At 47.6% G+C, this 144,179-nt stretch overlaps 2 protein-coding genes and 1 long non-coding RNA gene across 3 annotated transcripts; 1 reads left to right on the top strand and 2 right to left on the bottom strand.

Annotated features, from left to right (window-relative positions):
• Positions 1-9,274: 9,274 nt before the first annotated feature.
• On the bottom strand, positions 9,275-11,464 carry LOC139057007 (uncharacterized). Its single transcript, XM_070534810.1, has 2 exons — positions 9,995-11,464; positions 9,275-9,909 (listed from the first exon to the last, which is right to left on the bottom strand). The coding sequence occupies exons 1-2, from the start codon at positions 11,331-11,333 to the stop codon at positions 9,863-9,865; spliced, it is 1,386 nt and encodes a 461-aa protein (XP_070390911.1). The 5' UTR covers positions 11,334-11,464; the 3' UTR covers positions 9,275-9,862.
• A 31,572-nt stretch (positions 11,465-43,036) lies between these two features.
• On the bottom strand, positions 43,037-135,917 carry LOC139057006 (uncharacterized). Its single transcript, XM_070534809.1, has 9 exons — positions 135,866-135,917; positions 133,344-133,400; positions 111,919-112,144; positions 99,616-99,790; positions 69,120-69,235; positions 67,406-67,553; positions 66,222-66,425; positions 46,728-46,853; positions 43,037-43,319 (listed from the first exon to the last, which is right to left on the bottom strand). Exons 1-9 carry the CDS (start codon positions 135,894-135,896, stop codon positions 43,125-43,127), a joined length of 1,278 nt encoding a protein of 425 aa, XP_070390910.1. The 5' UTR covers positions 135,897-135,917; the 3' UTR covers positions 43,037-43,124.
• Positions 80,562-88,142, top strand: LOC139057005 (uncharacterized). The gene is made up of 3 exons (XR_011512511.1): positions 80,562-80,784; positions 82,283-82,419; positions 87,472-88,142. It is a non-coding gene; the product is annotated as an uncharacterized lncRNA (long non-coding RNA).
• Positions 135,918-144,179: the final 8,262 nt, after the last annotated feature.

Below are 144,179 nucleotides of genomic sequence, written 5' to 3'. Positions count from 1 at the left end.
CAAGCTCAATGTCGGCTGGCTGAGTTTCCGCAGCACCGTGCCACTCCTTAACTACGTCAAGGAACGCACGCTTCGCTGGCGGCCCATTATCCAGATGGTCTGTGCTCGTTTCTCCTTGTGGAAAACGCAGATGCACATCAAGCAACAATTCGCGTACTCTGTCGTCAACACTTTTCCTCTCCTGCTCGTCAATCACGCGGAGATGGCGGAAAGGCGGCCACAAGAACGTAGCGATTTTATGAAGCTCTCCTATGAGCATTTTTATTTCAAGGAATTCTAGCGTCCTCGACTTGAGCTAGCACACTTCTGGTTGTCTGTCGAAGCAGCAGTAAGGTGCTTCTTCAGTTTTGTGTAGCAGATCAATACAAGGGGCAGCGTTGCAACTTTGTCCTACTCAAGCTCCTCGCCGGCCTCCTTGAAGCGCTCCAAGAATTCCACGACCTCCATCAACAAAACCTTATTGACGTCTTTCAAGAGTAGATTGCCGCTTGAGTCCAGGAGGTTCTCTATCACATCGTTCGTACTTAGCACGGACTTGATCATGGCGAACTTCGAGTTCCACCGCGTGCATATATCCTGGCACACACCGTGTGGTAGCTGGCTCTTCAGCCCGCTCTGTTTTAAGAAAAGTCACGACAGCCTTCACTTTTTGCAGTTGTTCCAAAAAGTCGGGCAGTTCCTAAGCGAGGTACCCGTCATGAAACGCGTTCCGAAGAACGATGCTCAAGACGTGAGCACAGCAGTTCATTCTGGCATACGGACGCAGCGCGCTAATTATGTTCGCACCCTGGTTTGTCACGAACACCACATTGCTTAACATGCCTTCATCAATCCCCAACTTAGTGCTCCTTTCTACGTCTTTACGGATGTTCTCTCCCGTTTTTCTCTGGGGGGGAAAGTTGCTAGTGAGCAAAACAAAGCTCATCAGTTCCCATTTAACACTGACGTAATGCGCCGTTGCAGTGATATAGGCTACTTTCTTGTAGTCGTCGGTCCCCATGTCAAGGGTCATATCGAGCAGCGACCTCCCTTCATCGCCGACTGAATCTCAGGCATCACCGCTTCTCGGAGTTCGTTTGCAACTTCGGACACTCTGCGAGACACCTACGTAGGATGCGGACTCACGGTCTTCGCGGATATGCTCCCTTACTTGGCACCGATAGCAATCAGTTTGTCGGCAACTTTTAGGAATCCGTCGTGGCAAACAACTTCAAATGGCCGCATATCTTTTGGGCACCACTTGACGCAAGCAGTCGTATGATTCCCCTTAACGGTTGATGAAACCTGGGGTGGTTTCTCGGTGAAGAACGAAGTAATGGCAGCGGTGTCATCTGCAGCCTTGCACGTGTGACGGTTCAGGTGCGACGCTCCTGCCTTCCCGCCATCCTATGCGAAGAAAGCTCTGCCGCTTTTGCACTGCACATGCCCCAATGGTGATAGGGTGTGCACGTCAACAACACCCAGGAAACGTTTCCAAAGACGGCTTTTCTTAACTTGCTTGGAGACAAGCTTTAGCTTCCCGGCAGCGAATGCAGCTGTTAAGGCAGCTGCATTCTTCATTTTGCCACGTGTACAGGAGACAAATTACGAACCATATAACGCCGGTAACCAACACGTCAGAAGCATCAGCGCGCTCTCTCGAGCTACGACAGAACAGCCAAAGCCTTTTCTTTCCCCTCTCCTTTTCCGTAGATGGCGACGTTGGCCGCACGTGACGCACGAAGAAGTTCCTCGCAGGAGGTTCCTTATGGGTGGGCCACGCTCTGCGCATGCTCCGCCTATCCGGCTGTCGCCTAGCGACGAAGGCCGTTTCTTAGGCGTCTCTTTCTTCGCGCGCCTCTTATTTCGGCTCAACTGTGACGAGTTAGCAAAATCTCGCAGTGGTCGCTGCAAGGCGGCAAAGCCTTCATTTTCCGGATGGTAAGAATTACACGGATCGTTCATTTGTGCGCCTCGAGCAAGGCAGTTCCCAACTTACGATGTCTGTGACAAGGAATAGGAATGTCCCTTTAATTCCCTCACAGACCAAGCAAAAAATAATATGACGCGTTGAAGGAGATTTAAAGCTTACACACGCCTTGGTTGACACCGGAGATAAATGACTCCGAAATAATTCCCCCATCCCACAAAATAATTAGACATGACCGCACTGGGCGGGGAGGGGGCGTTGCCTTGATCGCAAGAAGGGAGATAAGATGTGTCCAGCTTCCAAACATACCACAGCATGAAAGCATTTGGTGTGACGTTAAATATCGAGATTTTTCTTTTTTAGTCGGTGTCGTGTACAGGCCTCCCAAAAGCCCAGTGTCATTCGTGGAATCTCTTGCCTTCCACCTAGAGTGCATGCTCCGACCTAATCATAAATTTCCGATGTCCGGTGACTTCAATCTGCCAAGGGATGGTTTGGAACAGTTATCAATCTCTGGCTCTCATGATGTTGAGAGTGCACAAGTTCTCCTTGATTCTATGTTCTTTGATAATCTTAAACAGGTTGTACTACATCCCACACATGTCACAGAACTCACCCAATCAATTCTTGATCTTGTTTTTATCAAAGGCTTGTCGGGAAATCCTACTGTTGTCTTAACTGAAGGTATAGCTGACCACAAACTTGTACATGTGGACTTAGAAATGCAAAAAAGCGTCCAAGATACACCCATCACGCAGTCCTTTCTAGACTTTTCATCGGCCGATGACGAATTCGTCTTGGATTGCTTACACCTTTCCCTCAATGAATTCAAACGCGATGATAACGTCAGGCTTCTCTGGTACAAGTTTAACTCTGTTGTTAAGTATTTTATTGATGAATTCGTACTGACGCGTAGAAAGAAAACGAAACGTCATAATCCATGGATCACTCCTGAAATCATTCATCTCAAACGTAGAATAAAGCGCAAACGCAAGTATAAGCTAGCTCAGAGTACTGAATTCCGCTCTTTAAGGGATGCTTTACTCGTCGAGCTTCGCAACGCCCGTGACAAATTTCATAATCAGACTATGATTACATTCCTAAAAAGCTCCCCAGACAAGTTTTGGCGTTTCCTGTCGGACTCTAATCGTAGTGTTCAGCAGCTAGGAATAAACAACAGCGTAAGTTCTAATCTTAATGATATCGTCAATGAATTAAATGAGACATTTTATAAAGCATTCACTCGACCTTCAGTTTTCAGCGCCCATGATAAATCATATACGCTATCTACATCTCAATCAATTCCTGACATTTCAATTAGTCGTGAAGGAATTCTTACTATGTTGCTTGATATTGACGTAAAAAAATCGCCTGGAGCCGATGGTTTGCCTAAAAAGTTTCTTCGACGCTACTCTGAACTAACTTCTCAATTCCTATACATTATTTTTAATGCATCTCTTCAAAAGAGCTCAGTACCGAACGACTGGCTCACGGCTAAAGTAATACCGGTGTTTAAATCAGGTGATAAACTTATTCCTAAAAATTATAAACCTATTTCCCTCATAAGCACGTGTTGTAAGCTCTTGGAGCAGGGAAGCATTAGCCCTTTGACTAGAACACAATTTTGAAAGCATTAGGGACAGAAATATTGGTTGTATGGCCAAAAAATCTTCTAAGATTTTAACAAAGGTGGTCAAGGAAGGCAACTCCGTCCGCACACCATAGTCTAAAACCGCGAAATTATTTGTCGCAAGAGATGCAAGGCAACGTACAGTGCATACGACGCATGCGATACCCATTTGCTGAATCAGTTGTGTGAAAATGCTGCTGTTAAGCGGCAAAAATGTTCATCTCTATCAGAGGCCTGTGGTCCGTGGCGGCATTCCCGTTGATATGATTATCCCGCACTCAAAACGTGCGTGAAGCCGCTGCTTATCTCTACGATTCTGAGAACGCGTCCAGCAGCAGCCGGGATAGAGGCGAAATGCAAGATGCCCGTCTGCTGTACGATGACCACATGAGCTAAATTAATTTATTCGGAGCCATCCACTAGCGCCTCCCTAATAGCCATAGTCACTTCGGGAAGTTAAAAACGTTAACTTAAAGACCACAAACCAAATCAACACATGTAGGTGTAGGTCGAACCTAGACGCCTACATTAAGCCTATGTGAGCCTTGCAAAAGAATCAAGAATGTGCTAACTTCTGGTGGAGCTGAAATCATGGTCTGACCAAAGTCGCTTTTATGTCACGGGCCAGCTGTAGATGCGGGCACTTTCACCGCAAGACAAAACTCATATGAAACAAAGCGAGCAGAGTTGAAAAGTGGTCAAATGAAACGCGCTAAGAATCTCGCACAGCAAAGATACAAACGCAAGCACTTATAAAAGAGGCAGGCGTAAACTAGTTTCAGTGGAAAAGATAATGAAAACCATGACACTTCACAAGACCGTGCGTTTTCTGCAACCTCAAAGACAGCGCGCGCGATCCTATGCATGCAGAGCTTGCCTCTTTGTGCGCTGCGCTCGCCGGATGGTAGACAAAAAAGTCGTAGTTTCGCCGGAAAGGCTAAGCATCGATTGAGATAACAAATTAGTAGACGGGTATACGAAGTAAGGATAGTAGATTTATTGACTGTATAAACTTGTCAATATTCGCTCACTAACTAAATTAACAAGCCCGGTGTGACGCCCGCACAGGTAAACATGGACACATCTCACTCGATGACTGCAGAAACTCGCTCTCAAAACGCTGGCGCGAAGAAGCGCGGCAGCAGCAGCGAGCGAATTGACTTTCGTGCTGCGTCTCGCTTCAACGCGAACTAAGCGTCGAAAGCACAGCGCATACGAAGCTGCCCCTGCATTAAGCGCACTTTATACATATCACTAATCGCTTAGGAGGTGTCGGCAGCCGCCTACAAGCTGCGGACGAACTCGGCGCCGCGTTCGGACCGCGTTACCAACAAGATGCTACGCAACCTGGACGAGGCTGCAATGGAGCAGCTCACAGAGTTCATGAACGAATGCTGGAAGACGGGCGCCATCCCGGAAGAGTGGAAGACGTCAACGATCGTCTTTATACCAAAACCAGGCAAACCACTCAATGCGGACAACCTCAGGCCGATTTCACTGGCATCATGCGTCGGCAAACTGATGGAGCACGTGGTCCTAGACCGTCTCAATGAACACGTAGAAGCTGGGGACGAGTTACCCCACTCTATGTTTGGTTTCAGGCCACACCTGTCCTCCCAAGATGTGCTCCTTCAGGTAAAAAGGCAGGTGATGCAACCCGAATGTCCGGCGGACGCTCGCCGATTCCGGTGCCTCCTGGGCCTCGACCTGAAGAAGGCCTTCGACAATGTCGCCCACGCAGTGGTGCTCGAGGGCCTGACCCAACTGGGTGTCGGAAACCGAGCGTACCAATACGTCCGAGACTTTCTCACCGACCGGAAGTGCCGGATCAAAGTCGGCGAACATGAAACTGAATTTATAGAGCTGGGGAGCCGAGGCACGCCGCAGGGATCAGTCATCTCCCCTTTTCTCTTTAACGCGGCGATGCGCGGGCTCCCGGAACTGCTGTGCTCTATCCCTGGGCTTCACCACAGCCTCTACGCTGACGACGTGACGTTATGGGCAGCGGCGGATGATCCACAAGCTCTTCAAGAGATCATGCAACGCGGCATCGACGTCGTACAAGCTTATGCGGAGTCAAGGGGCCTGACGTGCTCACCGGAAAAATCAGAATACCTCCTGATCAAGCCCAGCAGAAGTAGCTGTCCCAGGGGATTAACACGGACAAGGCGCTTCCTTGAGCTTAAAGTCGGAGAACTTACCATTCCGGAGTGCCCCAGTATCAAAATATTGGGGCTAGACTTTCAGAACACGTTGCGCTGCGGGCTCATGTTAAAGAAACTCCAGAGGGCGACCAACTACACACTACAGCTCATTCGCCGGGTGGCTAATCGGCACCACGGCATGGGCGAGGGTGATCTGCTTCGACTTGTGCAGGCATACATAACCAGCAGAACCATGTACTCGACACCATGGGTGCGATCTTGTACGCGTTCCAAAATAGAACGGAGGCGGTTCGTTCTGCCGAGCCAAACATGATTCGTCAATTTCAACCGTGCCGAACGCCATGACGTCAATTGTGACGTGATATCTGCTGTCAATCATTCCGTGTCGTCTGCTATCGGACGAACGGAACGGAACATACCGCCTATTTCGTGAGGTAAAGAACAAACCGCCTCCGTTCTATTTTGGAACGCGTACAAGATCGCACCCCATATGCCAAACTCGCAGTCACAGATTTAGCCAAATTAAACACCATGATCCGACGAAGCACAAAGGCAGCCTTGGGCCTTCCGGACCACGCGGCCACCGCAAGGCTAGAGGCCTTAGGCATGCATAACACGATCGAGGAGCTCTTAGACGCTCACCACACAGCCCAAGTCCGTCGTCTCTCGCTAACCCCGGCTGGTCGCACAGTCCTCCGGAAGCTCAGTCTCGAGGCTATCCCCGAAATTACAGAGTACGTTACGATTCCGCGAAAGGTCAGGGGGCATATTTATGCCCCACCTCTACCCCGCAACATGGACCCCGAGTTCCATCAGGGCCATCGGCAGGCCCGTAGTGTAGCCATTTGGCGACGCTATGGCTTGCAAGATGGAGTGGTCTACACAGACGCAGCCAGACACCCTCGCGGCAACCTCATGACTGCGGTGGTAGCTGATCACAACGGAGGACTGCTAGAACATACAACAATCACGGCTGGCCGTGTGGTGGAAGCGGAGGAAACCGCGATTGCCATGGCCATGCATGCGGACGCGAATACCGTCATCAGCGACAGCAAGCAGGTCATCGGCAATTTCGTCCGTGGTAGAATTTGCAAACAGGCGTACCATGTCCTCACACGACGCCCCCTAAGCGGCTTGAAAACCCTCGTGTGGACCCCCGCTCACGCGGCTGTGCCCGGCAACGCGTCGGCTCACAGTTTGGCTCGAGATCTCGCGCGCCGAGCCTCGTCCGCGGATGCGGATGGCGTGAATGAGGAGGAGACACACGAGGAACCCTGCGAGACTTATTATGAAATAGTCCATCGGTATCGCTTGAGGCGTCGCGCACTCCCACCACCGGCCAAGCAACTCGACAAAACGCAAGCGGTCGCGTTTCGGCGACTTCAGACAAATACATACCCACACCCAAAATACATTAACAAAATCACAGGGGCCAGGGAAAGCGACAAATGTAGGCATGTTCAGAAACAGGAACACTCACACACATAATGTGGGAATGCACCTCGCTCCCGTTCTCTCATCCCCCCGTCAGCAGCGAGACTGACTGGACAGCCTGGCTCAGTTCCGGGGACGTCGACCGACAATTTGAACTGGTGGACTGGGCGGAAAAGGCCAAGCAGGCCCAGGGCCTTACTTGAGCCCTAACGCTCAGCCACGTCCCTCTTTACCCTTCCTCATTTCAATAAAGTTTATCACCACCACCACCACCAGGAGGTGAGGCCCGCGAAACCGCGCACTTTGTCCGCATCGGAGATCGCTGTCGAAATGCGCCGCGCCTTCAGGCCAGCCCACACGGAGCGGGCTTTCACGGCTAACTGCGTCCGGCCCGCACCAGCGTGGCGCGACGGCAGTGTGCCGCCGCCGTGCTGAACCCACATGCGGCTAAATACCGGCGGCCGCTGCCGGCGCGATTTCAGTATTGCTAGAAACGGCATGATTCCATTTCGAATAAAATGGAGTGAAAAGATAGTTTTGTATCTGTAACTGTATCATTATTTATGCAATGGTGGCAAATAATACGGCTTATTATCTAGGTTTAATGTAGATTTGACAATTTCTGTCATCCTTCATCACAACATGAACTGGACGGGAGGACGCGGAGAAATCGCTGAGGCTGGCCACGCTGTGCAATGGCATTGTGATCGTAATCGGGTTCAGCCACACACGTGTAGGAAACAGCAACCACCACAACAACAACAACTTTCTAGGTGGTGCACATAGGTCGAGTTTGCACTCAAAGTAATCGCGCAAGGAGGGCACGAGCACGTCTTTAAAGTAACCCCAGATAACGCCCCGTTGCCGTGTGAAGCGGTCCGGACATCGCCATGGGTCGTGTGCTGCGGCTTCTTCTGCTGAAGTTGCTGCTCTTGAGAAAACAAGAAACAAAAAAGAGGAAAACAAGGCCTCCGGTGCAGCATTTGCAGAAAAAAAAGTCGGAAAAAGAAGGAAGGCGGGGGGGGGGGGGAGACAGGCTCAAGCAAACGAACACAAATTTAGAAATGCTTGTTTGTGCCTTTTTGTTTCGAATAACCATTGAGACAATGAATCGGAAGAGCCCACGCTGATGTAAAGAAAAAGCACACGTCCACAAGAATTGCGATGTTGGCTTACCTTCAGGATGGTTACACAATATTGGCCGTGCCTGGACTGCTGTGATCAGTCGATCATGTTCACCATGTTCGCTCCTGGATCCTTGGCTGGCTAGCCGAGTCAAATGCCGCGGCAGGAAGTCGGACGCGACCGCGCTCTGATTGGTCCGCGCTGACAGCCTTCATTCGCCCCTTACGGTGAGCAACTGACCGCCTGCGAATATATCCAGCCCGTCTTGATCGACGGCGAACAGCCGCTGGTGGCCGGGCGGACGCAGTGCGTGGCCTTTCGCCAGTTTTTCGCAAGAAATTCGCTCCAGTTGGGTCGGACTTTACGGAGCAGCCGCCAAAGTAGAACGTCCCCCACCCAACCTTCAGGGCTTCGCACGCGACGAAAGACGGCGCGCTTCCTCCTCGCTTTCCCCCATTGTGCGCGCGAGATTGAGCCGTGACCCTCTGCTGACCCTAGCAGGCTTTGGCTCGCACATAGAGCATACGGCGCACGGCGACGGTGTGATCGCTCTTGCAATATATATGGAACATCACGGCGACGGCAATACCGGTGTCGAATGCATAAATGGTCCTCAAGTGCATGTAATTGCTATCGCAAGAAAAGCCTTGTCCATACGCCTTGTCTGATGCCTCAACCGAAGGCGCAGCAGTACGACACGCACTGAGGATCTCATCCCTAACACGTTTGATCTCGTCCGCTAACGCATTCGTTCAATTCGTTTGCTCGTATAACACTTTCGTCGCATTGGTGCGAAAATGTCGATCGGTACGGGGTGGAAAGAAAAAAATATATAAAAGCGCAATACGTGCTTCCACGTGACACGGATTGGCCAATGGGAAGCGGAGGAGACTGGGGTGACCGGAATCGGTGAAAAGGAAACGTTGGGGGAACGCGGGGGAAGGAAAGATGGACGAATGACATTGCTTTAGAAATATAGAAGGGCTTTACTGGAATCTAGCGCCCTCGAGAACACACCGTAGTGCACGTGGAATCATGATAATCAGAACTTAATATTAGAAGTTGGGTCACATGACGTGACTTCAGCAGACTGGGGTGTTATTTAAATAAACAATAACGTACATTTCTCAGTGTCGACAAGGAGCATTTTATGTTTACGCAAACCATGATATGCCACCCACGCGGTGTTCGTTGCGTCGTAATGGTAAAAAAAAGAAAAGCGAAAAGAAAAGAAAAAAAAATACATTATAGGCGCCTCCCGGGACGTTTGGCAAAATCAAGTAAAAACCCACCAAAACAATCTGATGAAAACGGATCATTTGTTGAAGACAACTGAAAATTCGAAATTCAACTGTATGTGTTACAAAAGACGGCAGTGCGTAAGCAAGATAGAGCAAAGAATCCATTTAACACTCAATTGCTCAAGAAAACGTTGCAGCGTTGTAAACAAGCCTTGCAGTTGGGAAACTGACTGCAGCCTTAACGCTGTAATGCATCAATGAGTGTATAATTGGAATGCCGCCTGCACAGTGGGAAAACTCCGATTATTCCCGACTGGGGGTGGGCACACACCGGGGAAGTCGTCGTACTCGGGGTTCATCACGCCGAACACCTCTTCCTCGTATTCCGCGTCCAGTCCCTGCACACTGTAGTACACGTCGTCTACATCACTGTAAGCGATGGCATCCTCGCCTTTGCAGGCAAAATGATAATTTGGACGAAAATACCCACTGTCGGCGATAACGGTGGTCTGGTTCCACGAGGAGTCCAGGATGTCGCACACTTCTGGCAGCGACAGGATGCCCGCAATCTTGGTGAGTGGTCCCGGAGGCCCATATCCGAGTGGCTCGATGTCGTACGGCCTGCTGCTGCTTCCGTTCTCGCACTTAGCCGGGTCGATCTTGTACGTTAGTGCCACAAATGGATACAAGTGGCAAAAGGCGGGGCGGTCTGTTTGGTTCAGCTTTTGCGAGTAGACTCTCAATTCCCGAACGGTGTACGTCGTCACCTTTTGGTTGGTGAGGTTACGCGGGTACTCGTGGTAAAACACGATGGTGTGGTAAGCGCGCCTGTGCGCCAGCTTGCTCGTGTTGTACGATGCCCGTTCGTAGGAACCGTATTGAAAGACAAAGCCAAACGTGCGGTTATTCTGCCGCATGAAAACATCGTTTGTGTCATTGTAGAGATCTGCCAGACTGCGGTTAAGCGAGTCGGGCGCGTTGTTCCACCACATTCGGATGGCGTCGTAGTTGTTGGCTTTCATCCAAGCGAGCGCGTTGTTTTGGAACGTGGCCTTCTCGTTGTTCGCGTTGTTCAGCAACTTTAGAAACGCCGAGTCCGGGCCGCGAACAACGAGCCACACCTTCAGGTAAGGGTTTTCCGCCTTGAAGTTGGCCATGCGGCGCACGGCGTCCCTCGGCGGAAGGTCCACGTCCGGCAGCTCCGGCTGTAGCTGCATGCTCTCGCCGAGACTGTAGCAGCAGTACATGGCGTAGTGGCAGAACATGTACGGGAAGTAGGCGATTCCGTACGTGCGACGGTGGCTTCGAAAGCCCTGCTTGTTCGCCCAGAAGGGACACAGGTACTTGTGCAGAGAGGTCCAGATTGGTAGCGTATAGTTTTGGCTGTAGTGCCAGCTGTCCTCTGTCGTTGTGGTTGTTGTGGGGGTCGTAGTAGCTTTAGGGGTCTGTGAAGAGCTTATCGCGGTGTCGGTCATCTGTGTCTCGGTCCACAAATGATTTGAATCTGACGTTGGCCCCGTGATGTCCGACGAGGAAGTTGTGCTCCTTGTCGCGCCTCGGCCGCCACCGACGGAGGCATACTTGGCCTGCTCCGTGCCGGCCACGTCGAGGTCGCCGCTGTCACTCTCGAAGAGACCGGAAAGCATCAGAAGCACAAGTAGAAAGAGCATGAAGAGCAGGCAGCATATGACAATTAAGATGGTTTGCCGGCGCTCGGCGTCCTTGTCATCGGTGCTGGTTGTCTCCGTCGATTGCAGCTGGCTCTCAAAACCCGTGCTCATCTGGCTCTCGAAACCCATGCTCATCTGGCTCTCCTGGCCCTCCTCCATGGCTTCGCTCCCGAATCGAGTGTTTTCTGCGAACCAGTTCTGTGACCGGGACCGACAGCGTTCATGCGCCTGCCTGAAGAAGCCGAGATGGTAATGATGATTACGACCAGAGTTTTTTCGAAGGCAGCTGCCTCTGGTCACTTCGTGTTTCCGAACAATGGCTCATACCCACTGCGGAGGATTGACGATGGATGGAATGAAACTTGGAATATTAAAAAGCGGATGACAGGAAGAAATGAAAGCAGCTGCAATGAATTCTGAGATAGAAGTGTAACGGCAACGAGCGATTGAACACCGAAGACTATTTACCGGGTGCATCTATATAGGCAACTCCAGTGCTTGCCAGTTCGATGATGATGATGACCTTTATGTGTTTGGCACTTACTGACACGCGGGGTTCGGCCAGTTCGGCCTACAGCTCGAGACATATGTGCGGCGTTGGTGTTTTTTCGTCGAGGCGCCCGCGCACATTATCGAAAAGAAACGAGGAATATGCATGTAGCAATATTTTATAATAACTAACGTCAGACACTCAGCAAATTATGTTTGGGAAATCTCAAAGTGATTTTTTCGTGCCGCTCACAGCAGAAGGGAAAGGGTCCCTCTGGCTTTTTTCCAGCTAAAAATTCCCAATGGTGAAAACGACTGGAGGGTTATTGGCGAATGGGTTTCGTTGGTATGATGATGATGATGATGATGATGATGATGTGAATGGTCCTCATAATTGATTCTTTTATTCTTTCATTCATTCTTTATTCAGACACCGACTATAGACAAGCTGTACACGATCGTCACCTAAGCCTTCCCCTTCGAGAATATCCCATTAATTGTTGCGGTCAACGTTGTCATAGGCTTCTCTAATGTCTAAAAGGCCACATATAACGGTCGGCTTTCTACTTTTGATATTTCAGTACACTGAGTAAGAACAAATAAATTATCATCCAAACGTGTACCAGCTATCCTGAAGCCATGTGGTGTTCTCCCAAAATGCCATTATTCTCTGCCATACTTGCAGCTTTAATTTGATTGCCTGCATTGCTAGCCTGTATATTACCGATGTAATGGTCAACGATCCATACGAGTCAATTCTATCTTTCTCAGCTTGGCCTTTATAAATTAAAATCATTCTACTTTGTTGCCAACTGTCGGGTATTCTTCTATGTTTGAAAGTTTTTTTCACTGCTTTCACCAGAGCTTCCTTAATTTTTGGTCCTATTTCATTAATCAGCCAAACCGGAAGCTCGTCTCGCCCTGTGGCTGTGCGCTTGGGAATTTTCTCCTCGGCTTTCTTCCAGTTGAAGTTCATCAGCACCGGCTCCTTTTGCCCCTGGGTCTCCTTCATGTTCTTTTTTAGAGCGCAGCTCTTTGGCGTCCGTTCCTGGGTTTCGCGTCGTCGTCGGCGTTGTCGTCGGCCTCGTAACCAGCTCCGCCCCCCTTTCATCCCCCCAGCGCTAGCAGCGACCGACTGATACCGCTGGATGCCGCTGACGCCGCTAGAGAGTCAAGATAACGTGACTGCATAGAACACCGTCGCCGCCATGCAGAAAGAGGAGGAAAGGGTCCCCCCCCCCTGTTCTTGTGTGGCGGATAGGGTGCTCTTCAGTTGCCGACGCGCCGGTTATTTCACGTAGGCCCCGGCACGTCGACGAATACGTGAACACCTTCCCACGGCTAGACCTGGTTCTTAGCGCTGCGGAAGCGAGGGTATCATATTGTTTGTGTCGGCATCGGCGGCGTTGTCCCTGAAACCAACTCCGCAGCTGGGGTTGACTCACTATCGGCGTCAGCGGCATCAGTCAGTCGCTGCTATCTCTTCCCTCCTCCCTTTATCGTGTTGTCCGCTTGCTGCGCGCGCTTCTGCCCCCATCGTTTGCCGCTGGGTGTACACGCCGCCCCCCTCCCCCCTCTTCCTGCGAGTCTCCGGTTGTCAAAGCGCCGGCTCGAACTTAATTCCTTTCTTCGCTCCTCCTCCAATGCAACCCCTGTGCGGTGGCAATCAGAGAGCCAGATCGGTGGCGGCGGATCTGTATATGTGCACCGCCCGAGCCGAAATTGCCGCTGCCGTTCGCCACTGCGAAATTATCTGCCAGTTCTTTCTGAGCCATGAGCGAGACGACCGATGGAAGTCCTCCGTCTGCTGCTGCTGCTGCTGCTGCTGCTGCTAAACGAGCTGCTAGAGCAGAGGCCCAGCACCGTCGCCGTCAGAATCCAGAGGTGCGTGCCGCCGAAGCAGAAGCTTACCGTCGCCGCCGTCGAGATGATCCAGGAGTACGCGTCGCCGAAGCAGAGGCTAAGCGCCGCCGCCGAGAAGACCCTGCCGTTCGCGCCGCCGAAGCGGAGGCTTATCGCCGCCGTCGAGAGCAACCAGCAGTAAGCGAGGCTGAAGCAGAAGCTCATCGCCGCCGCCGAGAAGACCCTGCAGTTCGCGCCGCCGAAGCGGAGGCTCATCGCCGCCGTCGAGAGCAACCAGCAGTAAGCGAGGCTGAAGCAGAAGCTCATCGCCGCCGCCGAGAAGACCCTGCCGTTCGCACCGCCGAAGCGGAGGCTCATCGCCGCCGTCGAGAGCAACCAGCAGTAAGCGAGGCTGAAGCAGAAGCTCATCGCCGTCGCAGAGAAGACTCTACCGTTCGCGCGGCCGAGGCCGAGGCCAAACGCAAACAAAGGCTCGCAAACAGTCAGGGTGCAACAAATGCTTTCCGGCGACAGTTTACAGACAATCCGTTTGGAAGTGTGTGTTCAGTGTGTGATCGGCTCTGGTTCCAAAATGACGTGAAACCGCTTCCGGATACGTGCCGTGAGAATCTCCGGTGTGCGTTTCCCAACTCGGACTTGTGTCAATTCAGACTGTGTTCTTCATGCATGCATGTTAGTGGAGTCTTTGTTAAAGGAATACGTGTGAAAAATAAAAAAAAATTCTGTGATAGCGCATACATGTGTTGCTCGATTTCTTTGCCTCAATCTATCGAAAAGGTGAAACAGCTTATTTCCTGCGCTCAAATTTCGCATTAGGAAGTAACGTAATCGTCGGTAATTTTTTTTTCTTCAAATACAACCTCGTCATTGTCTTGGAAAGTTTCGCCTGTTATTTTTCGAATGTAATTCAATGCCGCATCTCCTTCCAGCCTCTTTCCATCTACGTCTAGGATGTGGTGTTTTATTGTTGTTGACTTCTTCCCTAATAATTTTATGTGGTTCCAAAATATTCTAGGTGCCGCCTTTTTTTTCTCATGCGTTTGTGACAACCTACGTCCACTTTCACCTTTTCTCTTTGCTTGCACCAGTATTTCAACCACAGACTTTTTCGCCCGGTAAATTTCCCATTTACTGGCTACTTGATCCTGCGACAACTGCGCCTTGTTTGCCTGGCTGTGCTGTCGGGATGCTTTCTGTCGTTCGGCGATCGCTTCTGGTATCTCCCTGTTCCACCAGCTTTCCGGCTTGTTTTTTTCCTTTCCAACGAAGGTGTTTCTCCTTGCGTATATCTGTCGTTATTACAATTAGAAGCTCACTATATTCCCACTTTTGACCATTTCCCAAATTCTTCCTCGACTCTAGTGACTACATTTGTTATTTGTTCAGCGTTCAAATTTGGACTGGCCATTTTGCACTTCTTGCTCTCTTTCTCAACTACATATCCCATTTTCAAAATAATGCGTTTATGGTCACTTTCTATGCTGCTATACCCTTCCTCATCAATGACAATTTCTCTCAACTTATCATGAATTCCTTCTGTCATCAGACAGTAATCAATGGTACATTGCCGGTTTCCCACTTCCCACATGATCTGCCCTTCACACTTAGGCCCTGTATTCACGAGAACGAGGTTATGTTGCTAACAAAAGTCTAGTATTTACTTCCCGTTTTTGTCTGTATAGCCATCTAAATCCTGTATGTGGGCATTCATGTCACCTAACAGGATAATTTCAGCATCATTCCGAAACCCTTAACATCGGCACTTTTGCATTCCACTAACTCTTTTTTCTTCCCTGTGCAATTATTTCGGGCCCACAAATATGTAGCACCATGCAAGTTTTTCCCCCGCTCGTCGTACTTGATACCGAAAGATGCTCTTGACATTTTGAATTTAGTCTTTTGCATTTGGCTCCCCGATGGATGAGCATTCCGGCTCGCCCTCCATTCCTTTCCGACTTAGTTCTGTTGCACCCTTCCCAAACATAATTCTGAGTCACTGGCGGCTCTTCCGAGTCTCTCAGGTGCGTTTTTGTAACCGTATACGCCCCTATTTGTTCTCTATTTAACTGCTCCTCAATTTCCGCCCACTTTTCCTTTCTTCTGCTGCCCTGCATGTTTATGTAGCCTATTGCATCTGTAGCTTTCCTTCTTCATGTCCTGCTTTTTCTGTTATTGACGGCGATGTTATACTGAGGTTCTCTTAGGGGACCCTCTTCATTAGTACTTACTCTGGCCTCCTGAGCACCCGTGGGCCCCTTAAGAAAGCGACAGTGCGGCCACCAAGTCGCCAGCCCACTTCTCGTGACAGCCTGTAATTAAAGTGCATCGCGTCTCGTCTCAAATCCCCCCACCTTCTCACTTCCCTGTTCACTTCGACAACCTCGAAGCCTTTCTCTCGGCTCGTTTTCCATATGGCCTCATTAGCAGCCACTACGGCTCTTTGTACGTGACTGCCACGTACAGGCACCTCCGGCACCATGCACACCTCGATAGGCACCTGAGGGGACAGCTCGCGCAACTAGTCCACCCCGTTCCCCATGCGCTGGGCTAGTCCTGTGCCTTTCTTGTTTTAATGTCATTTAGCCAACCTGCTAGTGTGACAAGGTTGCGCACGTGGGCACTTTGCGCAAGCTTTGATTTTGCTCGCTCTATGACAGAACCCATCGTCCACCACGGAAATGTCTCTCCCTCCACTCTTTTATCGCCTTTCACCCTCTCCGCAATTGCTTCTGAGCACATAGCCAGGTTTGAGTTGCCGGCGATAATCGCCATTTCACTCTCTCCTACCTCTCCCTGCTTCTCTTAGTCCTTTTCCGCGTGATTCGGACTCGACAAGGGGCATTGACCCCTGCGCTCCTGCTTTTTCCGCATGGTGGCCTCAAGCTAGGTGCCGCTCTTTCCAGCTTTCTAGGTAGGACATTAGGCATTATAATAGCAAGAGCTTGGTGGCGCAACCCACCGCCCCGTTCCAAAGGGGACGCTCATATCAGCCATCCATCCCATCCATCCATCCTCACCACGTTGCCCGCGTTCCACGTACTTTAGTGGCACTCCCTTTCCTGTCACGTCGGAAAACAGGGCTCCATTGTCACGACCATTCTCTTTCACAATGGCGGCCTTGTTCAGCTTTTCCTCAGCTACTTAAAGTCTTTCTTCAACTACCTTCGGTGCATCACACTCCCGGTTTAGCTCATTTTTGAGCTCATTTATCTTGTTTGACAAGCTCTTCCTGGAAAGCCTCCATTTTCTTCAGCCTCGCCTCGACATCACAGTGCGTGCCGATGGACTCGAATCCCTCTCCATTCTCATCCGTCCCCACGTCTGCCTTGAGGGATCCTGCGCACACTTCATGCCTTCACGGCTTTCTTCCCATGTATTACTAAGCTTTTTCTACTGGAAATGCTATAATACTATATCACTATAGTAATGCAGAGCACGTGTCTTCTAGTAAAAAGTGATACGCACAGTATCTAAATCCTCAAAATGTGGCCAAGTAATTCTCACGAACAATTTAAAAGCAATCAATGGCGCACAGACTTAAGGTATGGCACCTTTTCGAACGTGTTCAACCACGCAGCAACGCTCCCACTTTCCTACGAACACACACACAGTAAACCACTACTAGCTGTTAGTCTTGCCACTTCAAGGTACAATTTAAAGGCTATGAAGTCTCAACGTCACCCCCGCTTGCACCTGCTGAAGCACGTGGCGTAAAAGGGAGCTCTGACTATCATGTAAAACCATATGTACACGAAACAGACCCGCAGACACGAAAAAAAGAGGGAGACAATAAAAAAAAGAAAACTAGCCAAATAATATTTAAAGGCTAAAAAAATCAGCGTATCAAGGACAGCGTATTCCAATTTGCTGCTGCCCTCTACCGCACGCCACTGGAAACGTTTAGGAATGCTGGCGGTGTTTCCGCCAGTTCATTGGTGTACCTGCACCCACGTTCAGTTCCGTCGGTTGTGCGTTTGTGGATCCCGCTTGATGGCTTCCACTCACTACGTGGTCTTGGGAGGCGAGACTCTCCGAACTGGACCTGGGACCCCAACTGGCAACCCGCGTCCAGGGCCGGCGAGCCGCGATCGCCAGGGGAGCCCTGTCAGAGGGAACCACCCAGGAATAAACCACGCAACAGTTTCTGCAATAATGAAGTTCCTCCTCCTCCTCCTCCTCCTCCTTCGAGGCAGCATGTCGTTCCTGTAAGTCATGTAGCTCTCACCGACTACTCGGTGAGCACGCCTGAGTGCGCTGTTGTGTTATAACAGTGCGGCCAATAAAGGCACGCTGAGTTCGATCTGCCGACGCGGCTGCCATGGAGTTTGTTGTCGCCGACGTCTGTTCTTGTACGTCGCTTTTTGTATTCCTTTGACACTGTGATTAGACATTTCGCGTGTTCAAGAAATCTTAGAACGCAGCCTGCCGCATCCTGTTTGCGGAAGCGGTGCGTTTGTTTAAATCGACATCTGCCGTCGCAGATCGTCGTTAGCTTCGGATATTGTGGAAACGGCACGTCACTGATGTTAAATGGCGTCAAAGTGTGCTTGCCACGAGCGCTCACTTCTAGGCCGCGCATTAAGTGCTGACACCGTTGGTAACAGAGCAAGGCGTTCGTTTATTATGCTGCATACCGAATGCACCGTCTCCCGTTGCCCGTGTGACGCCGAGTTAACAGTACTTACTTCTATGGAGTTAACACATGCGTTAGCGTAGAAACGCGTGCAGACCTTCCTATTTCATATAATTTATTCAGCCTTAAGGACCTGAAGGCATTACAAAAGGGGGAATCTATGCAACATCAAAGTTGCATAGATTCATAAGAAAGTATCATAAGAAAATGCACATTGATTGTAATAAGTACAAAAAAAGATAGAAAATACAAAAGAAGGAAAAAGGAACACATGAACAGTACCAACGAGGCAATAAATAGACATTAATGAGACAAGCGTGGTATTTAGGTGGTCACGTAAGAATTATCAAAATCGTTTAACTTTTCGCGAAATGTTTTACTGTCGCTGCACGAAACAATATCATCCGGGAGTGCGTTCCAATGTGTTACGGCATGGGGGAAGAATGAGCTGCCTAGATCCGTTGTCCGGCACTTTATCGTCGCCGAGGGGCGAGTGCGAGATGAACGGAATGCTGTTTAGAAGGGGCGTTTTAAGAGGGCGTGTCCTGACTGAATGAAGTAAAAGAAAGCGTGAAGAAGGGAAAGACCAGAGGTTACGCGCCGTCAAGCAACCAATGGAAGAGACAAAGTTTGTTTTAAAGTGGTTACGCTGATATGCCTTGAATATTGGGACGTCATAAAGCGAGCAGCGCGATTTTGTACGGCTGCTAAGTCACCGATGAGATAAGCTTCAGAGGGATGCCAGATGGATGATGCGTACTCAAGTTTGGGTCGCACCAGGTTAAATATGCAAGTTTTTTTTTATTTCGTAAGATGCGGTGTTTAAGTTGCGTCGCAAATACCCTAGTCTGCGTGAAGCTTCACAGCGAATTCTTTCAATATGTTTCACCCATGAAAGTTATGGCGCCATATGAACTCCTAGATATTTGTAAGTACGCGTGCGGTCAATAGCAACAGAGTTAACGCGATAAGTGTGGTGTGTGGTGGTGTGTTTGCGCGTGAAGAATATTACTTTGCATTTAGTGAGGTTAAGAGACGTGTACCATATTTCGCCCCCATAAGCGATAGTGTCCAGGTTGTGTTGTAGGGCGATTGCGTCGTCAGATGTATGAAGGGGTTTATAAGGAACGCAATCATCTGCAAAAAGCCGCAGCTTCGTTGATATGTTAGTGGGAAGGTCGTTTATGTAAATGAAAAACAATGAAGGAGATAAACCAGCGCTGTGGGGAACACCAGAAGTTACACAGGTAAGGGTTGCCTTAAAATTGTTAGAATAGGTAAACTGAACGCGTCCTGTTAAAAAACTTTCAATCCATTTGAGAATCTCGGGGCGGATACTAAGGGAGGATAATTTTGCAAGGAGATGGTTGTGAGACATGTGATCAAAGGCCTTTGAAATATGTAGGAATATTGCATCTATTTGAAGGTGATGGTCTATGTGCAGTAGTTGGTCGTGCGTAAATTCGGCTAGTTGAGTTCTACAAGACAGAGATTTACGAAAACCATGTTGTAAAGGGTAAAAAAAAAATTGATTCTAGGTAATCCATTAGGTTAGTTGATACAATGAGCTCAAGGAGCTCAGATGGGACACTGGTTAGTGAGATCGGACGGTAACTGGTAGGGTTACCGCGCCTTCTTGCTTTGACAATGGGAATTACCTTCGCTATTTTTTCGATCGTCAGGCAAGTTTACTGTGTTTAAAGATTTCTCAGATGCAAGGTACGAAAATTTAATAGAGAGAGTTATAGTGCTTTTAAGTAATTTGGTATTTATGTCATCAGAGCCAGTCGAGGATGATATTTTAAGAGAGCGAATTAGATCAGATATGGGGCCATTCAGGTTTATTTGCTCCATAGGCATTTTTCTTGCCGAGAAGCTAGGTAAACATTCCACAGTGCAGGGATTAGGCACGTGAAATACGGACGTGAAGAATTCGTTTAGGGCTGCTGCGGAATTATTAGGGCTTATTAATTCATCATCTGAGTCAACGAGATTTATTTGGTTAGTTTGTTCGTTCGTGGAGATGACACGCCAGAAGTTGTTTGAGTTTGAGCAAAGCATTGTAATCAGGTTAATTTGTCCTTGGCCTCGTTTATTAATTTAATATATTCAGTCTCACAGAGGTGGTGTTGCGCCCATGCTTCTGGACTACGTTTACTTTGGCGGTTACGCAGAGGCATTTTTTCCGGTTAAGCAGTGATTTAAGTGTTTGTTTTTCCATGGCTTATTTGAGTCGGACTTCGCAATGATTGTAGGGATATGTTTGTTTTTAGGCTCAGCAACGTGTTTTTATAGAGTTCCCAATTGGCATTCATAGAACGGGTTTCGTAGGACTTTTCAAAATGTTCACAAAAGCGAGTGAGTTCATCATTGCTTAGTTAAAAGTTTCCTCTATTATTGTCCGTGCTTAATATCTTCGTCGCTGATCTTCTTTTTAGTGGTATAGAGAGGGATACATGAAGAAGGTCGCGGTCACGAATTCCGGGCAATATTGTCACATTTGATATGTCATCAGAGCAACTGGTGAGTAAAATCAGTTGTATTATCGCCTCTAGTGGGGCTGGTCATTGTTTGATGGAGGTTGAAATCTAGCGTCAAGTCTAGCAATTGTTTGCATTCATTCAATGGCGATTGATTAGTTACTGAAAGGAGGGCCCAATTGATGTTAGGGTTGTTGAAATCATCGAAAAGAACAATATGCGCATCGGGGAATTTATCTTTTGTTTGTAAGGGAACTGCGAAGGTGGTCACAAGAAAGCGCTTGACTGTCTGGTGGTTGTTAGGAAATGCCGTATACTGATTCAACCGAGGAATTATGTACACAAACCCATGTATGTTGTAGGTTACAATCATGACAGGTGCGTGAGGACGATAGGTTATTATTGACTGCTGCAAGGACTCCGCCTCCTCTCCTATCGTTTCCGTCATGACAGTATAGCGTGAAATTCTGGTTCGAGGGGAAAGCTTGACAATCTTTGATGTTGTCAGTCAGCCATGTCTCGGTGACAAGAATTAAGTCTGCGTCGATGTCGGTGATAAAACCGTGTAGCTGCTCACGTTTCGAAATTGCACTTCTGATGTTCGCCAAAGCAATGCTGTATGTACTGACGAAGATGAACGGTTGCTTGAACGACCTTAGTCTGAGTCATTCAGTGCATGCCTCGGCACTGTCACGTGGCTGATGAGTGGTAGCCACTAATGCAGGGGGGATCGCGCATTCTGGAACAGCATCGGTGTAGTGTCATGAAAATGTGCCCAATTGCCTACGTGACGTTTGTCAATGGAAGGTTTAGAGGCACATTTTTGAGAATGCATGAACTGGATTAATCTGGAGCGCGCGTGGCGAGTAGAGGGGGCGAAATCTTCCCTGATAGCGAGTCAATTCCTTTCAGTTCGCGGCCGCAAGCAATAATGTTTTCTTTAGTCTTGAAGTGATTTCTCTTTACAATAATTGGTCACTTTTTTTCGGTACCATATTTGCCTAAGCGGTGCGCAAGTTCAATGGCGTTTCCGTCCAATGGCAGTTTCAAAGTGTCAGGGCAAAGTTTTACGATTTTTCTTTTTCAGACTCTCGCCAAGTTTATTTTTCTCTGTCATCAAAACCAAGAAACAGAAGATTGTTCCTGTGCGTTCGGTTGTTACTGTCATTGCTAGCCGCTTTCCGGACCATGATGTCACGCTTGATTTGAATTGCCTCATGGGCACCTGAATCGGGATTGGTTTTCGCGTGTGTGATTTCCAGCGCGGCTAGCTGGTTGCTAATTTCTTTGAGCATTTTGTCCCATGCTAATTGAGCGGTTTTCAGGTCATTTAGTTCTATCTACGTAAGCGAATAAGATGGGCAGCCTTCGGGAACGGTGACGCACATACAGACGTCGGCAAGGCGCTGTGTCTCCGCTTGCCGCTGATCTTGTACGCGCTGCGTGAAGTGAGCAGTAGTTTATGTCAAATCGCTATATTGCCAGAACCAAGCTATAAGATCAGTTTCCGTTGTCGTAACTGCTTGTCTTGAAGTTCAGGTCCATCGGTCTCGACGGATCTCGACGGGACCAGACCTGACCTTAGCTGAACAGTACTAAAGTGGAAAATTGGGGGACTTCGCATACGTTCATGATGGTAACAGCGCGAACAAGATGACGACGGAGTGTCTCCTTTCACTCCGTCGTCATCTTGTTTGCGCTGTTACCATTACGAATTAGCTGAACAGGATCAACATTGGCTCACACTTCATGTACACGGCTTGAGAGGACTGAAGCTTGTGCATTTAAACTTCGAAGGCATGTTTCGACTCATGTTGAGCGCGATTAATTATATATGCAGGTGAATGCGCTGCAGCTATCGCGTTGTCATTTCGACGGCCGATCACGTGGGCTTCGGTCCAGCGATCACGGTCGGCACGCTGATATTGTCGGTGCCGTCGTCAGAAAGAAAGCCCATCGCGCTACAACTCGTGCTCATCGGTTGTGTCGTTGTCACCCTATTATGATAAAACCGTCCCGGCGACACCCTGTGCAGAAAGGTTGGCGTCAGCGTCTCGTTGGTCTCGTACCGGCCCAATGTTAGCGGGCGATATAAGAGAACGTGAAATCAGGCACGCGTTGCTGCCACCACCAGTAAGAGATGGCCGACGCTACAAGAAGACTCCGACAGCAAAGTGACGTTTTCGAAGTGTCGCCCAAGTATAACGCAGGGGTTTAGCGATAAATTTACTAGCCATCAACGCAAGGCGGCAACTACGCGGTTCACGGTCAGTCCGGACGAAGCCCTGGTATCCTTCTCTTTTAGAGTGGAATTTACGCTATGCGCACGTTTTCGGCACCGAGCTGCGACGTATAGCTATATACTCGTGTAGTTCCAAAGCGGTACACGGCACGAGTGTTTGCTGCAGTTCGCGTCCATGTGCTTTTCTTTTTTTCAGGGGAATTTACCCCGATATCGTGCCGGGCGCGCGTCCCTTCCAAAACGTTTCGAGACTAATCCGCTAGCGGAGGGCGCATGGGCCGTGGCGCCGTGAATAAAAAGGCGGATTGACCCAAACTGGCACCAAAGGGGTTCATTGAAGAGTGGCACGTACCCAGGTACACACAGCTAGCGAGACAAGTCGTCACCAAAAGCTGTCAATTCAAGAACGGCACGCATCGAACGACACATACTCAGGGTTCCAAGTTGGCGAGAAGCAGGCTTATTAAAAATGAATGGATGGATGGATGGATGGATGGAGGCAACTCCAGACGAACACCTTTCCTAATCTATTCCGTCTGAAACGCATATCTTACCAGATAAGCATCAGGACGACACGTGCAAACTGTGCCAGGAAAGACCAGCATCACTCAAACACATGCTGTGAGAGTGCAATGTAGTTATAGGAGGGATTGCAGTTAGTCCGGAGACCCTGTCGTCGAGGTGGGCCGCAGCTCTGCGCAGCTCAGACCTCGGAATCCAGACGTGGGCAGTCGAGCAAGCCCGTGAGGCGGCGTTGAGGCAGGCCTTGACGTTCCCCTGTGGAAGACCTGAGCCCGGGTCGCGTTAAACCTTGCCGGACATACAAGGAAGCTGCAGGCGATGGTCTCCCTCCTGTTCAATTTGGGACTCGGCGGTGGGTATATCCTTCTGGCGTTCAAATATGCACTGGTTATGTCGTTGTATCTGCTGAGCCTGTCCCGTTCTGCTCGAGGAGCGTTCGTTGTCGTGCAAGAGGCGTTGCCCTGTTCGGCGCGGCGGGTCATGTCTCGCGCCGTCCGGTGCGCCGTCTCGTTTAGGTTCGGGAGCGCGTCGCCTTCCGTGGTGACGTGCGCGGGGAACCATATGATCATCGAGCTGGCCGCTTTGGATCTGGCCGCTTTGGCCGGAATGGACAGGGCTTCCTTGGAAATTCGACCTTTGGCGTAATTCTTTACTGCCGTTTGCGAGTCACTTATTACGACTTCGCATTGCTGTTCTGTGAGGGCCAGCGGAATCGCTACTTCCTCCGCTATGTCCGAGTGTTTTGTGTATGCACTGCATGTGGTTCTGATTTTGGACTCTGCGCCTATGACTACGGCGGTGTATTTTTGGCCGTTCGGATATTCGGCTGCGTCGACAAAGCGCACGTTTCTGTCCCTGCCGAGTAAACGGAGCGGAGCTTCGACTCTTGCCTTTCTTCTACCTCGGTTGTAATGGGGGTGCACGTTTCTTGGGGTGGTTGCCACCGTAATGTTGTGTCTGATTTTGTTGGGGATTTGCATTTTCTGGCTGTGCTGGTTGTGGTACATTATGCCGAGTGTGTTCATAATGTACCTTCCCGTCGTGGTGGTCGACAGGCGTTCGAGCTGCGAGATGCGTTGTGCTTCGGCTATTTTTTCTAGGGTGTTGTATATGCCCAGCCGAGCCAAGAGCTCGGTGGTCGTTGATTCCGGGAGGCCCAGGGCTCTCTTGTACGTTTTCCTTATGAGCGTGTTGATCTTGTTCTTTTACGCGACGTACCAGTTGTGGCAGGCGGCTACGTACGTGATGTGGCTGACAACGAATGAGTGGATCAGTCGAATGACGTTTTCTTCCTTCATGCCCGCGTGTCTATTCGTTATTCTGTTTATGAGTCTCGTGACGCTGGTGACTTTGCCTTCGACCTTCCTCAAGGTTTTGCCGTTAGCTCCGTTGGCCTCAATGATCATTCCGAGGATATTGATCTTGTTTACTTTGGTGATTGCGTTTCTGTGTTGGGTGTACAGGCCGATTTCCTCGTACTCCCGGGGTCCTGTGTAGCTCTTTGGTGGCATGCCTCTGCGCGTAGGCCGGTAAAGTGAAATTTCGGACTTGCTCGGGGAGCATTTGAGGCCCGTTCCTTGGAGGTGCTCTTCGACTTTCTGAATGGTCGTTCGTATAGCCTGTTCAATTTGGTCGTCACTGCCGCGGTTCGCCCAAATCGTTATATCGTCTGCGTATATAGCGTGGTGGATTCCTTCGATTTGCCGCAGTTTGCTGGGGAGACCCAGCATGACTAAGTTGAAAAGAAGCGGAGATGTAACTGAGCCCTGGGGGGTACCTGCACTTCCGTGGGTAGTGTAGGAACCAGTGTTAGGAAAAGACCAGTGAACTCTGGAAATCACTATGTGATAAGGAATATTGCCCACTTTCGGAGAGAAGAGCCAGAAAGGTGGAAGCTTGGGATCGCGCCAACGCGGTCGCAAAACAGCGCGAAGTTATACGAAGGCCAGAGGCGGATCAGCTTGGACGAGACACGACACTTTCTTGCATCGAATAGCTAGCTCTTCCTGTTAGGTGTTCCCTGCAAGCCGAATGTATGCCACGAGGGTCGTATTGCGCCTCTTGGCGCAAATGACATGTTTCTTAATATTCTTATCAAACGCGTTCTCTTTATTTATTTTTATCCATTTCACTTCTCTGTAATTGAAGCTGTGAGTTGTAAGCGATTTATTTGTTTACTTGTTTAATTATTCCGTATTCCGTTCATCACGCGCATATTTATTTAGCCAGTATGCATCCATGTTGTCAGGAAAAATTACTGCCTTTTTTTCATTTTTTGTCAGCAAGTGACGAGGCCTCGGAGATTATTTCTTCTATTTGTTAACATTCTTTTAAAAGAGCAAGGGACACCATTTCTTTCTTCCTACTGCCGTACTTAATTCCTTTCTATTTCTTTAATTTCTTTATCCAGGTTCAACCAGCGGCAACCGGTCTTCGTCGTTCCTAGTTGACGTCAACTTCTCTGTGAGAAGGCGGTGGTGTTAAGTACTGACATTCAATAAGTGGCTCTGCAGTTGTCGAGACTCATTCGGAAGACTTCGCCGCGTTTTCAATGGTAGGGATGCATTGCCTTCCCACTGTTGTCCGTTCGCTTTATCTTCGGGGACGCAGCAAACAGCTGGGGAGGCGTCGCTTTTCCTTGGGCCCAGGCACCAACTCTGAGAGGTGCTTCGGGCTTTGCTGTTCACCAGCTTTCCTTGAAACCCATCCACGTCCTACGTGGACGGGCTCGCCTCTGCTGATGCTGCAAGCGGAGCCAGAGCCGCGCAGCCCAGCCGCACACGCCTCCCGCTTGTTGGCCAAGTGTGCAACATCGGAGCCCATCCCGCGCAGCGCCGCGGGGATGTTCGTGCCATTGCCGATGTCGTCACTGTGCAGGGCGCGGACATCGGGTGCCTGCTTTGTAGCAGGCTGGGCATCTCGCAGCACGTACGTCGGTGCGACCAGAGCTGCCGCGACGAACTTGACGACGACTGCTCTCATCTGCGCGAACCTGGGCCACTGCTGGAATTTGGCCGTGGTGGCTCGCGAGTTTCTTGGCCGCCTCCGGAGGATCGAGAACAGCAGGAGTCCCTCGCTGCACCGAGGACTGCGAGCGGCTTCTGCGCTGCTGCGTCTGCGGTCGCGTTTCGCAACCATCTTCAATGAACGCGACCTCGGACTGTGAACCCGAGGTCTGGTTGCTCCACAGGAAACGCGGGCGTTCGGTTGGGTGCATAGAGTTTCATATTAGTATAACTAGAGGGAAATCTGGCGCTGCAATAATTCAACCATCATGGGAATGATGGGAAGTACAGGCTAGGGAATGGCATTCTGTTGACTGGCAAACTAGTCTACAAGTATTTTTGGCAGTTTTGGTTCGTTCCTATTGCAATTGGTATAACCTGCAGTGGGACAGTGCAAGGCAAAGCTCTCTGCTTTGTTATGTTCCTAGAAGTGGCGATAACCCGACGGGCCAGCGGCTGCGACGATGCTTGTGCCTCGGTGTGGTGTCGAAGCCCTGATGAGAAAGTGACGGCATCCTAAACGCTGAAGGAACATGTTTTGACTGTTTGGACCTTGGATTGTTAAGTGCGTTAGGTTGGCGCTGTAGCGTTACGTGCTTTATGAAACTTCAGGATAGGAAAAACAAAGCACTACTGATGCGATACATAGACAGTTGTGCTTTTAGTGGCTTGACAATCAATTTTATTTAGAACTTCATTTTGCATTGCTCATTTATGCGCTCATTGAAATGCGTGTTTTAGGACTTTGTGAACACAAACTTACTTGTGGTAGGAAAGGCTGCTGCTTCCTGGCTGTAATCTAGTGTCGCAAAATGGGTAAGTGCAAAGCCACGCCATAACGCTTCGGAAGCGGCACGTCAATATAATATGAAGCATACTCGTTGGAGGCCACCAGCATCCTAACTTGCACTGCACCAGGTGTGCTTAAAAGTACTTGAAGACGTTCAGCAATCGTGACAGCCGACGCAGCCTTTCAAAAGAGCGAGAGAGTTCACAAATGCCTGTCTTCTGCGAGGAAAGCCTCGCGTTTGCAGCAAGCTGCCGTCGAAGCAGACGACACTTGTAGCATTCCTCCCAAGGGCGCAATACTTTCTCGCAATGCAACATTTCTATTTCGATAAATAGTGAATGAGTATTTTTATATAAGTATCTGCACGGTTGTTATTGCTGTTGTAAAACAAATACAGACTTATTATCTGGCGTTAAATCGATCAAGAATGCATACCCTGGTGTGCCTTGTTGATAAACCATAGTAAACCAAGCTTCAATCTCAAAGTCATACAAAGTTTATGCAACGTGTAGTACATTATATAGCATACTGCTGAAATCAAATTACGTTTTACGCGATCATAATTATTTGAGTATAGTTTCGTTTTCTGCACCGCAAGGGAATGCTACTAGTCTAAAGATTGAAGTCAATCTGAAGCCTTTACTTCCCCTCATTCCCATTTAGGTTGAGGTAACGCTCTTAAAAGCCGCCATAGACACTAGCGCCACATTTCCCTATAGGGTACTTATTTAGAAACTCTATGGTTGGATGAGCGGAGCTTCGTCTTCTTCGTCTCCACCACGCGTAACGTTGAAGTAGTAAGAAATGTTGGTGTGGATTCCTTCGATCTTCACTTTGTGTATGGTGGAGTTGGCCTGAGTGACTTTAAACCGATTCATTATCGCAAAGGTGTTTGAACGGCCGGGTGGAAAATATAAATAGTGTGTGTTAAGAAAAGAGGAAAAAAACTTCAACATATGATGGAGAGGCAGAAATAAATAAAAGGACATTAGGCTAATGCTTTAGGTAGTAGAATTTACTAATAAAGTTCACTAAGCTACAGCATATCTTCCTTAACGAAGTAGTTTTGCTGAAATTGCAGTGCCACGCGTGTATTTCTTGTGCCTCTTTGCGCCTTTCATCAGATCTGCGCTGTTCCCTTGGTACGATGAACAACCAAATAAAAACACTGCTTGGTGCCCCAAGCACACTAGATGGTTCAATTTCGGAGCATCATTTTAACGCACAGGAAGTTATGCAGGGGTTTCGCAAACTCCATTTGCCACTTTAACCGGCTAAATTCTAAGCATAACGTGATTTCTTACCCTCCATATCGCATTTTGATGTTTCTTCTTTTTTAAAAACGAGGAAGAGAGCATGGAAGGTTAGGAAAAAACTGGCTGTGGCTTAGGAAAGGTTAAGCCCAGGATGCGAAGCATACTAGCCTTTATTTTAACGCGACAGCGTTAAGGAGCTCGTGTCGCAGAAAAGCCGGTGTCGTCGGCGTCGGCTCAGGCGTGCGGCGCTTGCTCAGGCGCACATTTCGTTGTCGCGCCGAACGCTGCGTTGCTCAACGCTCACCGCGTTCGATGCGGGGCGCGTAGTCGCTGCGCCGTAGCAAAGCCACCTAGAAACAGTCTCTGTAGCACGCCGCAACTTTCGCTTCTCATTCCAACGAGCAGCTCTGTCTCCAGGAGGCACCTCACCTCGTGAGTGTCTAGCAGAGGCAAGCGCAGCTGCTTATATACCGCCGCGACGCCGCGAGCGACGGCGCGAGTTGGAGCCCCGTTTCTCCTCTGTCGTGACGTCACGGTTTCACGTGGTATTGAAGGCGACACCGCCGCGCCTGAGGAGCTGGGTTGAGCTCTCGTAATATGCTTCGCATAAAAGAACTATGCGTGGCTTGGCTATCGCAAGCGCCATAGACCAGCGGAGCTGGGGGAAGTTAGGCTTCAGAAATATGCCCGCCGTCTTCCTCTGTCGGGGCTTTCCGTTGGGATGGCACGCCATTTGAGGCGCCTGCCGAAACAGAAGCGATTTGTTGAGACGCCATATGCGTCGGTGTGGTGTGCCAGACGCTGAAGGCCCTTACCAGACGCTGCACCAACGCTGCACCGACGCGACGCGGCAGCAACTGCCGCGTCTTCGATCTGATGCATGCTAGCTCCGACGCCGTCTATCTGGCGGCTTCTTGAAATTCGCCGAAGCGAGCGTGCGGGTTTTTACCGGAGAGCAATTACGTCACACCACCTGGCTCCTTCTTCCCCGCTTGGCGCCAGCCACCCTCGCCGCGTCGCTATGCTGCGCGGTGCTATTATTATACTTTGCTTTCACTCCCTCCCAGGTCTCCTTCCCCCAGCTAGCTGCGAACGTCAAGAGAAACCCGGCAAGCTTCTAACCACTCCACTGCAAAAGCGGTACATACGTTGCATCCCATACCTTGTGGCACATACCCAATGACCCTTGTCTGGAGTAACGAGGTCGACTGAAGGGTGGCGCATGCCCAGTGATACACATGCTTAGTTTTACACGCCCAGTGGCCCCAAGTCGAAGTGAACGGGGTTCGTAGAAGAACGGCACATAAGTAGTGTCACGCACCCAATACCAAAAGTTGGCATGAAATAGGTTAACTTATGAGCGGCATGTAAGCAACGTCATCATACTCAAGCCGGACCGACGATTGGTTTCGAGCCCGGTTTCCTAATCACAGCAGCGCGACGCCCTAACCGCTATAGACCGTGGACTACCTAGTGACCCAACTTGGAGAGTAAACGTTTATAGTCGTCGACAGACAGACTGCCTTTGAAAGGTACGCGAAGTACCCAAACTTGGGTAATAAATAAAATAGCACATTTTGGTTTGGGTGGAAATCGAACCCAGACCTCAGCGGTGGGAGACGAGCAGGCTTCCCCGACGCCACGGTGGCTTTTTTTTTCTTTATTGCCGGCTTTGACGTACACAAACAATACACAAAAAAGAAAACATGTCAACAAGGATTTCGCTGGCACGACATATTAAAATTTATTTAGTGCTGTAAGTTTATCTAGCATGTCAATCCATGTTGGCGGTTCAGGGAGTGCCCGACGGACATCCCTGAACCATACTACCGAGTCAATGAAGTGATCACGTGTAGGTCGCGAATTGACATCAGCATTGTTGAACTGCGTTCTAGCGTTCCACAAAGTGTGGAGGCCCAGGAGCATTATAGCGTCACACGGAAGAGCCTCCATTTCTACCGGTAAGAATATTATTCCATGCGGATCTAAAGGTAGCTCTTTCTTTAAAGTCCTTTGTAGCAAATCCCAGAAAAAGATGGGATTCCAGCAATCTAGAAACGAGTGCTGTATCGTTTCAGGTTTCTTGCATAAGAAGCAGTTAATGGACCACGGGACAAAAATACCCCTGTTGTGCATCCATGTTTTAACTGATAATGTGTTAGTGTGTAGTTTAAAGAAAAAAGATTTTACCAAAGGGTGTACTGGCATTCTCTTTACCCTTTTGAGGACATCTCCTGGGCCTCCACGATTTGACATACGGTAAATCGGTGCATTGAGCATAGTGTCAATGAGGTCCTATACAGTTTTTCTCTAGTAATATTGGCAAGATATTCCACTGAAAACCGCACATGCAACATACTGTACGCATGCACGACGTCTTGCGGGTAACGTTTAACGGAACCATGCATTGCTTCACAAGAGCATACAACAAATCCTCGAAGGTGACGACATAAAAGCACTTGCATGACTGTGCGAAGGAACACATCATTCTGATCGCGAAGGTGCATGAAGCGCGACACAACTTGTCGCTCAAATAAATGTGCCACCCCAAGGCCCCCTTTCTTTACTGGCAAGAACAAGTTTGTGCGGCTGGTCCTTTCCCAAGTCGATGCCGATATGAAAACGGCGAAGATACGGTGGATTTTTTCGATGTTGATCCGCGAAGCACACAGCACATTGATGACGTACCCTATCTTGGACGTAAGAAATAGGCTACACTGTGGCACGCGAGAACATTGACAGCTGGTGCCCCTGCCACGCGTTAGCTTTTTCCATTGTTCTCGCCCCTTGTTCATTCCAGCACGGCTCAGCGTCGCGATAAGAGTCGAGAGGCACGCCTAGGTAGGTTGTTGCAGTGGTTGACCACCGAATTCGAGCGAAGCAGTCTGGCGTTTCTTCCCATTCACCGTGCCAACCCATGACTCTTCTCCGAGTTTTTTTGCGCCCCGGTGCACTTGCAGAAGGATTCAACTGCCGCCACGGCCTCACAAATACTATTTATGTTCGAACAGAATATGGCATTGTCATCGGCATATACGCCAAGATTTTCACCTGTGTTGACTGTAACCTGTAGCCAGTTATTCATTCATTGTATTGGATGGCCTTGCACAAAGGATCAAGGTAAGCCGCGAATAGCAGGGGCGACAGAGGACATCCCTGCCTCACAGAAGACAGCACTTGCACGCAGTCTGTCAGGTCCCCGTTTACAATGACCCGAGTTGAGCTGTTAGCATACGCCATCCTGACACCGTCTGTTATTACGCTTTCTACGTTGGAATGCTGTAATATGGCGAAGAGAACATTGTGGGAAACACGGTCGAAGGCTTTAGCGAGATCTAGTTGCATCATAGCCACTCGATCGCCAAATACATCACAACATTCTAGCACACTTCGAGCTACGTGTATGTTCGTGGCGATTATTTTACCTTTTATACCACAGGTCTGATGCGTGCCCACCAGCCTCGTTATCACACCCTGCAATCGTTTGGCCAACAGCTTCATAAATATCTTATAGTCGACGTTGGTAAAGCTTATCGGGCGATAAGACCACGCCAACGGACGTTTTTCAGGTGCCTCAGTTTTTGGGATGAGAACGATGCGCGAAGTTGTGAAAGACAGTGGTATGTTTTTGCTGATTCGATTCGGCGATAACTTTGTGTAGAATCTGGGCTATAATTGTTTTGAATGTTTTATAGAATGCTACTCCTAGGCCGTCAGGGCCGGGTGCCTTGCCAACAGGTAGTGCACCGATTGCATCCTTTATTTCTTTCATGGAAATTGGCTGTTCCAGACGCGTTCTTTCTTCTTCATCCAGCTTTGGCACTAACGACAGAAATTCCGCTTTAAAGCCCTCTATAATGGTGCGCGGGTGACCGAACAATTCTTTGAAATGATCAACGACGACGCGTCTGATTACATTGCGGTCCTCCGAAACGTCATTCCCGCTTCTTATTTGCCCTATTTCCTTATTGCAAGCGTATCGTTTTTCATCCGATAACGCACGTTTTGTGGGCGTTTCCCTGGCCCACAGCTTCTCGGCCCGTGCACGAATAACCGCTACTCTGTACTTTTCTGCACCAATTCTCTCCAACTGAATCTTTATTTTTCTTATCTCGTTGGTGTATGTACCTGGTTGGGAGAATTCTATACGCGTAATAGGCTACAGACTGTGGCGCGCGAGAACATTGACAGCTGGTGCCCCTGCCACGCTTTAGCTTTTTCCTTTGTCCTCGCCACTTGTTCATTCCAGCACGGCTCAGGGTCGCGATAAGAGTCGAGAGGCACGCCTAGGTAGGTTGTTGCAGTGGTTGCTCACGAAGCAGTGTTTCGTTTCGTGTGTCTTCATAACGCAATGTGCTACTTCTTTCAATGGCTTTAATTTTTACTAATTGCTTAAACTCCCGCCACTCTACACCAGTACTTAAAGATTGCACTGCGAGTAGCTTCTTTAGCTTCTCATCTACATCCATCATGAAACCCTGATCCCCCATCAATTTCGCATTAGGTTTCCAAGGTTCCAACTTCAAGTACTTTTTGTTTTCTTTTTTACCAAAGGTTGCAATAACTAGACAGTGGACACCGAAAGACACTGTATCAACCTCGTACGATGTGCGTATGGCACAAGTTCAAGCGACACGTACAGACTGTCCAATCGTGCATGGCTATCGCCTTCAAAATGTGTCAATTGCGGACGCGTACTATTTGTGACAACACTTCCGATATCTTGTAAGTTGCTGTCGTTGCTGTGGTCATGACATTTCGAGGACATTTCCAGGCCTACAAACGGTGCAATGCTTTCACATTCGCACACGTAAACAGTCGTGTCTCTTCCTAGTTTTTTTCAGCGATGGTAGCTCGTGTGGGCTGCAAAGAAAGTGCGCGAGATTTGCCAAAAACATTACGTGACTACTTACATCCATTCCTCGATGTGCACGTGCAGCAGCCGTAGGACATTCCTAGAGCAACGTTTGTTGGAGCACTCGTCGAGCGGCAGCGCGTCGTGCTTTTTTTTTCTTTGCCAGATGTCGTAGTTATTACTGCCACGTAGAGTTACTGTTGCCGCTGTACTGCCATGCAATCAACATTAAAACCAGCGTTAAGCGCACGTAATGTCCGCCCCACTTAAGGCGTGCAACGTATCGAACACGCTTATTCCGCTTGCACGCAAGCTTTGTACGCGTGCAGCTCCCAGGCTGCCCTATGCCCTACTCGTCATTGTCGTTGCACTTAGTTGCGCGCTGCCATTCTGTACGTTCTGTTCGTCTGCCGCTTTAACTTCCTGGTAGTTGGCGGATGCGAAAAAATCACAGCTGTTGCCTCAGAAGGGAATTTCGTGGGCCAACACATCTTACCCACAGCTGGAAAGCCGCAGCTACCCAGCACTCACATCGATGTCCGTAGTCATAGTCTGAGTATTCACGCTCACACGTGTACGTTGCTTGTTTTTCTGGTTACTGTTTTTCACCGGCTGGCCCATATTATAATGTTATCGCTAGACGCAAGGCGTGCCTTCGTGGTTCAAATATTTCTAGATTGTGGTCGCCACTTCTATAGAAAAAAAAAATCACGAGCCATCCCACTGTGTGAAGGTGGATGACCTGCGAAGCTGAACCGATCGGCGCTGAGCTTCGGAAGAAGTGTCGCCACCTGTGGGTACACGTAACCGTTCGTCTAGCAACCTGGAACCGCACCCTTTACCAGAGCATCTGTACACGCGTTGTACTGAACCGATGGATGGATGGAAAAACTTTATTTTCGTCAGAACGCATGCGCGGACGATTCCGTGCTAGATGGCCATCAGCTCATGGCTGACGGCGACCTGGGTGGCCCACTCCACGGCCCTGGTCTGGACGACCGGGTCTGAGCTGGCCAACACGGCCTCCCTCTGCTCGAGAGAAGGATCACGCATAATATCCGCCGGTGGCGGCGCTATGCTACAGCTCCATAATATGTGGTCATAGGTGGGCAGTTCCTGGCACCATTTGCATTCCGGCTGAACGTCCGGGTAGATTTTGTTTAACACGTATGGGTTATAGAAAGATCTCGTCTGCAATCTTCGCCAGACGCTTTCCTGCGCCTTCACCAATTGCTTGTCGGTGGAGGGTAAATTCTCCGCTCAAGTTTGTAATGGTTAGTAATGTCGTGAAAGGACACCAGCCCATCTCTCGTGGACCTCCCTGGAACGTCCGGCTCACCTGCTCGGCTGACGAAACCTCTAGCATTCATGTGAGCCGCCTCGTTCCCAGGGTTCCCAGAGTGGGCCGGTACCCAGACAATTTCCACCTCCGTAGTCCCTCGCCCCGTGGCCCGATTTAGTAATCCTGCCGCTGTGACAGAGATTCTGCCCCTCGCCAAATTTCGGATGGCTGTTTTAGAGTCGCTGAAAATCAGGTCAGCTTCAGTATTACCTATAGCTAGCGCTATCGCCGCCTCCTCTGCAGTTTCTGAGGAGAGGGTTTTGACTGATCCAGAGGTGACTAAGCGTCCCCGCCCATCCACCACCGCAACTGCAAATGCGTCCTTGTTCTTATACTCGGCGACATCTACGTAGACCGCCCCGTTGTACTTCCCGTACTTAGCATATAAAGCTCTGGCTCTTGCCTTCCTACGGTTCTCGTGATGTATCGAATGCATATTTTTAGGTAAACGTTTTATGTAGAAGCCCTTGTGCATTTCTCGCTTCACCTGAATTTTCATGTCCCCAGCTGGAGGATCAACTTCAATGCCGATCCCTTCCAATATATTTATTTATTTATTTATTTATTACATACTGCCAACTGCCCCTTGGCAGTCCAGGCAGGAGTGAGTGTATACAAAGTCGGCACTGCAAGTCAAAAACAACAAAAACTTAGGTTACGAGGAACCATAAAAAAGAAGAATGCTTAATGATACAGACTATTGCGTCGGGAAAGGCAGCATGTACAAAATTACAAAAATAGGAAAATGGTGATTCTAAAACGAACACGCTTCATTGCAAAGATTGTACGGCAGCCACAAATGAATCAACCGAGGACATACAAGCGACTTCTTGCGGTAGAGCATTCAACTCTGCTATAGTTCGAGGGAAAAACGAGAAGCGATAAGCAGTAGTTTTAGTCGGTGGCATCACAATCGTTTTGCTGTGCTTGCGTCTGGTTTCTCTTGTTTTGTTGAAATTGATGTATATGTCGGGATCCATTTTTGTTTGTTTATTAACGATATTAAACAAAGTTTGTAGGCGATGCAGTCTACGCTGAAATTCAAGCGATGGGAGGCCAGACCGTGTTCTGAGATCAGTGATCGAGACTCGTCTATTATAAATATTATAAATAAATCTAAGGGCTTTCTTTTGCACGCTTTCAATGTTGTTGACACCGGTCTCTGTGTGGGGATCCCAGACAGCATCGGCATATTCAAGCAGTGGTCTAATGAGTGTCGTGTAGGCAGCGAGTTTAGTCTTACTAGTGCAGTGTTTAAGCCGGTGTTTAATTAGCCATAGCTTCCTTAGCGACGCCGAAACGACGTATTGGACATGAGCGTTCCAGGTTAACTTCGAGTCAATAACTACACCCAATACTTAAATTTGTCAACCGTCTTAATTGCTACATTATTGATTTTATATGTGCGAATTGATGGTGCTTTCTTTCTTGTAATCATCATTTGAGTACATTTTGTGGCATTTAAGTTCATGCGCCAGGATTGACACCAGTTATCGATTGCATTAAGGTAATCCTGTATAGCAGTCTGATCATGGGGTGATTGAATGTTGTGGTACACAATACAATCATCAGCGAAGAAACGGCAGCGTACCGGGGAATCAAAGGACAAGTCATTCAGATAAATCAAAAAGAGAAGAGGTCCAAGTACTGAACCTTGCGGTACACCAGAAAGTACAGGAGCAGGTGAAGAAAATGAGTTTCCTATACGGACATATTGTGTTCGATTAGTTCAATAAGAGTCAAGCCAGCGAAGAATTTGTTCATTTTTCAGCGTACATTGTAGCTTCAGCTTTAGTCTTTGGTGACAAACACGGTCAAATGCTTTCTGAAAATCAAGGAAAAGCACATCTATTTGCCCGCCGCAGTCCAGCGCTGCCATGACTTCATTGGTAATATGTAGAAGCTGAGTAACTGTAGATAGGCCACGCCGAAAGCCATGCTGTTTTTCCGAAAAGAAATTATTGTTTTCCAGAAAGCTGCTCAGGTGCTTAAAAACATAGTGCTCCATCACCTTACTAGCGGTGCAGAGGAGCGAGACAGGTCTGTAATTAGTAATACTGAGTTTATGTATGTATCCCTCCCTACTATCGTTTTGGAAAGTCTACTGAGTTGCATCGCCAAGTGTGCCTCCCGCAGTTCTTCCAAGGTGTTCTTCCAAGGTGTTCCAAGGGTAATGTGCCAAGGAGGCACATTACCCGGCATAAGCGTCTCCTTACCAGTGGCATGGCCAGAAATGTCGTTCGTCGGGGGGGGGGGGGGGGGGGGGGGGGGCTCACGTTGCAGCTCGGCCTCCTCCTTGTAGAATTTGTCGAGGGATCAAATGCATGAACAATAACTGCATTGCCATTGCCAAAGATGCTGCGAACGAATTCTTGAACGCTAGGGACTGTCAAGACAAATGCAATGTGTATTTTTTTCATAAAAGAATATACTCATGTCTCAAAAATTGCGCCCGAAATAACTGATATCAATGCTTCCATGTTTTCTCTCTGTTTAATAACTAAAGAATATATCACACGAACTTTAGAACTAGATCAGTTTGAAATCAGCAAAGCAGTGCATGCTGCTGATATGAAAAATGTAAAGGCCATGAAATGAACAAGCTCAGGACAAATATTTTAATGAAACTTTGTTATTCAAGAACATTGTTTACATATTTGTAGACATGCAATGGCTAGGGAAAATCTCTATGACGCTGTCCTTTGTTACAATGTATTGCGCAGGAGTAGCTGTCACCAGTCGTGTATTGTGAGTAATTGCACCGAAATTATTGTCGCAACAGAGAGCACATATAAAAAGCAGGAGTTCTACAAGATATACGAGGATGTGTCAAATGAATGTGAGCCAATGCGAATATATGACAAACAGGGTGTTTATTTAAATGTAGTCTCATGAGCACTGAGACATTTGTCCCGCTTACTAACGTGTCGCGTGATTTCCGTCTCAAAACTCCTTGGGTTGCTGTTTCAAAAAGTCTGACTCTTTCACGTCATCGGCCGACACGAATCTGGTTCCCTTGAGCTGTTTTTTTTTCAAGTGCCCCAAAATGTGGAAGTCCCAAGGCGACAGGTCTGGGCTGTATGACGGATGTTGCAGCGTTTCCCACTTGAACTTTGCCAGTTTTGTGTTAACCACATCAGCGACATGGAGACATGTTGGTCATCCATAGAGCAGGATGACCTCATTCCTGTATCTTCCACGTCATTTGTTTTTGATTGCGACACGCAGCCGATCCGGCGTTTCACAATATCAGAAACGTTTGATAGTCTCTCCAGCTTTAGCAAATTCAATAAGTAATGGCCCCTGACGATCGAAAAAAAAGTCAACAATACTTTTCTGGCAGAAATGACGGCTTTTGATTTCTTTGGGGGTGGTGAATTGTAATATTTCTACTGTGAGCTTTGCCGTCGTGTTTCAGGCTCATAGTAGTGGCGACATGATTCGTCCCCGGTCACAATTGTAGAGAAGAAGTCGTCACCCTCATTGCGATACCGGATAAGATGAGTCAAGGCAGCGCCGAACCTCTCCGTCTTCTGGCGGTGGTTTAAAATCTTGGGCACCATTGCACACACAGGAACCGATAACCGAGATATTTATGAAATATGGTGTGGCATGAACCGTGACTGATGTTTACAAACTCTGTCAATCCATCGACACTTATCCTCCAATCTTGTCTGATCAGCTCATCAACCTTTGCCGTTGTGTTGGGAGTACTTGCACAGTGGCTTGGGCCCAGTATTGGATCGTCTTTGGAACTTTCACGTCCTTCTTTGATCCGTTTGCTCCAACGCTCCACAGTGTCCAATGAAATAGCAATACGGCAGCCATACGGCGGCTAATTTCTTTTTGGGAAACACCTTCAACTGTCAACAACCTCGCGACACCATGCTGTTCAACTTTTGGAGTGCCCATTATGTCACGCAACCATGTTCAACGCAGTGTAAGAGAGCATTAAAGAACCTTTATCCTCACACCTGCGTGTCACTTTTGTAAATGAGAGATGCCTGTATGCTACACTCATGCCTCGCAGATAATGAACCGAACCATTGTTGCACGGCGTGGGTTAGCTCACTTTCATCTGACTCATCCTCGCAAATTGGAAATTCGAAGATACAATGAGTACACAAATGCGAAGATACAGCTTGATAAAGGGCAAAAAAGTGCCACTGGAAACAAAGTTCACTGAACGTATACACAATACCTCGCAACAAGATATTTAGATATTCGTATGTCTGCAATAAAGTTAGGTATCTAAGAAAAAGTCACTGTATATAATGTTTGAAACAAGGCAAATGAACATGTTGCGCAATCACAGATTCACAGATCACAGGATCAAGGCTCCCCCCCCCCCTCCATCCACTCCCCATAATGTACCACGCACGACGGAAGGCGGCGCGCTTCCTCCCCGCTTTTCTCCCTTGCGCACACAAGACTGAGCCACCATCGTTGGCTCACCTATGCCACGCCTCCGCCCCCCCCCTCCTCCAGCTTACGGTTTCACTCGCAGGTACAGCATGCGGCGCGTGGTCACGATGTTATCGCCCTTGGACTTTATACGAAACATGCGGGCGACGGCAGGGATGCGCCTGGAGTGTCTATACATTTCATATCGCAATAATATAATAAGAGTATCCGGCAACTGAAGCGTCACGTGGTCCATTACATTCCGCAAAGAAGTAACGAAATTGAACTCTCACCACGGGATAATTCGCTGCGTCGCAACAATGTCTCTTTTTTGTTGTTTTGTGGGGCAGGGCACCGAAACGAAAAAAGGCGATAGAAAGCATGCTGACCGCAATCGAATTCCTACTTTGGGCACCTAACGAAGAAATATCGAAGAAAACGTAAGACGCCTGGTCCACAGAGAAGTATACGCATACTGCTCGGTATCCTAAACCGCCGATACAAAGTTTGCCGGAGAGGGAAAATGCGGTACGGCATGTTAATCTGTATTTTAGCTTTCCAAAACATTCAGCTTATTCAAAGTATGCAAGACAATGCTAGCGGCTTTACAGCACAATTTAGCAAACACTTAGGTGCTTCTTTGTCTAAAAGTTTGCGATACTGCAGACAGGCAGCGTCGCATCCACCGCTGGTGACGCCACTTCTAGGGCGTTCACTTCACTGTTAATTACACCTAATAAGCATACAGATAAAGCTGTGACTAAGTATTAATATGGTTAAGACTATTATCAAGAAGGGTTGAGAGATAAATAATAACAAGCAAATCACCTCTCTGCATGTTCTTTTTTTCCTAGATTCCTAGAACATTGAGCGCATATGCGATGTATGTGTCGGTGCAGAGAAATTTGCGAATAATTATAAGTATTCACGTTTCACACCACCGCTCATCCGAGCCGTCTCGTTCTCGCTTTGCTCGTTGCCATGTGTGGCGCTTCATTCACCTTTCCAGTTATGCAAGTTAGTCATTTCAACACGAATTTTCAATTTCATAAACATGAAGTATACTATATACAAAAAAGACACAGATGTAGAAAGAGGTCTTCTATTCAAGAGACTAGCTGCGACACTTCCTGTTTATACGGCCATGGAAAATAAAACCTATAATATCAACAGCAAAAGCGCGGTTGACCAACAGGGTCTAAAGATTACGTTCTAAAGGAAATATAGCTTTCTAATGAAAGCTGTTGGGAAATTTGCACTCCAATTATCGGAAATGGACCTAAAATGGACGATACAAATACAAATACAAATACCTTTATTTCAACATCAGGGATGTTAGGGGTGCACCCAAAAAGCCTATAACTGGCTTGACAGAGGGGCGCACCTCCGTACATAAAAACCGGCAGCAACAGAACATGGACAGAACAATAGTAATAAAAAAAGACTAAAGTGCATAGGTAAACATCATATTCAATAAATATTAGTGAACATCTTCTTGAAATAACAAATTAATAAATGAAGGCGGCAGAATTAACACGATACGCTCAGGAACACTAAGAATGCAAAATGAAGAATAACAATAAGAGAAGAAAAAAGAGAGGAAGGAGGTGCGTAGTAAAAAACACCCGTATCGTAAGGTTTTCAGTGCTCATTGCGCCGATTAAGAAATGTTGGTATTATATGTTGGAGCATTTGACGACCGTAATTAGTACGAAAGGGTGGCACATGCCAGACGTCGTTGTTACGTGTTGTGTAGTAATTAGCTTTGGGCCGTAAGTTAGCTGTGTCATCAAAGAATGTGTCATGATTTTTCCGTTTTCTTTCATATCGTTTGCTTAGCAATAAATTATATAGGTCATTAATTGGTGTTACTTTTAATGATGCGAAAAGAGGTTGAGTGTGAGCAGTAAACGGGGCATTCGCAATGATACGAATGACCTTTTTTTGTATTTTCTGTAACCTATATGTATTTGACCATGTTGTTGTACCCCACACCAGATGACAATATGAAAGGTTAGATAAAAATAGTGCATTATAAACTAAAAGTCTAACACTCAGAGGTAGTAGAGAGCGGACTCTGTATAACATGCCTGTGCATTTTGCAAGTTTTTTAACCATTTTTTCGATGTGTATGTCCCATGAAAGATTGCACTGCAGTGTCACACCCAGACACTTTACTGACTCCGCTATTTCAATGCTTTGAAAACCAAGCGTTAGTGTAGGTAAGTGTTCTAGTGGTTTGTTCTTAGGTCTAAAAAGTACAGCTTTGGTTTTGGTAGCGTTAATTTTCAATAAAGATTTAGTACTCCGTTCGACCAATTTGCGCAGAGTTTCATTAGCGTTTAATGTCAAGTTATTAAGTGTTTTAGCCCTAAAAAATATGCTGACATCATCTGCATACATTATACATTTAGCGCTGTTGTCAATATTCACAATGTCGTCGATATAGATGTTAAAGAGTGTAGGTCCGAGAATACTGCCTTGCGGCACCCCAGAATGAATGGATCTAAAGTGCGATGAAGAATTGTTAATTACAACCCGTTGCTGGCGGTGCTCTAAATATGTTATTAAAAGCTGAAGGAATGTGCCGCGAAATCCATAGTGTTCGAGTTTAAGGAATAATAGGTTGTGATTTATGGAGTCGAATGCTTTGGAAAAATCCACGAAAACCCCGAGAGTTAGTTCTTTTCTTTCAAATGACTCTAATATAATTTCCTTCATGGTTAATAATGCTGTTTCTGTTGATTTTCCTGCGACAAAACCAAACTGGGAAGCTGATATGACTTTGTGCTTGTTAATAAAGCTTGTAATGCGCACTAATAAAAGCTTTTCAAAACATTTCGAAAAAACTGGTAAGATCGATATAGGTCGGTAGTTGGAGAAATTATTTTCGTCTCCTCCTTTAAAAATTATGGTAACCTTGGCTACCTGAAGCTTTTTCGGGAATGTTCCTGAGGAAAATGCCAAGTTTATTACGTATTCTAATATCGGTGCAAGTATGTGCGATGTGTACTTCGCTGGCAATATTTGGAGGTCGTCAATATCTTTACTTTTACTGTTTTTCAGCGATTGTAGGACCGACAGAACTTCGTTAGTTGTAACAGGGGTTAAAAACGCGGTTTCGCTAACCTTTTGACTCATGCTGCTTAGGTTGCTGCTTAGGTTGGGCTGCGTGCCGTCTGCGATGGACACGAAGAAATCATTGAAAGCATCTGCTAGTTGAGAGCCGGATAAGCGAGTGCCATGTGTGACTATTTCATCTACTACAGTCTTCTTTTTTAAGTTGAGCAAATTATTGAGCCTCCCCCAAACAATATCGGAGTGCTTTATTACTTCGTCGTTAAATTGGTTACTCATATAATTCCTTTTGGCTTGCCGATTAATACTGTTAGCTTTATTTCTCGCAGCCTTAAACTTCTTCAAATCGTCAATATCTTTTGTTTTTAGAAAGCGCTTAAAAAGTATGTTTTTATTTCGTACTGCCTTTAGGCATTCCTTGGTTATCCACGGCTTACGCGCCTTCAAAGCTCGCACTCTTGTTTTGTATGGAAAAGTCTCACAATACAGCTGCTTGTAGGTGGAAATAAAAGTACCATAAGCTTCATCAACATTGGTTTCCTCATAGACGTTGCTCCAGTTTACTTGCGACAGTTTATCATAGAACGTTTGTAAAGTAGTCTGTAAAGTAGTAAACAAAATAATGTTTAACCTACGAGCACAGAGAAAAAAATTGGTGGAACGATGCAACCTTGAATGAATTGTAACGTGTTTCACTATTTTTGATGTACGTCTTGAGAAAATAAATTAAAGGAGAATAAGAAGCGATGAGCTTTCGAAAGTCTTAATTTTCTACCACGGCTGTCTTGCTACGCTCCAGCTATGTTCAACCGACACTAATGTAAGGCTCGCTGCTGTAGCTCCCCGTAGAATTCAGTATTATTTCAGAAAATTGTTGTGACTAAAGAGCTCATTTGGTGGAATACATTTTCTTCATTGCTTAAAACTGAACTAGGAGAAATCACGCATGCAAAGCTACGAGAAATCAAGGGCTCATAGATCACCAGTCGCGCTACGCGACCGAGAGGCATGCGTCACGAAAGCTCGCATCACTGTAGTCGTCGAAAAAGAAGTGCGTCAGCGCCTTGAGCGTTCTCAGCCGGCTGAACGCTCCGTATCCGCACTCGTTGGTGGCATCCTCGAACTGGATGTCGTCGGCGACGATGGTGTAACTGATGCTCGTCGCGTTGCTCTTCGTCTCGCACAACTGCGCAGAAAGAAGCCGGCACGCGCCACCGCGTGCAATCACCGCCAGGTCTGCAGCCGAGCCGTTACGCCGAGCGCGCGCGCTAGTTTATTTTTAGCAAGCCCGCAACCAGCGCAGAGAACCATAAAACATTTACCGCGCATCATCCGAAACAAGTACCCCCCAATAGTACGCAAATTTCAGCTCGACGCCATATTTGGTTCTGCCACGGTGCGCTAAGGACACGTGTGTGCTGCGCTTGCATATCGCTTTTGAGCACTTGCGTAAGTAATTTTCTCTAAAGGCAGTAATTGTTCCACACACTGTAACTTACTGATGGACACTACAAGCGGACAGATTACATCGCGTCTAAAGAATACTGAGCATTCTTGATCTCACGGGAAGCACGTCTGCGCTCCTGTCTACACTTGTCTGTTCTCCACAGTTTTATTCCGACGCTGCCATTGACACACCTGTGAAATAATTGTTCGATGCTGGCGGATGTCGGCAGTATTAACACAGCTTTTTCAACGAGCTTGCGCGTCTTTTTTAAGGAAGCACATTGCGGCTTATTGTTCGTGTTCAGGGCTGGTTTCGTGCAAGGATTTCTTTCGGTGTATTGCATTCCCTTCTTATCACCCACAGGTCACAGCGGGCCGATGCTGGTGATAACTAAGATGCCGAGATAAGTTTAAAGGTAGCGCTCTTCTTTGTTTTTCGGGCCCCTCCTTCTCTAGTCCTTCTTCTTTAAACAACATTGAACAACCGTGAAAAAAAAAGAAAACAGCTCATAGTTGCTGTCGTGCTACACATTATCAATATCCATATAATCTAATAGTAACAGGAATCACCACTTATCTAAGCGACTTCAAAACAGAGCTAGTTCACATTGAGGTGGGCCTCTAAATAGCCTCTGTCAGTTCAGCACTTTATTAAAATATAGCAAGCACCTGCACACGCCGATTAGCAATCCCACTCAAATTTCACACTGTGAACGAGCTGCTTAAGCGACGCAAGAAGCTGACACAACCTGCAGCAGCAGGGGAAAACTATCCGATGAAAGAAATATTCTGGGAAATATAACAAACACTCATGCAGATTATGCGCGCGTGAGCGTATGTATGCGAAGTGTAGCTTACGTAAACCGGTTAGTCAAAGGGTTTTTAAAGGGCTGACTGTGGTATAAAAGTTTGTAAACAGGAATAACGTGCCTCAGAAAGGCTGGTCAATGTTTCAATAGCAGGACCTATGGTCGTCAAAGGCGGCCTCGTCATCCTCGGCGTGTTAGTTGTAAAGGGTTAGTGCAGTGACGTCACGTGCGGTTGTTGTCGCTGGCGGCTGGTTTTAAAGGGAGAGACTTCACAGGAAAGGAGCGCTGTCGTCCGCGTCTGTGAGCTCCGTTCCCAAGACGAGGGGACAAGAGCGGGAGAGTGGGAACGCGGGGAGAAAAGAAAGAAAAGCAAAAAAAAAACAGGGTGACACCAAGACAAGAAAAAAAAAGATGGAATGAACACGTACGAAAAAAATGAAAGAAAGACGGGGGTATGGGAGCGCGTTGGGGAGGCGAGATGTTAGGAAGCATTAATGGGTGTTGTTGGCGGCATGATCTTGTGGCATTCGAAGAGCCGGTCAGGTGGTCAGTGCGCGAGTAACACAAAAGACAAAAAAAACATGATTTGAAAGAGTGACTTGAGTAGCATGGCAGCAATATGTGCTGGCGACGAGGAGTCTACGGTGCAATGTATGGGGTGACTGAAAGGCAGCGGCATGGTATTTTAAGGGGCATTGCCCAAGTCGCTCAACGTAGGTGTCGTTACGGCGGCATCCAGAAATGGCGATACCTTGGGTTAAGGCGCGGAAAAAGGCATATTGACTTCGGAATGTGTTGGTGAGGGTGTTTTATAAAATATATAAAAAACAGGAAAAAGAGAGGGGGGAACCTTTCTGATTGACATTGTGCTATTGGTTTCTTGTGTGTTTTATGTACAATTATTTAAGTGCGTTTCATATTGTGCTTATATATATATATAAAGTTTTTTTCGTGTTCATATTACTCTGTTGATCCTAAACTGTTTCTACTTAGAAAGTTGTGCAGTGATTGTTGTATTGAATGCACGTATGTTTGTAATGTATGCTATGTATGTCTAATCCACGCTATTGATATGTGTGTATACTATCTGTATGTTATATGCTACCTCACTGTTGAGCAATGTACGGGTGACAGGGCCTTAGTCAGAGCGAGCAAACTTGGTGCGTTAAAGCATTCTAGTTGAATGAAAGAGAAATAAATCGTGGGTGGCTGATTACGTTATTGAGGATAAGAAAATGAAGCTAAAATGGACGCGCATTGCAATGTGTGCACTAAATGAAACATAAGTTTCGTCGATAAGGTGATTACAAAGTGTACCCAAGGAAAAATATCACCCCAGGCACTTCGTACAAGTTGTTAACCAGGGAAGCTGGAAAGTGTGGCCTCGATGTTTATCCCTAATTCAAGCCTGACGGTTCATTAAACGACGGCTTGGTAGGCTGCCGGATCCACGGTATGCCATTACTGCTTGCGTTTGGTTGTACGAGCCTGCTCTCGTGCCCGGGCTGCAGCATCGGCAAGGCGCAGACGAGCTCGCTCCCGGTTCAGCTCGCGGCGTTGCTGACCGAACGCTGCCTGCTCCTAAGGAGTACGTATGACGCGTGGCCTACCCATTTCGGAGCCGGAGAGAAACTGCGGCGCGCGCGCTCGGCTGCGATGGAGAGCAACGACGTCACTACTGGCGCAGCCGATCACGCACCTCCCTTCCTCTTCTTTTTCGCGCATGCGCATGGAGTTGCGCCAGAGGAGTTTTCGGTGTACAAGAGACGGGCGGACGAATCGGCTAGCTACATACAGCTTCGCTGTAAAAATGCCTTTGAATGAGAAGACGGAATCTCAAAGAAAATAGTTAGCCGTTTACGAAGGTTCAATTCGCGCAAGTCTCAGGGCAATGAGGGATCTGTGGCAGCACTTCTTTTCCTGCGTGTACTCCGTTAGGTACATGGCGGTCATTACGTAGGCATACAGGTGAGTAAATATGCAAACAACCGTGACCTTGCGCTTATACAGAAACGAGTGACTGAGGATGTAAACAGATTATTCTCTAAGAAAGCAAACATTTATTAAAGATTTTGTTTCGCAGGCAGGACATGCATTTTGCAGAAATAGCGAGGAGGACACATAAGGGCCGTCTTTTCCTTTCTACAAATAGGGAGAGCATCAATACACGCATAGAGACACACTTATAAAGAGAGATGCACACTTGTGTGTATGCCACCACTCCCCGATCTTCACGCGCACATTAAGATATGTATTAAGATATGTATTAAGATATGCTTGTGGCTAGTAGTCAGGAGGCCGTGCTGAGCCACATCACACTGGACAGTCGGCGCCCTCACCTTGTAGCGAAGACTGGAGGCACTGTCATAAGTGAATAGTTCTGCTTTCGCCTTGTCATACGTGACGAGAGCTTGAAAAGTGGTGTCCAGGTAGAACGTGCTGTTGTAGACCCGGTCTTTGCAGACCTGTTAAAAGGAAACAAGCTTTAGCTCACGTTCCGGCGTTTAGCGCTACAGGACTCCTCATAACTCAGAGTCATACGTTGGAAGTGCACTAACAGATATGTGAACGGCGCACATCAAAGACGAGGACAGAAGGCACACATAAAACTTAATGATAACACACGCACGAGCGCCATCTGGCACAGCAACGAACCAACTGTGCTTGATGAAAACGAGTTCTTCTTTGTTTCGAATGTTTGGCTGTTAGATGCAACACTCTGCGCATGTAAAATTCGAGTGTTGCGTGCAGAACACGTTGGTATACGCGTTTGTGTGCCAGGGAATGGAACAGTACATTTGAGGAAATAAATTTGCTTCACTGCAAGCCAAGTCGAGTTGAGTGGAGACAAATAAATATTGTATTGCAATGGCGCTGCTTAAAAAGAAGGAAAGAAAGCAACAAAGAAAGGACGGGAAAAACACATTTTAAAAATGGCATAGTTTGTGGCCGGTTTTGTGTACGGTTCTTCGTATGTCTGTCTTGCGCTCACTCGTGACGAAGACCCTAAAGAGAAGAGTTAACTGCGGTTAAGATTACTTCGATGCCTTACAGGACTTGCTTCTCTCGATATTCATGTTTATGCAGTGCTGACGAAATTCTAACAAAAACAACGCTACCGTCTTTTGATATAGCTGGCATTGGAGCGACAACGCAAACTTGAGTTGTTTCCGCGTGGTCCTGTGCCGAGGGCTAACAACTTGACGAGATTGAGAAGTCAGTCACTGAAGCGACTTCATAAGATTCGAATAAGGTTCAATAATGAGCAAGGTGCTTTACTGGGATAGTTGGTGCGTTCAAATCACGGGAAGTATACTTCAAGAAGGGCGAAAAAAGAAAGAAATGTAAGATACCGGATTTCTTTTGCTGAGGACGACATGGCGTCCAGTGTCCCAAATTGCCACGGTGCACATAAACAGCGCATACCTGCCTGTATATTTTACCGTTAGCAGTTAAAAAAAGAACTCTGACATGCAGAACAATTCTCTTGCCTCAGCTAGATTATTCTTAGAGGCGGACACTAGTTTTACAAAAAATTTAAATGAATAATTGAGTGAATATAGAGTAGAACTTCCGCAAGATTAAATTTTAGAATTAGTTTACAGCACGTATTGCATGTTAGAAATTGTAGCCGATGAATTATCCGAAGGTCTTATCCCCAGAGAACACATTGAGAGAATGGTACCAGTTTCGAGATAAGAGCTCTCATTGTTTGCGATGAAATGCGGTAAGCGGCAACCACTTGCACGCCATGTTCATGCGACAGCGACAAGCGACGCGACAGGCACACCCTGTTGCGCTGTCCTGTCGCAGCATGGAGCAGCCAAATGGAGGCGGCATCGCGAAAAAACAGTGGCCTCAAATTTACACTGTTGTCCGAATGAGTACAATCGTGCGCCAGTGAAAATATCACCGATTATTACGATGCGCCCTAATGCGAAATTTGAGCGCAAGCAGCTGTATCCGTGCTTTCATTTCGCGATATATTGAGCCATCGCACCGATCAGAGAGGTACGACGTACGGCGTTATTTATAGAACGGCCACACAGTTACCGCTTCCCGGCCACTGCAGTTTATGCAACCGCAATCTTTGCCGGGAAATGTTTGCGGTGAACGCTGTGCGCGAAGCTGAGCTTTCTGGTTCTTTTTCTTCTTCGCTACACACGGCAGGTGCCGCTGCTGCCGCGGATGGATGGATGGATGGATGGATGGATGCTACGAGTGTCCCCTTTGAAATGGGGCGGCGGGTCGCATCACCAGGCTCTTGTTATTTTGCCTAAGGTCCTACCTATATTTAAACGAAAAAGGAACAATAACAAAACAGACAAAAAAAAGCAAATTTCACAGCACCAAGCTCTCTTGACCACCATTGGGAACTTGTTTTGTACGCCTCCGTTGCCCCGTCGTCTCCCTACTATCTGCCACCAAACTTCCAAGCGCCTCTCACTAATTTCTATAGCGTACGTGTTCACTTTCCCCCGCTATCGCTGAGTGCAAGGGCTTAAAGGAGGCCAGAAGAGCTTGAACCGACCACTGGGTAGACATCTTCACATACTAATAAAACTTGTTCTATCTTGTTCTGTAAAAGGTGTTCTATCCGCCTGCGACACAGCTCGAACATCATCACCGTGAGCACCCCTCACGAGGCCACGGTGGCCACCCTCATGAAAATTATAAGCCTCACCTTTCACGGACGATCACACCCTGTGAAGGTGTATCTATCAACACCCGAAGGCCTGCCTAAAGGTGTCGTGCACGGCATCGACGCAGGCACCGGCGAAGAAGAGCTTATGGCGAATCTTCGGGTCCGCACACATGGAGTCCGCATCGTGCGGGCCCGTATGCTCGGACAATCCCAGACAGCGCTACTCCACTTCGAGGGACCCCAGGTGCCTAGATTTGTATATTACTACGGAGGGGAGATGCCTTGCCGAGACAACCAGCCGACAAGGCAGTTCTGCTCCATCTGTAGAATCACCGGACACCGACCAGACGTCTGCCCCAACCCAACGGTTCGTGCGTGCGATGTTTGCAACCACATTAACCCAGACGCCGGGCACACTTGTGTTCCGAAGTGCGCCCTGTGCAGAGGGGCCCATCTCACGGCCGCAACAGAGTGCAACAACAAGCTCAAGCGCATTCCACCCAGATGGAAGCCTGCCTCCACCACCACAGCCAAAACCCAACGACCGCCCCGCCCGGTCCCTCAGTCGACCAAGGCAGCTGAGCTTCGCCCGCGATGGTTCAGCTCCGAGCGGGAAGACTCCGACTACTCGGAGTCTCTGAGCATCTACGGATCCCGGTCCGGTTCCAACCCAAGGTATAGGTCCCACTCCTGTTCTCGCCCCCGGTCTCATTTTCGGTCGCCCAGACGGCGATCTCAGTCGACGCCCAAACAAGGACAGCAGGCAGCACCAGCCACCGCAGCACTCAAAGACAAGGGGCCCCGGCAACACCACTGAAAGACCAAGGAAGCCTCACTCAAGAGGACTACCACCAAAGAACACGAGGTAAGCTCGGCAGCAGTAGCCTCTCCCTCGTATAAAAAACCACAGACGCCACCATTTGTTAAATTGGAACAGGAACTCGCCACCATGCGCGCACAGATACATATACTCACACAAGAAAACAGACAACTCAAACAACAAGTGATAAAGCTCACACAAATACCACAAGAGGTGGCTCCACACAAGGACATCATTGACCTACAAATCCATGTCGATGCCATCCGCACCCAGATGCAAGCCTTCATGGACGCTACACGCGCCCAGTTGGAACAAATAACACAGACTGCAATACAACGCACAGATGCAGCAATAAAACACATGGAAGCCACTGCAGACAGCAAGCTTAGAAACCAGCTTCACTCCATAAAACTACGAAAGACGCTATGACAGAACCTTTACAAGGCCACACCTGTAGCAGCACCGAACCAAATCGTAACATCACCGACCACAATGTCCAACAATGCCTAGACCATACAGGCAAGTCAAAGAAAACTCAGAAATTTGGCAATGGAACTGCCATGGGTACCGGAGGAAGAAAGGACTGCTGACAGAATTGATCGCCCATTCGTCAAAGCCACCGGGGGTCATAGCCCTACAAGAGCCCGATACCCCACCAACACTACATGGCTACGAAGAATACCACACAAGTCAAAACGACAAGTGGAAGGTAGCCACACTAGTAGACAGAAACATCACAACCATACAACACAAACCCATAGACGACGTGGACATACTACATGTACTTCTCGAAATAATATACAAAGGCAACCAGAAACAGAGCGCCTTCGTCCTCAACATTTATTGCACCCTCCCCCCCCCCCCAGCCAAAGGCGGTACAACATAGAAAAACTCTTTGGGGACACCCTCCGCCTCGCTAAAGACAGTCCCTTGGTAATCATAGGCGACTTCAACGCTCAGAACATGCTATGGGGGTACCAGAAGCAGGATTGGAAGGGTCTCCAGCAACAAACACTAATTTAATAGTGTCATCTCACACTCATCACAGACCCGAACATACCGACGAGGGAAGGGAACAGCGTAACACGCGACACCACTCCCGACCTCACCTTCCTCACTCAAACCACGCGAGCCGAATGGCTCAACACACTTGAAAACCTTGGCAGCGATCACTACATACTAAACATAACACTACAGACTGGACGCCTACGCAGGCAGATCGGCACAGCTAAACTCACTGACTGGCGAAAAATCAGGGAAGCCCAAGAACAGGACGCCGACACAATCACGAACCTGGAAGACTGGTCCGACAACCTCCGTCGACATAAACAACGCCATACAAAGGAAATCGCCAGAACGGAAGAGGCCCCAGAGGTGGATCCCCACTTACTACACATGTGGGATGCCAAACGGGGCCTTACCCGCCGCTGGAAAAACAGAAATATAACAGGAAACTGAAAACGCGCATAGCACAAATAACAGCGGAAGCAGAAGAATATGCCATGCAACTCGCCTCAGCGAACTGGTATAGATTCTGTGACTCCTTCGGTTGCACGGTGGACACGACCAAGGCGTGGCACATCCTGAAAGCCATCCTGGACCCCAACAAAACCAAAGGAGAGGGACACAGGGCTCTGTAACGGTTACTACACACCTACCCAGGCAGCCAACAAGACCTCATCGATGCCGTTAAGACCAAGTGCTATGGAGATCCCACTCCCACACAACCATGTAGAACACCCTACACAGGACAACCCAACGCTCTAATGGACGAACCTATCACCGAAAACGATTTGAAAGCAGTCATCGCAGCCACCACCCGTAACACAGCGGCGGGCACGGACCAAATCATGAATTCGATGATCAGAAACCTGAGCGACAAGTCTATCTCCGCGCTCACGGCCTTTCCCAACCAACACTGGGAACAAGGTACGGTACCGGCGATGTGGAAACACGCACGAATAATCATGATCCGTAAACCGGGCAAGAAATTGGCAATTGAAAACCTCAGACCCATATCGCTCACGTCTTGCCTCGGCAAGGTGTACTAAAAAATTATAAACACGAGACTACAGAGACACTTGGAAGATAACAAACACCCGCCGGACACCATGTTCCGTTTCCGCGCAGACCTGTCCACACAAGATCTGCTACTCGAAATCAAGGAAGAAGTCCTCAGTAACGTTTCCCGCAGTGGTGAAAACGTCCTCCTAGCAATCGACATCAAAGGGGCTTTCGACAACGTCAGCCACACAGGAATCCTAGAAGGGCTGGCCAACACCAACTGCGGCGAGCGAACGTACAAATATGTTCAGAGCTTCCTGAGCCACCGCACGGCGGAGCTGAAGATGGGAAAGATCCAGACTCCAGTGTATCACCCTCCCAACAAGGGCACACTACAATGTGCTGTCATCTCTCCCACGCGGTTCAACATCGCCATGATCGGTCTCGCAAGCCAACTGCAGGACGTAGCAGGTCTTCGGCACGCAATCTACGCAGACGATATAACACTCTGGACCACAACAAGGTCCCTCGTTGAAAAAGAAGAATGGCTGCAAACTGCAGCAAATCTCACCCAAGATTACGTCAGCCAACGGGGTAGTGCTCCCCCGAGAAATCTGAGCTCCTACGAGTCTGGCGAGGCCGGGGTAACCACACAGTCCCCACAGACCCAACAAGAAGATTCGAGGTACGCCTCAACAGGGGCCTCATACAAGAGAAGCCATTGCTGAGGGTACTGGGCATGTGGCTGCAGTCCAACCAGCGGGCCACACACACCCTTACACTCCTCAAATCCAAGAACAGAGGCATGAAGGAAAGGGACACCCTCCGACTGGTCAATAGCCTAGTGGTGAGCAGAATCACATACAGCCTGCCTTACTACCACCTCACACAGTCCGAGACAAAGCAGGCCGACACACTTTTGAGGATGGCTTTGAAGACCGCTCTCCGCCTGCCGATGAGTACATCGAGTGAAAAATTATTGGCGCTAGGGTTGCACAACACCCTCAGCGAACTGACAGAAGCCCATTACGTCTCGTAACAACAGACACTTGCGCGGACTCGCACGGGCCGGCAGGTCCTACAAACCTTGGGGTTCCCAGCAATAACAACACGAACCCAAGAAACCTGCTTGATACCTCGTCACGTCCACGACAGGTTTCACCTTGCCCCGATACCACGCAACATGGACCCTAACCTACACTCCGGTAGGAGGAGAGCAAGAACCCAGTATATGGAGAAAACGTTCAGGTTCAATACCACGGCCCGTTTTACGGGCGCCGCCATGTATGGGACGAACAACAAGGACGCAGTTGCAGTGGCATGCGACCACCAAGGCCACGTTACCTCCGCGGCATCGACCCGCCCCTGCACGATTACGGAAGCCGAAGAGCTGGCCATCGCGTTAGCCATCCACGAGGGCCTACACGCAGACCAACCACTGACGATCCTCACAGATTCCCAGCAGGCCTGCTGCAACTTCCTACAGGGTAGAATTGGAAGACCTGCTGCACAAGTCCTAGCCGGAATACTCAAGGAGGACTCTGAGGTCTTCACCAGCCAAACCATCATCTGGATACCAGGCCACACTGGCGTCACGGGCAACCTGCAAGCCGAAAGAGCAGCTCGAGGATTCGTACATAACCGAGAACTCATCACGCCGGCTGCAGAAGGCCTGGACCCTGTCGACCTGGAGTATTCAGCGATCGTGAACCACCACAGAGGGCGTCGCTTGCGATATCCACCACCCCATCGAAACCTAAAGACAGAAAATGCCGCTGCGTGGCGTAGGCTCCAAACAGGCACACACACGAACCTACACATATTACATCGGATACACCCCACAGCCTACAAGGACGAATGCCCATGGTGTGGGGCCACACGAACCCTATACCACATTACGTGGGAGTGCACACTACACAACATAGAACACCCAGACACGAACACCACGAGGGAGCAATGGGAGGCACTGCTGTCCAGCTAGGCCCTCGACGACCAGCTCAAGCTGATAAAGAGAGCTGAGAAGATGGCAAGAGCCAGCGGAGCCCTGGAGTAAGGGCCCCGACCATTAGCGGTTTCTCTGATTATTCTTTTAATAAAGTTTAGCTATCTATCTATCGCAGCAAGCACGCACGTGCTTCTTCCTTGTTGTACTTCGCTTTATAACTCTACGTTCTAAGGAATCCTGATCTCCCTTCAAAAAGTAAAGAGCTTCCCTCCGAGTTATCATAACATGTTTGCTTACTGAATCCATTTTTTCCTTTCAGGCAGTTACTCAAAGCGAGTTTCTGATCCATTGCTGCCATCCACGAGAGATACGCGGATGGATGGATGTTATGAGCGTCCCCTTTGAACGGGGAGGTAGGTTGCGCCACCAAGCAGTTGTTAATATACTACCTAATGTCCGACCTAAGAAAAAAGAGAGCAAGAAGAAAAAGAAAACCACGATTAATTCCTATAGGCAAATTTTCTGATCACCTATTGTGAACTTTGTTTTTGTACGTCTCCGTTTTTTGTCGTTTCCTTACTTTTCGTCCACTAATCTTCCAATAACCTCTTACTAATCTCTATTGCGGACATGCTTACTTTCTCCCTGCTCTCGCGGAACCCAAGGGCTTCAAGGAGTCCATTGGTGCCTGAATCGACCACTGGCTAAATATCCTAACATTCTAATAAAACATACACCATCGTTTCCCCAGCTTTACCGCAGCAAGCATATGCTTCTTCTTCCTTCTTATATCTCGCTTTATAGGTGCGTGTTCTAAGGCATCCTGATCTCGCTTCTAATGAGCTTCCCTTCGAGTTTTCATAAATGGTTTCTTTCCTTATTTCCTTTTTCCCTCTTAAGTAGTTACTCATAGCAGGTTTCTTTTACGTTGCCGCCGGCCATGAGATTACTTCAGCCTCTCTGACTCTTCGCTTGACGCTCTTTGTTGCTATGTTACTCGTCCCACAGGCCACATACTTGCTGGTAAGCTTCCTAGTTCTTTTCCTCCACTGTGAATCAATGTTTTTTATGTATAAATACCTCAACACTCTCCCAGCCCATGTACTTTCTTCGATATTCCTCAGCCGTTCTTCATAATCAATTTTACTGTGAGCTTCCCTCACTTTAAAACTTGTTATGCCCATATGACCCTGCACAACTTCATTTGTAGTCTTCTCGTGAGCGCCCAATGCGAGGCGTCCGACTGACCTTTGGTTGCCACCGAGCCCTGATTGTACACGTGATCTAAAGCAAACAACCGCATTTCCAAAAGTAAGTCCTGGAATCATTACACTTTCCACATACCCCGCATCACCTCATACCTATTGTATCCCAATTGCGCTCCGTTCTTCATTTCTCTTCCCCTTTACTGTTATGTTTTTTCCTGTGTTTACATATATCTATTGCCTTCGTTTATCAATATAACAAGATATTTATATTCTTTTACTCGAGGTATTTCCTGGCCTTGTGTTGCCCCTGTCTGTTCACTGTTTTAATTCAATACCATAACACCTGATTTTCTAACGCTAAATTTGAAACCCGAATTGTCGCCTTCCTGTCCACAGATACTAGCTAGACGTTGCAAATTACTTTGTTTGTTAGCTAGCAACACAATCTCTTCCGCATAAAATAAACCTGGAGGCTGCTGCTCTAGTACTGTACTCGCCTGTTTGTATGAGAGATTAAACCCGATATTACTTCCTTCTAGCGCCCTCTGCACCCTCACCATGTACATTATAAACAGCAGTGGGGATAAAGGGCATCCATGCCTCAGTGCCTTGTTGATATGAAGTTTCTCCTCGCTCCTCATCCCTTTTCATTCTACGCAAACGGTATTCTCTAGGTAAAGCTCTGTCAAACTGTAGGTAATCGTCGCCTAAATAAGCCTTCCCCTTCCAGAATATCCCGCTTAATGTTGCGGTCTACTCTGCATAAAAAGGCCACATATAACGGTCCGCTTCCTACTCTTGATAATTCAATACACTCAGTAACAACAAATAAGTTATCATCTAAATGCCTACCTATTCTGAAGCCATTCTGAATTTCTCCCAAAATGCTATTATTCTCTACCCATGCTTGCAGCTTTAACTTATTGCTTGCATTGCTAACCTGCATAATACAGTTTTAATGGTCAACGGTCTATACGAGTGAAGTCTAGATTTCTCCTCCTTACCTTTATAAATTATATTCATTTTACTTTGTCGCCAACTGTCTGGTATCCTTCTATCTTTTAAAGTTTTTTCCACTGCTTTCACCAGAGCTACCTTACCTCTTGGTCCTAGTTCATTGATCAGCCTAACGGCAACCTCATCTAGCCAGGTCGTTGTACGCTTATGAATTTTTTCTTCAGCTTTCTTCAAGTTGAAATTAGTCAGTACCAGCTCCTTTTCCATCTGGTTCTTTTTCATGCTCTTTGAACGACAGACTTTTTCTCCCGGTATATTTCCCATTTACTGGACTCTTCATCTTGCGGCAACTGCGCCTTCTTTGCCTGCCTGTGATCTCGGTATGATTTCCGTCGTTGGGCGATCGCTTCGCGTAACTCCCTGTTCGACCAGCTTTTCGATTTCTATTTTCCTGTCCAACGAATATGTTGTTTCTCTTTCCGTATCTCCGTCGTTATTACACTTAGCTCACTATATTTCCATTCTTTACTTGGCCATTTCCAAAGTTCTTCCTCGACTCTTGTGGCTATATTTGGTATTTGCTCAGCGTTCAAATTTGGACTGGCAATTTTGCACTCCTTGCTCTCTTTCCCAAATACATATCTCACGTAAAAATTATGCGTTTATGGTCGCTCCCTATGCTACCATACCCCTCCTCGTCAAAGACCGTTTCGCTCAACTTATCATAAATTCCTTCTGTTATCAGAGAGTAATCAATGGTCGAGTGGCGGTTTCCCACTTCCCACGTTATCTGTCCTTCTCACTTGGGCCCTGTATTCACGATAACGAGGTTATGTTGCTCACAAAGACCTAGCATTGACTTCCCACTGTTTTCAGTATAGCTATCTAGATCCTGTACGTGGGCATTCATGACACCTAATAGGATAATTTCGGCATCATTCCTGAAACCCTTAATATCAGCACTTATGCATTCCACTAACTCTTGATTCTTCTCTGTGCAATTATTTCCGGTCCACAAATACATTAGGCCCTGCCAAGTTCTTCCCGCTGATTGTTCCTGATAACCAAACATTCTCTTGACGTTTTGAGTTTACTCTTTTCCATTGGGCTCCCTGATGGATGAGCATTCCGACTCCGCCTCCATTTCTTCCAGACCTAGTTGTGTTCTCAGTTCATAGCTCATGTGGGCGGATGCACGGACTTGAGCGCCATCTGGTGCTGCTTCAAGGTGGCTTCCTCCGCTTTCCTCCTCGCGCCCCCTTTGCTCTCGCTGCATTTTGTCCCTCGCCGAGCTCCGCGGTCACTCTTTCATTTTTCGGTGCGCTCGTTCACTCCGTTATACCGCCGAGTGTTGTAGATGCTGCCATCTGGTGAAAGCGGGGCGAGATAGTTCCCCGTGACGGCGCATGGTCGGCGATCTGGCAGCGCGTGCTCCTTCTTTAGATAGAACACGTCTGGGAGGCTATTAAACGTGTGGTTATGTCACTCCTTGTCTGGCCGTCTCGCTCTTCCCTCCTGGCTACAATCTGGTGCCAGAAGAACAGGTGCTATCATCGGACATCTACTCCTAGTCATCCTCCGTGCGAAGGATGACGCCAGCAAGGAAACTCCGGTGAGCTGCTCCCAATACGCACATCTCGGAACTCTTGCAACGCGACCGCCCAACATTCAAGGCCATGGCGTCATTCGTAATTCGACAGCCGGACGCCTTCAACTTTTCATCGCCGAACTATTGGTCGAATCCAGAAGTACATGTTGCTGGGCGAGTCGGTTCCTATTATTGAATAAACCATAAATATGGTCGCTTTGGCGCTCCCCTTGTTCCCTTCTGTCCTTCCTTGTTTGCGTCAAAGCGGTCATATTTATGGTCTACTCAACAATAGTGGTCGAAGTACAAAAAAAGATTTCAACGTTATCGAACCTCTTCATGCCTGGTTCTGCGTTCAGCCCGAGAACCATCAAGTAAACGCGCTACTCTACACCATGGGCGAGCGGGCCGAGGAAATCTACGCCACTTTTGCTCTCTCTGAAGAGAACTCCAAGAAATTCGAAGCAGTCGTGGAGCAGTTCGATAAATACTTTATCCCGCGACGCAACGTGATCTTTGAACGAGCCAGATTCAACAGCAGGGTGCAACAAGAGGGTGAGTCGGCCGAAGATTTCGTTACTGCGCTTCACACACTTTCGAAAGCTTGTTAGTTCAGCTCTCTTCGAGTGGAGTTGGAGCACGACTGCCTGGTAGTGGGAATAAAAGATAAACAGATAAACGCAGACCTCTCATCAGAAGGCTCTTGAGTCCGTCCGCCAGATCTAGAGCGTCCGTCAGCAACCAGCCGAGCTGCACATGAAAGTGCTATCTGTGAACAAAGTTCCATCCGGTCCCCAAACCAGTTGTTTCAAACAGGTGAAAAGCCGCCGCTATTCACGCGGCGGAAACCAGCGATCTTCATCCTCCCGTAAAAACAGGGTACAGGAAATATGCCTTGGTGTGGTCAAGAGGATCACCCTCACACTCTCTGCATAGCACGCTCAGAAGCCTGCAGAATTGTTGAAAAAAGGGTCATTACGCCTCCGCATGCATGTCGCGGAGCCTCGATTGTGTTGAAACCCAACAAGTAACCTTAGAAGCCTGTATCCTCGAGGAATTCAAGATGTGGGATGCTGGAGCGTGGGAGGCGACAGCCATGGTTCAAGGCTAGCCAGTAGACTTCAAAATTTACACTGGCGCCTACGAAACCGTCGTCCCAAGGCACATACTCTTGACACTCAAGAGACCTTTCTCTCAGCTCCTCCTCGCTAGAAAGCTTCTTCGAGCCGCAGGGGTAGCACAACTCAAGCTCATCTACCGCGACCGCACGACTACTAAAGATGTCTACGTCCTAGATGAGGTCCGCACTCCGTTGCTAGGCAAACCAGCAATCAAAGAACTCGAGGTGTTGACATTTGTAAACAGTATTGCTGAGAAACTGAACCCGAAAGAACAATTTTACAGTTGTTTTAGGTACTCGGAAAGCTGCACAGAGAACACTTGATTCAGTTGCAAGCAGGTGCAAAACTTTTCACGCTTAGCTCTCTGAGGTGCATCTCGATCCCTTTATACGAAACGACAAAGTTGAAACTACAAAGAATGCAGAAGATCAGCGTCATATCACCTGTTCATGGGCCGACTAAGTGGTGTTCACCAATGGTAATCGTCCCAAAACCCTCCGGAGAGGTGAGAATCTGTGTGGACTTTACAGAAGTGAACCGCCACGTTATGAATGGCATTCTATCCCTTCCGTGGAGCCCACTCTCGAAGTACTTCACGGGGCCAAAGTGTTCTCCAAACTGGACGCTAACTCTGGATTTTGGAAAATTCCGCTTTGTGAAGATTATAAAACGCTCACCACGTTCATCTCACCTGTCGAGCGCTTCTGTTTCAACCGGTTACCGTTTGAAATTGCGTCTGCTCCTCAACACTTCCAGAAACAGATGTAATGCATTTTAAAAGGCATAAACAGTGTTGTCTGTCACATGGATGACATATTTATCGGGGATTCGAATAAGCATGAGCGCAGAGACACCCAGAAATGTGCTTCAGCTACTCGTCAAGGCTGGAGTGACTTTGAACGAAAGCAAATACTTGTTTAATGTTCAGCTGCTTACGTCCCTTGCACAGTGGCTAGACCAAGACGGAATATGAAAGCATTGAGAGCAGCATTCCGGGCAAGTTGGTAATCCATTGCTTAACTGATATTGCGCGACGAAAAAAAAAACGACATGGACGTGAGAGAAGACCGTGTCGTTTCTTTTTGTCGCGCAATATCATTTAAGCAATGGATTACCAACTTGCCCGGAATGCTGCTCTCATTAATTGCGCTTGGTGTGTCGTCTTCTCTCACGCCCGTGTCGATTTTTTTTGTCGCGCAATATCATTTAAGCAACGGAATATGACCCGACGAAAAGGAGTTTGAAGTCATATTAAAAAACGGAGAGCCCACGAAGCTGAACCGAGCTCCAGAGCATTCTCCGCAAGGCAAGATACCTTGCCAGATTCGTTCCCAATCTCTGTGAAGTCCTGCAACCACTTATTCATTTGCTCTCAAAGAAGTATGAGTTCGCTTGCTATGCTCCACAACAGCAGGCGTTCAACAGAAGGAAGTCGGTGCTCTCGTCTCGCCTTGTCCTTGGAGTTTACGATCCAGCGAGAGAAATAGCGGTCACTGCAGATGCTTTGCCCTTCGGACTTGGGTCATTAACCCAGCAGAACCAAACGAACGGCAAGTTTTCTGTCATAGGGTATGCCTCAAGATTACTCTCAGAGACCGAGAAGCGTCACGCTCAAATCGAGAAAGACGCATTTGCTTTAGTCTGGGCATGTGACAAGTTTAGCGATTATGTTGTTGGCAAGCTGTTGAAGCTGGAGATGGCTTGAATCGATCACAAGCCGTTCGTTCCCATCTTACCTTTGAAGAGCCTTGACGACCTGACGCTTAGGCTGGAGAGGATAAAGTTGGGAATGATACGATACCAGAACGGAGAGTGCATATTTTCCAGGCAAAAATCTTCTAGCCGCAGTCACTCTTTCCAGAGCAGCTCTACGAACACCAGAAGACAGAGCTCGAAGAAAACTTGGATGCTTTCGTACGCTCTTTGAAAACATCTATTCCCATAAAGGAACACTGCCTTCAATCGTTAAAGGCATCCGATCTTGTTTGTGCAGAACTTCGCCAGTTGAGCAAGAAAGATTGGCCCTCCAGGTGTGATTTATTTGTGGACCTAAAGCTAGTCTACGAGCATCGACACCAGCTCACTCTAGATAACGAATTACTCCTCTACGCTGCTCGAGTTGTCGTCCCTGCTTCTTCCCAAACAGAAATTCTATTACTCTTAGAGGAAGGACATTTCGGCATGGCAAAGCCGAGAAGCAGAGATAAAGTCTGGTGGCCCAGCTGACGTCACGTCCAGGGTGAAGCAATGTCCGGAATACGTCGAAACAAGTTTTAACAGCAAAATAGCACCAAAGGCTGCGATTTTCCAGAAAGACCCCCGCACCTTTTGCACTGGACGTGTTTCACTTTAAGAGCCAGTGGTGGGTTGATAGCTACCGATTATTATTCAAGATACGCTGAACCGCCGACGCAACCACCGGGCTGTCACCCGCAGTGTTGTCCGAACAGACCAAACAAATGCTCTCCTCGTTCATAGGAGGTCACATTTGTTTGTTTTAAAAACGAATAACGTTGCCTACACTGAGCGGCTTGTCTTATCTAATTGGCTGACAAGAGGTGAGGGGCACGCTCAAGCAGAGAGGAATTCGATGGGGCCGAGCCACTGCACTGAAAATCGATAACCGGATGAAGAGGGTGGTGCCGGCGTCTGCGATTGGTCCGCTTTCCCTTACTTATCTGGCGGTGGCTGGTCGAAAATCGCGGTGGCATGCAACGCAAGCCTAACAATGACACTAAAACGGAACCTCAGGAAAGAAGAGTTGGCAGAATGAGGTCGTAAACGTGCCGAAAGTGCTCGAAAACGTTACACGGACACTCAAAAGGCTTTATTATACGAAAATAAACCCATGCTTTCCGGTAGGTGCGAGCAACCAGTGGCTGAGCGATCAGCGGCAGCCATCTTTTAACGCGATAGCGTTAAGGAGCTCGTGTCGCAGAAAAGCCGGTGTCGTCGGCGTCGGGTGTCGGCGTCGGCGGCGTTGACCGTGAGCGATAAATCACGGCAGGCGCTTCATAAATAAAAAGCAACTTCCAAGATTGGCCCGGTGGGAATCGAACCCGGGTCTCCGGAGTGTGAGACAGAGACGCTACCACTCAGCCACGAGTTCGATGCTTCCAAGCGGTGCAAACGCGCCTCTAGTGAATGCGGTGTTGCCTTCGAAACCAGCCGTGGAAAGTTATACTGCGGTGTATATCGGTAATTATGAACATGTAACGTACAGAAGTCACAATTACACGAGTTGCGAAGTGCGTTTCCGCCGCATTTCTTTTGCGCTTTCCGCACACGCAGAGCCATCTTGCGGCAAACACAGAAGACCCCCTCCTCTCAATGTACGGCGCTGCCCCGACAGGAGGCGCGCCGCGCGCGCATTGGGACCGCTGCCAGGCGCGTCGCGGGACTCCCTCTCCCCTGACGACGCTTCGCCGTGCTTCCGGTTTAGATTACTATCTATCTCTCTGCCCGTGCCGATCACGACGTTTGGCTGGCGTAGATCGTTTCCCCTCCGAGACACCGAGTTCTTTGGTTCGTTTCGTTCGCTCAGGCGCACGTTTCGTTGTCGCGCCGAACGCTGCGTTGCTCGACGTTCACCGCGTGATAGGTGGGCGCTAAGTCCGATGCGGGGCGCATCGTAAGTGATTGCTGTGCCGTAGCGCATTGTCTTATACCCCTTGGCGGGTCGGCGGGAACGCTGTCGCGTCCCACTCTTGAAGGCGAAGCTTAAGCGTCCTCCAATTTTATTCCTTTTGGAATGGGCAGCCTTCTGCTTTTCAGAAGAAAACTCAGTTTTCTTCGGCATATTAATGCATCTTTAATGCGTACACGTCACTTTGACGCGGTGAGATTTTGCACTTTTGTGACGTCGCGTGGGAGGCAGGTGAAGTGGGTGCAGCCAGAAAACTTTTCACCAACAGACGAGGGTTGACGGCGAAAAGGTGTCGAATCAGAATTAACTATTTTTCTTTTGTCGGTCAAATCACGCATAATCAGTGTGTAGACGCCATATCAGACGGGGAGCTGTCGCGGTTTTCGTGACGTCGCGTGACAGACAGGTGAGGTTGGCCTGGTCCAAAAATGTTTTCGACGAATCGCGGAGCGCTGATTGCAGAATTGGAATACAAAAGTTTCGAATAGTTTTTCGTTCTAGCCACCAGTTTTACGTTATAGCGCCCCAAGTCATTATTGCACTCCACGGAATTCCACGAAATCCTGAAAATGGCTCGGAGTTTTCGTCGACTGAGTTTTCAGTCTTCGCTCAAGACTACCGTTTAAGGCACATTACGTCTAGCTTTCACTATCCTCAGGATGAAGAATGCATATAGTCCTGCGGAAAAAAAAAAACTCGTGGGTCGTTGGCGAAGAACCAGGCTTCCTCTAATTTCCACCATGCTGACACCCCAACTTCCACATCAAGAGAGCCTTTGGAACTTCGAATAACAATACTGGAAAGTCAAAGGAAAGCGGACTCCATGGCGTCTTTCGAAGACTTTCTTCGACAGACGCCACGGAGTCCGCGACCTGCCAGAGCTTTTCTATAGAGACGGCGTCTGGTGGACACACCTCAAGTGCAATATGACAGTACAAGCCCCAACCGACGAGCCTGGGCCCTACTGGGTTAACACAGGCACCAGTGCCATACGCCGGAATAGAACCCAGCCAGTTGAGTATCCCCCTGCTAACACCAACTTAGAAAGTGCGAGTATCAGTGAAGGTGACGCAGACGCTCTTTCGTGTTGCGAAGACACTTCCCACATGCATACCAGAAGCGGGAGGTGCGTGAAGCCACCTGCTGGCAGCGAACTTCGCTTGCTCCATTGGGCAGATGTTGTTGATGCTGCCATCCGGTGAAAGCGAAGCCAGGTAGTTCCCCGTGACGGCACGTGGTCGGCGATGCCGCAGCGCGTGCTTCTTCAACTTTACAAAGAACACATCTGAGGGACTATTAAACGTGTCGTTATGAGATTCATCGTCTGGCCGTGTCGGTCTTCCATCCTGTATACAACACTGAGGAACGCCGACGCTCAACACAGGAACGGGTGCCTAAAAGTTGTGGCGTAAAAATCGCAAACGTTCCAAGAGTCCCACGTTTTTAAACAAGGTGGATTACATCTAGCTTTACTATGCTGTCATCACCAGTTTGCTGACCAGATGACCTGGCGCCATCTGGTCAGCAAACTCAAAACACTTTTGCGGCTCTCGGTGGCTTCTCAGGCCTAATATCATCAATACAAACAACTCACGTCAGTAATAAACTATGTTGTTATTATTACAACTAAACAAGTAATAGCGACAAGGCGATGTCGACGCTTGGGCTCCAGCTTGAGATCAGAAGCGATCGCTGATTATTCTATTTATGTTTTGCGGTCACAGGAACGAGCGACTAGTAACAGCGAATTCAGACCGAAGCGCGCGCGGACAAGGGCGGACTGGTTGCTGCCACGTTGTTGCGCAATCACGCGGTCCTCGGCTGAAGTCGCCGCATGGACTTCTGGGCGTCGAGCGAAATTTTCTGGCTCGTCAAGAACCGGCGCCGCGACAAGCGACAGCGACGAACCGCCCTCCGCGACGGCAAGACCTGTTGCTCGACACCGTCGTTTTTCGCTGCCGCTCGGAAATCGCGTGCATGTGATTTGGCATTTAGTGTTCCAGTAATCTTTGAGCTTGAATGCATCAAGAGGCGCTTTATAAAAGAAGCATGTGGAAAAACAATGCCTTTTGCCGCAAGTGTGGCAGCTGTTATCTTAAAATTGATGCCAGTTTCAAGATTCCTTTCAAATGGATGTAGCTTGGAAAAGCACTGGTACCAATTTGTGTCTTACAAATTGTGCGCTTACGTAAAAAATCGAAAAGGCTGATTAGTGCAAATTTGTCAATTAGACAATATGCATTTCTCACGTAGCATTGTGCACCTCAATGAGCGGTTTTTTGTCGTATATGCCCCCAGATGATTTGTAAAAATTGGGTTAGTGCAAATAAAACAATAAAACACCCCGTATACTTTTTCGTCACCTTTCATCATGTCAGTACTGAGACTACGTGAATACTCTAGCCCGATTATCGGTTACTTTGCTTTGGTATCAGACATCTCCAAGATTGAGCCCATTTGATTCGATTCGCTATGAACATAAACGTGTTGCCGGCGTTGTAAAAATTGAAAACTGAGGATCGATTGAACCCGAATGTAGAACAAACCTAAACTGATTCGTTTAGCTTATGTGTACACCTCAGCTAAACCAACTGTCCACATAGAAATCTCATACTCAAGGAAATACAAGCCGCGAACCAGATACCGACCGAACGACAATAGGACGGGTGCGAACAACCAACTGATTTTATTCAATACGAGAATCCGCTTTTTGTGCATATTTCAGTCACGTTGTCAAGGCGGATATGCTACAAAAACAGTAGCAATAAGAAAATGCGAGTGCACGTTGGTCACCTAATAGACTTGCGCAGATAGTTATTAAGAAAAAGCAGTTTCTTATCGAAGAGGGATAAAGACGGCATGCTAACACAGGCGTCACACCTTTGGCTACTCCAATAAACCTATATTACCTCCCTCTCTGACTGATCTTTAGCTCTGCCTAAAAATGCGATTTAAGTAAACTGCAGAAAACATCCACATCCCTTACAAGGTGGGGCAATTAGGCTACCGAAACCAATCTTGCCATTAAGTGGCGCGCGAGTGCTAAAGCACTGACTATTACGCCCGATGCATCCTTTCCCACAACTGAGATGAGATAGGCTACACACACTTCTTAAGCCTGGTCACAGGTGTTGTGTTACGTGCCCTCTTTTGCTGGCGTGGCGCAAACGTGTGACAGTTTACAAGGTGCAGACATGACAACGCTAACATTATCACGAGATGCTATCTTGTTAATGTTATGAGACAATGCGTGAATGTAGGCGACAGCCTGCATGGGAGTAAGCTCCTTGCTTGCTGCGTTACTGGGAACTTTCGATGTACGTGTAGTCTCCTTCAATATGCCTTAACAAATGTTTGAAAACGAGGAAGAATAGCTGCCGTGGTGGGTACGGGTATGTTGGAGTCTGAAGTTAGAAGGCAGTTGATCTGTGCACGTTTTCTGAAGGGTTGCTTTGATGAAAGTAGGTATGGTGACCGTTCTCTTATCTTCGAGTGGGTGCTTCCGTATTTTAAAATTCTCTTTTTTTTGCACCGAGCATATTGCGCGCAGCAAACATGAGCTCCTGGACGGAAAAAAAAAATGACCTAGCTGGCAGTTCATATGCATAGCTTAGGCCTTCCACTTGGTGATTAAAAATTGTCCAACCATTAGATTCACGTAGCTTGTCGACCACTGATTCGGTAAAATGAGAAAATTGCAAACAAAGTGGTACACCCCGTAGCAACGCGAACGTCACTAAGGCAGGTTGAGACGAATTTGCCAAAGCGGAGATAGAAAATGTCACTTAGTCCCTTCATACATACCTGTCACGTTGAAGACTGCAAAAAATGGCCAAATCGAAGGCTCACCTACGAGTGGCACATTTTCCCACGAAGATGTAAAAGTACAGGCTGCCTACCTCCACAATGCTTCCTATGAGCTTGCTCGCGGGAAGGTTGTTCGGTGAACAGCGGTGTCCCAGAGAGAAATTCCCAGGTGTCCCGTCCAGGCTGTCCGGATACAGCGGGAAGTAGTGTCGACCACCCATTCCCACGGACACCGCTAAGACAGTTGCAGCTGGCCAGTCGTTCTTTCCGGCCTGCAGGCTCGCTATCACCCTGACCTGCAAAGCCGCGAAGTTCTTGCAGATTAATCTTACAGCGCAAGAAGAGAACGTAGGGGTACCTTGAACATGTGGTCAGCCATCGCGAACGCTGCTGCCAGTAGCGAGGTAATATAATTACAGGCGACTTTTTAGATTCATTCAAATTTGCAAGAGTCCCTGCATTGACGAAATTTCCTGCTGCGGGAGTACGCAAATTTCCAGGTTGGATGGCGGGATGCCTAACTTAACGGACCACAGGAATGCCAAGGAAAGCCTGCTTAAAGATTTGCAACTTCCCCTTGAGCCGAAATGATTGCTCAGGAAAATAGCCGGACCTTAGCTAAATTTGTCCGCCCAAGCGCCTCCTCGTCTTCGGGAGAGTGCAAAGGGGACGGGAACGCGCGCCTGTTCGGAGGAGAGTTGCGCGTTTGACGGGAAATAACCAGAGGAGGTGCGCGCCGCTAAGAGGCGGAATGGCCCTGAACAAAAGTGAAAACCGCGGTAACTGTTTCACAAACTCATGATCACCTCAACCGTGGTATTGGGGAAAGGGATTTGTGAAGAAAGAGTAGAAGGAGAAGAGTAAAGGAAAGTGCAGCGTGTGGCCAGCTCTATGGCAGGGAACGTCACAGACGGGAGGAGTTATGTTCTTTCAACACGTTTAGGCTTGAGAAGACGAGAGCAGTCGCGACTTTCAGAAGAAGAAAGCGTGTGAGCTGGAAGAGGGGAAGAGCGGCCAATTCTTATTTTCGCTCGCGTGGTTAAAAGAACAGAAGGGCCACTCGCGGCGTCACACTCAAACTGACTGGCAGGCAGGTGAACAAATTGGAAGTATTCAATGAAGCATAACAGTAAAACAATGACATCAACCAACACATCAAAAGCCTTTGCAATTCGCCAAGGGACGGTAGTCGCGTTAGGGCGGCTTTTTTTTTCTTTCTGTCTTGTAACGTGGATATGTTGTGCAAGTATGGAATGGAACTGGTGAAAAGACTTACCAAACGTATGCGGTAGATAGTGTTCAGGAAAGCAGGCTCCAATAACTCTGCCGAATACAAGACCGGGGGCACGATGCGACACTGCACGGACTTGGAGTCGCTTTGCGTAATGTACCCGATAGCGACAAACACGTCTATTTGATAGTTTCTGCAAGATGAAAGACAGACACGAAGCCACAACAGCTCGTTTAGTCGTTGAAAAGGACGACATTTCCTACAGCTTGTTTCCTGCAGATTCACCAAAAGTGAACGCTCATTCGGTCCAACGGTCCATTCATGTGCAGGCAGTGTTTTTAAGTGCCTGACAAATTTACAGGCAACCGAAGTTAGTCCAACAGCTCGAAACTTTCCCAGGAAATTGGGTTGTGATTCTGCAAGGTCGCTCAAGCCTGCAGGCAGGTGAACAAATGGGAAGTATTCAATGAACCATAACTGTAGAACAATGACATCAACCAACACATCAAACGCCTTTGAATTGGAATTATTCAATGAACCATAACAGTAAAACAATGACATCAACCAACAGATCAAACGCCTTTGCACTCCGCGAAGGCGTTTGATGTGTTGGTTGATATTGTTTTACGGTTATGGTTCATGGAATACTTCCAATTTGTTCAGCTGCTTGCAGGCTTTGTAACAGCCACATGAAAGTGAAAATAAAGAAAACAGAATCATAGGCGACATTAGCTGCTTTTTATGCTAAGTGTAAGCCTATTTATTTACGCGTTAATTTATGTATATATTTTACAATACCGTGAGCCGTTTTCGTGATGTGGCATGAGGAGCAACACATTTCCCGCAAAACAATTAAACGGAACTTGAAATGACCCAATATACTTAGATAATTTACAAAGTATGGACCCATTATATTATATAGACCATTAGTAAATACAGTCTGTCTATACTCCCAACATCCCCGTAACAATATCACAAGTACAGATTACGCAAGCAGCAGTTATAGATTTAACTCAAAGGAGGCGACAAAATCTTCTGAAGCGACAAAATTGATCAGGTTAAGACTGTTTCCACCTCGAATTGCCTTAGCTGGGAAAGGAGCACTCGAACACAACTCTGAGCGAGCCAGGCACAAAAAAAAAGGAGGGGGGGGGGCATTTTCACTACATAAATGAATGATTGATCGCGCTGGTTACGCGCTGGAATTCCAAGGACGGTGTTCCGACAATACACGGCGTCACACGGTGGAGCGGCGAAGCACGCAATGCAACTACGGCTGGGGAGAACTGGGCAACAGCGCCCTGCCGGCAACGAGGCGTGTCACAAGGCTGGCGCGGCGAAGAGCGCCGCCACAGGCGTGGCCGGCACATCGACATTGATGGTTTCAAGCTGAGACCGACTATCGGCGCCAGTCAGCGCTACAGAAAACTCTACGAAGTCGCGATCCTTTGGAATGTTTTCTTTTTTTGCGGGAAACTCTATAGTCTAATCCACAACTTAATTCTTTTCGGGCTGCCAACGCACTGCCATAGGGCCACCGTACAGTTTCGTATGCTATATAGTGAGAAACTCTACGATGGCGACAGCTCTATAGCGATGGGGATAAATGACTGCCCCTTGAGGGAAATTCTGGGTACAGCGCCCCCGTCAAAGCTGCCCGTACTACACGTGGCGGACACATGAGTCACTCGACACCTTGCATAGCTGTGTCTCGCGAAGCTGCTGCTTACCGATATTTACGGGAGGAGTGTTTTCTCACCTTATTGCGGTTGTGATGCCGGGGAGCATGCTGGGAAATATCAAAGGGAAGTGAAGTATGGTGTAGCTAGGTCGGTGTACAGGATCCTTCTTGTCACTCATGAGTGCAGAAATCATCTGTACAGCAACGGAAGAAATCCGCCACTTAGCACTCTGAGTCATATTTCAGTACAGCAGCAGCAGCGACACATACGTATGCCCTAAAGCTATGGCGATCTTAATGTTTTCCCCTTTTTGCTGCGAAATGTAGACAGAACCAAGAAAGGCATTTCCTCTTTTATTGTGCCAAGCACAAGGTGCCAGAATAAGCAAAGAAACAAAAGAATCAAAAAGAAGACATGCCACCTAATAACAGGAAAAAAATAAAAAATAAGCAGAAACTCCACTGACGTTGTCCGAGTGTGCGTAAACATACCATCCACTTTCACTTGGCCCACCAACAAATATCAGTTGTCACACCGCCAAAATTAAGTTAGCCCACCCGAAATTCCAAGTTGGCCGACCCCAAATTTAAATTCGGCCTCCCCCAAATTTCCAGTCGCCCATCCACAGAACACCTGCAATAATAAAAAAGGGAATCTGTACCCTCCCCAATGCAACGGAATAAGAGCAACGGTGGCATCGTGATGTATACGACCAAAAAATGGCGCTGGCAAAATCAAAACTTAAAACTTACAAAGAGAAGAATGAAGAACCTTTAGAAAACAGTGTAAAGAAATTACGGCACATAACATCCGATGAAATGGCAAGATGTTATGGAATAAGAAGATAAATTATTAAAAACAAAAGGCAATTACCAAGGCCGCTGAGCATGCGTTCTCCATGTAACGCAATTGCCGAAAGGCAATTGTTTTCATCTTCTCATTTTCAAATGTTCTAGCTTTTCTTTTCTTGTTGTCCTTTCATTGGAGAGACTTCGTAAAAAAACTGGAGATGCAGAAGACGTAAGCTCACCCGCGCCAACGCGCCGGGGTGCATGCAGGCCGCCAAGCAAACGACAGCGAAGAGCGTAGCAGTAGGACTGCTTGCAGCGCCCTCTGCGCTTTCATTCAGAAAGCGTTCCGCCCGCTCCTTACGGAGCGGCGAGCGGACGGCAGACTAGCCAATATTCTAGGGGCCATAGTAGCGCGTACGCTCAGGTAGCTCAGATATGGTTCCTGGAATATTCTAGAGACCACAGCTCAGGTCAGGGCCGGACTCGACTCACTCGCTCCTCCACACTCCCATACGCCCTTTGCAATAATGGATGCTGCCAGCTGCCGCCGCAGCTCGGTGGTGGCGCTGTTAGCTCGCCGTTCCTAAAGTACCTTGATAATTTGAAAGTAGCGACACTCTTTGAACTCTGCCGCCGCCGCGCTACCTCCTCGCCTCCTCCTCGCCCCTTGCGCGTTCCCCCGCGGCAACCAGTTTTGCTCCCGTTTTTCTGCACGACGATTGGTCTCCCTGCCGTTGCCCTTGGAAACGCACCGATCTTGAGTTTTGCTTTTGTTTTTCGTTCGCGCCATTTTCCTGCTGAGCACGGCTGCCTCGGCGCTTTATCTCGGCGTAGCGAACGTTGTACGCTGTGTTTCCTGCTCTGTGCTAGCGCTATGCCTGGCTGTAGCGTATATAACTGCCGCAAGAAGCCTGAAGAAGGTTATGCCATTTTTATGATACCACAAGGAAAGCGTGACGGCTTGCGCAGGAAGCAGTGGCTGCGTGACATTGTCCGAAAGAACTTTGTTCCGACAAAGAACAGCGTTGTTTGTGAGCTGAGGCATCTTAAAGCCCTTGCCAAGTATGCCGTAATGCTGCATTCTTTTTATTCTTCCGGCCTGCTCACCAGCGTTTTTGTTGCGGGTTGTCCTCAGTATGCTTTATATTCTGGGGTGGCTCCATCACCTCGCACGTCGCAAACTGTTGTTATTCAGTCGGAAGTGCAGCATTATAGATTCCGCTTTGCGGCCTCAAACAATTAGTGGCAAGTATACCCGTAGTATTGCAGGTGATGAGCGTTAGCTAGGCAACATTGAGTTCTTTTTTAAGTTTTAAGGCGAAGGAAGGCCAGAGGTGACCCAAAGCATGTCCACCCTTGTATAAGATAATGATAACCCAAGTTAATTAATGAATCATTAGTGATTGAAAAAATTAAATTATGGGGTTTAACGTGCCAAAACCACTTTCTGATTATGAGGCACGCCGTAGTGGAGCACTCCGGAAATTTTGACCACCTGGGGTTCTTTAACGCGCACCTATAGTCGGATACAACTTTAGAAAAAAGGGGAGACCCCGCCCAGATGACCGAAGCGCGACAGCCGATTGCCTCCGCGAATAAAATAGTCCCGGTCGAAAAATCCTGCTCCTGAAACGCGCAATTCTCGGTATAAATAAAAACTTTTGTATTTTGATGACTGGTTTAGTAGAGCTCTCATGTGCTACAGCACATGCCGGATAGCAACAGAAAAATAATCCCGTGCCTTCTACAACGCTGCCCGTCGTCTGCTCTTAAGCTTCATTGCAAGTGGCAAAAGTAGAAAGAGCAGCTCTGCATGGCTTTTGCGCTTGTTCACATTTACATGGCGTATCTACTACTCGTTTTCCAAGCTTAAAATGAACCAGTTGCTATTGAAAAAGTACTTATATAAAACAATGCATTTATCGCTGAAGTGCATAGCTGACGCGACTTGGCCCAGTTCGAAGCGCGGGCGGCCATCTTCTTCGTCGGCGGGGTCACCGGCCGTCCGGCTTATGACAGTCCAAAGTGCGCGCCCATTGGTGGATGCTCGTGTGCATCCGAGTCGGAGGAGTAAACGCCCCCTTTTTTCTAAAGTTGTATCCGACTATAAATCTAAGTACACAGGTGTCTTCGCCTTTCGCCCCCGTCGAAATGCAGCCGCCGTGAATCATTAGTGATTGACATAAGGGAGATTAGGGAGGGTTAAGTTTGATTAGAGTGTATTAAAGAAGATTAAGGTGGATTAGAGTGCATTAAGAAGGATTAGGATGCATGAATAGAGATTAAGGTGGGTAGAGGAGGATTAAGGCGGATTATGGTGGATTAAGGTGGAGGGTTGATGAAAGGGTATTAAGACCGATTAGGGTGCATGAAGATGGACTAGGGAGAATTAAGGTGGATAAAGAAAGATTAAGGTTGATTAATGTGGATTAAGGTGAATTAGGGTTGATAATGGAGGAATATGACCGATTAGGATGGATTTGGATATATTAAGATGGATTAGGGACCATGGAGCTGGATTATGTTTGATAGAGGTGGATCATGGTGTAATAAGGTAGATTGTGACTATTAGGCAGGATTAATTTGGATTACGGTCCATGAAGAAGGATTAAGGTGGCTGAAGGAAGATTAAGGTGGAATATGATGGATTAGGGTTGATAAGGGAGGATTAAGACCGTATAGGGTAGGCTGAGGTGCATTAGGGGCGATGTAGGTTGTATTAAGGTGAATTGGGAGTATTAAGCTAGATTACGGTGGACTAAGGTGAATTAGGGTTCCTTGAGCATTAAGACCGATTAGTCTACCATAATCCTCCTAATGCACATTATAACCCGAATCCATATTCATCGACCTTAATTCTCCTTCATTCACTTTAATCCACCATAATCCACGAAGGTCCTCCTTAATGCACCCTAATCCATCTTCATCGACCTTATTCTGCTCTAATCTCCTTAATGCGCTTTTATCCTCCTTAATCATCCCTAATGCTTCCTCATTCTCTTTATTCCACACTAATCTACTATAATCGTCCTCAATTCACCTTAATCCACCCGAATCCACATTCATCTACCTTAGTCCACCCTAATCCTCCTTCATTCACTTTATTTTACCCTAGCCCACCATAATGACCTTAATCCTTAATCCACCCTTATCCTTCATGCACTTTAATCCCCCCTAATCCACTATAATCGTCCTTAATGCACCTCAATGCACTTTCACCAACCTCAACCCAACCTAGCCCTCCTTTATGCACCTTAATCTAATGTCATTCACCCTAATGCACCTTCATCAACTTTAAACCACCTTGTTCCTCCTTAATACACCCGAATTCATCTTAATCCAATAACTAATCAATCATTAGTTTAATAATCAATAATCATCTCTCATACGTGGCTGCACATGCTTTGGTTCGCTTCCTGCCTTCCTTCGGTCACGTGATATTTTCTGTAGCTCACAACGGGACCTTCAAACAGAAGTCTAGGGCTTTCGCTTATTAAGCCACACACAAAGGGATGTGTCACAAGCAATACTAGAGCAGACGCACGAAGTAAAGCATCTGATCATGTGGCAGAAAAATTGTGTGGAGTATATAACTCGCCTCACAGCTCCCTTTACATCGCTATACCCCGTTCCTACGGCTTTAAGAGAAAAGCAACCTCCTCATAAACGTTGCTTCCAGCATTATCCATGCTGGTATTAGCATTTCTCAAAATTTTCAACCCCACTGGGGCGCACAACTGGCCCGAAATAACACGCCTCCATAGAATCCTGCGGCCCGTCCGCGGGAGCCAGGAGAAAAAACGCGCCGTGCGCAGCCGGCGGGTGAGGAGAATCGAGGAGGAAAGCGCCGTGCGGAGGAGAGTGTCGCTACTTTGAAATCATCAAGGGGCTTTAACCGTTCCCAGTGTTCCTCTATATGCTCCCGCAGGGAGCAGAGTTGCGCATAGGTCCGGTTTGTGATCCAGCTCTGCAGTGGAGCCACTCATCGCGCGCGCAGGAGGCAAATGCCCGCGGTGTTCCATTTGCTTTTTTTGTCTGCTGGTCACAAGCTACATGCGGTAACTGCACGCAAGCGCTGAACAGGATGGCACTTTTTAATGCAGGCCGAGCTCGAACGATTGGCGTAGTCGGAGTGGTGTCAACCCCCGAAATTTTAGTTGGTGTACATATATGCACGCTCATATACAGACACACGCCCGAATGTACATATAAAGAATAGGACGCCCCCCCCCCCCCTCCGGTCCCTCGAAATAAAATCCTGACTACGCCCGTGGCTCGAACCGCTCGAAAGATCGGGTGCGAATGCGCATCACCTTGCAAGAAAAAGCGGTGCAATGTTTTTCAGCCTGCTTAAGAAGTTTTCTCGCGGAGGCGGAAGACAAGAAACGTTTTAAAGGGTGTTTAAAGAAAACTTCACAGACATGTGGTAGACAATATTGTGAGCATATTTTGGCTGCCAAAACGAAACTAATAATGAATGTCGCCAACAGAACTATCGTGCCTGCAATTATGTCAGTGACCATTGACCGCTATTCGTCACTAAACGTCGTTCACAGCAGCTGCACGTTTTCGATATATGCGGTGCAGACACGTGAATTTAAACGCATTTCAAATGTTCACATGCACACAACTTATGCAAAGTTTTCTTTTACGTTTCATACCGCCAACTGAACTGCTGCATCGTAGCAGCAAATCTGCAAGTGGAAAAAGATTCAAGATGCACGAGCTTCTAGATCAAATTTATTTCCTACAAGGGAATGGATGAGCAATGGCTAGTGGCAGCAGTGGATGAGTTCTGGTTCTTGGAGCCTTGGGGGGCAGAATCCGAAGCCACTGGAAAAGCAACAAGTTATTAAGAGTAACAATAGGTTATTTTTATTGGACTAATCACATAAGATGACAAACTGGCAAAGTAATGATTCACACATTGCAGACTGTAATATAACAGCACATTTTTCTTTATCTCTTCATACTTCTCAGGTTAATTTACTATAACACAGCACTTATTAAACGTAGAAAAATAATTTCACATTCCTCACGTCGACTACGGCTGATCGAAGAAGTAACATATTGCGGGTGGTAAATGCTTAACCTGTCGCAGCTGTCTCATAAGCGCGAGCCCACGGTATTTTCGCTTACTACAAAACAATGAACACCAGCGCATCAATCGAGTTTACATGAAAAATCAGAACGCCGGCAAAAAAATATTAAAAACGGAGCAGAGAAAAGCCAGGGGGCAGCGGGTAAATTGTACCTGCTAGTATTTACTCTGTTCTGAACACACTTTTCTGTAGCCGCATCATAGAACAATCGTACAAGCAACAAAGCGAATTGAGCAAGTTGGTAAGCTGAAACTCTTGGCGTATATGTGCAGCGTGACAGAGACGTGTCGTCCTTTCTTTGTACCGCGTCTGTGTCGCGCTATACATATGCACCGAAAATTGGACAAGTGAGCAACCCCTTATGCCAGGCGTACGCATTTAATAGTGTACAGGAGTGTTACTCTAGATAAATGCCACTTTAGTGTAAACAAGCCGAACTCACCTCTGTAAACAAGGCGAACGGACCTCGCATATCCTGGTCCCTTCCGGAGCCGGCCGGTATCGTCCGTCCGCACGGCACCGTGTAAAAAGCTTTTCCACCTTCCGTGCGATTTGCGCAGTTTGGTGCGCTGCAACCCGTCATACTGGAATACAACTGTCAAAATGATCTGCTTCGTAGCACTTCACCAAAGTCATTAACTTAATATCCTCGAATACCATACCTGCAACCTGGAGCCGATCGTTGCTACGCGCGCTCGACGGTCCGCTGATTGCAATTTCGATGGCACTGACAGAAATGAGTTGGCGCCGTTTCCGTAAAGTTGGCTTCGGAGCGCGCAAGTTGATCATTTGACGTCATTTTGCACCACGTGATCGCAATCGGCGAATAGCGGTGCGAGCGGCGCTGGAAATGTTATGCGCGACTCTGCTCCCTGCGGGAGCATATACAGAAACACTAACCTTTCCCAAGGGGAAGAGAAATGCTGCCATAATGAAGCACAGAGAGCTATGGGGATACAATAGGTACGAGGTGCTCCGAGGCATGTGGATAGGTGGAATGGTTCCAGGACTTACTTCTGGAAAGGCGGTTGCTTGCTTTAAACCAGGGGTACAATCAGTACTCGACAGGGACCAAAGGTCACTGGGTTGCCTCGGATTGAGCGCTCACGGGAAGACTACATATGAAGCTGTGCAAGGTGATATGGGCTGGACTGGTTTTGAAATGAGGGACGCTCGCAGTAAAATTGAGTATGAAGGACGACTGAGGAATATGGAAGAACGTAAATAGGCTGGAAGAGTGTTGAGGTATCTGTACAGGAAAAGCATTGATTCACAGTGCAGGTAAAGAACTGGGAAGCTTACCAGCCATTGTGCGGCCTGCAGGGTGGGCAACACAGCAACAAAGAATGTCAAGCGGATAGTCAGAGAAGCCGAAATAATCTTATGGGTGGCGGCAATGGAAAAGGAACCTGCCATGAGTAACTACTTAAGAGGAAAAGACGAAATCAGGAAAGAAACAATTTATCATAGCTCAAAGAGAAGCTCATTACTTTTCGAAGCGAGGTCGGGATGTCTTAGAACACGCACCTATAAAGCGAGATATAACAAGGAAGAAGAAGCATGTGCTTGCTGCGATAAAGCTAGGGAAACTATGAAGCATATTTTATTAGAATGTGAAGACGTCTACCCAGCGGTCGATTTAGGCACCACTGGCCTCCTTGAAGACCTTGGGTTCAGCGAGAGCAATGAAAAAGTAAACATGTCCGCAATAGGGTTTAGTAAGAGGCGATTGGAGGATTGGTGGATGTAGGGAAACGACATAAGACCGAGACGAACAAAAGCACAGTTCGTAATAGGGTACCAGAAAATTGGGGTGTGGCAGTTCATAGTGTTCTTTTTTCCTTCATTATTGTATAACCTAGGTAGTAAATTATAAGCAGTATAATAGCAAGAGCTTGGTGGCTCAATCCACCGTCCTGTTCCAAAGGGGACGGTCATAATATCCATCCACATAAAACCCCTATATTTCCTGAACGTGCTTAGATCTTTCCGCCACCCGGCTCTCCCCACTGTTTCCTCCTACACGCCTCCTGTCGCCCCAGCCTCCTCCGCTCACCCATTGGCTAATCTGTGTCACGTGGAAGCAGGCGCCGCCCTTTTGTAAATTTTTTCTTTTCAGCGCAGAAGTAGGCGCTGCGCTTTTTTATTTTTTTCTTTCCAGTCCTGCTCCGGGGCGCGCGCGCGGCTTCCGGCGGCGAGCGCCTACTTGCTGCGGACGACCTTATAGCACCTCACGGAGCCTGGGGCTACGCCCGAGAAACACCTAAAGGCAAGCACCTTTGGGAAGACTCGCAAGACCAAACGCTTGAACAGACCGCGAATCCCGCCGATCCTACACGCAGAGGGAACAGCGTGAGCGTCGACACGCTACCAGACCTCGCGTTCGTTTCGAATGTAACTACAGCGCACTGGCAAAACACGCAAGAAGATTTAGGGAGTGACCACATGCTGATCGAGATGACGATTGGCACGGGCCGGAGCGGTGCTGGGTCTAACCCTGTAAGCAAAGGCCGTAAATTCAATCTTGTGAAGTGGGACACGTTCCGCAAGAAACGAGAAGAAGTGGGGCGAGGCGACGAACAGTTTACACTCTTAAAATTTTCACACCCTTATGGGTGTAATGCGGGTGTGTTCATCTTTTCACCCCTGTAAACACCCTCGAAACACCCTTTTTTAACGGAAAAGGGTGTTCAACAAGAAAACACCCTTGGAACGCCCCAGTCTTTCTAATTTACACCCTAATTATAAGCGAGTAAGTGAACAAGCTTGCAGTATATGATAAATGAACATTGCCAGTTAAGGCGTTGATATTGGCTATACATGAAACGCGTGCTACCTGCGCTTGAATCAGGTAGCTGGAATGATTAGATCGGGGCACCTAGGCAGCAGCGCACTGGCTCCGAACAGTGGTCAAAAGGAAGTTTCCCACGAATGATGATATCGAACGGACGACCCTAACGCGCAGACTTTGCATAGCCAGATATCTGCAAAAGGCGTCATATGATCAATGGCAAAATATTTACTATGCTATCACTGAATACTTAAAGGTGTGCAACCAGTTAGACTGGGAATGGTAAGGAGTGAGGGCTAACGGTAAATAGCTCACCAACTTACGGTTTGTAGATGACATTGGCATACTCAGCAACGCTGCAGACTATTTGCAACAAACGTTTGAGGAACTTGTCGAAGAAAGTGTAAGTCGGATTGAGAGTTAGTATGCAGAAGAGAAAAGTAGTGTTCCGCAGCCTGGCGAGAGAACGAATGTCATGGTGGGCAGTCAGCCTCTAGAACCTGCGCAGAAATACGTTTACTGAGGTTAATTACTCGCACGGGCCTCTGATCAAGGACATTAACAAAAATAAAGCATTAGCTGGAGAGCTTACAGCAGGCATTACTAAATCATGACCAGGGAGCTTACTGCTAACCATTGCTTTCTACCGTTACTAACCTATGAGGCCGAAACTTGGAAGTTACCAAAGAAGCTTGGGAAGACGTTGAGGACCGTGCAACGAGCGATGGAATGAAAATTATTAGGTATGATGATAATAGACTGGAAGACATCGATGTGGATTAGAAAGCGAACGGGGATAGCTGATATTCTAGTTGACATTAAGAGGAAGAAGTCGTGCTGGGCAGACGTTGCAATGCGTAAGGGAGAGAACTGCTGGTCTATTGGAGTTGCAGAATGGGTGCTAAGGGAAGGGAAGCACAGTCGAGGACGGCAGAGAATAATGTGGACATGATGGAATTGGGAAACTTGAAGACACGTGGAACCAGTTAGCACAAGACAGGGGTATTGGAGATCGCTGGAGAAGCTTTCGTCCTGCGATGGACGTCAAAATAAGCTGCTGATGATGATGATGTGACGACATTCATGTTAGCTTCGCGGCATGTCATTCATGTTATGTCATGCATGCGTGTCATGCACGTTCTGATAGCTCGATTTGCGTCGATTGCGGGGGGGGGGGGGGCTAGTAGCGGCGTAGCCAAGTGGGGCACGCCGGGCACTTGCAACGCTCACTAACAGTAAATTTTTTTCTGCTATGGAAATGGCCCCGCTCCTTTCCGCTCCACGGTCAATTGGGACCCCCCCCCCCCCTAACACGAAAAAATTTTCTGGTTACGCCACTGTGGGGAGGGGGGTGTAAGATTGCTCTAGACCCCTCCCCCTAACTTGTCAACGGAAACGGGGGACGGGAGGGCAGCTGCCGCCGGGCCGCAAACCTTAGGCAGCCCAATTACCGGCTGCATTTCCCTTTGGGCGTGAATACTGCTCTAATGCCATTACACTGTAGGATTCGTGGCGGTTCGAGGGCATGCGACAATAAAAAAAAACACATACAGCCATCAGCAAGTCTTAGCTTGAGCAGATCTTTGGGAGCTGGGCAAGACTCTCACACAAAAAAAGAAAAGCTTGGCACCCCTCTTACAGGCATTGTCAACTCTGGGTCCCACCGCTGACTGTACATTTCCGGTAAAAAAATCACACAGGAACTCCTCTCGAATTTGTCTAAGTGTGCGTAAGCATTGTGCCTCTTCCTCCTCTACACGCAGTCCATGTCGTTATCAATGTTATGAGACTTGATCCGACAAGTATAAGCGACAGCGCTGCGGCGACACGAGCTGCTCCGGTCGGCGGCGCAAGCGAAGTACTGCAGGTGGCGGGGCCAGGCGCGCTGGTGACGTTCCGTTCGTTTTGAGCCGTTATCGCTCTTTAGCCCTCCTCATCCGCGTCGAACCATTATCAACCGTTTTCCAGCGCGCCTGCTTGTGGCACGGCCACGCGAACCGTATCTTGAAAGCGAACTGCATTGTGGACTGAGTGTTCCCACTGCTGAAAACTTCACGCGCTGTGTTCTCACCGTTTACTTCGCTTTGAAAACAGACGCGCGTACACCTATCTTGAAAGTGATCTGCGGAAAGCGCATAGTGCGGCATAAGCTGAAAGCTTCGTGAGCGCAGTGTTCTCGCCGCTTCGGTCGCGTTGAAGCGAGAGCTAGCACGAAGGTGAATTCACTCGCTGCTGCGGGTTCTATTTTGAAAGATATCGTGCTGTACGGACTGATGGACGGATGGTTTTTCTTGTTGGGGAAATATAGAAATGCTTACGTTATAAAAAAAAAATCGCAGGGTTCGCGAATTTCGCGATAAAAACCAACACCAACCTACTCCCCCACCCCCCGCTGAGCGATGCCGTCTTGATCGCCCCCTCCGAACCCCGGGAAAAGGGACACCACCTTTCTATCTCAGTTGAAGAAAGGATGATGAAACGTTAACAACGACATAACGGCACTTCCTCACGAGTTGTCTTATGGCCTCTGAGATTTGCGCGCGAAGCTGGCGCGCGCGAACCTGAGAGGCCATAATTGGCCGCTCATAGCATAAAAAGACAAAGACAATGCCAAACGACACAGCTAAAAATTCAAACAAAGAACTGATCTTAGCTATACTGTTTGGGGAAAAGAAATAAAAAATTAGACAGCCGCAACACACGCCACTAAAGCCGCCACCGCCGGCGTAACGCGGAACCAACAGTTGGCAACATTCATTCGCGCGTCATTGCTTCGTCCGCTTCGTCTCAACGAGAGCCGCCATCTTCTCGCGTCTAACGTTTCGTATAGTTTTGTTCTCTGCAATCCGCGCACACAGCTCATCGGTGGCTGCACGTCTGCTCGGCGTCGCAATGCGGCCTGCGTCATTTTCTGGTTCTCGCGCAATCGGTGTGAAACATGTCGCATGTGAAATGTTTGATAGAAGTGCCTCACGTCCAAGTCAAGCCGCCGTACGGGTGTATGGCTGTGCGCCCCGTTCTCGGAAGCGTCGACGGGTTTCCGGCATGCGGATTTCAGGTACGTGCAAATGCGTTTCGTCCTCCTATTGAGTTCCGGAGCAAAGCGTGCAATATTTCATGTGAAAGATGCAGTGCCCGTCATCATGGTGTGAATTTCGAGCGGCAAACGAGAACTTTGGCACTTAGAGCACACCGCAGCTGCGAAGTCAGCGTGGAAATTGTTTTTCGTTACCGCAATGTGTTGCTTTCAGTCTAACCTGTGGGTTGTGGACGGCTAGCCCATCGACTTTTGCTTGTGGCGGCGATAGGTATGTAAATGGAAGTGGTAATAATTTTCGAGCGCAGAGAGTTGTTTCGTTCGATGCTGGTCGTGTTCATGGCGTTGTGAAGGCTAGCAAACTGGCTTGATCGTGCTTAGTTCTAACTCCAAGAGGCGTAACGTTGGCGCTGGATGTGTTTGTTTTCCGTGCCGCGAGTACCAGTTTAATGCTTTTTGTTGCATGAGAGTGGTTGCTGCTGCATGCCGTCTGGGCAGAACACAATAAAAGCAATTTCCTCACTCATACGTATGCAATGTGACGTAACAAAATTTCCAGCGTTTTATTCGGAGTGTAAATATCCAGTATAGTTTAGTAAGAAACTCAAATTCTGTGTTAGCTTAGTAGGCGTGAAACAAGTGAAACTCTCATTCCTTTTTGAATTGTTCGCCCAAACCCCACCGCCCGCAGATGCGTCATAGGGTAATTGACAGTAGCTTCGCTACGTGAGTTGTTTTATGCGCCAATATTGCCCGGTTAAGTATCCTGTTAATTTATGCAGACGCTCGTTCATCTTGATTTTAAGCGGTTACTGTCCCCGTGTACCGGACGATGCCAAACTTGTGAGGTCTAGCAAACGCGGGAAATTCAAAGTGGCGTGGCTGCAAGTTCCTGTTTTTACGTTTCTTGCATTCAAAGCCAACAGACACAGTATCACTGATTTATTTTCCATTTCTGCTGTACTTGATCAATCTAATGTGACAACTGCATTTGCTCTTTATTGTTCTCCATTTACTGTGTATTCAGCTTGGCTGCCGCCCTCTCTTCAGAGGATGCCGCTGTGATAGCTCTGTCGTATAGCACATGCCTCTAGGCCCTTGTGTTTCAAGGGCTCTGGCGAGGTAGCAGTGCTCCAAGTAATTTTACCATCCTATATATTTTCTATTTTGCATCATTCTTCCACGATGGATTTTAATGTTCATAGTATTCGTCATTAGTCATCGCCATAATTTTATAGCATGTAGATTTTACGCACTTTACAGCGACAATTTTTAGGCCAGTTTACAGCCAAGTCACATCTTCCATAATACATCAACATTACCACTTGTCATGGCGCCCTTTGGTCAAACCTGGCCCTTGCGCCATAAAACACCACACATCATCATCATCAGCTTGGCTGCCAGAAAATGCTTGAATTTCTTTCAGTATCCAAGTGACGAAATATTTCACTGACGGCCGTGTGTGAAACACGCAAGATGACAAAACTGATAGCAAAATGATGAGATATTTCTTTTATAGCGTTTGGACTCGACTTTTGGTGAGGATGTCGATCGACCTTCTGCCTGGTGACAGCACACCCGACATCGCCAAAGTGCAGCCTATCAGTTGAGTGCTCCCGAATGGACCATCAACATCGGAAAATGAAGCAGAGCCAGGTAGGGGCAATTTTTACTTTGTAACAGAATACTGACAGCTGCCTCTTTTTTAAGAACTAAATATCATATTTACAAACCAATCCTTTCTCTTTGTGCAGCCTACATAGAATTGTTTTTTGCTTGCTGTACAGACCTTCAGAAAGCAGTCCTTCTGAACCATTTTTGCATGCTCAAATAAATAAAGAGGAGTGCACTTTCTGAATAAATTGATGCACTGAAATGTGCGTTCGACACACAGTGAGATGCAAAATAACCAACAAATTTAAAGCGGTAAAAGAAAAGTTTGAAACATGTTCTAACATCATAACCCGCCTTGGCATACGGATCTAAATATAACAGCAACAGAGGTGCATGCAGAGAAGTGTTTGTAAATGTTGGCAAGAGATGTACATTGTCTAAGAAATTGTTTTTATTTACTTGGAGCTTCTTGGTGCCATGGCAGTGCAGTAAAAGCTCAAAATGGTGCCCCTGCTCCTAATAAAGCACCTTTAGATTTTAATATAAGATTATGAGCTTTTACATTCCAAAACCTAAAGTTTTGAGAACCTGGCTTCTTTAATGTACACATGAATCTAAGTGCATAAGCGTTATTGCATTTTACCCTCATTGGAGGGAAGCTGCCATGGCCTAGATTGAAGCTGAGACCAGCATGACTGAGCAGCATGGCATCATAGTAAGTGGGCTATAACACCACGTCAAAATGAGAAATACTGCTTAGAACTACCAACTTCTTGGCTCACAAGCACTGCACTAAGTTAAAGGAGTATGGAGTACTGACAGCGACCGTTTATGTACCAATTTCTTTTTAGGCTGATTCCATTATTAGGGTGCGAAGCTTCAATTAGTCAAAACCAGCCTAAATTACAGAACCAGCTCAAAACACGCACCATGAATAGCTGGATTTGGACATGCAAATGGAGTCAATTCATGTCGCCGAAAATGGAAGTGGCAGTCACACTATTTCATGCATTTTGCCTAAAACATAGTCAATAATAATTAATCAATTTCTAAAATATTCTTTTCAAAAAGTTTTTTTCAAGCATGAAAGGAAGAGCCAAATGGTGTTCAGGTGCACAAGCGGTTAGTTGCACGGCACTTCTTGCATGTGTTCACTGGCTTCTTTCAAGCTTGAAAAAAAATTTGTTGCACCTGCTGAGCAGTAGAAAGCTGGATTGGGAATTTTTCAGGATGCTCTACAATTTTCGCACTGACACTTTTGCTTTGAATAAAATATTTGAGCAGTTAAATAATTGTTAATAACTAATTACCTAATTAGGAAAAATGCAAGAATTGGTTTCACTTCCTCAAAACGATGGCAAACGACATTACCTTGGTGCTGTCTAGCTACGTGGCACTTATACATATTTAAAGCTTGCACATGTCATACAGACCACCTGGTAATTACAAGGCATATATAGAAGTGGCTAAGTTGTGTGAGGCAGCCATGTGTAGCGAATCATGAGAAACAGCCATGTTTCTTTGACTTAAGGGCATGATAAGATTTACATGCTCGACACCTTGTATCAGTGTGCTCTAGGCCTGTTCGTAGTTTAGCTGCTACATAAACAATATTTCTCCACGTGTAAGCTCATATGCATCTTTCAAGTATATTGCCTCGTGTGTCCAAAATAAACCATCTTCGCGCTTCCTTCATTATGTCTTCATCTGTTGCTGTGCTAAATTTTTAAAACGCAACTGCACAAATTTTCATCTAGTTTTCATATTTCCTCGTTGTTTGGTGGCTTTATTTCTGAACAAGTTGTTTTCGTTAAACCCTGTTGCACACAGCAGTACACAGCATTTCTGCCTAGAGTGGGAAATTTTTTTTTTCAGATGGACATTAATACACCTTGCCTGGGCAATGTAAGGCATTCTACATAACACGGCCCTGCAATAATGTTTTGTATTGCATTCCAGCATCATGCAAAACTGTTTACTTACCAGATTAGAATATGTATAAGTGTTGGAAGTAACAGAACTGGAAGAAGCCAGCAGATAATGAGGCCAAGGAAAGCATACAGGAACATGTATTAAGTTTTTTATATGAAGTACAGAAATTATAAATTCTAGGTAAGTGAAAGTGGATTAAAAGATATCCACCTGTGGGTGGGGAACGGATTCATAACCTTCACATTACGCATGTGATATACTAACCACTGTGGTACTACGGCCGTGTTCGAGCGTCGACAATCTGAGGGGCCATTGTGGACGGTTGAATGCTGCCTCGGTGGCACAGTGGTTAGTGCATCGCATGCCTAATGCAAAGGCTGTAGGTTCGTTCTCCCCCCATGCCTGGTTGTTTTTGTTTACCATTTTCATTTCCCTTTATCATTTCTACATTTAAATAGAAAGTTACAAATAAGTTCCCACGTGCCGTCACTGGCATCTTCCAGCTGTGATTCAGAAAAATTTTGACCCTCAGTATCATTTCTTCTCGTTTGGAAGAACAGGAGCTTCAACTTAATAATAATGAATTCACCTTGTTCAGCATCTCACTGTGGTCTCAAATCTTATCACAGCATGTGTATTACTAAGTGAAGTTTTTGTTAAGATGATGATATAGCATGGGACCTAATTAGTAGCCTTTGTGTACAGATATATGACTAGTCTAATAAATAGGAGGACTTTAAGAAACACTTCTAAGATGCTCAGCATGTGTATAAAGAACTAATCTAGCATGATTTCAGGCATAACTGTTGCCCCTGAAAAATATTTGGATCATCTGCATTGGCATTGTTTTTAGAGAGCACCAATACTGCTTTGATAGAAGTAGCCTCGTGGAACATGAAGCATCGCTTCTTGCCGAGTCAAGGAAATATCTGCATATCTGAGGTGCATGTGTCATATGCTCGAATGCTGTTTAAAGGCTGCTAATAAGAAAATTATTAACTTGCCTTCCAGAGATTGCTTCAGTAGTCTATGCTACTCGATCATAAATAATTTACCATAGTGAACAATCATCACAGTTGGCTTTGCAATGTTTATGCAAAATACCACAATTGCCTACTAGACATGTGACTGCACTAAAACTTGGAATTAATGACCAGTAAGATTTATGGGACATCAAAACTTAGTTTATTACTCCTGTTTCTGCCATAGTTTCTTACAGTAATTACTAGAGGGAACTCTGGTGCTGGAGTCGTACCACAATGAGAATGATGGGAAGCACATGGATTTGTCTGATATTCATGCTTGTGAATTCAGACGTTCTTGTGGCTTGGTATATTATACGCTATATATATCTTATTGTCGTAAATTTCAGCGCAGTCTATACTCCTCGAAGTGTAGAAGACGCCGCCAACATGCACAATTGCTATTAATTGCAACGATTGAGCTTGTCCAGGTGGCCAAATCAAAAGGCGCCAAGCGTCTCAAGGCACTGGTATGCCCGCGATAAATTCATCAGGGCGTTGCACTCGCTTGTCGTTACATGCCTCCGTGGCTTAATGGTTTCAATATCAGACTTCTGTTCTAGAGTTCCTGTGTTTGAATCCTGTTGTCGGACGATTTTAATGTTTATTTATTTATTACACAGTATATTGTTGAAAATGACTAGTTTACAAAGTCGCAAAGCCGTTTGAAGCCAAACAGACGAAGTTTAGGCAAATCCATGTACTTCCCATAATTTCCATGCTGGTACAGCCGTTCTTGTTCGATCTCCTGTGGACACTAACGTCAGAGTTCCCTCTAGTAATTATTGTATGAAACTCTTATTTCTACACCTCGCTCGTGCAGAAGCGGCACCACACCTGCTGCGTAAACATGCACTACCTTTCGGCCAAGTGCAGGGAATGCTGTGAACTCGCCCTGTACAAAGCCTGAACTAAGTAAAACAAATCACAACATGCAGTTGCTGCCACGTTGAACTGGTGGAATGAGTAGTGAAATGCAGCACTTCCTGAACTAGTTCAGAAAGTGCAGGTTAATCAAGTGGAGATTATATAGTAACAGAAGTTGAGTGATTCTGCATTACATTCACGAAATATACTTCATGATACTTTTCCATTTATTTCCTCAGTTATAAATAATCCCTTTTGCATTGTTGGACAAAACTACAGAATGCCAACATATTTTCTAGCGTTCACTGGTAGCAAACATGTCAAAACTTGTTCTAGTTTCTGGATTGCCTCTTTAGCCGTTAGCCCCCAAGTTAATTCCGGAAAAATGTACCAAATTTTTTACATACCCAATTTTTCGGTGTCATTCTCATTCTAAAGATATATTACTTCATTGGTCTCTGGTTAGAAATAACACAAAAATAGGAGCTGCTCTTGCGGGCAGCTTTCCCTCAATGCCGACTGTAACTCATCTTTGACAATAAGAGCAGCGTAACATCGGGCAGAAAGAGTGCGACTCGTCATTGGCGATATTAGTACTACCTCCAGTCACTAGTACAGCTTGGGATCAATGGTTAAAGGTTGCGACTTTGTTGCTGCCCAATTTTAATTCTGCAGCTGTTACACTTGGGTGTAGCGTGTGTATGTACGTGTGCATGCATTAAAATGACTTCACGCTAGAGGAAAGCAACTGTAGTGCAGAGAGGGATTAGTCATCTTTATATATTTGCTTTGTAAAGATGCACTAAGTTCATCTTTTGCAGTATAGACTTGGCGCTCATTGGCCAAAGATGCCCTTGTGCTACTAAAACCTATCAATTAATTCGCTTTCGGTCTGTGAGTTTTAATTTGTTTTTCTTGAACTGTGCAATGCCCACTCACAGGACTGCATGTTATCTGAGGTGTTCCTTTTTCAATCAAGAATGTTGAGGTTGTGTTTGTGAAACTCGGTTTCTTGCCTCAAACGAGCTTGTGCAAACTGAGCAAGCTGATAATTCTACCTGCTTATATATTAAATATGTTGTGGTTATGAACCCTCATAATGAATGACACATAGTATGAAAATTTTATCTGATAAAAGAATTTAATGAAATTTTTCATGTTTTTCGTGTTCATGTTCACTTCTGTACTCTAGTGTCCTGTCTGCATGCCTCACCTCTTTTTTTGCATATTAAATATCGTATAAACTTAACCATGCTTTTTTACCACAATGCAGGGGGAAAAGGTTCCGGTAACATCATGCATTCTGTATGGTGGCCCAGATGTGTATGCAAGCAACCTCCTTCATGTGGACCAAGAACTACTCTGCAGTGTCTCGCAGACTTCCACGCGAAGCCCTCAACATTCTCGTCTCAGTGGAATGGCTGCTCATCTATCTGCGTGTCCATCACCAAGGCGGCCAGTTGTAAAGCTCCTGTACCCGTTTAAGAAAGCTTAATGATTTTTTTATTTAGTTTTCAGGGTTGGCCGTAGAATCTTAACATTTTTGATGTTTCTAGCATTTTTACCTGGCACAAAGTGGTGCAATAACTTTAAACCAGTGTAATGTATTTAAGTGATGCTCACTCTAATGCCTATCTGGTTTTGTTTGTGTTTAAGAAATTTGAGTTTCTGATGAGGTAACAGCATTTGAATTTGTCATCGTGGCTCGTTTCAATGAGCTGCTAGGAAATAAGACGCAAAATTTATCACACGCCAGTTGTAGCATTTTTGTTTTCATGACTAAAGTATACACGTTTCAAAAGATGGAAAGTGGGGAAAAATGCCTCAAGAACATAATCATCCTAGGATTGTCATGTTCTTACAACTCTGCTATGACTAATGCCTCATACATCTTGGGAGCACATTGGTCGCACTGCCTACAGGTATACTTGATAAGAGAATAGCTTGTACTCAGATTTGCCACGCAGTCGATGGCTGATGGCTTTTGTTTGTCGTCTTGTATATATATATATATATATATATATATGTTCTTCGTTTCAATAAAAATTTAGTTTAGAGTTAGCGCTCATCTTGTCTGCTTCTATCTAGTTTATGTCCGTGTCACTTCGCGCTACAATCCAAGATCATGTTACTGTACTAACTCGCCCAACTTTCTATCCTTGTGTTAAAGACAGACTCAGACTTGTTCTTACTTATGCGACTGGTTATTTTTGTGCTTTATAACAACATGCAGTGCTTTTCGAATGAAAACATGTGATAGTTCGTAGTCAGGTAATTAAAAAAAACTGTTCTGCTTAAAATTTAATTCAGCAAGCCTGTGCCATTATTCGGTGCTTATGTCTTTGTATTGGTATGTTTTTACTCCTTATTTTCCTTTTTACATTCAAAATGTGCAAACATTATTATGTAACCATTTCTCTCTAATGAAATAAATACTTTTCTTCTGACATTTTGTCACAAATTTTACAATGATTTTGTTCAATTAGGTAACCTTAGACTAGCTGATTGTTGTTTTGGTCGCTTAACTTACAATGCCTGTGGAATATTCAATGCAAGCACATGGTGAAAAATAAACTAAATTATTGGGTATAAGCAGGTCACTGGCAGTAAATGGAGCATACATATATTTCAGGAAATAGTGCATGCTTATATATTGAACAGCATGCACAGCTACACATGCTGTTTTGTTCGTAAATGCTGAAACATTATTCGGCGTGGAAGCACTTTGTTCTTTGACTTTCAGTGCTACCTTTAAGTCATATGTGTGAACGTACTAGTAGAAGCATCCCGTGAAGATGAATGACAACTTTGATGAATAGATGTATAAAATGTGTGCTTAAAACGGCAAAATGCTTGACAGGCAAACATATGCTTCTGTAGTACTGCACTTGTTACCGTCGCCAATCCATGCATTGCTTGTGCTCTATTGCATTCAATATGAGCTACAACAACGAGCTATGGTGTCTTTCCCTCCTGGTCGAGCTGATGTTGCGAAAATTTTTGACCAAGAAAAGTGGAGGTTTTTAACTATTTCTGAAATGCATCCATGCTTTTGGCTGTGTGCTGTTTCCACGGGGTTATAAGTACTGGTGCACCAAGGTGCAGGATATCCTGTGTCCTTAGTGCAGCGCGCATTGTTATTGCGCTCTGCATCCTGCCGGCAGTGTACTATCACTGCAGAGGAAGATTACGAAAAGCATGGCCTGTGTGCCTTGCTGCAATGGCGAAACCTTAAATTGTTTGCCTCAAAAGGTCGCACGTTATGCTACCACATGACGGATCAGAAGCGCAATATGAGGACGCCTCACTGATTCTGGCTCATACTGAACAAGGTAGTACCATAGCTAAGGCTAGGCAGCATTCACAACAGCTAATCTGCCCATTAACTACATGGCTGTAGTGAACGCTAAAATACTTGCAGGGATAACACCCTTTTGGAAGGGTGTTGTCCAAGCTACACCCATATTGAAAGGGGGGGGGTGTCTGTGTTACACCCCATATAGAAAGGGTGTTGTTTGGTTTACACCCATAGGCGAGGTGACGTCATATTAACAACCCTTCTTTTGTGGGGTGTTAATTTGCATCCCGCTGCTTGGGGTGTAGCAATACACCCAAAAAGGGTGTCACCCATGGGACAAGTCATTTACACCCTTAAGGGTGTTAAAATTTTTAGTGTGTACGGACATGAACGAGTGGACCGAGACGCTCAGAAGGGACGTAGACGCTGCAACGAGCGAAGTTCCGCCCGAGGCGAACCTCGAAATAGTTGACAGCAGGCTGCTACACATGTGGGAAGCAAAGCGAGCACTCCTAAAGAGATGGAAATGCCAAAGACATAATAAGGCGTTGCGCAAACGCAAAGCACCATTAGACAGAGACATCGAAGAACACGCACTCCAGGTATCCCTGCAGGGCACAGTGGGAAGACACGTGCAACGGCCTCGAGACGGAGATGACCGGGGCGAGCGCTTGGTGCCTCTTTCGACACCTAGTAGATCCGGAGGAGACTAGGGCCGCTCAACGGCGCAAGACTCGTACACTAGTAAGATATTTCAAAGGTGATGACTTCCTCGACGCAATACGTGACCGTTACTTTAAGAAGGCCGAAAGCATCCAACATGCCGATTACGACGGCGTCGCAAACGAGAAACTGCACGCGGAATTTAGCGAAGCAGAAATTCGGATAGTCCTGTTCGAACTGAACACCCGATCGGCGCCCGGCCCGGATCGGGTTACCAACAAGACTCTCCGTAACCTAGACGACGAGACAATCTCCCGCCTCGCGACCTACGTCAACGAGTGCTGGCGAGGGGGCTCCCTTCCAGAAGCGTGGAAACGGGTCCGCATTATCATGATTCCTAAACCTGGAAAGCAGGTTATGCTCGATAATCTAAGACCGATTTCGCTTACGTCTTGCGTCGGCAAAGTCATGGAACACGCAGTTCTCACCCACGTGATCGACGTTCTCGAAGACATTGACGCGTTCCCGCACACCATGCTAGGATACCGCCGCAACCTCTCCTCACAGGACGTATTGCTTCAGCTTAAACACCAGATCGTAGACGACACTACCAGCTCCACTAAGGCGATTCTCGGCCTAGATATTAAAAAGGCCTTTCACAACGTTAAATACAAAGCAATCTTAAAAACAATTAGAACATTAGGACTAGGCCAAAGAACGTATAATTAGGTTAGAGATTTCCTCGCGTGCAGGCGCGCATGCGTCGTCGTTGGCAACGAGGAATCGCCGCAATTTGAGACGAGTTCGTCAGGCACGCCGGAAGAATCCGGCATATCACCATTACTCTTTAATTTAGTTCTACTCGGTCTACCCGAGAAATTAACAGAAGTAGAAGGATTGCATCACAGTCTATACGCGGATGACATGACATTCTGGGTTCCCGGGGGAGGATGTGACGGTCACGTCGAGCGAACGCTACAGGCAGGAGTAGATGCGGCCCAGAATTACTTGCGTGGAACGGGCCTCGAGTGATCGGCTACCAAGTACGAACTGTTAATCTACAAACCCACAAGGAGAGATCGTAAAACCCTGCGCGACGAAGAACTGGAATACTCCACAATTCGTATTATATTGGCAGATGGTACTCCCGTACAGCACGTAGACAAAATTAGAATCCTGGGCTTACACCTGCAGGCAAATGGCCATAACGGAGAGACGGTGCGAAGACTTCGTCGTTTGGTAGATGACACGATCCAACTCTTGCGTCACATCACGAATAGACGCAATAGTATGCGTGAAGACTGCGCGATCCGTCTAGTGCAGGCGTACGCGATAAGCCGCATAACGTATGTTGCCCTTTACCTGAAGTGGATAGTGTGCGAGAAAAAACAAGGTCGAATGCATCATACGAAAGGCTTTCAAGAGGGCTGTCGGCGTTCCGCTCAACGCGAGCACCGACAAGTTTCTATAGCTCGGGCTTCACAACTCACTGGACGAATTAATCGAGGCGCACGACATTGTGATATACGAACGATTATCTAATTCAAAGACAGGTCGATGCATCCTCGAGTCACTCAGCATCGCGTCCCACACTCAGCATGGAAAAAATTGGAGGACGCTTAAGCTTCGCCTTCAAGAGTGGGACGCGACAGCGTTCCCGTCGACCCGCCAAGGGGTATAAGACAATGCGCTATGGCACAGCGATCACTTACGATGCGCCCCGCATCGGACTTGGCGCCCACCTATCACGCGGTGAGCGTCGAGCAACGCAGCGTTCGGCGCGGCAACGAAACGTGCGCCTGAGCGAACGGAACGAACCAAAGAACTCGGTGTCTCGGAGGGGAAACGATCTACGCCAGCCAAACGTCGTGATCGGCACGGGCAGAGAGATAGATAGTAATCTAAACCGGGAGCACGGCGAAGCGTCGTCAGGGGAGAGGGAGTCCCGCGACGCACCTGGCAGCGGTCCCAATGCGCGCGCGGCGCGCCTCCTGTCGGGGCAGCGCCGTACATTGAGAGTAGGGGGTCTTCTGTGTTTGCCGCAAGATGGCTCTGCGTGTGCGGAAAGCGCAGAAGAAATGCAGCGGAAACGCACTTCGCAACTCGTGTAATTGTGACTTCTGTACGTTACATGTTCATAATTACCGATATACACCGCAGTTTAACTTGCCACGGCTCGTTTCGAAGGCAACACCGCATTCACTAGAGGCGCGTTTGCACCGCTTGGAAGCATCGAACTCGTGGCTGAGTGGTAGCGTCTCCGTCTCACACTCCGGAGACCCTGGTTCGATTCCCACCGGGCCAATCTTGGAGGTTGCTTTTTATTTATGAAGCGCCTGCCGTGATTTATCGCTCACGGTCAACGCCGCAAACGCCGACGCCGACACCCGACGCCGACGACACCGGCTTTTCTGCGACACGAGCTCCTTAACGCTATCGCGTTAAAAAGATGGCGGTTCCGGTCTCTGTCCGCGACCGCCTGATCATCCCGCCGCTTCCCAAAAGCATGCACCACGCCGCGAGACGCAACAAACGAGCAAGAGACCTTCAGAAGAAGTTTGGCAACAGCAGCGAGGCGGTGTACGTAGACGCTGCGCGATATGGAGGAGAGAAAAGTGCACACGTGATCGCGGTTGTAGACCGCACGGGTAAGTGCCTCGCGAGCGCCACGGTAACCACGGGACACACGGAGGGGGCCGAAGGAGCCACATAGCCCTAGCACTAGCCGCGGTGCCGAGCGCTGCGATCGTGATCAGCGACTCGCAGGCGGCAATCCGCGGCTTCGCGCACGGTCGCGTCTCGCGGGAAGCGGTCCGCATACTCCAAATTTGTGTCGACGGCGACTCGCCATCGCCCTCGCAACCCCAAAATTCTACGCTCTCCCTCCTGTGGACCCCGGCACACACCGATGTTCCACTCGCGGGCAACGAGGTGGCCCACGCCACGGCTCGAGGTCTCACACGCCGAGCCGCCGCAGATTATGTGGCCGCGGGCCGCCCCCACCCCCGAGAGCGCGGCATCGGATCTGCCGGATCGGGACACTACAACCGAAATGCGGCAACAAGAATCAGAATGGGCGTGGGGTGATCGCCTGACCACGTTCAGAAACCTCACCCATCACTACAGACACCAAAGACGCACATCCCTGCCACTACACGATAAGTTAAACAGGAATGAGGCCGTAACATTACGCTTGCTCCAGACACACCCCTACCCTAGCCCCGTGGTCCTACATCACTGCTACCCGGGTTTATATCCAACAGATGCCTGTAAAGCTTGCGGACAGAGGGCAACGCTGCGACATATGCTCTGGGAATGTGCCGGCAACCACGGTAATGAGACCACCTCCGTTCGCGACGTGTCCGTAATCGCGGCCGTTATAGCACAGTAGTGGAAGCCTCGAGCTCGCTTCTTCCCGATGCTGCCCCGGCTTCGGGTGCCGCCGGGGACCAAGTTCTCCATCGTCGTCGAAGCCGCTGGGAGGCGGCTCTCAAAAGTTCAGAGTTGGCAGACCAGTTCTGGGCCGTTCGGCAAGCCGAAGATGCCGCCCGAGTCCAAAGACTTCGAGCCGCCACCTGAGGCCACCACAACGAAACTGCCGGACCATTCATTATTAAAGTTTCTTCTCTCTTTCTCCAGTCCGCTCCGACCGCCATTGTTGGCCCTGCGCGACGAAGGTACGCCCAAACGAACTGATCGAGTGTGTTAGGGACGAGAACCTAATTGTGAGCCATGCTGTTGCGCCTTCGGCTGCCGCAACCGATACAGCGACGGCAAAAGGCCATCCGTCGAGCGCAACGCACAAAGAAGAAAAGTGTGGATACATAGAATCGGGCGGGCTGTCTTCGAGGAAGTGGCAAAAAACGCACGGCTTTGTGAAGTGCCACGGTTCCGCACAACTTCTTTTGAGCCTAGTTCACGCCTACCGCTTCGAAAAAGTGCCTGTGTTCATGCTGTGCGTGCTTTTAGCGTGTTTAAGTAGTCTTGTTTTTATGTGCTCTCTTTGTTTCATGCAGTTTCGTCTTGCGGCGAAAGTGTAGGCATCTGCAGCTGGCCTGTGACACAAAAGCGACTGTATTCATGCTATGTTTTGAGCTTCAGCAGAAGATAGCATATTCTCGACGCTTTTGCAAGGCGCACGATGACTTACGGATGCAGTCGTTTAGTTTCGAATGTACGCCCGCATGCATTTATTTGGTTTGTAGTGATTAACGTTCTTAACATCCCCAAGCGACTAAAGCTATGAAGGAGGTCGTAGTGGATGGCTGTGGCTAACATTATTTCGGTCGCCTGGGGATGTTTAACGTCCACTTTGATAGTAGTTGTACGTGGGATTGTAAGTTCCTCGTTGGCGTTTCGTAATTCTTGCGCGGGCGGGGTAGCGCTGCACCAGAAGTTGGTGCCTCGTCGTGATTGTATTTCCTTATTAGATTTTATTCACTAGTTGCAACAACGTGTCATTATTTTGTATTATTGACGGCGCTTCCAGGACACCAAAGGGGCAACGGGAACACTTGTAATGTCACGTGCTCTCCGGAGGCCTCTGTTAGCCGTTGCATGTGCCCTCCTGAATCAGTACTTGTAAAAAAAAAATCTATTGTTGCGATTACCAAAGCACCCCGCCACCAAAAAAGCGCCCCGTGACTGCTGCAACATACCGCGCCCGTGCGAGAATTACGGAACACCAACGAGGAATCTTGCATTTCGCTTCTATCCCGGCTGCTGCCGGACGCGTCCTCAATATTGCAGGCATGAGCAGTGGCTACTCGCACGTTTCGTGTGCAGGATTATTTGGCTGAGAAAGGCCGCAAAAGACGGGAGGCCCGCTGATAAGGATTAACATTTTTACTGCATAACGTTAACATTCTTATGCATCTGAATAAGTAAATGGGTATCGCATGCGTCATATGCACTCTATGTGAACCTACGAAACCACGTACTTCAACGAAACCACGAAACCACGCTGTCAAAACCTGAAACTCTGGTAATTACGCACGTGTTTGAGCCCACCGCATGCATGCGTCGTGTTTCAACAACACGAACTCTCAACGTGCGCGTGCTTTACGCCTTAAGTAATGATCATTTTCTCTATGTTTTCCGCAGTTCCAACACGACATTCTTAAGGCCAGTTGCCGACTGAAAAAGCACGATCTCGATTAAAAAACGGCACCGCAGGGCTCGAGCGAAGTTTTCCGCGGATTTCCCCCGGTAGCGTGTTAGCCGTCGTCTGCTACGGCAGGGCCATCATGGGCGGCGCCACCGTTAAGACCGCGCCAAGTGGAGGAGGAGGGAAGTGGTTGGCGCTACCTTTGGAGACTGCGGGGTTCTAAGCTGACAGACCGCACGCCGAGACGCCGTGCGTAGCTCGCGTGCGCCGTCTGTTTATGGTGTTGCATTTGGAGGTGATCCCACCGCTGGCAACCAGTTGTAGGAGTCGAGGAGGACGTCGAGATGATAAATTTGGGAGTTTTATTTATATTATTTACAGTGAGCGTCAATTAACAGTCATAAAGTCATTTCCGGCAGCAACTGGGACGCTGCGGCCCGTGGCAAGAAGCTCGAAAGAGAATAATCAAGGGATGCTCTAGGAATGCTCTCTGCTGCTCCCGGTCTGCGTCTTTAAGCCCTTCGGTGTCTCGAAGACACGTCACATTCGGCCAATGGGAGAGCCCACTCAGGTGACGTCATTTTCGGCCAATCGGTGAGTGCTTACTTCTCCCTGCGGTCCTGCCTTGCTGCCTTGCAATGCGACGTCACAATAGATGGATGGGGGCGACGCCGCCAGGCTTTCACGGCGCATTACAGCCGTCTTTACCCACTTTACCCACTTTACCCGCAACAGTGCCAGGCTCTCGCTTCACTTTCGGGAAGAGTGAAGCAGTGAATAGCTCCACCTACGGCACCCGAAGTGGGGGCCGCCAACTTGTTTGCACGTGCCGCGCCTCAGGAATGTGCTATCCTTGCTTCTGCGCTCCTTAATTAGCTGGGGTGCGATTCGATGTGTTCTGGTGAACTCGAAGTAGGCTCAGGAAACGGTCCCGTATCTAACAATGGTCGGGGACCCGACGACTGTGCTGCATGGCAAAGTCTTTGCGTTGCTCGCAATCTCTTGCGGGAAAGAAAATGGCGTACGGATTCATACGTGCGTGTTTGATGGACGAAAGTACGCCTTTCAGTTGGCGCGAGCGTGGCGAACCGACGTCGAGGCATTGTTACGTCTTTGCACCGCTGCACCACTATTACGACTTTGTGGTGGTCCCGTAGCGCTCGTCACCCGTTTCGTGACAGAGCGTTGGTAGCCAAGACTCCGAGTCAGGCGTCGATGAGAATAACGAAAGGAATTTTATACACTATATACAGGTCATCATACAGGACAGGATCGGATCGGCACTGGGGCCGAGAGCTCACGGCAAACGCGACTGTTCCCGCACGGCGACGTCCGGCGAAAACGCGTGACACATCTCACCCCAGTCGAGAGCAGCACTCTGCTCCTGGTGGGTCGGCGGATCCGGTTTTCGAGGCGGCCGCCTCGCGGCTTTATACTCCCCAAGAACCATTGTCACTCAAACGGCCCAATACAAAGTCAGCACTCGACGGTCGTCCGAGAGGTCCAACCAGCGACCGCGCTGGCCACCCGGTTCAAAGCTCGCGCGCGCGGTTACCTCCAGGCAAAAGGAGGTGCGGCGCCGGGCTGTCTGGCACTCGATGACACGTTTGAACATGTTGCCCGCCGATGCTTCTCCGCAGGACACTGCTGCCTGACGGCTAAGCATCTTGACTTGTCGAGGGAGAATTTGGGCGCTCGCAGGATAAATTCTGCATCTTGCAGATTCGGAATCCGGGCTGGTGGTAATGGCACAACAGCATACAGCAGTGCCCGGCGATTAACAGGGCCAATAACAGGACCAGCTGTTGCTCATCGTCCCAAGCCTCAGAAAGAGGCCTACTGCTTGACTAGTCAAAAAACGTCGCACAGACGGATGACGTCCTCATGAACAACGTTTCGTTAAGGACGCAGTTAGAAGGCCTTGTGCCGCGGCACCACGTGCAAATATTTTTTTGCAGTAAAACATGCTGGTATTCCTCATTCGCTCTAAAAGGGTTCTCGTGCGAGTTCCGCATAATCTGCGTTGGGAGGTGACCTTTTCGCGTGACATTTCCCAAATAGTATTTTTTAAAGAAACTCTTGGCTTGGTGCAACGTCGCGGTGTTATATATAGAAATTGTTTACTGACGCGGTATTAAAATGTTTATTATTTTCGTTAATAAATGTTCGCGCAACGCAACATACCGCTTTCTTCCATATTTCCACTTGCTACGTTTTCTTTTCGCGGGCGTCAGTGGCCTTGCGTAAACGTTACATTTAATATTCGGTATCGCTCATGGGTCGCGCGTTCGATGATTCTGCTGACACGGTGCTCAGTACACCAAGGACAAGTGGTCCAGGATCGCCAACACTGGCTGCCACTATCTTTGCCTTGCAAACCTTATATTGGCCGCAGTGATCACGATGCAGCAGATCAGCCGGTGCGTAGCCGGTCGCTTCGAGGACTATGACTGCAGGATCAGGCTTGCGGATCAGGGGTCGAATTGAAAGGTTTTTGTGCGTAAGTGCTATTCGCCATTGGCTGCCGAGTTCGTTAACAATATGTTTAGCATCAGGCGTGGCTAGCATCTGCTTTTATGAAAAGCTATTGCGTAGGAACTTTTCTGCGAATGGGGGCCCAGAGTCGCTATTCCCGTCTAACGAGTTTCGAAACCATCGTCATTGCGATGGCGACGTCCGTCCGCATTCAATGTTCTGCGCGTCCCTGAAGACAACAGACCCCGCAGTTGCCGAAGAAGCGGCCGTAGCCCTCGCACTCGCACAGCCGAGCGTGGACACCGTAGTCACCGACTAAAAGACAGCCTACAGAAGCTTCCGCAGGGGGGTAATCTCCTCCGCGACCCGAGCCATTCTAGCCAAGCACAAGCCTCCGGGAAGAGCCATAGAGCTCATGTGGGTCCCGGCTCACTCGCAGGTAGCAGGCAACACCATCGCCGACTACCATGCCCGAGAAATGTCAATCCGGGCCGAGCACGAGCCGGCAGAGCTACCGCACCCGGTTACCAGCTTTCGGGACATTACCCGGATGTACCGAGAAGAAAGGTGCAGGCTGCCAGAACCGCACCCCAAACTCACCAGGCAACAACAGACGATCCTGCGTCGAGCGCAGGCGGGATCGCTTGCGCATCCCGTACTGATGAACCGCATGTACCCTGCGGAATACGATATGCTCTGTCCTTTTTGCAGAAGGGAAAGGGGCACCCTGCTGCACGTCTTGGCAGAGTGCACAGAACTCAAGACCCCCCCTCCTCCCCTTCCCACCAACACCCCCAATCCCCAACCCCTTGAGCGATGGGAGACCTTGTTATCCAGCCCCGCCCTACCGATTCAGCTCGCACTGACGGACAGGGGCCAGGAGCTGCTGGAAACATATGGGTCCCGTAACTAGGGAACCACCCCGTCTGGTGCCTGCGTGCACCACCAATTTATTTCGGGTCCAGTGAATGTTGCTTCATCATCATCTGGGAACGTCGCCGCAGAAAAGCATGGAAGCTGCCACCGAAATAAAAATCTGGTGGTTGGGTGGACATACCGCTGGTTGCTCCGTGGGCTATGCGGGGAAGATGTATTTTGCGTATGTGCGTTGGACATGCCAGCCTTACGGACCTCGCGTCACCGGGCTTAAAGGCAAGGTCAGCACGGAGCATGAACAAAGGCAAGTTGCTCCCGTATCGCGAACCTTAAGACGGTGACTGCAGCCGCGTGAATGCATGGGCTAGTAGTTGCGGTAACCCGCCATACCGGCGTAGTGGTTTTAACACTGCGCTGCAAAGCAGGAAAGGCGCGACGGCCGCATTTCGACGGGGGCGAAGTGCTTGAAAGTCCGTGCATTGAGTGCACGTTAAGGAACACAGATGGTCAAAATTAATTCTGGTTCTCCCACTACGGCATGCCTCGTAATCATGTCGTGTTTTTTAGAACGTAAAAGCCCAGAATTTACTGTTTTCATTCTCGGTCACATTCTCCGCCACAGTCGCAGCCCTGGTTTTCGTGGCCCCAAATGTAACGAAGCCAGACCGTTCTTGCGTTTAGGGTGCATGATCTTGGCGTAGACTCACAGTCCTATTCTGTGGCTGCCCCGATCTTCCTCCTTTATTAAAATGTCAGTCACCGCAAGTATGATCTGTGCGCAGGATTTGACCGTCTTCGTCATCTGTTTTACAACAATGCCTAGCTCTCTGTGACCGCGCATGCGTGAGGAACCTACCCCAGAAGATGTTAGTGGGCACCACTCGTTACCTAGGCTTTCAACACTCCATGCTATATAACCTAATGTTGAGAATTACGAAATGAGCAATAAAGCCAAGGGGGCGCCCGCTGAAGCAGCAGTTGCTAGTCGCGACTCGTACCTGCAGGCCTCTCGCTGAATCCCTCCCGAGGGAAACGATATCTCGGGGCTGGCCTGCCACGGGCGTGTTGACTTGAGCGTAATGATAGATCCTCTTGTCCCACATGGCGTCCAAGTTCGCCTTGGTGGTGGGGTTCGCCACCAGTTTGTCCATCTTCGTTTGGTTTCGGCAAAACCTGGCGACGCAAGCAAGGGTACGTGAGTTCAGTCCTCGAAGAGAGTTGCTCCCATCTTTGCACTGTACTCAAAAGTTTTTGCGCAACAAAGCTGCATTTCAGGCTATAAGGGTCTTACCAAGAAGGGGTCCACCATATTGGTGACAGTACGAGCTGCTACCTGAATTAAAGTATATGGTACTTTGTGCATTGCCTCCCTTTCTTATCGCGGAAATTTTGACGGAGCATCAGCCATGTCTATCCATGCTAAGCCCCCGGATAGCACGTCATTTCTCCTATTGCGGGCCCATTTAGCTAGGTTCAACATGGTGAGTGCATGGGAAGCAATATGTGAACATATCACGAATTGCTAGACGGGCACAACAAACATTAGTCATTGTGGATATGTGGTATGTAAACGAGGTGCGAGAGCATTAAAAAGGGGCTAGGAGGCGAGGAAGAAATCATCATCAGCACAGTTGCACCCCACCCGCACCGGCATCGTCAGTGTGAAATGGGACATCCACACACCTAAATTGGTACCTTTACGTGATAAACGCACGCACAAAACTCGCATAGTGTTGGATGGCCGATGCGTGGCGCATGACTATACACGATGGGAACACGAATGCTCAAATAACTAGGACTTTCACTTGGACCGGCGTTTCGACAAGGGGACATGTTTTTAGCAACGCATGACGAATGGAAGGCCCCGAATTATTAAAACGCTGGCTCAAGCCACCCCCTTTGTTAGGCCTATGTTGCCCACTTGAAGTCTGTTTCCATCTCATCCTGCCTCGGGAAGGTTGCACCGAGTAAATTGCATGTGCCTTTTTTCATAGGTGTTGAGCATGACATATATGCGTGCGTGTCTCTGGTAACGCATAGATCAGATTACTGGCACTGCTGTCAAGGTAATCATAATGGAACACATAATTAGTGATGCCAAACGTAACCAGATAGTGTAAGAAATTCATGAAGCTGTGATTAGAAATCTTAGCCAAACAATGCCGTAATATCTCCCTCCAGGTCGTAAAACCAAAGCTACCCAAACGCTAGGCGAAGGGAAAGGATATTCGCTGACTAATGCTGTTACACTGCGTCTAATTTGACGGAAACAATTTGTCTACATGGAAGGTCACTCGGATACTCGGTGTAGCCTGATGTCAGGGAAAACAAGACGTGTAAGGTCGCTCTGATTGTTCGTGTTTTTAAGTTTCACGAATCGGCCACGTGCTGTATGTATAGAGAGGGGGTTCACTTCCCCCCATGTCAGCGGGGCGAGAGTTGCTGTGTTATGTGGGGTCACAGGCAACGCGCGGGGTTAGGTGACGCGTCGCGGCAGGTGCCAGGCGGGCGAGTGCCGATTCCGGGAAGTCGGTGTTGTGCGCACGATGTTGACAGTCCGCCGACGGTCACACAGACCAGCCTTGAAACGGACCGCTGTACAAGGAAGGTATTGTGGGTCTGGCGCCCCAGTGCCTGACTTATTGGAGGCGCCGCCGAGGTTAGAAGGACTTAGCAACTCTGACCCCGTGCCGCATGCAGTGAGCATGGACCTAATCTGCTACGCGTCCGGAACGTAATCGCCAGCCTTGTTGTTGGGTGCGACTGCCTGTGTGGTGTCGAAGGCCAGCTTACCGTGCACGCTGTAGGAATGCGGTGCACACGTAAAGAGTGCATTCGCACGACGGCGTCTTGGAAACACGCACTCGAAGAACTTTGTCTTGTAGACAATAAGTGTGAAGGACAAGGAGGGCCGTCCGTCTCCCACACGGCCAAACTTTGAGTACAGTGGCACTTCGTGGTATCGATGCCCCTGCTCCGAGACATTTGCGGCCTAGACGCCGTTGGGATTTGAAACGGTCTAGCGATAACTTGTTCGGGCCTGGCGTGTTTTGCTGAGCCCGTCACTAACTACGGAGAAATGAGAGGGCAACCGAGTTTTGGCGAAGAAGGAAAAGAGCTTTGTTTTCCAATATGTTTATTTTTGAGAGTAAGCACATCCCTGTGGGTTGTGGCTTAACAAACGGTTGGTTCTGATTGGCAACTGAACCTGTGGGACAGGCCAACGGCCCTACCGCCTTTTTTTTTCTTTGTATATTTTGGACTATAAAAATCGGGACGACATGCTGTCCCTCAGACTTGGCTGAAATCAGTATTACTGATAGATCAGTGAGGCTCCGTACCATGTACGTTAGACTTGGCTGAAGTCAGTATTACTGATAGATCAGTGAGGCTCCGTACCATGTACGTTAGACTTGGCTGAAATCAGGATTGCTGATAGATCAGTGAGCCTCCGTACTATGTACGTTAAAACGAGTCTGGGCTCTAACAGTCATTGAGACAGTAGAAGAGTGAGACTTTGTTTCTCAATTGTTCAAGTTTGTAATGTATTTGTTTTACCTGCCATGTATATAGAAAAGTTTGCCTATAAATATTTCTTGTACATCTGACCTCATCGTTTCCTGCCTGCGTTTGATCAACTGCCGATCATCATCCGAGACGCTTCAAGATCCAACGGTGAAGCGAGGACGGAGAACGAACGAAACTTTACTAGACGTTTCAGTGGCCTGATAGACATTGTTCACAGCTCAAGTCCGAGACACATGGTGCGATTTTGGGTGCGATCCGTCGTACGACCGTTCACATCGGCCACCGCACTCAACAAGTTCTCAAAAGAATCCGCCCCATGCGGCACCGAATCGGACGCCGCGCATGCGACGAACTTGCTGAATATTGTCGTGCGACTGCCGCATCGGTCGGACGGCCGCAGCCAATGACAGCGCGGCATCGATGTGACGTAACCCCCCCCTCCACCTCCGACTGCTCAAAGGTCGCCATTTTACAATTTCTTTGATAAAAGCAGCGCTATAGTTGAAGGAATATCATTATGAGCGTCGCCGAAGTTGGGGCCAACGAAATTGAAGTGCTCATTTCCCTACTTCGCGGCCACCACACGCTATGGGATCAGACAAACGTAAATTACAGAAATGCCACACTTCACACCGCAAGCTGCATTGCCGTCGCCAAGAGCCTAGGGCTACCGTTGATGAACGGTGAGTGCTCAGTGTTTAACTACCAAACATCTTCTATTCTGTACGTAGCCCAGCAACGATGTCAATCTGTGTGCGCGTGTGTGTGTGTAGCCGCGCAGAGAACCATGTGTCCCATAAAAGTCGGCTGCCTGTTTCTGTGGTTTCGCAAACACGTCTTTTCGTTTTGAAGGACCATTTTGTCGCTTACACCATTCATATAGTTCATGTTACAAATAAGCCTACTAATGAGCCGGTTTTTATTATTATCATTATTATTATTATGCCGCGTGAATGTATCCTACTCTTTTCACGGCCCATGATTCCGGCAGAGCTACGCTCTAATTACTCGCGTAGTGCCAGAAGGAACGGCATGGGATTGGAATTGTTAAATTATTCCGGCCCAATACCGACAAAAGCAGGGCTTGCATATACCCACTGAAAGAATGCTCACATAGCAAGTAATATTAAATGCAGAGCTGGCCACAAGCTTATTCAGAGCATGCAACTCGCAAACAAGTTGCATTCTCTATCAGTTTTGCTGCAAACCGTATAATTATGTTCATCGGTGGTTTCAGATGGATCGGTTGTAATTTTGTGTTCATTCTGTGCTCAGGAAAACTTCAGTAGCGGCTTAAAAAGATAACTTATTGAATACCATGTGAACATTTATGTGCTGACAATGCTATGACACTACTAAGTGATTTCATTTAGAGAAAATGTATCAACTGCGCCTTCTCTCTGCAGACAAACTCTTAAAAATCAGCAGGGGATGACATAATCTGAGAGACACTTTCACGAAAAAGCTGATGAGAAGCAAAAAAGATGAGTGGTGCGGCAGCTCAACGGCCAGCCACAAAGTATGTAATTTCATCACATCACATCATTTTCTGCTGTCCTTGACAGCGCCTTTCCCTCGCCACCCATTCTTAAGTCTATGCCCTACGCATTGCATGACCTGCCCGGCTGCATTCTTTATCTTAATGTAAACTAGAATATCGGCTATTCTAGTTCTGGTCTAGTTATAGGCTACTCTAGGGAGAAATCTTTTTATGTTACGCCTACCAACATTTTCCATTCAATCGCTCTTGGCACAGCCCTTAACTTGGGCTTCATTGTTAACCTCAACGTTCTTGCCCTATCTGTTTGCACCGGTAGAATGCAATGACTGTACACTTTTGAACAATTCCAGTCAGGATTTCATAATGCCTGTCCTATGCATTCGAACCCATGTTTACGTGTTGTAAATTTCCTTCTCATGATCAGGGATCCCTGTGAGTTGACCTAAACTTTCTTGGTTTAAGGTCCCAAATCATTTGTTGCAATTCATCCCCAGTGTTGTTGGATAATGTAATCTGTCAAGTTGTTGAGATATTTGCCGTTGATCCTCACTCTTAAGCCATCCCAGCTTGAATACTCACTCTAAGCATGCAGTGAACGGCATTGCATTGTGTCTCTTTGCCTGATTTTCTTGATTGACAATTTTGTACTCTTCTTGCGCAGAAACAAGGTAGCTGTATAATCATTTTAAATATTTCCAAGCAATTTCACGAATGCCTCCTGTGCTCCTTGATTATGCAATGCTTCTGTACAGTACCTTGCATGGCCATAAAAGGGCAGTACTGGTAACATCACAATTTCTTTAGTTGCATTTTTACAAGTTCATCAGACTTGGCACGCATCAGTTCAGCTGTTGCCCTGGCGAAGAAAAGTCCACATGTGGAAAAGGCATTATGTATATAACAGTTGTTCACTATACACACAAATTGCACACAAAGTAAAATTTAAAGTATGCTCTATTGCAGAACCGCAACCAACCTGGACCTCTTTGACGGTGATTCTGGTCAAGAAATCCTCAGTGAATATTCAGAGAGCCCATCGCAAATAGTTCTGCCCATGGTACAAGGACATCAAATCGACAAGGACACAACACAAACAAAGACTATTAATTATGCAATTTCTACCTCTACTCTTCTTTCAGGCTCCATATCTCATTCTTCCTCTTTGCAATCTTTTCCATCTTTGCCTTGTGCAAAGAATATTTCTATTGCCTTTTCGCACAACTTGCCAGCCTCTTCCCTCGAAAAGACAGCAAAGACTAAATGCAAGAAAGATGACACGGACAGACTTCTCGATGACATTAACAAAGAACTACCTGTAAATATATCAAACAACGAACACTTTTTATTATCTCTGAACAGTCAGTTAAGCAACGTCCCTGAAAATCTTTTGGGATTGTGCAAATCCACGTGCCCACAAGCTTGGTACCACTCAAGCCACCTCGAGGAGAGGAGGCTATGTAGGCCGCTCACAGAACATGCAAATGTCGCATTCATTTATTTTTGTTTGTTAATTAGGCTTGTTCTTTATTTGCTACGTGTTGTAAATAAAGGCTCCCTGTATAGTGGAACAGCCTGCATTTGTATGCGAAATAAAGAAAAGTTATGGCGAAATTCATCGCACGATGACCGTCAATGATTATTGCACCCGCACGGCAGCGGTGGCAATTTACAACTTCCACATACGTTTGTGGCGCTTTAATCAACGTGGTGATTAGCCTCTGCAGAATGGGTGACTTGCATTTTCACACAGAAAAGCATGAGCAACTTTCCTGTCAATGAATTTCCAAAGAAGAAGTGTGGGATAGTTCAGGAAAGCAGCTTTGCGAACTAAATCGTCAGGTAAAGGACACTGAAAAATTAACTGCGACAGAAAGCCGCACATGGCTGATATGTACGCAGAGCGCCTTATAGGCATTTCAAATGTTGACTATGCCAGGTGTTATCACATCATTCAGTTTGATGAGACTGGAAAGTGCCTTCCCTATAATTGCAACCTGCAGACTCACCTTAGTTTTGTTTTTGAATTTCTCAATGGTGCAATACAACTGAGAAGAAAGGCAACATTTGAAAACCTTACACTGGTTTAGGTCACTGCGGGCCAACTTGTTGCGTGATCATTTGACGCTTTTTGACAGATTTCATTGAATGCTTTCATTCGCTAGCGAAGCATGACAGGCTGCTGCGCTTGTAGTATTTACAATTTCACGCATTTAAATAATCACAGCCCTAGTCCCTTCCATTCACCAATCAATGCATTTATTTCAACTATTTGACAGACATAGGAGCGGTGAATAAGAGCTGCCATTTGGCAGCTTGACGAGCCCGATGCCTTCTCACAAGGGTTTACCACAACACCGCTTTATTAGAAATTGCATCAAAATAATCGCATCAGAGGTCGCATCATTAAACAAGGTAGGAAATACAATGGCACGATGCAAACAGCATGTATAATAATAAATTATGCTGTAGCGGTAATTTCACGTGAAACTTGCCTGAAGCACAAAAATCATCAATCAATGCAATTATTTCAACTATTTGACAGATATAGGAGTGGTGAATAAAAGTTGCCATTTGGCAGCTTGATGACACGTCACAAGGGTTTACCGCAACACCGCTTTATTAGAAATTGCATCAAAATAATCACATCAGAGATCACATCGTTAAGCAAGGTAGCAAATACAACGGCACAATGCAGACTGCATGTATAATATCAAATTATGCTCTCGCGTTAATTTCACGTGAAACTTGCTTGAAGCACAAAAACAGAAATTGAAATTAATAGAATCTATGATTTAGAAGACACGGCAACATGTAGCACAAGTGTTGCATTCCAGAGTTCTAAACATGCAGTGGATACCATCTATATTTTGCCTCTCCATGTATCGTAACTCCGTTTTTTATCTAAAGAAAGCGCTGTCAAATTTTAAATCAAACACCTAATCTATAGTGTGTAGTAAAGAAGAATGCTATAATGGGCCATCCTCTCCAGCACTTTCTAGTGGGTCAATTTCCAGCGCTGTTCTCGGGGAACACCGCTGACCCCCGTCAGCAGCGAGACTGACTGGACAGCCTGGCTTAGTTCCGGGGACGTCGACCGACAGCTTGAGCTGGTGGACTGGACGGAGAAGGCCAAGCAGGCCCAGGGCCTTACATGAGCCCGATCCCTCAGCCACGTCCCCCTTTACCCTTCCCCCTTTCAATAAAGTTTACCACCACCACCACCACCGCTGACACCTTTGACGGTCGATTCAAACACTGGTGATACACACCTCTACAAGTGGTGGCGAGGACTTTGGCTTACAACATGAATCCTGGAACTTCAATTCCGTACCCTACGCTCAACCATGCCTGAAGACGCCTCCCAGCTCGCGCCTCCTCAGTCAGTCATGTGCTCAGGTGTGCCTCAGCACAGGGACCTTGCCATTTGCAGTAGCGCGAAATACACTGGCGTGGAGAACTGGCTGAGCCCATATGAGACGGTAAGTGCTCAACCCAAATCGGACAATGCCGCCAAACTGAGCAATGTGCTCTTCTATCTCCGTTGCGGCCAGTCTCTGGTACAACCATGAGACCTATTTTCTAGTGTGGTGCTCGTTCAAGACGTCTGTAGTGGCTGTGTTTGGCCGCCCTGCTGTGCGCAAACTGCATGCAAAATCACGTTTGCGAGTACGTGCACAGCAGCCGGGTGAATCATTTATCAGCTACATTGTAGATGTCCTGCACTTACGTAAAAGGGTCACTGCAGCGTTCTTGGAGTCCGACAAAATCCGAAGTGTCATGAAAGGGATAGAGGACGATGCTTTCAACATTCTACTTGCAAAGAATCCTCAGTCCGTGACTAACATCGTCACTCTATGCCAAAGGTACGAGGAGCTCCGCAGGCAGCGCTTGTTGACACGTTGCACTTCATCGTGCAATCAACATATTGCTGGTTCAGCTACCATCTCCGACCAATCAGCTTTGGTAGCAGAAATAAAAGCGTTCATGAGGAAGTTGCACGCCAGCTGTCGTTGATGACCTGCGCTCAGCCTCTGCACATAAAACAGCTTACCTCAAATGTTGTGCCTGCGCTCCGTCACGCAATCGAGCAAGAAATTGCCGAGGTATTGCCAGACTAGCGCCAACATCTTCCTGCGGCTGCACCAGTGAGCTACACCGAAGTTGTTCCGACGCCCCAGCAGGTCCCGGTGAGTGCACCACTCGTCTATGCTGAAGTCATCGCGAGGACCCAACCTCTCTCTCTAGGTATGCCTCTCCATTATGCCGACGTCGTGGCTAGGTCCCCGACTGCAGCCCGCCATGCTGTCATATGAGCAGCTGCCTCGTACTACGCGTCCTCTGACATGGATCGGAACTGCCCCAGCAAACCGGTGGTGTACTCCCGACAACTAATATTTTTTGCGTGCAGCTACGTCAGTCATTTTGCACGCTTTCGTAATTGTGCAGTACCTAGCGCCGCACCACCAGTGACAAGCCAGCCAACCGTTTATATTACGACTACCCATCGACTATATTTAAAACTTCTTTCTGGGCGAGTTGGTGAATACTTGACATAAAAATTGGTACAGCGCAAACACATGCAACCAGAAAGTATGAAGGATGGGAAAAAGCGCTGTCTTGACGACATCGGGCGCAGGGCCGTCGACTATGTCGCCGACCCTGCGCCCGATGCCAGCTACCCGCCGTTCACTGTCTCCTCATCGTTGCTCACTGTCACCAATGAAACCTCACCCCCTAACTTGGGACGAGGACAACTGATTGTTGCAGTCCTAGAGGCAAGGGCTGGAACACCGCCGAAATGTGAAAGTCCTCAATGCAGTCTCTCGAACGTAGTCGAAGTGTTTGTTGACGGTATTCGCACTCGCGCATCTGCACTTGTGGAGACAGGAGCCGTCGTATGTGCTATGAACACTAAGCTTTGTCGCCTACTTCGGAAAGTCACGATGCCCCTGTCTAGGCTGTACCTCTGCAAAGCTAGTGCTCAGCATATTCACCTCTTAGCGGCTTGCACTGCTTGTGTTGTCATTGACGACGTTCTATATGCCATAGCATTCATCGTCCTTTCCCCGTGCTCTCATGACATTATCCTCGGCTGGGATTTGCTCTCACGCCACAATGTCGTTACCCAGCGGCATTGTGCACAGTCTAAAATAGAACTCTCGCCCCTCTTAGATTTACCGCTCACTGACGAATCTACGCTTTCGAGGAAACTACTTGTCCAAGCCGACACCCACGTTCCCCCGAATGTGTCGATGGGCGTGCCCATGTACTGCAGCAGAATCTCAGATGCTGTTGCACTACTGTCTCCCTCTCATCGCTTCCCGACTCGGAACGGTCTGCTTCTATGTTTTGTGGCAGTGGCCATGAAATAGGACTACAGCACCGTTTTCATTTGCAACCCGTTCCCACACCATGTGATGGGGCTCCGTAGGGAACGTCTTACCAATGTAGAAGTGCTCGACGATGTGCAAGTTATGGACATGCCCGATGACAATTACTGTGCTAGTTACACTGCGCTCAGTGCTGTTTCTACGTGTGGCATATCGCCCAGTAGTGTGTTCGGTCCTTGTATTGTCGATGGCCTTACACCGGTACAGCAGTCATAGCTTTTGTGCCTCTTAGAACAATTTCGTTCTTTCAATGTTGGGCAATATTCCCCGATCCGGACATCAACTGTTACACATTGCATCAACACTGGCTCAAAAAACTACCATTGCGGCAACGTCCGTATCGTGCATTTCCAGCAGAACGCCGTGTAATCAATGAACAAGTCGATGGCACGCTTCGCCGCGAGGTAATATGATATAAGAGTTGATGGCCGTCTCCGTCGTCCTTGTTACGAAGAAAGAAGGTTCTGTGCGGTTCTGTGTGGAGTAGCGGCAGCTCATCAAGATCAATTGCAAGGATGTCCACCCTCTCCGGCCCTTAGACGACATGATTGACAGTCTACAAGGCGCAGAATTCTTTTCATCTCTCTATTTGCGCTCAAGGTATTGGCAAGTACCGATGGCGGACGCCTATCGCCTCAAGACAGATTTTGTCACACCGGACGGCTTATACGAATTTATTGTAATGCCTTTTGAACTATCTAATACGCCTGCCACTTCTGAGTGCACAATCGACACAGTTCTGAACGGGTTGAAGTGGCACACGTGCTTGTGCTATCTTGACGACATCATTTTTCTTCCTGATTTCACCATGAACCTTCAACAGGTATGATGTGTTTTGACGTGTTTAACAAACACTGGCCTACAACTAAACCTAAACAAGTGAGAATTTGCAGCTAGATGGCTGACAATTTTAGGTTACATCGTATACAAGGGTGATATTCCGCCCGATCGAGCCAAACTTCGGGCTATCGCCGAATTCCCTAAGCAAGCGTCCATCAAAGTATTGTGCAGTTTCATAGGTCTGTGCTCTTACTTCACACACTTCATACACAATTTTGCCGCCATCATATAGCCCCTGACCACGGTTTAGGAACGTGACAGATCGGCCCAAAGGTGCAGCAGAGCAGCCACGTGAAAAATTTGTTCAAGTTCGTCTTCTTTATACCATTGGGCGTAATACTGCTGGGCGCCACTGCAGTTTGCTCTACCGCGAGGCCATGTTTGACATCAGAATGTATTTGTTCCTGTTTTGCGAAACTATTCGCAATCCTTGAAATTTTCCTTGACCTTAATTTTGAACTTATATGAGGTGCGAGCAACCATAGAAGCGATGGGGACAAAGTTTTTTGACCTACGTTGCACGACAGGGTACAAGTTGTGCACCGAAAAACTTTCGGTTTTGTCTGCGCCCAAAGAAGAGTGCCTTCAGGTGTGGCGGAATACCACACTGCACAAGGATCCCATACTGTAATCTACCGACCATCTCTGCAAACGACACTTCGAGCCTCATTTGGTGAGCAAAACCTCGGAGGCTGGCTACAATGGTAATGTTTTGCTTCGCACACCCCGGAAAGCAGCCCTCTCCAGATATGCGGTACGCATTATATTTGCAGACTGCCCTAGCTATCTGTCAAAAGAGAAGAAACAGCGAAAGAGGCCACCTATTGGCGCAGCGGTAGCATTACTGCACTGCAACTTTAGACGATGGCATCTTGACAGGAAACATGCCCCGCAGTGCTGTTGAAGTACTGCAAGTATATGTCCCTCACATATCGTGCCATGTGTCTGAAGTTGTGTGTTCTGGTGCGGGGAATCTGCATCGGCGGTTGTGCAGGTAACTGCCGCCACTGGCCACTCCGTCGTTGACCCAGTGAGCTTACTGAATCCGCATAAGCTTGCCCACAATAAAAGTCATCACTCCCTATGCGCGCATCCATGAGGAAATTGTGAAGCGCGCACAGTGCCTTCACCACCTGCTCAGCATTTTCTGGGCTTTGCCCCATTGATCTTTCGACGATCTTCCACCGGGTCACAAGGATTCCAAAAGCTTTCTCGACACATCTTCTGCACGATGCACAAGAAGAATGTGCTTGAATGGTAATGAAACGTGCATATAAGAAACTTCCAATCCAAGTTTAACATTCTCTTGTATCAAAATATTCAACAGACCACATCGTTTCTTTTTTCATTTTTCGAATATTTCATTACTTACGAATACTCTTTGTACGAATACCTTACGAGTACCCTTTGTGCGAAAAAAATTGCGTGGTGTATATAGCCCACCGAGATTTTTCTATCCGCTTGATCCTTGCATGAACTGCGATGGACGTTACTTCCAGGTAATTTGCAGGCACATCATTAGAACGTACGTATATAGATTTCTCAAATGAAATAAATTTTACTTTTCTTTCCGCAAGTCATCTCCATGTTTCCTAGTATTCAGATTTCGGCAATCTATGAATTATTGGAAGGCGATTTCCCAACAGTAGTGCTCGATTCGCTAACGCCCCTCGTCGAGTACCCCTTCTTAAGATACCTGGGCTCAGAAAAGGAGAGTTCAATACCTTACACTGAAATGTGTTCCGCACGAAAAAAAAATATGAGCTCCAGTCTCATATTAAATGTTGCATTTTCGATCGTGATCGAGCTCCATCGTATCGCATTTCTGGAAAGCGAATACGACTATCTTCGGTAGGTTGAGCAAAGAAACCAATCGCGATCGACAAGCCTGATCCTGATTGAGCTCGATTGCAATCGGAAATGCACCATGTGACACTCGTATCAGACAGAATACATTGCCATTTGCCGTTGCAAAATAGTGCGATACTCGGTGACATATCCTGCACCATTCCAGCCCCTAGTACTACCATTTGTAAACTCACTTGCTGTTGATGCCGATGCCGTACTCGGTCTTGTGATGCTGCCTCGCGATCTCCATGAAATGCGTGAAGTCATCCTTGTACGGCGGGCCGAGTTTACTGCCCTTTAGCGTGAAGAGGGAATCAAAGGTGATGATGTCGCAGAGTCCGTCAGGGGGAAACACGATCGTGCGTTTGTCGAAACCCTCGCGTACGGTGCACAGCAGGGAGTAGAGCAGTGACTGTTTCACTGCGTACACCAAATTTATGCAAGCCGTAAGTTCTCAGCATTGCCTCAGGTGGTTTACCATGGCGCCATCTTCAACAGGTGGCGTACGAAGCGTGGCAACAACGACGTGCTTTCGGATCCGCAGTTAATGGCAGCGCATTCAGCTCAGAAAAACGGAGCCTTTGAAAGGTGTTTTTTACCCTCGAAGGCAACAGTAGCTAAGGCGTGGATTTGTACACCAGCTGTTGTTTTTGATCCGTCACAGTGACTCACTGGCTGAGACATTATATTGCTATAAGTGCGATCAAAGATTCGACTCCGTGGCGCAATGACTACGTTCGTACGAAGCCAAACTCACACACACCTACGTGCCGAGCTCGCGACGCACATTTAAGTGCTCCAGCTTGTAAAAAATGAGCGGAAATACGCCGAAGCGTCTCTTCCAGCTATTGTGCATCTTTCGGTCGACGAACGCCTTCCGTTGATCAATCTGTCCATAGGTTAAGGAATAATAACTTTTGGGTTTGAGGAATCACTGAGATGGCTCATTGCATATGCTGTCCTGCTGGTAAGAAAAAAACTTGCTTGGTACAATATATAGGGGTATGCGAATGGTAATCTTGAGACCGAATCCCATACAAATCGAATAGTACCAGAAAAGAATCGCATCGAATAAAATACTAAATAGTTTTTGAAAAATAAAAATTGCTTCGAATATAGCTTTCTGATAATCACCAGCCGTTTTTTTTTTATTCAGGGGCGCTATAACGTAAACATAGGCCGGTATTTTGTAGCGATGCCTTTTCCGATTCTATGCTCTTTCAGGCTTTTCGCGCTTGGCCAATGGTCAGAGCGACGGTCTGCCCACATTATCAACGGGATCAGGTGGCCGTGTGTGGTGGATGATTAGAATAGCATAGAATAAGGCATAAGGCATCGCTACACAATAGCGGCCATAGTCTAAACTTTTCTATTCCAATTCTGCAATCAGCCCTCTGCGATTGGTCAAGAACTTTTTTGGACCAGCCTCATTTCGCCTGTCTGTCACGCGACGTCACGAAAACCGCGCTATCTCCCCATCTGATATGACGTGTGCACACAGATTATGCATGACTGGACCGAAAAAAAGAAAAATTGTTATTTCTGATTCGATGCCTTTTCGCCATTAGCCCTCGGCTATTGGTCAATAGTTTTTGGGGTGCACCCACATCAGCTGCCTGTCACGCGATGCCACAAAACCGCGAAAGCTGACCGCGTCAAAGTGACGTGTACGCGTTAAAGATGCATTAATATGCCGAAGAAGACAGAATTTTCTTCTGAATAGCCGCAGGCTGCCCCGTTCCGAAAGGAATAACAGATGGCTGCCGCTGATCGCTCAGGCACTGGCTACTCGCACCTGTCGGAGAGCTTGGGTTTATAAAACTTTTTGCGTGGCAGTGTAACGTTTTCGAGCAGTTTCGGCGCCATTCTTAACCTTTCGTTGCATGCCGTCGCGATTTTCGACCAGCCACTGCAAGCTAAGAAAGGGAAAGCGGACCAATCGCAAGCGCCGCGGCACCACCCCCTTCATGCGGTTATCGATTTTCAGTGCACTGGCTCGGCCCCATCGAATACCTCTCCGCTGGAGCATGCCCCTCGCCTCTTGACAGCCAATTAGATAAGACAAGCCGCTGAATGTACGCGATGTTATTAGTTTTTAAAGCAATAAAAAGTGACCTCCTAGAGAGCTTGTCATCGGGCGAGGAGGATAGGGCGCGCGGAGAGCCTTTCCTACTCTCTGCATGGCTTGGGCGATCCGGCGCGGCGCTGCTTGAAAGTATTGCTGTCGCATGCTGCGGAACGATTTCGAGATGTTTTAGATCATACTTTGTGAAATTTACGCCATCTCCGTTCATATAAGGTCGTCAGGGCAGCCTTTCGGTGCATCGGTAACTACAGTAGGCCGAAATATCTCTTGGGGGCGCAGAAATGTGACGCGCTTTATCAGCCGCGGTGTACGCACATTATCAGTCGTGGTGTGTGCATGTGTTGTGAACTATTTTGCTTATATCGGTATTAATTCAACAAAGAAAACCGGTGTCTCTGTATTAGCAGCATGAAATGGTAAATCTGCTCACTATCTGATCGCTTGGCGTAAAGATAAGCATAAACATAAAGCATAAGAGCGCATGCTCGTGCACAGCCAACCTAAGACAACCACGAAACATCTAAGCGGCAGGCGCTATCAAATATTCGTGATGCAATGGCATCGTTCTCGCGCATTTCATGTCTAGTAGGCTTCAAATTACCATATGCCTACGCTAGCCTTCCTGCATGAGGCCGATGGCGCTGTTCAAACTAGCGATCACTGCGCTTGGTGAACCAGCACGATACATATGTTAGTTGTGCGCTTCAGCATTGCCTTTTTGGCCTGTATAAAGCCATAATATATGAGAGGCATCGCATAAAAAGAATGCGATGCCTATTTTTGAGGACAAAATTTCCGTAAAACTTGTGAATGCGTCGTAGAGAACGGAACGAACACAACCGAAAGAAAAATTCGGTTATCATCCTCTTTCTCGAAAAAGCAAGAGAAAGCGGGGTAGCGCCGCAATACGACCTCGCATAGTCACGCCGCACAACGTTTATGAATAGATAACCGCTGATGCGGTATGCTTGGACCATGCGGTACATAGAACGAAAATATCTGTAATCCAGCACCTACCACTGCTTAGGACGAGTTCCGAAAGCTCTGCAGCCTTCCTGGCGTCTGTGAATTCCGGTAAGTGTACCTGCTTTGATGCGGTGATATTTGAGGTCACAGAAATATACCACGAAGATAATTTAGCTAGAGTACCCTAGTATACTGTCTGTTTCAGCGGACCTTGTTCACCGAACGCACGCTTGAGAGCAGCACAATACCCCTGCGCAAACGCTCTGTCACGTGGCTTTTTTTAATCTTTCGCGGGCTTTCCTTGCAACGCGTATAAATGGACTACGTGAGACGTATCGTAAAGTAAACCACTCTATCGATGATTTATGAATGTGCTCTACTTGTCTGCGTATCCTACTTGGGGTCCTCAGCCAAGAATGAAAAAGTTGGGTAGTTAAACTTAATTATTTAGTGAGTTATGGGGAAAAATGTCTGAGTTACTACAGGCTGGTGCGAATAGTATGCGTTCGCTTCAATTTGAGTCCGGCGCACCTTTACCTTCTTAAATAATTGGCCCAAGTTACGTGGGATACCTTGTATATATGTATATATATATATATATATATATATATATATATATATATATATATATATATATATATCAGATAAAGTATTGAAATAGCCAATAAATGCATTCGTTTAGTAGATTATTGTGCATTTTACTACCTCCTAACTAGTTCTGCATACTGGTTCTGTATCAGCCAGGGGTTGGTAAGGCTAGTAAGGGCGGCCGTTGCTAGCCAAGAAGGCTTCTTGGTAGTTTTCTTCGTCCAGCCGTGGTCTATTATGCTGTGGTTGGGGCGGTCTTATGCGTAATATAACTGAACTGTAGCATCGTTCATTACGTTGGAGTTACAGTTATGCGTGACTTCACAGTATACATATATGCAGATAGTAGGCTATAGATATTTGGGCACAACACTTTGATTCTTTATCGGAATAATCAGCTGCTTATCGGTGCAAAGTGTGCTCCCGTAAACTAAGGCTTTGACGTAATAGTTCTGCGGAAACATGCAAGGTGGAGAGAAGTAATTAATCAAGAAAAAATAGGACATCCACCCCAAACGTAGCAAATTTTCTTTAACTGGGAGGCTTTTCAGCTACGTTTGGTTGCATGTTTCATTATCGTTTTATTAATTATTCCTCTCCACCTTGCGGGTTTCCGCAGAACTATTACGTCATAGTCTTGCCTTTGCTTGGAGTTGTTGCTGAATTCGACTTCGCCCTGCCATCTGCTATATCAGTCGGGTTAGTTCGGATGGTAGAACAGCTGCCCCAGAAAGGGTGGTCCAGGGTTCGAGTCCTTGAGCAGGGCGAAATTTTCTTTAACTCCGCAGCTTTTCTTTCGAGGAATCCGTATGAGTTTCCTTTGTAGAAATTTGCTGCGTTCGTGCGGATGTCTCATTTTTCCTTAATTAATGCGTTGCTTTAAAGTACGCGTCGCGTAGAACCTTTGCCGTTGTTCTGTATACGTGTTCTTGTTATCGTTGCCTGATGGCGTTATGTAGTGCATTGTTTCCTAGAGTCATCGAGCTGTAATGACCTTAGTAAGCATAATGTGTAGCAAATATTGATGCTTAATAATAACGAAAGAATGCGGTACGTGCTTTTTTGAAATGTGTTATTTTAATGTTATTTTAAATTGTTGTGCTTTTAGAATATCATCGACTGAATACAGGGGCGTAGCCAGGGGGGGGCAGGGGGCTTATAGTGCTTCAGCCTCCCCCCCGAAATTTTTGTGTGCTGTCCATGCAACGCCGACCAAAGCGACCCCCGGCGCCGGAAATCATTCTGGATTTTGTCTAGAACGTCTTTTTCACGCTCGAAAAGCCATTTCACCGCGAAAATTGCGAACTCGGGCTGGATTTCGCGGCAACGCCCACGCACCGGGAGTCGCATTACGCAAGCAGCGCCATCCGAGCCCAAAGTTCCAAGGACGTTTTGATGGCGAACGGGCTCGCCGCGGCATCTCGCGGAAGCCGCGGAATCTACCCTCCATCATGGAATTTTCGGAGCGCGTGGATGTCGATTCCGAAACTTTATGGGTATAAAGTTCTCATAAACTTTTGATGTGAAAGGTGCAATGACATTTCCAAACGTGTGCTTTAGATTTTCAATTGCGGAACTTTGTAAGTTGAATGCTCCCATAAATATTTGGCGCCAAACGTACATTGACTTTTCCAAAGTCGTACATCGGGCTATACAACGGGACAAACCAAATCAACACACTATCAGACAAGTTACCCTCCGTGGTTGCTCAGTGACTACGGTGTTGGGCTGCTGAGCACTACGTCGCGGGATCCAATCCCGGCCACGGCGGCCGCATTTCGATGGGGGCGAAATGCCAAAACACCCGTGCACTTAGATTTAGGTGCACGTTAAAGAATTCCAGGTGGTCAAAATTTTCGGAGTCCTCCACTACGGCGTGCCTCATAACCAGAAAGTGGTTTTGCACGTTACACCTGAAAATCTTTTTTTAACAGACAAATTGGCAAAGCCCGCAGCGAAGCCCCATGAGACGAAGCGTTGTGGTGGTTCATTCGTGCCGTCATGTCGCATAAAAGAATATCAACGTTTTTTTTTTCATCTGGGCCAAAGCATCCAGTGAAGACACTAAAGCCAGCCTAGGTAACTAAGCTTTTATTTATTTTTTATACTTTGACTTTTAATCGCGAGGACACATTGAGCCTCTTCAATTTCTTTGTTCTCGCTCCCCTACCCGGGGGCTGCCAGAACCAGCCTGAGCGCATGTGATTTACTCGTGTTGCCCCGACCACCGCGCGGCGCACTTCGGTGCGCGTTCGGTTGCTTTGGACGTTTTCTAGCTAGCAGACGAGAAAAAGGAACAACGGTCGCTAGCCGCCATCACTGTGGGGACTCGACGGACTGCACCGTATTCGCTTGAGCGCAACCTCTCCAGAAAGTCTTGTCTCACCGGTGTAGGATACCGAGCAGTATGCGCATGGCCCTTGGTGGACCAAGCGTCTCGTGTTTTCTTCGATATTTCTTTAATAGCCACATTAGTTGCCCAAAGTAGGCATTTGATGGTGACCAACATACTTTGCGTTTTTTTTTCATTACGGTGCTCCCGCCCCACAAAAGGGGCTAAAGAAAAGCTTTGTTGCGGTGCAGCGAATTATCGCATTGTGAAAGTCCTATTAGTTATTTCTTTTGCGGAAATTAATGGGCCATGGGATGCTTCAGTTCCCGGATACTTTTATTATATTATTGCAATAGCAATTATATGCACACTCTAGGCGCATTCCTGCCGTCGCCATCGCCCTCATGTTCCGCATAAAGACCAATGGCGACAACATCATGACTCCGCGCTGCATGCTGTATGTGCGAGTGAAAGCGTGCGGGGGGTGGGAGGGAATGGGTGAGCCGATGATGGTGGCTCTGTCTTGTGTGCGCAAAGGAGAAAAGTGAGGAGCAAGCGCGCCACTTTCCGACGCGTACGATACTTCGGGGGGAGTGGATGGAATGGGGGCGGGATGTAGGTTTCTGTGAATTTGTGATTGCGCAACATGTTTATTTGCCTTGTTTGACGCATTATATACCATGACTTTTTCTTAAATACGTGGATTTATTGGATACCTAGTTATACGTATGTTTAAATATCTTGTTGCAAGATTTTGTGTATACGTGCAGTGAACTCTGTTTCCAGCGGCACTTTTTTTTTTACCTTTATCAAGCTGTATCTTCGCATTTCTAATGTACGAGGGTGAGTCAAATGAAAGTGAGCCTACCCACCCCACGCAATTATGGTTCTGTTCATTATCTGCAAGCGCAGCGCGGAGCACACAGTGTTACGACTTTGCACCGCTTCACCACGATTACGGCTTTGTGGTCCCGTAGCGCTCGTCACCCGTTTCGTGACAGAGCGTTGGTAGCGAAGACTCCGAGCCTGGCGTCGATGAGAATAACAAAAGGGACTTTATACATTATATAAAGGTTATCATACAGGACATGAACGGGTCGGCACTGGGGCCGAGTGCTCACAACAAACGCGACTGTTCTCGCACGACGACGTCCGGCGAAAACGCGTGACACATCTCACCCCAGTCGGGAGCGACACTGTCTCCCGGTGGGTCGGCGGATCCTGTTTTTCAGGCAGCGCGTCGCTGCTTTTATAATCCCCAAGGAACCATTGTCACTCAAACGGCCCAATACAAAGTCAGCACACGACGGTCGTCCGAGGGGTCCAACCAGCGACCGCGTTGGCCACCCGGTTCAAAGTTCGCGCGCGCGGAGACCTCCATGCAAAAGGAGGTGCGGCGCCGGGCTGTCTGGCACACGCGGACACGTCTAAACACGTCGCCTGCCGATGCTTTTCCTGCAGGACACCGCTGCCTGACGGCTCAGCATCTTGACTTGTGAAGGGAGAATTAGGGCGCTCGCAGGATAGATTCTGCATCTTGCAGATTCGGAATCCGGGCTTGTGGTAATGGCACAACAGCATCCCCGCCCTCAGATAAGGCGCCGGGAAGACGAGCTGCCTCCACGTGGCTCGGATGCCGGGCGCGCACGTTCGTCAGGCTCGTCCAAGTTCACGTCCAGTGTCGGGACGCCAGGTAACTTCACGTGCCCAGGTCCGACTCGCCAGGACAGGAGCTCTGCTCACCGCGTCGTCGCCAAGGCACCTTGACCAGCTCCGCTCGGGTCGTTCCTAAGACCTTGCTTCTCGCCACTGGTCCCGCTTGGTCGTTCGGCAGCTTGCAAAACCGACCGGCAAAAGGCAACACCCAACACGAACAAGTGCCCTCTGTCTCCCGTCAAACACCAGACAAGGCCATAATCCAAATCAACCTAACTAAATCGCTATCCCCTTTTGCTCCCGCTGCAACAAGAGGCAGGTGTACGATCTAGCACACAAGGCTCAAACAATCAGTTTTCAAATCAACAACACAACAAAATAGAAACAATTATTAATCAGCAATAATAATTACAAATGGAATGGTCCCCTTGAAATCGCTTGGACCGAAAACATACCACTGAGGAAGCAAATGAGGTCATTCATTTTTGCCGGCGATATTTTCGTGGAATCCGAAGCTGCTTATATTTGCGACCCTGCTTATCCGTGTAGCGGCGGTACAATAAGCCAGATTCCTTGCCAAATGAAACCCTCCTTTTTTTCACTCCCCGTTTGACGCTCTTCCTCAGATCGGCTAGTGAACAATCTTCCTGTTGCTCGCGAATCCTAGTTTTCCTTTCAACTGCAGCCTGCTCCTGCCAGCTGGCGGAAACCGGAGCGAGTGTGGAGCCCGCGTCGCCTAATTGCGGCGTCGCGTCTCTATCGCGGCTAGCACTGCACGCGTCACTCCCACTCACCTCCAGGACCCGCTCGCCTAGGCCAGCCTCCGAGCTCTGCCTCTCCCGTGACTGCTCGCCACTCAAGTTACCCTGATCGGTCCCTGTACCGCACCGCTGTTCGCTCACCGACGCTAAGTCAAGTTCCCTCGACAGCGGGCGCGCTTTGGATCGCGTGGGGGCCATGTACGCCACGTCGGCAAAGAATGATTTGCCGTGATCCCTCAGCAGCTGCTCCGAGCTATTTGAGAAGAGGTAGGAAAATTGCTCCGGGAGGGCGGCTGACACAGCGGCTTCGGTGTTAAGTTTCCCAAATTCTCCTTCAATGATAACCGTTGCGATCGGTAAACAGACACTCTCCTTCTCGGCCACTTGCCGTATCCTAACGCACTCTCCCGTAAAATCACTCGAGGAGACGAAAGACGGGTGAACAACGTCCATAGTTGCTGCAGAGTCCCGCAGTGCTCGGCACTTCTTGCCGTTTACCTTAATTTCCTGCACATAGGGCTCCAATAGACGTATGTTTTTGTGAGTTTCCTGTATCGTTGCAAAAGCAATTCTCTCTGGGCAGCTTGCAGCGATGTGCCCTTGCTTTTTGCAATTGTAGCAGGTTAACGGTTTCCGTTTTTCAAAAAAAACGCGTCATTTCGTTTCGCTGTTTCGGACCATCGTCATCATTCTGAGATGCATTCTGTCCTTCCCTTACAGTTTCTTTGGTAAGAGATTCGTCGTCCCGAAACTCGCGACGCGTGATTTGCTTCCGTTCGTCGGACCTCCCGGAAAACCCATCTCTCCTATCTGCTTTTTCTACGCGCACTGCCTTGCTGTGCAAGCTGCGGTGGGTGTCATACTCTTCCGCTAACTCTGCTGCCTTGTTTAGCTTAACCTCCTTTAGCCTATCTTGCAGCCAGAGCCGGACATCCTCATCAATGCAACGGTAGAACTGCTCCAACGCGATGCATTCGACAATTTTGTCGCGGTCGTCGTAAACCTCTTCGCCCTTCAGCCATTCCACCAAGTCGGCTTTTAGACGAAACGCGAAGTCAACATTCGACTCCTTACCCTTTTTTGCATACCGGAACCTCTGCCGGAAAGCTTCGGGCGACAATTTGTACTTCCGCAGTAGCGCTTCCTTCACATCACTGTAGCTCTCAAATGCCTCTTTCGATAAGCAAGTTATTACGTCTGATGCCTCCCCAGGAAGCAAGGCTAACAGATTCTGTGCCCAAAGGGATCGCTCAATGCTATTCCGTTCACACACGTGCTCAAATTTCACGAGGTATTTGGCCATATCCTCTCCGACGACAGAGGGTGGAAGCTGATCTCGTATTCTTGGAACATTAGAAGTAAGACTAGGCGCCGGCGAGTTATTTCGGATCTCCAACTCTTTCATTTTAAGTTCGTGCTCACGTCGCTCCCTCTCTCTCCTTTCCTCCTTTTCCTCCTCGCGAAGTTCCTTTTCTCTCCTTTCCTCCCTTTCCCGACGTTCATTTTCTTTCCTTTCCTGCTCACAACGTTCCTTCTCCTCCCTTTCCCGACGTTCATTGATATCCGCCCAGGCCTCAGCGGCTTCCTCAGCCGTTACGTCCCCAGTCCTCATGACCTCAAGGATCGCATTCTTTCTTTTGGTTGAGCCCAACTCAATGCCCAACTCCTCACAAATTTCGAGAAGTTCCTTCACCTTGTACTTCTCCATCGTTCACACTGTCCTCCTGCTGTTTACCCTTTTTGAATATACCTGCCGTACGCTACTATAACACTACTAGTAAGACATATGCAAGTATTTCACACACTGCCCTGTTTACCCCCTCAGCATCCCCTGGTTTTCAAAACACTCTTACTAGGCTTGAAACACACAAGGTTATCACAATGCAACGCCAAATCCTTCCCTAAGCTACTATAACCTGTGTCAGAGAAAGTCTGGTGTTTGAGGTAAACTTCAGGCACTCACCGCGCCGAGGTAGCTGATGCCGGTCAATCCCGTAGCTGCCATCCAGTGTTACGACTTTGCACCGCTTCACCACGATTACGGCTTTGTGGTCCCGTAGCGCTCGTCACCCGTTTCGTGACAGAGCGTTGGTAGCGAAGACTCCGAGCCTGGCGTCGATGAGAATAACAAAAGGGACTTTATACATTATATACAGGTTATCATACAGGACATGAACGGGTCGGCACTGGGGCCGAGTGCTCACAACAAACGCGACTGTTCTCGCACGACGACGTCCGGCGAAAACGCGTGACACATCTCACCCCAGTCGGGAGCGACACTGTCTCCCGGTGGGTCGGCGGATCCTGTTTTTCAGGCAGCGCGTCGCTGCTTTTATAATCCCCAAGGAACCATTGTCACTCAAACGGCCCAATACAAAGTCAGCACACGACGGTCGTCCGAGGGGTCCAACCAGCGACCGCGTTGGCCACCCGGTTCAAAGTTCGCGCGCGCGGAGACCTCCATGCAAAAGGAGGTGCGGCGCCGGGCTGTCTGGCACACGCGGACACGTCTAAACACGTCGCCTGCCGATGCTTCTCCTGCAGGACACCGCTGCCTGACGGCTCAGCATCTTGACTTGTGAAGGGAGAATTAGGGCGCTCGCAGGATAGATTCTGCATCTTGCAGATTCGGAATCCGGGCTTGTGGTAATGGCACAACAACAGCCATCTCTCATTTACAAAAGTGACACGCAGGTGTGGGGATAAATGTTCTTTAATGCTCTCATACAATGGGTTGAGCACGGTTTCGTGCTGTAATGGATGCTCCAGAAGTTGAGCAGCTAACACACAGCTGTTATACACTTTCCTTTTGAGGGATAGTGGCAACCTGCTGTTCATGATTTGAGAATGCCTGCCAAACGCACCCCAGCCCATTCTTATTCTTCTAGTTATTTCAGTCTCATGATCCGGATCCGTGGTCACTTCCTGCCCTAAGTAGATGTATTCCCTTACCACTTCCAGTGCTTCGCTACCTATCGTAAACTGCTGTTCTCTTCCGAGACTGTTAAACATTACTTTAGTTTTCTGCAGATTAGTTTTCAGACCCACCCTTCTGCTTTGCCTCTCCAGGTCAGTGAGCATGGATTGCAATTGGTCCCCTGAGTTACTAAGCAAGGCAATATCATCAGCGAATCGCAAGTTACTAAGGTATTCTCCATTAACTTTATCCCCAATTCTTCCCAATCCAGGTATCTGAATACCTCCTGTAGATACGCTGTGAATAGCATTGGAGATATCGTATCTCCCTGTCTGACGCCTTTCTTTATTGGGATTTTGTTGCTTTCTTTGTGGAGGACTACGGTGGCTGTGGAGCCGCTATAGATATCTTCCAGTATTTTTACATATGGTTCATCTACACCCTGATTCCGCAATACCTCCATGACTGCTGAGGTTTCGACAGAATCAAACGCTTTCTCGTAATCAATGAAAGCTATATATAAGGGTTGGTTATATTCTGCACATTTTTCTATCACCTGATTGATAGTGTGAATATGGTCTATTGTTGAGTAGCCTTTACGGAATCCTTCCTGGTCCTTTGGTTGACAGAAGTCTAAGGTGTTCCTGATTCTATTTGCGATTACCTTAGTAAATACTTTGTAGGCAACGGACAGTAAGCTGATCGGTCTATAATTTTTAAAGTCTTTGGCGTCCCCTTTTTTATGGATTAGGATTATGTTAGCGTTCTTCCAAGATTCCGGTATGCTCGAGGTTATGAGTCATTACGTATACAGGGTGGCCAGTTTCTCTAGAACAATCTGACCACCATCCTTCAACAAATCTGCTGTTATCTGATCCTCCCCAGCTGCCTTCCCCCTTTGCATAGCTCCTAAGGCTTTCTTTACTTCTTCTGGCGTTACCTGTGGGATTTCGAATTCCTCTAGGCTATTCTCTCTTCCACTATCGTCGTGGGTGCCACTGGTTCTGTATAAATCTCTATAGAACTCCTCAGCCACTTGAACTATCTCATCCATATTAGTAACGATATTGCCGGCTTTGTCTCTTAACGCACATGTCTGATTCTTGCCTATTCCCAGTTTCTTTCTTCAGTAAAATACGTCAACATAAATTGATAAAGCATGCGTCACGATAGTTTCGGCGCGTATATTGCTGCCCTCATACCGGGAAGTCGTCGCTCAAAGCAGTCGCTCGGGTGGAGTTCGGCTTCCCGACGACGAGTGAACGCGACAACCATCGCCTCGCCTGTAGCGCTGTCGCTGTCGCGTGCAAGATCACTTGTAAGGGGTTTCTACTTGTACATACTACACGTACGTACATACTTGTACATACTACATGTACGAGCCGATTGCGAAGAGCCGGTTTCTCCAAGAAGCAAAAATTGCTGGTGCAAGCACTGCTTTTCACGCGAACGAAGGCGAAGTGTTAACATCTCCTTGTGTGGGAAATGTTCTTTGGCGTGTATGTTTATTGCTAAGCGGCATTCAGCGTTCCAGTGAGTACGTTTCCGGGCAAACAACTATAGTGTTATTTTCCTGCATGCCTCCTCGTAGAACGTAAGCGGTGATGCGACCGTCGGCATTTTTGCGCTGCCCCAAAGCTGTCGGCAATCTACACAGACGATTTAAACGCGGGAAACGTTTACCGGCTGTTGTAGCACGTGTAGTATAGAACCTTCATCAGCGCGCCATGCGCACGCTACTCGTAACCGGCGAATTCCGTCGGCTACGTGAGATGGTCGGTTTCTCTATGTGTGCGAGAGAAGGGGGAGCGCAGGGTCCTGGCGTGAGCAGGCTTTCCAACGCATGCAAACTGCACGCTTGCACAGCGTTATGGTAGCTGCATGCAAGCTGTTTCACGGCACACGTGCGAATAGAAAATTCGCGGCGCTTGGCGATGAAACCTGCGTCAAGGGTGGGCGATAAACATGCACCTTCCGTTCAGCGTGCTAACTATTTTTTTTTTGGTAGAACCCAAAGCACGCATTATTGATAAACTGCGGTGGTAATCGTCACGGAAGTGGTTAGAGCACAACACTGTTGTTCTTCAGCGCTTGAAGTTGTTTCGCTTCACAGCAGCCTCCTACCTAGCTGAAAGCTTCTTGTCTTGCAGGAACTAATAGAACATCGGAACATCGTTGTGGCCACTTGTGTTCGTGCAAGCGTAGGCTGTACAGAACGCCGGCATGATCGGCCTACAAGTTCAATTGATGCTGCGCACGTCAGCTACCACTCCTATATACACACAAATAAAGGAATGTAGGGTCGAGCGAAGCAGATTAGGAAGGCACGCACGCAGAAATAAGCCCGGTCAGGTACGGTCGCGGAGACTGCGAAGGAGCGGAACACCAGTGTTGACGTCACTACGCAGTGGTTTCCGGTCTCCGCTCGCATCGCCAGCGTCAGCAGCAGCTTGCGTCGCTCGACGGGGGGCGGAGCTACAGCGCAATTTTAACCGATGATTGCGTCACTCCTAAGTGAAAAATCCCCCCCCCCCAAAAAAAATTTTATCTTCATGGTTTATAAGGTTTCCCTATCGGCATATGAGCATCTTATTCAATTCGACAGACTCTTCAGCTTCCGTTTAAGTGTTCCCTGGTGGTAGAAATTAATCCGCAGTCCACCACTATGGCGTGCCTCATAAACAAACTGGACTTTCGACACTGAAAACCCGAGAATTCAACTCTTCGATGTCTTAGTTACTATCGAAATATGATAGCTCTTGTGCATAGTTACTAGATAAATAAAAATAATAAAATTTATTAGATGAAAAATATACTACCTAAAGAATGGCATGTAATTATTTAGTTGCAATCAAACAGGTTTGTTTTTAATTTAGTCATTACTATTTTGACTCCGGAACGCTCACTGTAATTCTATTACTTCCTTCCGTAACCAGTTACATGTAACCAGCTATATTTTTCACCAAAAGCAGCTGTAACACGTGAGGCAGCTGTGAGTATATAAACTTGGCTGAAGCTAGTGCCCAAGGCATGAAAACGTATGTTAAGTTTGTTAACAGCAGGATGAAAACTGTATTGTATAGAGGTTATTTCCTTACCCTAATGGGCGTCCTGCAGCTAGACGTGAACATGGTAGGTTTGCGTATTTTCTTACCTAACTTCGAAGTTCGATTTATGAGCTTTTATCTTAAAATAAATCTATTTTTCTCTCTCCATGACTCTTGGATGAGCTTTTAGGTGGCGTTCATAGGTGGTAAAAGCTGCTGCTCAATTATTTTTTTTTTACCTAGTGCAGTCTTCTCCGATACAGACAGAAGTCCTTGGCCGTAAGTGTTTCTCTTTGTTTGATATAGTGCGACTCATATACACCTATTTCTGGGATTCTAATCCACGAACAGCGTTTTTAAGGCGAAACATTATGCAGCTTTAGATAAACGACATTACAGATTCGGGCAACTTTTCAAGGTACATTTCCAGGCAACTGCAGGTCGTTACAATTAGTCGTTTTAGTGTAATTTACCAACCAGTGAAGGGCGCCGGGAGGATGTCAACCATATTTTGGCCGACAAATTGAAACGACACTTCCACGACTGGTTATCGATTGCCACTTAGAATGCTCATCTGAGCGAATTACCTATGAACGATATTTCAGTTGCTATCTGGCTGCATTGGAAGCGCTTTTTTCTTCGCCTTCCATCTGAGCATCTTCCCAATTACTGCCGTGGGAGCAAGGGGTTCGTACTTTACACTGCCGTACTTCTCAGCAGTGCACATGTTGAGCGACTTTCTAGTGCCGATGACAGGTATCTTCACATGGAAACGAGGGAAGATTACCGAATAAAATTTTGAAACTCAATTCTTAGCGAAGGCTAACAACGCGTGAAGGGCTGTAGAGGATGCACTGGGAGAGTCAGGCCAGCTCGTTATATTGACCGTGGTTGTACAATGTTCTTCGAAGTAGGTAAGAAAAAAAAACGCAAAATTTTTGACTACGTCTTAGTAATTTCTCAAGAAATCTCGTGGGACAATCTTTAGACAGTGTTCTCAATTAGGTTTTTCTAAAGGCGTAATCGTAATTGTGATCGGTTACTTTTTTCTGTAACTAGCACAAGTATGGCGCAAAAGCAGCTGAAACTTGAAATGCGAATATTCCAACTGCGGAACGAAAAAAAGAAAAATGAAACTATAAAATGCACTGCAATACCAAATCTTCTAAACACACGACGAAGCAATTTCCATGCATATATTTAAATGGCCCCTCACCAGGCGACACAGCAAAATTTGGTTAGACTGGAAGTTACTACCTGTCCTATAGGGAGCATTCTACCGCAAGAATTTTTCAGGCTGGTTCCCTATTACCAGAGAGAAAAATATTTGAATTGGCGGGGACCCATATTTTCGGGAGGCGAGCTTCACTGTCTATATCGCCACTCTTACCACTTGTCCTGTCTAGCCTCACCAAGCAAAATGCCTTCCCTGCGTTCCGCCATACCCGAGGAGAACGGCACGCATACGTCACGGACCACGCCTTATTTTTTCTGGCGTTTATGTTGCACGATGCACTTCCGTACACGTGTCCCGAACAAGCCCACGAACTGTCGCTTTTAACAAAACAAGCTGGTGGGCTAGTTAGTATTGCATGTTAATAATTTTTAGCGCAAGGAAACGCCCCTTCCGTCTTTTATTGTACGGTACTATATATGCTGCGACCACGTGCAATAAAGCATCAGTTAGTAGCGCTGTGTCTCCCGTGTGCCTTCTCTCGTGCCGTGCGTTTCTTTGCGCTAAAAATGATTAACTGTTGCGTTTGTATTTTGCCCGTGTTTGCACCAACTCGAACGCTGTGAGCGAGAACACATGCGTTGTCCTCTGCCTGCTTCTGGGGAAGTCAGTGCGCGCACGTTTGGAGAGGCTAGCCCGGGCCATGGATCCTTAACGCCATACACCGTGTCCTTGTACCGCTGGAACCGCCGTCAAGGATGATGCCCCTAACCCGGACCTCCCGCCTTCTCTAGGCCGGAGAGATGAGATGCTTTAGTGCGTAAATTCGTACTACAATGTGCTTCCTGCACTATATCTGAGTTGCCATTCGTAATGTTTCTGACTTGAGGGCTTGAGTGTGTTCAAGCTGCCGATGTTACTTTCAGGGCTTGTCAGTAGTTCGTTTCCGGCTGCTTGGGTGTTGTTGAGTTGCTTTTACTAAATGCGCGATACGGGCTTCGACGCAGGTGTACGTGTGGGCCGTGCGTGGCGAGCACTGATCCTGAAGTGTGCAGCCGCGAGGTGCCGGAAGTTGTTGCCAAGGGCAACGACGACTGCATCACGCGGCGCGCACAGAATTCAAGTGTCTGCCTCAATTTCGCGGTGCAGGAGGCGGCGTATTACGTCGTAGTGGACTTCGGCGTCCAGTTCGACGCGGAGCTCCACAAGTAAGGAACTTCCGCCGTAATTGCCTAACAGCGTAACCATTACCGGCATGCTCAGGTACGGTTGGGCGCGCTAGCTACTTTCGTCCCGCAAACGGAGGCGTCTGAAGGCCAACGTGCAAAACTAATAGCTAGCCAGCATGCTGGCTAGCACGTCTTCCCATTGCCTTGACGTGTAGTTGGAGGTGCCAGCTACCAAGTACAGGGTAAACAGGTATTAGAGTAAGCGCTGTGCCTATGCTGTTAGTCTGGGTCACTTTCCATTGCCGTCCTTGATTGTTTACATGAAGGAGCGTTTCGTCGCGTGCCGCATCTTCACAAAATGGGCATGGAAAGCGATTTGGGCGCCACAACAGGATTGTTCTGGCTGCATGCGTGTCGCGCGAATCGGGCAGGAGTATCTCTCGGCGACATGTGTCGGCTTCCAGCACCCCCATTCGGACTATGGGAGTGACATAAGGGCACCGTCCTTGAGCTTGTTATGTATTTCGTTCTGCGGGGTACACACACAACCATGGTTAGAGACTGCATTGATGATATTTTAGAAAAGGCAGCATGGCTTCGGACTCCATCTCCAAAGCCGAAGCTTTTTTACCCTGCATGTTGCACACGCGTCACTAGTGCGATTGCTTTTGTGTATATTTGCTTCAAGTGGTAATACGATGTTTCTTGTATTCGTTTGAAAGGACGCGTCTAACTACAGTACGACTATGAAATTTTGTGAAGCTCTTGAACCATAATTTCGTCAAACTGCAGCCCCAACTTGTGCATAAACTAACTCAGGTTAAACACATGTGATGCAGTGTAATGGAACCACCAACTCTTTTATACTGGTAATATCACTCACGCTCACGGACGGGGAATAACTATATAAATGTCGGGTTCTCACACCCATGCTCTTGGGGCAAAGGAACGACAACACAGTAGTGCAAACAATCACAAGGGCATTTATTGCACCTTTCATAGATCAATGCCTGCTAGCCGAGTTGCTATCCACAAAACATGCCGATGGGCGCGCGACAAATCTAGAAGTCCGACTCACCGCGACCGGATAGCGAGCGAATATGTTCGCTCCATGCTGGATCCCAACGCCTGGTCGTTCGCGCGTACGGTCACTCGAACGGTGGCGCGTTCGAAGGCGGCCACGCGAGACGGTCTCGCAGAAGCATGGATGGGCGCACACGCGGGACGTACGCCGCGCTCGCCGGTCCGCCGCCCAAGAGAGCCCCTTATCTTCCCCGCACCCCCAAGTAACCCTGCCATGAGGCGGCGCTAGCAGCGCAACACTCGCGCCATCTCTCGCACTGCGCCTCAGCCACTGCGACCGGCGCAGGCGCCAGGCCACGCGGCGAAGCCGTACTGCAGAAGACAGGAGCTATGCGGGGAAACAAAATATCAGGGGACGCGTGAGAGTCACGCATCCCCACATGTTTTACATATAAAGAAATAAGCACTAATTTGTATACGTAGTTTTCAAATAGAAGCTGTAATACGGTATGCTTAGTCATTGTAAGATATCGGAAGGTAATTTTTAGAAATGTTGAAAATATCGATCAATATATGATTCAATAGATCTGAAGAACCTTTATTTCTCCCTGAAGAATATGGGGATGACAGCAAAAAGCTGCGAATTAGAATTTGAATAGGCTCTGGCCACCTAAAAAGCTTAAAGCAAAAGTGAAAAGTGAGCCGCAGTGCCTTTAAACATAACACATGTGCAAGAAAAAATAAAAAACACGCAGTGTAAATTGCTTTTCTTGCAGAAAAAAGATATCACAGAAAGAAAAACATACATAATAAGAAAAGAAAGGAAGGTTTACAGTGCTTTAACAGCTATCTATCACGTACACCGGCACATGTACCCGACTGACACGTGGTGATACCGTTCCAGAGCTTGCGCAGATGAGTTTTGTGTCTTCTTCCTTATTTTCGTCTCAGTGCTCCCTTCAGTTGATAGTCGGCGTTCGTGTTGTTCACTTCTGTTGTGTCCTGTCTGCACACCTCACCTTTTTGCATCCTTACCAATCCTTTTTGCATCCTTACCAATCCTTACCAACTAGCTCAGCTTTCTGTCGTTCTAATGCCGGTAGCAGTAGTATTTAACGGCTTGCAGGGAAACTGTGGTGAGAAAAATTAAAATGAATTAAATTATGGGGTTTTACATGCCAAACCAGCGATTTTGATTATGAGGCAAGCCGTTGTGGGGGACTCCAGAATAATTTGCACCACCAGGGGTACTTTAACGTGCACCTAAACCAAAGTACACAGTTGTCTCCGCATTTCGCTCCCAGCGAAATACTGCCGCCGCGCCCGGGATTCGGTCCCACGACCTCGTGCTTAGCAGCCCAATGCCATAGCCACTAAGCACCCACGGCGGGTAACTATAGCAACAGACGTTTGACATGTGCACAATGAAAAATTCGCGTATCCTACGAGGTCGATAGGCAGCCAGTTGAGAATAAAAAAATCATGCAATAGGAAGCGGGTTAAGCAAGCGTACTCTTAGACTTTCCCCGATCTATATTAACGACCTGCCATCCGAAATAACGTCATCCATTCGCTTGTTCGCAGACTATTGTGTGATCTATCGTCGAATCTGCTCACGTTCCGATCACGTCGCTCTTCAACGAAATCTTGGCAGTATCACTAACTGGTGATATTCTTGGTAAATTACCCTAAACACTCATAAATGCAAACTAATAACATTCACCCGCAAAAAGACATTTTCCGCTTTCGATTACTCACTGGATAAGAACCCCGTCACACACACCAACTCATACAAGTACCTCGGCATCCTGCGGCGCTATAACGTAAAGCTATTCCAAACTTTTCTATTCCAATTCTGCAATCAGCGCTCCGCAATTAGCACAAAATTTTTTTGAACCACCCCCACTTCGCCGGTCGGTCATGCGGCGTCACGAAAACCGTGATAGCTCCCCATCTGATATGACATGTGCACACAGATTATGCATGATTGGACCGACCGAAGGAAAGTAGTTATTTCTTATGGGACGCCTTTTCGCCATTAGTCCTCGGCTATTGGTCAAAAGTCTTAGGGCTGCACTCACTTCACCTGCCTGTCACGCGAAGACACAAAGCCGCAAAATCTCACCACGTCACAGTGACACGTACGCGTTAAAGATGCATTAATATGCCGAACAAAACTGAAAGTTTTTCTGAATAGCCGCAGGCTAACCCGTTCCGAAAGGAATAAAAGATGGCTGCCACCAATCGCTCAGGCACTGACTACTCACACCTGCCGGATAGCATGGGTTTATTTGCATACAATAAAACATTTTGCGTGGCCGTTTAACGTTTTCAAGTACTATCGGCGTGTTTGCGGTCTCGCTCTGCCAGCTCGCCTTTGCTGAGGATCCATTATATCAGCATTCTTAACCTTCCATTGCATGCCGCCGCGATTTTCGACCAGCCACCGCTAGCTAAGAAGGGATAGCGGACCAGTCGCAGACGCCAGCACCACCCTCTTAGTCCGGTTATAAATTTTCACTGCACTGGCTCGGCCCCGTCGTATCTCTTTCCACTTGAGCGTCCCCCTCGCCTCTTGTCAGCCAATTAGATAAGACAAGCCGCTCAGTGTGGGCAATGCTATTCGTTTTTAAAGCAAACAAATGTGACCTCCTATAAATGCGGAGAGGATTTGATTGGTCTCTTCAGACAACCCTGCGGGTCACCGCAGATGCTTACGTAGGCGGTTACGCAAATTAGACATCAGGAGGTTGGAATAAAAACATATTGGAGTAGTTTCACGTTATAGGGCCCCTGCTTACATACAATCTGTCATCTTCGGCGCACATCGAAAAAATAACTTCTAAAGGCTCACGTACGCTCGGTTATCGTAAACGTAACCTTCGCGATGCTCCTGCCCTCCCCAGACAAATCGCCTATCAGACTTTCGTAAGGCCACAACTGGAATTCGCAGCCCCTATCTGGTCATCTCATCAAACTTACCTGATCGCGACTCTCGAGTTAGTCCGAAACGACGCCGCCCTCTTCATTGTCACAGATTATCACCGCGACTCTAGCGTGACTAGCATTAAGTCATCTTTATCCCTCTCATATTTTGATTCACGAAGAACCATAGCACTGCTCTGTCTATTTCACAAAATAGTCCATAGCACGCGCCCGTCCACCCTGCCGCTCGCTCGACCATCTCGTACATCTCGGCGTCTGCACAATCATCTCAGTTTCCACCGTATCTTTGGCCGAAGCAATGCTTTCAGTTCTTCCGCGTTACCGCGTGCCACTCAGCATTGGAATAACCTACCAAACGACATAGTTGACATTCTCGACCCTGTATCCTTCAAAGCACGCTTATGCATATTATTTCTATAATTCATTACAACTAACCTTACTGCGCACCTAAGTGATTACTTTTAGTGAAGTTGTATAGTTTTGTTTGTTTGTTCGTTTTGTTTTGTATTGCGTTAATATTGTCAGAGATTTGTTTTTTCATCTTCCCCAGCAAGAATTTGTATAATTTCTTTGTACTCCTTTTTTGCTCCTTCACACTGCCGTGTTGTTTCATTTATCACGTTATCTAAATTGTTAGATATTTGTTCTTTCATGTTTACTCGCTAACAACGTGTAATTTCTTTGTACTCCTTTCTTTTTGCTAATTCCCTGTATCCTCCCCTCACGCAATGCTCCTTCGGGAGCCTGTGAGGTAACTGAATAAATAAATAAATAAAAACTCACTGAAAAACACCTTAGTAAAGTTTTCTTCGGCACATCATCAATGTTGCCTTGAAGCCAGGAACAGCGGGAAAACAGCGAGGATCACGGTCACGGCACTGACTGGGCTGCTACGCATGCAGTCAGAATGTGGCGAAATTGGTGCGTTGGACAAATTGCCCAAGGAAAACTCACGAGGGATGGAGGCCGCAGAAGGCGTTGCCACGGAACTTGACATAGCTCCTGGGTCACCTGCAATGTTCCAAACACACACTGTTACGTTATATATTTTCGTATAGGGTCGAAAAATGTTAATGACGTACATGGAAACATGATTTTTGGTCATTTGTGCACAAACATTTCAAAGGAGCTTATTCGAAAGGCGACAAATAGAGTGGACAGAAGGGTTACATGTTTTCAATATAGCTAAGTCGCGCAGGTTGCATCAGGGCTGATAACCTGCCTAATTTTCGTTTAACTTATACTTTCTTCTTAATTTTGTATGTTTGGATTCGCGCGGTTCATTCAAGGAATGCATTATGTTTGGATATGTCGGTTTGGTCACGGGCTTTATTGGAAGCGTCCCTCCCCACGAACGACAACAAGGCAAGCTCACAATGAATAGGTACAGCTGAGTGGCATGAAGCGCACACAGTCTTCGACGTACTCAAGAAATCGAAAGCAATTTAGTCAGTTTTGAACGGTTTTTCCCTTGAATGAAAAGCTGTTCTGAAAAATCAATAGTATGACATCTGTGGCTGTTACGATGTCTTTACAGTGCTGCAAATACACGATGTTGAATGTTTCCAAACTCTAAATGTGTGCTTAGCTACGGCACAAGAATAGCGTTGTTCTGAGCTGGATTGTTCATAGCAAATGAACCGCTGAACTGTTAATCTAGGAACTAAAAAAATACACAAAAGTAAGTCGCTGCGTAGCCTGTGTCTGTCTTCCTTAGTCTATTTGTTTTTCACTTCAGATGTTCAATGTCGTTTTTGCTGAGGCATCTCATGCGAAACTTGAGCGCGCAGGTATTAGTACATTTACTAATATAGCTTGGGGAAAGTTGCGTTGCTCTAACGTCGTTAGTAGCAGTTGTCCGGTTGCCTAACTTTATCTGTCGTCTTTTGAGCTATATTTACCAAGAGCAACCTATACTAACTATTCCGGGAAGAAGCCACACTGAAGCCAAATAAAATCGTGGGGCAGATCCCACGTTTTTTGTGGTGTAATGAACATGACGAAAGATAGTTCAGCCTGCCTCCACGTAGCCCCTAATATTTAGAAGTTCTGTGACTTTCCATGTCCGTTGTTGTGGCGAGTGTCAGATATAGACACTCGTATTTTAGAACTAAATTGCCTTCGTAATTGCGCAGACACAAAGCAAACTTTCATGCATTCACCACTCTTTTTGAAGACAACATCTGAAACTCGTCTGAACAAGCAACAATGCTCAGAAATTGAATTTTGAAGCAAGGTTGCGACATATTGCTGACCTAAGCATGGATGGACCACTACATAAAAAAAAACATGTGCACGGTACGGTCAGACCTGAAAGAAAAGCAATGTTTGCGTCTACAGTAACTCATGCGAAACCGATCCTTCATTGTGGTTAGCATTCTTGGAAAATGTCACCCAGTTTGCGGAATGTTTGCCTATATCTAATATTTTTCACATAGCCGGTGACAAAGGTTGTCTACTTGCTTGTGCCGCCAGGTACGCGCTTTCCAAGCAGGCATAGTTTGCCACTGGGTACGTATGTGTCCGCACAGGCAACTTGCTGCTGGCTGCTGTGGGGCCTAGTGTAGGCGGCACCGGGTGGCCGTCGCACGGCGCCACCGGCGCGCTGGCGAACAGCGCCGCGTACGGCAGCTGTCAGAGCACTGTCACGTGACGCAGACGACGGGGCGAAGGCGCACACGGCGCTTCCAGTGATTTCGCACAGCGGTTTTTAAGGCCTGGCGTACCGGAAAATGTGTTCTATCGTGTCTGCTCCTGAGAAAGGTCACCGCTTGTACGAGGCTAGTCACATTCGTGGCATCAGGGACTGTATAAAGCAGGAAACGGGTGCAAACTGCGATGGAAATGCACCCCACAAATTAAGCTTACCGAGGCAAGCTAAGACGTAGAACTACAGCGGTTATTTTCAATATATTATTTTGCTACGCACGTTAACATTGCCGCATAATTAATTGTGTTAATTGACGATGCTGCACAGAAATTACGGACAAATAAGGGAGACGTAAGCCTCTGTATGTGTCATGCGCTGTTTCGCTTATTGTACATGCGTCGGTAAATTGCCGCACTCGGTCCCTTGTGATTCTTTTCTTTCTTGCGCTGCTGCGCCGATCTTGACGCCTTATAAACTAGCCTATACTCTTCATTCTTGGTGATGTGGTATTTGTACCATGAAAAGTCCGCTTATCCTTCGAGCTCAATAGGCAGGAAGGAGAATTAAAAGGATTATGCAATATAAAAAGGGTTGAGCAAGCGTACTCTTCAACTTTCCCCTAAAGTTAAGTGAAAAACTCCTCAGTGAAGTTGTCCTTGGCATTCTATTGCAAGTAATGAAGTGGAGGTAATCAACGTGGCCTTGAAGCCAGGCACAGCGGGGAAACGGTGAGGCATACGGTCACGGAACTGGCTGGGCTGCTACGCATGCGGTTTGAGTACGGTGAAATTTTTCTTTCGGATAAATTGCCCAAGAAAAAACTCACGAAGGATGGAGGCCGCAGAGGGTGTTGGCATGGAGCTTGGCGTAGCTCCTGGGACACCTGCAATGTTGGGAAAAAAAATTTTCGTTATATTGTAACGTAGTAGTGACACTGAAGAACACAGCAGCAGAACTACGATTGAGCAACGTATGTTTTTATTGGGGGAACCTGTACCCCCAAGAAAAACAGACTACACTGAAAACACAGCGCTAGCGGCGAACACAATCGAGGATCGTCGGAATCGTCGAGGATCGTCGATCGGAAGTCGTTGTTCGGAGCACGCGTTCGGTTTAACCGCGCGCGATTAGCGCAGGCCGCACCGGCTTCGCGCCGCTGACGAAATCGGCGCGGCCTGCTCCAATGGCGCGCGGTGAAACCGAACGCGTGCTCGGAGCAACCATCTCCGATCCCGCCCCGGATCTGCCGGTCAAGCGACTTGGATTTTATTCGTGAGTCATCGAAGGCTCCAGAGTAATCAGTGGTGCTCGCGTATGCCGTACACGCATGTACACATACATGGGCATACGATTTTTTGTTATATGTGCGGAAACCTTTCAAAGGGTTTGATTGGAAAGGCGGGAATACGAGTAGATAGGAGGCTTAGATGTTTTGAAATATGAAAAAAAAGTCGCGCAGTTTGCATGAGTGGCGATAACCTGCTTACCTTTCAATTTACGTTTTTGTTCTTAACTCTGCAAGTTTGCGTTACCCGCAAGTTGTTGCGTTGTGGTTATGGTGTTGGGCTGCGTGAAGCACTAGGTTTCGGCATCGAATCCCGGCCACGGCGGCTGCATTTCGATGGGGGCGAAGTCCATAAACACCCGTGTACTTAGAATTAGCTGCACCACGAAGAACCCCAGGTGGTCCATATTGCCGGAGTCCCTCACTACAACGTGCCTCAGAACCTGTCGTGGTTTTGGCACTTTAAACCACGTAATTTTTCAATGTTTGCGAGGTTCTTTAAAGGAATGAAATTATTCTTGCACATGTGCTCATGTGTAGAGATGTAAGCTGTTGAAGATAAACGTAAAATAACCGTTTTTATTGATTTTTTTTCAACCAGGATAAAATTAAATACAGAAAAAACAAACAGACCTTCCCCGCACAATTCTTCTGCTGTGATGGGACTCCTTTCGACGTATCTAATAGTTTGGTCAAAAGAAGGAGTTTGAGAATCAGCAAAGCACCTGGATCCATCCACGTGATGGCAAGGACTTTGCTTCAACCAAGCCTTGAGCATCCTCACCTGTGGCGTACTACAGATTCTCGCTTCTTCTGCGGCATATGAATGAAGCTGGTCCGAGTTTGGAAATGTGCGCACGAAGCTACATACACAAGAGGCTCGCTGGGTATCGTGTGCAAAAACACGTGTACATGCACTTGAACCTCAATGTCATGAAGGCTTCGTGCGCTGCAGAGCTACAGTGTTCTAGTGGCCGAGCGAAGCGTTGACGCGTGAAGCAGAAATGAATCGGACACAGACTAATACAAGTGTCGGCCTTGACGCGTTGATATGAAATCGGTACATTGACGTGAAATTGTGCTTAGAATTGGAACCCGGAAGCTCTTCTGGGACTTTCGTGATGCAATACCTGAACAATTAGTACATTCTTTTCAGTGTTAGAGGAATGAATGTGTCGGGTTTTTCATAGCTCTGTGCGCAATTGTCATTGCTCAATTTTTCGTATTTTCCCAAAAAAATACACGGAAAAGAGGCAGTTGATTCAGGCCCCTCAAAATTTCATGAAATCTGACATCCCTATTCGTGCGTCGCTATGAACGATGACAACGCAACCTGACGGTGAATATGTACAGAAGAGTGGCATGAAGCGGACAGAGCCTTGGACGTTCTCGCGAAATCAAAATTACTGCTGTCAGTTTTGAACTACCTTTTGCATTGAATGAAAAGCGGTTCTCAGAATTCAATATCATAACATCTACAGCTGTTCCGACGTCTGTGCAGTGCAATAAGCTACACGATGGTGCAATGTTTGCAAAGTGTAAATGCCTGCTTACGTACGACACAAGAATTGTACTGTTCTCAGCTGGATGGTTCATAGCAGATGAACCGCTGAACTGTTAATCTAGGAACTAAAAAAATACACATAACGATGTCGCTGAGAAGCCTGTGCCCGTCTTCCTTAGTCTATTTGTTTTTCACTCCAGCTGTTCAATGTCGCCTTTGCTGAGGCATCTCATGAGATACTTGAGCGCGCAGGGGGAAGCTGCCCTGCTATAACAGTCGTAGTGGCACCTGTCCTGTCACCTGTCCTTATTTGTCGTCTTGTTTTGTGCTGTATTTACCAAGAGAAACGTATACCAACTACTCCAGAAACACGGCACACTGTAGCCAACTAAAATAGTGGCGCTGGTCCACCGTTTTCCGTGGTGTAATGCACATGACGAAAAATATTTCAGCCTACCTACACGCAGCCCCTTAATTTTAACTCTGTGACCTCCCACGTCCATTGCTGTGGCGGGTGTCAGATATAGAAACTCTTATTATAGAGCTAATTTGGCTTCAGAATTGCGCAGGCGCCTAGCCAAACGTTGATGTATTCATTACTCTTCTTGTGGACAATTTCTGAAAGTCGTACGAACAAGTCATAACGCTCAGAAATCGAGTTTTGTAGCAAGGTTGCGACATTTTGCTGACGTAAGCAGGGGCGGGCCATGACATTTACAAAAACCATGTGCATGGTCGGGTCAGACATAAAAAAAGAAGCAATGTTTCCTTCTAGACTAAGTCATACCAAGCCGATTCTTAGTTGTGGCTAGGATTTTTGGGTAATGTCACCTAGTTCCCGATATGTTTGTCGATATCTAATGTCTTTCATCGCTGACCAAAGTTGTCTACTTGCTTGTGCCGCTAGGTATGCGCTTTCCTTGCAAGGCGAGATGTGCCACTGGGTACGTATGTGTCCACATCGCCAACTTGTTGCTGGCTGCTGTGTGGCGCAGTAGACAAGTTAGTTCACTGCCCACGTGCTATTTGGTACGCGCTCGAACACGGCAGTTCGATTCAGCATATATGACATAGGCATGTCCCTATTCTTACCCAATCGCCTAACCTGAACTTTCCGTCGGAAGTCTTCCGATGGCGATGATACCCCATGGGGTGCGTCGTTTGTGCAAGTTTATGCAGACAAGTTCCCGAAACAGGCGAAGTCGGCAACAATGAAGTAACAAGAAAGTCGCTGCGATCTAAAACAACGTTTTCCTTGTCAGTTTCCCGTATTCCAAGTTTGCTGCTACTACTGGGCTACGTTTTAATGACTAAACGATTGTTAATAAAATGTGCATGTATCCCTCAAAAGGCATGTGTTAGGTCAAGTTTAAAAATAAGGTGTGCTCAACTACCCTCTCGCCTCTGGAATTTTACAAATTTTATTGTTCACACTTTGGAAGCCATGCTAGCAATGATCATACCATATAAAAATATCAGCCGCATTCACAGATTCATCACAAAAAAGATGGCGATCCGCATTCACGTCCACAATCATTTTCAAGTGATGAATGCGTCGCCAATTCTTTTCTTGACACGCGCCAAGTAGATCCTACTAAAATGGAACAAGTAGAGTTCTTATAATGGACTATGTAGCTTCATACATTTATTACCAGAAAGAACTCTGGCTCTAGTGTCTACGGGAGCCTCAATGGGAGTGGTTGACCCAGCAAGGGAATTATGCGAAGTACATGGACTTGCCTAAACTTCGTTCTTCTGTGTGGGATAACTTTATTTTGAATCCGGCGATTGGAAGGCCCGGGCCTGGGGCCGCCTAGATGGCCACTGGGAGCTGCTGCTCCCGTGCGGCTTCCTTGGCTCGCTGGACGGCCCAAAGTTGGTCTTGGAGTTCTGAGCTGAGCAGCACGACCGACCACCGCGCCCGTAGATTTTCTGGGGAGACTGCCATTTTATTTTGGTATATTTCACATCCCCACAACATGTGTTGAAGGGTGGTTCTAACAGACTTGCATAGCTTGCACATATCGCTCTCGTATATATCGGGGTAGAAAGTTTTTAGTTGCACGGGACTCGTATAAGTTTCTGTTTGTAGTCGCCTCCAAGTAACGGACTCAGCTCTGTTCAGTTTAGTGTGAGGCGGTGGTAATACTCGCCTCCGATTTTGATAGAATTTGGCAATATCACTGAATCTTGTTAATATATCTTTTTCTCTCCAGATTTCCTCCTCCGCGTTCTCCTGGCCAATGGAAGTCACTCTTTGCTCAGCTCGGCGAGTAAGACCTCGAGCTTCGCGGTGTGCTACCTCGTTGAGGTTGACTGCGGGAATGTCTGGAGTCGTATGCCCTGGGAACCAGATCAATTGCCTGCTGTTCTTCTCTGCATTGGAAAACTTTGCTTCATTGACTCTGATGATATGCCATGCCTCAGGAGAGATCCTACCTTTTGCATAATTTCTAATGGCCGCTTGAGAATCGCTAATGATGTACTGAGCATTCGTGGAGACCAATGCTAGTGCAATGGCTACCTCCTCTGCGGTCTCGGAATGTTTGGTGTTAACTGATACGCTCGTAAGGGGTTTTTGGGTGTGATCTACGATTACTGCTACATAGCTATTTCTGTCTGGGTATTCAGCCGCGTCTACGAAGGTTGCTCTCTCGTCTGACCCAATGCTTCGGATAATTTTCTCTGCTCTACTCTTGCGTCTGCCGTCGTTGTAACCTGGATGCATGTTCTTGGGTATATTTGGTACTAGGAGTTTGTCACGAATTTCTCTCGTTATAGTCCTCTTTTACCCGTATAGATTGTGATAATTCATTCCTAGTTTGCTTAGTATATGCCGTCCCGTTTTGGTTTTGGTTAGTCGCTCTGCTTGAGATGTTTGTTGTGCTTCTATGAGTTCGTCCAGTGTGTTGTGGAGTCCTAACTTTAGCAAGAGATCCGTGCTCGTACTGATGGGAATCCCTAGCGCTAGTTTGTATGCTTTTTTTATCATGTTGTTAATTTTACGCTTTTCAGCTGCAAACCAATTGTGGAAGGCTGCTATGTATGTGATCTGACTGATTACGAGTGATTATATCAGCCGTATGATACTTTCTTCCTTCATACCTTGGTGCTTGTTAGTAATTCGTTTGATTAATCTCATGGTGTTTGTTACCTTTCTGTCTAACTTCTTTACGGTTTCCCTATTTGTGCCTTTGTTCTCGAGTACCAGACCCAGCACTTTGAGCTGGTTGACTATTGGGATATTCCGCCCGTTCTTGGTGTGTAGCTTGATTTCCTCATGAGCCTTGTTTCTGTCGTATCCTTTGGGAGGCCTGCCTCTAACTTTGGGGCGGTACAATAGAAGTTCAGATTTCTCTGCAGAGCATGTGAGGCCTGTTCCTATGAGGTGTTCCTCTACTGTGTTAATTGCAGTCTGGAGTCGTTGTTCTATTGATCCGTCGCTGCCATCACAGGTCCAGATAGTAATATCGTCCGCGTAGATTGTGTGATTCAGGGACTCTATGTGATTTAATTTTTCGGGGAGTCCCATCAAGACGAGATTAAACAGCATCGGCGAGATGACAGCGCCTTGCGGCCTGCCGGCCCCCCCTATGTCGATCTCGGGCGACTTGAGCCCTCCGACGGAGATGACTGCTTTCCTATCTGATAGGAAGCTCTTGACGTAGTTATACGTCCGTTGCCCTAGCCCTATTCGTTCGATGTTTTCCAATATTTTTGCGTGGTTGGCATTATCGAAAGCTTTTTTAAGATCAAGGCCCAAGATGGCCCTTGTCGAGCGCGTGTTATAATCGATTATCTGATGCTTAAGTTGGAGCATCGCATCTTGTGTCGAAAGATTTTTGCGAAATCCTATCATTGCATCTGGGTATATGTTATTATCCTCTAAGAAGTTGTCTACTCTGTTTAAAATTACATGTTCCATTAATTTTCCGATGCAGGATGTTAGGGAGATTGGTCTGAGGTTGTCTATCTCAAGCTTCTTACCAGGTTTTGGAATAAGCGTTATCGTCGCTTTCTTCCATTGAGCTGGCACTTCTCCCTTTACCCAACACTCGTTTATGTATTCTGTTAGTTTGGCTATCGATTCATCATCCAGGTTCCTGAGAGTCTTGTTGGTTATACCGTCCGGGCCTGGGGCGGATTTGGTGTTTAACTTTTGTAGGGCCGCGCGGATTTCTGCCTCCGTGAGTTCCTCGTCTAATTTTGTGTTTGTATTCCCGTTGTAGCTAGGATAGATGCAAGGGGGTGCCTGTTTTAAGTATTTCTGCTGTAATTCATTGAGAAATTCCTCTTGTGTACCCTCATATGCATGTATTAACTTATTAATGGCTTGCATGTGATTTTTCTTGTTATTGTCATGGTCAAGCAGGAACCTGAGCATGTGCCAGGTTTTGCCGGTGCTTAATTGTCCGTCCATGGAATTACATATCTCGTCCCATTGTTGTTTGGTCAATTGCTTAGCATGTTCTTCTATTTTTTTTTGTTGAGGAGTGCTATGCGCTTTCTTAACTTTCTGTTATGCTTCTGACTGCTAAGTCTATTCTGAAGCGACTGCTTAGCTTCCCACATGTGGAGAAGTCTGCTGTCGCATTTATCCAAGTTAGATTCAGGTGGTGCTATTTTTGTGGCAGCTTTGACGTCATCACTGAGCTCCTTAGTCCATTGCTCTATGTCTGCGATTGATCGTTGATGTGTCTTCTCTATCGTTCTACGAAATAGTTCCCAGTCTACTAATTTGATCTGTCGTTCCTTGGGTCTATTCGGCCCTTCTCTGACATGTAACTCCAATATGCGGTGGTCACTACCCAAATCTTCCAGTGAGTTGCGCCACGTCGCCTTTTCAATATTCTTGGTAAAGGTTAGGTCTGGGGTTGTGTCCCTGTTTAGCGCCGTGCCTACTCTTGTTGGAGTGGCGGGGTCTGTGACGAGCGTGAGGCCTAATTCTTGCGAGTCGTTCCATAAGTCCCTTCCTTTTGCTCTGGTATATAAGTATCCCCACGTGGTGTGTGGGGCATTAATGTCTCCTCCTATAACCACCAGATTTTCTCCAGCAAGTCTGAGTGTTTTCTGGAATAGATTCGTGAATTTGTGTTTATGTAGCATGGGGTTACTATAAATGTTGAGAATAAATAAGCTACGTCCTGTCTTTTTTTGTGGGATGAGTTCCAATAGAATATTGTCAATGTGCGTTATGCCTGTGTTGTGCTGCATGCAAGTTATGTTTCTTTTTACCAGCGTAGTTAATGCCCTGGTGTCTCCTTCGGCATAGCCAAAAGATCTGTATCCTGATAGCTTTGCAATCCCGTGTGTTTCCTGCAGAATTATGACGTCCGGTGTATCCTTGTCTTTCAAATACTGCTGCAAAACTGACTTTTTGTTTTCGTAACTGCTACAATTCCACTGCCGTATCCTGACCCCTTCTTTAGCGCGCCTCATTTCGGGTGCGACCATGGGAGGGAGACGGGAGGTTGGAGAGAAGCTGATCTTATATAATTATGTGGTTGTGAAGTGGGTAAGGATTGTGGTGCTTCTGAGGCAACGGAGGGGAGTCCATTACCTGGTGACTGGTTTGCCTCTAGGATGTCTAATTTACTCATAATTGCTGCTATTGCCTTAGCCATTTCATTCATCATTTCGTCCCGTTTTTCATTTGACTTTTGTATTTCTGCTAGGCTCTTTTGAATATCGGCTAATGCTTTATCTACCCCTGCGTTATCTTGTTTATCACTGATGGCTTGGGCCTTGCGTTTGAGTGGAGGGAGCTCATCCCCTTCGTCCATCTTATTGTCCGGGATTTCAAATGGCTCTTTCGTGCTCGCGTGTGGAGTGGGAGTTACCTGATTTATTTGTTTTTTTTCCTTCCTTGAGAATTTTGATTTCATCGCTCATACGTGCTAGCAAAATCCTCAACTGCGCGTTCTCGTGTTTTAGTTGCTTGATCTCGTTATTAATGGCAGTCTCCCCACCAGCCCCTGGGCGCACGCCATCGACCACGTCTGTCCAGCTCACCGTGTTAGTCTGGTTTGCTGAAGAGGATGGCCTAGTTCTGGACCTGGATCTGGATCGTGTCCCCGGTGTCCTGGAGCCGGACCGGGATAAGGACCTGGTGGTGGATGGAGACCTTGTTCTCGATCTGGAGCGTCGTTCCCTGGCGTTTAGGAGGCAAGGCGTTCCGCGAGACTCTGCTCTGTCTTCTCTTGAGATAGCGTCCTCATGTTCTTGTCGTTCTCGCTGCAGTCTGTGCCATTGTCTCTGTTTAACGATGAAGGGCTTTTTGAATTTGGCTTTGCACGTCTTGTCTGCGGTCGGATGGTCCTCGCCGCATAACTGACATTTAGGTTGGCACCT

The sequence above is a fragment of the Dermacentor albipictus genome, chromosome 3, assembly GCF_038994185.2.
Source record: "Dermacentor albipictus isolate Rhodes 1998 colony chromosome 3, USDA_Dalb.pri_finalv2, whole genome shotgun sequence".
NCBI classification, from domain to species: domain Eukaryota; kingdom Metazoa; phylum Arthropoda; class Arachnida; order Ixodida; family Ixodidae; genus Dermacentor; species Dermacentor albipictus.
Note: the sequence above shows the minus strand (reverse complement) of the source record. Positions and strands in the feature narration are given on the sequence as shown.

Bases quoted from the DNA above. Each gene is read 5' to 3' on its own strand.
- LOC139057007 (XM_070534810.1), bottom strand. From the start codon at position 11,333: ATGGAGGAGGGCCAGGAGAGCCAGATGAGCATGGGTTTCGAGAGCCAG. The intron at 9,910-9,994 runs GTGGGTATTTTC...CGTGTACTACAG, and splicing joins GACCACCGTTATCGCCGACA to TGTGCAGGGACTGGACGCGG.
- LOC139057006 (XM_070534809.1), bottom strand. From the start codon at position 135,896: ATGCCAACACCCTCTGCGGCCTCCATCCTTC. The intron at 99,791-111,918 runs GTGAGTTTACAA...TTGCGTCGCCAG, and splicing joins GGCATCGGCATCAACAGCAA to GTTTTGCCGAAACCAAACGA. The intron at 66,426-67,405 runs GTAAGTCTTTTC...GCGGCTTTGCAG, and splicing joins CTATCTACCGCATACGTTTG to GTCAGGGTGATAGCGAGCCT.